Here is a 114,847-nt window from a genome sequence, read left to right as displayed (position 1 = left end):
ATTAATGAAGCTACTGAATTGCTCTCAAAAGTAGGCACTACTGCGGTACAGTATTTATTTCCCTGCACAGACAATGCAGAAGTCACATTCATGTCATAGTTGTCAATTACCAGTAGGTGGTGCTGGAGAAGAATGGCAGCATTTGTTTGTTTAGTTTTTTTACCTTTTAACAAAAGCCCTTTTGATAGCTTGGCCTGGTGTTACATTAACCAGACAACAATTATCAGGAGTCACAGAGTAAGTAATACTGTACAAAAAGTAGACAACAACAACGAGAAGTTTAGCTTCTTGTATTGGTCATTTTAGTAAGCCTGATGTCAGTAAATCCTCCATTCCAACCTCATATAAAATATAAAAATGAAACCTTTGTGCTCTTTTGCCCCACACATTGCCTGTTTCTCAGTGACAGCTAACTAAGGTTGTATAATACAGGTGGGTTAAGTTTCCACACTGCGTGGACTGCATGTGCACAACTGTACTTCCATGTATTTAGCTTGACATTAACACATCTAAACAAGACCACTTCCATACATGTAAAAACGTATTTTTCAATATCAGTATATAACTATAGTTTTGTAAGTATTGTAAAGTGCAATAAATCATAGAGAAAGCATGACAGAGCACCACTAAGCATTGTAAAGTGTAATAAAGCATAGAGAAAGCATGGTAGAGCACTGCTAAGCAGTGTAAAGCCCACAGAGGCATGGTAAATGCATAGTATATTAACCATGGGAAAACTGCAAAAATGACTATGCTAACATGGGTGGAAATCATTTTGAAAATTGGTGCTAGTGTTTTGAAAGTTTAGCACCAGAGAGCCCACCCTAATCAAGTTGCACCTCATATGGGGCTCCTGAGTGGCGCATCCGATAAAGGCACTCCGCTCAGAGTGCAGGATGAGCCCTATAGCTTGGAGATCGCAGTTTCGAATCCAAGCTATGCCGCTGCCGACCAGGGGCGGGGCACAATTGGCCAAGCGTTGCCCAGGCACGGAAGGGGTTAGGTTGGCTAGTGACCCCTGTGGCCTTGTTACTTTTTTTTGGGCGGCACTATTTGATGTGTGGGAGCCCTGTTATAAAAACCCAGAGCGGGAGTGTTGTTGCGCTCAGATACCCAGTTGCGGTAGAGAGAGGTACTGCTGGACTGTGCTGCCGTTGGAGTGTACTACACGGAGGGACAGCCCTGCAGTGCTAAATACAGCCTATGTATTTATATTTGATTCTGTTAATAAACTGCACTATCTGATGATCTGCGAGACTCGCACAGCAACCTGCCCAGGTCAGCAGGGAGTAAGCAGACCGAGATGGACTGGCAGGTGGTAACAATATATTACAATAATATGTTGAGATATGTTTCACATATACAAAAATGTATTAGAAAATATATGTATGTTTGTATTTGTAACTTTACAATAATATAAACATTTAGAAATCTACTGTATGTATATTTTACAAACTTTGACTATATTACTATATATATTTATATTTCTAATATGTTTATATATTTTTTTGTCAAAGTATTTTATCTTAAAATGGCAATAATGTGTATATTTAAAAATATATTGCACTATATTACAATATATTTACCAAAAATATTGCAATATATCACAACGCATCATTTAAAATACATTCCATTTCCATTTGACATATTTTTAAAATCTATTATCCGTACATTTAACTTCCATAAGGGTTACTTCCTCCAGATACTAACCCTTCAGGAGCAGACCTTGCTTGTCTGAACTCCAGCTGTCTCCAAGCGCTATCTTTGGTGCTGGCTGGAGGCTGTTTGGTTTATAACAATGCTGGTGGTTCAAGAACTCCTGCCCTCCAGTACTGTGCTTCCGAAAGGAAACTCAAGTCTATATTTAGCACAGCCCCTCGGTTTCCTCGCTGGAACCTGGAATCCTGTGAAAGGAAAGAGTCTGTCTGACATGCAGAGGTAATGCTTCCATAATGCTGCAAACCATAGTAAGCTATGGTAAATGCACAGTATAACCATTGGAAAAGCATCAGAAAACTGCAAAATGACCGTAGTATGAAGTAAGTGTAGATCTTGAATGCATTAACACAGGGGGTGAATTGTGAAAACACCAAGGTTATATGTAGCCCCTGTCCCTCTGCACTGAGCTCCAGTTCTCTAGCACTGAGCTCTCCTAATCTCCTAATTACGTAATTACAGATCCTCTTACACTGATCTCTGCAGTTCACTTAAGTCCAGCTCTTCATCACACAGGAATTAGAGGCAGAAATCCACAATGTGCCTTCGTAGCTGGCCATTATGATACTGTGCAGTATTGACAGTGTCAGGGCAAGTGTTTCATGTTTTGTGCATAACACTTGGACATTAATGGAAGCTATAAATAGCAATGATTACTGTTCGATGTTCTAGAAATGTATTGTGTAAGTTGGTGACTGTACTATAGGTTATAATGACTCCTCGTCCAAAGTCAACATAAATGAATTGCTGGGCTACTGTGTAGAACAGGATTTCACACTTATAAGGTTTCTGCACGCTCCACTCAGCGTAACACTCACTTATAGGATGTGTTCTAGGGGTAGAATGGATACTAGTTGACAGAGTCGACAAGTTGAACAACCAGTCGACACTTCAAAAATAAACAAATAAATCATGTTTTTGATAATAAATCATGTTTTTGATAATGTCGGGTGCTCTTCTTATGAATGTATATGAATATTCTAAAACTGCTTTGATTTGTTATTTTTTACTGTTCTAAAATGTCATTTATATGCTAATGGATAGCCACAGCACTTCTGAAATTGCACGCTTCATAATGACTTCACGATCCCATTGACTGCCAGTTTCTGGGGTCGACTGTCACTTTTCTATTCGGCTTGTCAACTATTCAGTGCTACCCCTAGCTACCCTTATAAAAGATAACCACAGTAAATGTGCTTATTAAAACAGTTTTCATATACTTTTACTATGGTATATTATGCAATTACTATAGTTTACAATGGTTTTTAAATATGCTTTACCATACCTCTCTGGGCTTTTTGTAATGCTTACACATGCTTTCACATGCTTTCACTATGCTTTATCGCACTTTGCTGTGCTTTGACTGTAGGAAACTTTTATAAGGGTTAGTTTACCATTATTATTATTATTTTTAATATGTTTTACTGTACCTCTCTGTGCTTTACAATGCTTGTCTATGCTTTACATTGCTTTCACTGTGCTTTATTACACTTTGCTATGCTTTTACTGTGGGAAATTTTATAAGGGCTAGATTACCATGTTTTTATTTTTATTTTTATTTAGTGTGTCCAATTATACATTTCCCCCCTATTTTCTCCCAAGTTGGAATGTCCATTCGCTTTTCTCCTCACGGCAGCAATTCCTCACATGGCTCAGGAGACCCGAAGATTCAGTGGACGATCCCACGACCAAGTCAGCGGGCTACCAACTACACTATACAATAAGAATCATCCTGTTACATGGGATTTTATCAAAATGGTTCCTCAGCTTTAGATGATTTGTTACAGAAACTGACATATATGGCTTTCTGGAACTACAATACAATATGAAGCCATAGGAGGGACATGACAAGTTACAAGTCCTTACACTTTATTACCCAGACTGATACAGACTTTCCTGTATGCAGCTTATAACACCATGTTACAGTATCTTCCCAGGCATTTCTATCAACGCAGCACTGATATGTATACAATCTGTTCCTACAGCCTATTGCTAGTAGCTGGGTTTTCTACAGCCTTTATACCAAACAACAGCTCATTGATTGATGGGCCCTGCATTCCAGCCATATTCTTACATGGTGGAATGGAGGGAGCCAGAAACCAGTTGACATGCAGCGGGAGGGCCCTTATTCCTGCAAAACTACACAAAAATCTACTAACAATGTGACAGGGGACTCCTCACGCCAGCACACATGGAAACATAGTTTTAAAAGTTGATACACTCATAACCCTTTCAATAATCCAGGATCTAAATCACTGCTCATGCAAGTGAGAGAGCACTCCTCAGTTCTGACCTGAACTCCCTTAAGTTTACATCCCAGGTCTTTCTCAAGACGATACTGCCTTTGTGATGAGGACATGTCCACTAGGCTGGGTTGAGACCATGAAACTTGCCCCTCCTACCTCCAATCCCTTGTGTCTCCCTACACCCCCTCTCACCCTCTTCGTTGCACCTTTACTGGCTGACTCGCCATACCTTCCCTCCACTCTCCATCCTCCCATGCCCGCTCTTCTCTCCCCTAGCCCCTCTGTAGTGGAACCAGTTACCAGAGAACCTCAGGACTGTTCTATCTCTCACTGCCTTCAGCAGCCTCCTCAAGACCCCCCTGTTTAGACTGCACTTGTAGATCACTCGACCTCCCCCTCTTACTATGCACTGGACTTGCCTGACCTCAGCACCACGTTACTGGAGCCCCTACCTTTGCACTACTAATATGTCATTGTAGATATAACTTGTTGTAATTCTAACTTGTTGCATTCTAGTTCATATTGTATTTTAGTAGTATTATTTGCACTTACTGCAAAATATACTGTATACATCTTACATTGTAACCCTGTAACACCTGTAAGTCGCCTTGGATAAAGGAGTCTGCCAAATAAATACATGATAATAATAATAATAATAATAATAATAATAATAATAATAATAATAATAATAATAATAATAATAATTAAGCACATACACATATGTGCAAAAACTTGCTTTTTATGTTAATGGATTGGCTGCAACTACACTTTGGTCCCTCTGAAACTGCACACTTCACAATCACTTCACAATCACATGCCAAGCAGTTAGTTGGCTACCTGTTTCTGAGACCAATTTGCATTTTATATTCATGATATGTCTAACTTATTCTAAATAGTTCCTAAATTGGTGATGCTATAAATAGGTTTAATATAGATTGATTTGTTTTCTGCTTCAGCTTCCCCAGACATAAAGATCCAGTGTTATCTCAGTATGATGCTTTACAATGTGTTTCCAGATAACACCCACTCTAACAGGAGCTACAAATAAAAATGAACAAACAGGGTTCAAAAGTAATCCATTATATACATGAATTATTGGGAATAGATGGGCTAATATTGGTGATAATATAGTATTTATAAAATTCCAGAAACTCACCTTTGTAATAAATAATGGTTTACCTTTAAACTGTATTTATTAATTTAAGTTTTAGTTCCTGATACTGCAGACGTTATCAGAAAGCGTGTCACGGAGTGTTAAACTGTGCTATCACTTTAGCCCTGGTATCATTATTACAGTAAATGTCACTTCTGTTTTTTAAGCAACTAAAAAAATGAAAGACTAAGTGTAAAAGTGTTCTTCTGCATAGCCTGTACTGCCTTGTAACCCACCTTAGATACATTCAGACCTTTTTCAACTCTAAGGGCAATAGTTTTCCACTATAAGCCTCAATTAAATTAATAGCCTCACATCCAGTCAATATTTGTATAAAGAAAGCTGTTTAATTTAATTAACCTCTCCAATGGTGAAAAACTACTCATAAATCCCCAAGCGTTCCGCTGTTTAAAGTGCTGTGAGTATTTTGTCATACCTCAAAATAAGATTATTTGTTGCAGAGGGAAGTTAAAGTGCTTTAAACAAACATCGGAAGCCTTTGATTAAACCATTTTCAAAACTCATTTTTATTTTTAGTCATATCTGGGTTTGTTTTCGTACAGGTAATTATTTGTTTTATTGTTTGAATATATTTTTTAATTTCATGCTGGAATTTCACCATTTTTATCTATTGCTTGGAGTATTCTTTTTCTTTTTTTTATATTTTCAGATGGTCATTTATATAAAACTATTTTAAAACTCCAAACAGAAAGCAGCTTACCCCTGATCATCTGCACAGAGTTTCAAATGACGCTATTCTCCATGGGCTGCAGGTCAAGTCTTCAGATTCACACATCCTTTCCAAATTCAGATTCCCGTAACTTTGAATGTAGGGTTTCACACCCAGAGAACACATTCTGGTGGAAATGCTTTCAATACCAGACAGATGAAGAGCACTCCCTTTGAAACATTTCCCACAGTGAAAGCACAACAAAGTGCAATCAAGCACAGCTAAAGCAAGGTGAAGCAAAGGGAAGCATTGTAAAGCCCAGAGAGGTATGGCAGAGCATAGGGGAACATTGTAAATCCCAGAGAGGTATGGTAAAGCATTGTAAAGCACAGAGAGGTATGGTAAAGCATAGGGAAGAATTGTAAAGCCCAGAGAGATATGGTAAAGGATTGTAAAGCACAGAGAGGTATGGTAAAGCATAGGGAAACATTGTAAAGCCCAGAGAGGTATGGCAGAGCATTGGGAAACATTGTAAATCCCAGAGAGATATGGTAAAGCATAGTAAAGCACAGAGAGGTATGGTAAAGCAAAGGGAAGCATTGTAAAGCCCAGAGAGGTATGGTAAAGCATAGGGTAGCATTGTAAAGCACAGAGAGGTATGGTAAAGCATAGGGTAGCATTGTAAAGCCCAAAGAGGTATGGTAAAGCATAGGGAAGCATTGTATGGGGGTAGTGTTGTGTGATCCACTGTCGCTAGATTCTTGCCCCTGTCGGTGGGATGAGATGAGGTTAAAGGTTCTATAACCACGAATGCAGACAAGCCTAGCTCTTTTACACTGTGGTTAAGATGCCCACTTGCACTGTGCGGCCTCAGGCCCTGTTATAAAAGCATATTAATGAACATGGTAAACTATGGTAAATACATAGTATAACCACAGGAAGCCATGGGAAAAGTGCTGTGCACATTTCCCACAGTAAAGTGTTATAAGAGTTATTTTGGGGCAGGTTAAAAGGTTAACCAGCCCTATGACTCTACACCTTTAGACTTGCTAAAATAACAACTGGCCTTAATCCATCTAATGACAAATCCATATATTTGGTTTCCAGGTGACCATGTTTACTATTCAGATTCTAATTAGTAAAGAAACATGCACTTCCAGTTGTTTTACCAAAGAAAGTTTACTTTAACGCATTTTAAAAGGGGAAGATTGTAATGTACACTAATTTGAACTACTAGCTCTGCTACGATCACCAGAATTAGTTTGTTTGAATGCAGAGGATTCTGTGTCCCAAAAGTCTGCCAGCGAAGAGACAGCATCTGTATTCAATTCTATTGATCCCATTCCCCTCAGTCATTCACAGACTATTCATCAATCAATCTGATCATGTCTATGACAGACAGGATTATCAGTACACATTGAAGAAGTGCTAACCAAGGTGTGGAAAGAATAGTCTTTTAAAAGCATTGTTCTCTTATTCACATAAGCAGCATTATAACATGAAAGATCTTTAGGTTCTTTACGTGTTCATTTAGATACAATACATAGGATGTACACAATTAAATAGTGCTCTCACCAATTCCTATGCTGCTTCATTTTTTCATTACCTCCTTGAAACTCATTTTTTTACACGTTTGAGCTCATGATGGTTCATAGCAATATGCATTCTACTAAAGACCATTACAAGATGTTTCGAGTTAGTTCCCCACAGGGGCTTTTTGTGTCATCAAGGTAAGAGATTTCTTATACTACCTTTAATTTCGGTTTTTATTATTCAAATTTCCCAGTAAAATATTCAGTTAATGCTCCAAGGTGGAGCGACAGAGTATGATTAAATGAATATATGAGCTGATTCATTTTTTTCCGATGTATATGGTAACGGTGTGTGCAGTCAGAACGCTGTAGCTGCAAACACCAGAGCTGCAGCCTGCCAGGGCTGCAAGAGACTGCAAGAGACTGCCTCAGTGGACAGACATTGGTGCAACTTTACAGTGGCCCCTCGACAGTGCGGCCAGGGGATTCAGGAGCTCATAGGGAGTCAGCAGACGGAGGGGTGTACCTGGACAGAAGGAATGGGGGCTGTGATTGGTCGGGGTTATTACATTGCTGAAATGCTGTTGGTGTGCTAAGGGCTAAGGGCTATTTAAAGGGAGCATGCAAACTCCTCAGGGTAGTATATGAAAAGCTAGCTGAGGGTCTTGTAGAGATGTCCACTGTGTCTACGGAATAAAAGAATTGCCATTTGGACCTGAATCATCTTGTCCTGTATCATCTATTCTCGTCTCATTTATTCTTCTTTCTCTCTCAATAGCTGGCACGCTACAATATTATATAGATATATGCATATTCAGTTTTTTAATCTGCATAAATAGATTTATTAAACCTTGATTTTAAAATCTGTCTGGTTGGTCAATAAAATGTAGTTTTACTACAGCCCCCAAAGTCCTTAACAACAGTCTAATTCATAGCAACCGCTCTGCCCTGGACTGACAGGCTCACCTTCCTGAAGATGAGCTTCAACACATTCTAAACACCAAAAACTCTACCGCCATCATACAGCTGTATCTCTACTCCAAAAACACAGACTTTGAGAACCACCTCCTGCGAGAGTTCTGCACTGCCGTTCACAAACCAGATGCAGAGAAGCTGTTGTTCAAGTTTTAATGACACATGGACTGGATATTTCGGGTTTGGTAGATTAAATAAGTTTGTGATTGGTCTGTGGAGTAAATTATCTTATTAATATTGCGTGTATCTCAGCAGTAAATTGAAGTCATACATTAACATGCAGTATCTGATTTGTCTCTGGTTTACATCGCAATGACTACAGAAATGCTTTCTTTAGGTTTGTTGGGAATTGAAGTTCTCAGATTGTATGAAATGCAAGGTGAGGCCAGACCACAGTAAATGAATGAGAAAGAAATTATTATTATTATTATTATTATTATTATTATTATTTATTTCTTAGCAGACGCCCTTATCCAGGGCGACTTACAATTGTTACAAGATATCACATTATTTTTACATACAATTACATTATTTTTTACACATTATTTTTACAATCAGTGTGGTGGTGCGGATAGCACTATCCTGAAGGCCCGATTCTGACTCTCTGAAATCGATTTTACCCTTGTGGATACATAATTTCAAAAATGACAAGAAACTGCACACTGGTAACTAAGATCCAATAACAAGTACACTAACAGTGTGACCACTGTTTCAACACCAAGGTGTGAATGCTGCCTGAGATGTGCTTTCTGTATCTGAACTGCTCCCTCTTTATCACACTAAACAGGGAGGTCATGCTTCAGTGCGGCCTTGTTTGCACTGGTCTTCCTGGGGTAAAGCTGAGCTGGGCTCTCTGGTAGGCCTGAGTGCCCGTATCTAGCCTCATAAAGCACCATGTTCTAGGGGACATTTTTAAGCAATGTTCACCATTTGAATACTTCAAGACACAGCATCTGGATTTGAGTAACAGTGAAATTGCTCCAAAGTTGCCTGGTGTAGCTAATAAAGCAATAATAAGGTTTTTTTTTTATATTACTTTTTGGGGGGAACTGCTGGCAAAATGAGTAGAATTTATATGTAATAATAATTTTGATATACAAAATAAATATGCATAAGGCTTTCTAATGTGTGGGAGAGAACATGAAATTGCATTATTATTATTATTATTATTATCATTAATATTACAGTGCGTACAATTTAGATGATCATATAGTACATGAGAATTAGTATTTATGGTTGGTTAATATTGTAGCTGCTACTGCAGACTTCTACAAAGCATTGCTCTATATGAAACTAGTATACCAGCCCTAGGCCCATCTGCTTTGTCTAGGAAACATAAGCATTTTATCATAACAGTATATACAGTACAGGTGTTGAACAACAACATAGAAACACCTGGCATAGTCATATCAATTGGGTGCAGAGGTGAGTCTGCAAGACGTTGATTAGAGTCCCTGATTATTTCAGGGAGTTAGGGGGTAGAAAGCTAAGGAAGTATCGTTCTCTAATGTGTGCTGGTCAGAGCTGGTCCTGGTGTACAGTGTGAGCTGGTCTGAGCTGCTGGTTTGCTGGTTTTCAGCTGGTTGTGTTGGTTCAGGAGATGATGTCGGCTGAGGAGCTGGTTAAGCAGGTCCATTAAAAATCTGCTTACTTTAACAAGTGATCTGCTTGTTGTCTGTACTCCCATATAACCTTGTCCGGTGTCCCGTATACATGAGGCTGGAATTTTCCGGAGGGTTGTCACTTTAGACTGTTCTTCACAAAACAGTGGTTTGTGTACCGAGGACTCGATACAGAACCACCAGCCAACTAGTCTACTGTAAAAGCCTGTCACCTCTGGTCTTGTGACTAAAACTGGTTTGTAACAGGGGGTGCAGCTTTTGTATATTAGAGAATACATGTCAGGGACTATATTAAATGACGAATGAATGGGTCATGTGAAAACAGCTAATTTACACAAAACTGAGTACAGCATTGTCAACCCCCCGAATTCTGGACTCGGTGTAGTGTTATTTTCAGGTACGCAGGTAAAAAGTGGTACCCAGCGCACTGCGCTTGCTCACGCATGCCTAAACAACTTCTAAACAACTTCCGCTTAGAAAATACAGAATTGCCCAGTCAAATCTGGTACATTATGCTGGGCTCTTTTTTATCCTTTTTAATTGAACTGATCATATTTTTCCACCATTAAGAAAATAATATGTGAATATTTATCATATGCAATACATTGGGTATTTTTGTTACTTATGCAACTTTGCAGTGGACTTCTCATTTTGTCTTGTTCGTCGTGATTTTTTCTTTTTCTTTTTAGAGAAATTGATTGTCTGTTTCCAGTTTAAGTTTGCAATATATATATATATATATATATATATATATATATATATATATATATATATATAATGGTTTGCAAAAAAATAAAAATAATGGTAAATGTACCTCTGTTTAACAATAGGAAAACACATCACATCGCAATTGATTGGACCTGGACCAAAATCTCACTGTACCACTTTCAATGTCACAGCGTACACGGGTCAAGTTTTGGTACGCGTACCACATTGTGGCGATGTACCAATTTATAACACCACACCGGAACAAAGGAGAAACGAACAACACCAAATAAAACCAAAACGTTAAAAAAGACATTCACTAAATAAACCAGGACCTCTACAAAAACTCACAAGAAGCAGAAACAATTAGCGACATTGCAGAAAGGTTTCAGAAATATTTGCCGACTAAGCTGGCACATCTGACGCGCGTTTCATGAGTAAGAATGTAAACAGTCTGAACTCTGCAGCCTCCCGTTCAGAAGGCTGCGTGCTGCGTGCCTGCTGATGAGCTAACCGTTCTGAAGAGCTCGGAGTCTCACATGCTACTGCAGATTACTAGACCTCATGAATAATCAATGCAACCACCCTGAAAGATTTGCAGTGGCGGGGGAGGGTCGACTGAGAGAGCCTGGGATCGGGTGACAATTTGCAGAATTTATTTAAACATTAGCTAAGAAAGAGCAGACTAAGACTCGGTTCTTGTGCAATTGACAAAGCTGATAACGTTGTCTGGAAATGAATCATCTCCCTTAGTCGTATTCAGGATACGAGCCAGAATTGTGTTACAAACTTCCTCGGCTCTGAGAGTTTGAGAGTCTGTCATCGGCGTGTTTTCAGTGCATCATTGGGTAGTGTTCTCACTTCTACAAACGGAGCTTAACACCGATAAATGCTAACCAAAGCCTGGGAAAGCCGGCTTATTTGGACTTGGTGTCAATAGTTTACCCTCAGCTACTGCGGCGAACAGAGAACTGAAAGAAAACTGGTCATATGCTTTCTTCTGTTCTGCTACTGTCACTTTCTTTCACAAGCAACAAACCAGCATTCTGAAGACGTCCGCATCAGAGGAGGTAAGCGATCCTATTTCTTATGTCGTTTTATTCCGGGCATGTTTTATAGCCGTGTTGTTTTTGCAGCCCGTTTGTTGTTGCAAACAATTCAAAATAGTTGTCTTTTATAGACAGAAGCTTAAACCATTTTGATTAGCAGTTTTGCAGTGGAAATCATTCAGACCACGGGATCAGCCGATCCCAATACTTTTTCAGAAATCAGTTGACTGGTTTCCTGATGAATGTAAAAAGAAAATGCTTATTATACTATATAGGGCTCAAACATCACCTCGCACAGCTACAGGGACAAGGAGATAACTGGATATTTATAGTTGAATTTGAAGACTGCTGTTTTTGTTTACGCGAGTCTGGATGTAACAATTGGTTTATCCACATCGTTCCTCTTTTCAGTTGATATTATTTTGTGCAACAAACAGCAGTACTACAATTTGTATCAAATAACAACTGCCTCTCCCTGCAAGTAATACAGCCAGGGGCATCCATCTCTCTCTGCACCGATTTACAGCTAAATAGGGATGTAGGTAATTTGGTATGGATAGATCTTCAGGGAATGTTATATAGTACTGTACTGTGGTATACAATATATAAAGTAGTTATTTAAACGGATAGTCAGTAGTTCCTGTTTTAGTTTAAACAGATACAGTTAGTATGTCCTGTTTTAATTTAAACAGATAGTCAGTAGTTTCTGTTTAACTTGTTCAAGTTTGCATTGACTTTGATTTTGTCTTGTTTGTCGTGAATTGTTTTTTCTTTTACTATTAAAACAGAAATTGGTTGCCTGTTTTAACTTTAAGTTTGCAAAAAATGTAATGTATAATTTTCCTACAAGTCTTATGACTTTAGCTTCCTATGGAGGAGGGTCCAAAATCAGACAATTGAAACAACTGTCAGGATAAAAAAAAAAAAAAAAACTGTCAAACTGTTAAGAAAATATAAGGATATTTAAACTCTGCAGAGAATTTATTTGCTTATCAACTTTTTCCAAAAGATTCAGTTTTTCTACATCCAAAAGGGGAATACTCGCTGTTAAGCCAAATAGGGTCTCATTTGTAGTCAGTGTGTAAATTCATTTGAGCATGCCTAGTTTATTTTTTCCGCCAGAATCTTGTCTGCCAAAAAGTGTCTCATTTCAATGGTTTTGCTCCGAATGTATTCAGTACCTCTTTCATTCTTGTATAAGAACCTGTTGCTGAGGATCATAACCTTCATATATCTTAACTTTAGGTCTATTATACAAAATCAGCATTCTTGTATAAGAACCGGTTGCTGAGGATCATAACCTTCATATATCTTAACTTTAGGTCTATTATACAAAATCATTTTTTTTGTAAAATAAAATATTTTTAAAGTGTCAGAACTATTTTTGCATTCTCAGCACATTGTTTACACACATTAAAAGGTAAATGTTAAAGCAGTGCAATGTTCTCTGATCTTCAAAAACCAAGAATGTAAAACAATTAAAATATCAAATCAATATGGTTACACAATATATTGCACATTATTACTTTATTATTAATTGTGTGACACTATTTGGCACCAGCGGATGGTATCTCAAGATCCCAGAAACACTGTCCGCCCAGTTCGCTTTAGATTGTACCGCTCTTTGACAATAGCGAAACACCCATCAGATCGCACTTGATTGCACATGTCTGACATTACACGGGTCGTTTTGGTACTCATATCACATTCTGACAATGTACTACTTTCTGACACTACACTGGTGTAATGTCAGAACATGGTACCCTGTCATAATTTGGTACACAACCCAACTTTAATGTAACACTTGTTTATAAACATCAAACAGGCCAAGACAGCGTCCTCCTACAGTTTTCTACTCACCTACTTGAATTGCATTATGCATGCATCTTTACAACACTAGGCCTTCACTATTTGTAATCACAAGCTAACAAGCTTAATCAACAGTTTTTTTAAAACATGATTAAGAGAATAGCAATAGCTGAAATGAGGGAGGACAGAAACTGAATTACTGGTATCTGCTAGACCGACTATTCTATCGCCACAGTTACCAAATGCCTCAATGGAGGGAAACGGTATTTAACTTTAATATAATTGAATATAGTAGAACCTTAGTTACAACGTGAATCTCTTCCAACAACATTGTACTTTCACTATTAGGCTAGTGACATTCGCATAATATCGCTGCATTTCAAAATTGATCAGAAACAGATTTACAATATTAACATTAGCGTTAAATGCTTTAGTCTTAGCAGTTACGTTAAGTAATATTAAACATTTGCTAACTATATTTTGCTAAAGAAAACCATTAGAACATCATCATCATTTAAACAGAGGACTACAATATACATTTCAAACATCTCTACAAATAAATAAATACATAGATGCATGAATTGAAGAACACTGTTACCCAAAGCGCTTCTATAGCATCGAGTTGTAAAACCTCCAGGTGAATGAAGAAAGCCTTTAGAATTGCATCTCATACCTCTGGAAACAAAGTGCTGAGCGAAGAGAGAAGACTTTCTTTTTAGTGTGAGGGTGCAAGTTCCTGTTTTTGTAATTCTAAACACACACAATTAGGCTGGTGAAATGTTTAATATCTACTGGATTTATTAAGAGATAATCCATGCAAGTAGCACTGAAATCCAACTTGAAAGAATACAAATCACATCATGTTATGTCATCTTGCAGTATGTTCTTGTTAAGTACATATCTTGTGCGCCTAAAAGTGTTATGCAGTTAACAAGTGTATGCAATTATCAGTACCATATACAGTGTATTACAGGCACATTTAATTGTGTAGCTGATAATTGCATACAATTGTGAATCACATTTCTTATGAAAATGTACATATATGTTCTTTAGAATTGTATTATCTTGTTAAATGTATGTGATAGATACTATGTTCAGCATCTCTTAAAATATGTTGTGGTTTGTTTGTACATCCTGTTTACTAAATTCAAAGAAGCTGTTTCAATGTGCTGCCTCTTCTAGCAGTGATCTCATCACAGAGCTGTGCTGTCTCTTCTAGCAGTGATCTCATCACAGAGCTGTGCTGCCTCTTCTAGCAGTGATCTCAGCACAGAGCTGTGCTGCCTCTTCTAGCAGTGATCTCCATATCCTAGAGCTGTGCTGCTTCTTCTAGCAGTGATCTCCATATCACAGAGCTGTGCTGCCTCTTCTAGCAGTGATCTCATCACAGAGCTGTGCTGCCTCTTTTAGCAGTGATCTCCATATCACAGAGCTGTGCTGCCTCTTCTAGCAGTGATCTCCATATCACAGAGCTGTGTGGCCTCTTCTAGCAGTGATCTCCTCATCACAGAGCTGTGCTGCCTCTTCTAGCAGTGATCTCCACATCACAGAGCTGTGCATCTGAGAACCATTGATTAAGAAAAATAACACCAAAACCAATAGAAGAAGCATCCGTATGGAGTGAGAGGTCATGGGGAGCAGAAATGAAGTCATTGTAAAACAGAGAAAGGCCGTTCCAGTGCTGTAGGAGAGAGGACCACATCCTAATGTCTTTCCGGGCTTCAGCTGTAATATTAATGTGAAACCAGTCAATCAGTGTATTGTCCAATCCTAACCGAGATGCTGCTTTGGCTGAAAAAGCCTGATGTAACGAAGCTTCAAATGTCAACCTGTTTTTCTAATTTTCCTTACTATTTTATGATGTTTTCAATCTCTCTGAATGATTCTGGGTTGCTCCAATATTTAGTTATACATTTTCTCTAAATCTGCCTTTACCTGTCTGAGCTGCTTTGAGCTTGTCTGGAATCCTAAGTGCCGAGACCTTACTCATTCACATCATGTGACAATGTGATTGAAAGGTCACACTGTCAGATCATTTGAATGGAATGAGGAAGGCTGTTCAGTCATGGCACTTGGGATTCTCCAGACAAGCTCAAATCTACTCAAATCAGGTAAAGGCAGATTTAGAGAAAAAATGTAATATCTCACTATTGGAGCAACAGAACCCAAGCCATTTAGAATGATTGCAAATAATAATAATAATAAATTGTATTTATAAAGCGCTTTTCCAGTCCCAAAACACTTAACATAGTTGTGAGAATTGTGGAGTTCTGCAAGAGTGTCTGACTGAAATATTATTATTATTTGTTTATTTAGCAGACGCCTTTATCCAAGGTGACTTACAGAGACTAGGGTGTGTGAACTATGCATCAGCTGCAAAGTCACTTACGTAGTCACAACTACGTCTCACCTGAAAGACAGAGCACAAGGAGGTTAAGTGACTTGCTCAGGGTCACACAATGAGTTAGTGGCTGAGGTGGGATTTGAACCGGGGACCTCCTGGTTGCAAGCCCTTTTCTTTAACCACTGGACCACACAGCCTCCTCAAATATAAGCTAATCCGTTGTGTTTAGGGTATCTCTTATTGTTTAAAGAGATTGTGCAATATGGGTGTGAAATGGTTCAGTCCAGAATCAACTGCCACAGTCCCTGAATACTGTGTGCTGGCCTTGGGTGCTGTGTCATTAGTGAGACTATTTATTAAAAACAAAAGTGCTTTTCTATTTGCAATTTCGGTAATATTTTCTTCGGAGAAACTAGTGTCCAGTTCATAATGTAAAGGTACCAGAATGCATTCTTTTTTTTTTTTTAACATGGGAACTAGGTGCGATGTTCTATGCATGAGCTGACATCTGTACACAAGATGACTTCTGATAAGATGTGCTGGAATTTGGCAGATACTTCACTGTGATTGGTTTATTTCTGATATGTGATTTATAATGACCAGCATGAGGTTATTATTTAAGCACATTTACCTGGGACCTGGACATTTTAATAATGCTATTTTTTAACTGACGCTGTGCTTCAAAGCAGCTGTGTAATAATGTGTCAACATACCTCCTCCACTACAAGTTGCCTAGTTTTGTTTTACCCCTCTCTGTGCAGTTGGTTTTATACGAGTGACTCAGAAATAAAAGTGGCGGGTTTCTCTGGGTTAGCGCTCTGTGTAGGGCTGTGGGTTTGGAGGCCTTCCAGTACAGGCCTTTGTGAAACTGCGAGCTGTTGATTCTTCTCCCCGTACCTCTGAATGCGCTGAGAAAAGGAGCAGCTGAGTCTGTGGTGGTGTGGATTGAGTCAGAAGTGGTGCTGGAAGTGAGAGACTGGCCTGCTGTTATCACTTGCATGTCAGGGTGTCAAGCGTCTCTCTTTCCTGTTGTGCATTTACAGTGTTTTGTGCAAATTGTTGCAGTTTAGTTCTTCTTAATAGCTTCCTAGCAGAATCCTTCTGATTTCAGTTCCATATTGAAACTGACTTTTTGAGGATGCAACATTGAAAATGGATAACTGTAAAACATACGACATGGTCTATTTAGATTTCCAGAAAGCTTTTGACAAAGTCCCGCATAAAAGATTAATTCTCAAACTGAACGCAGTAGGGATTCAAGGAAATGCATGCACATGGATTAGGGAGTGGTTAACATGTAGAAAACAGAAAGTACTGATTAGAGGAGAAACCTCGAAATGGAGTGAGGTAACCAGTGGTGTACCACAGGGATCAGTATTAGGTCCTCTGCTATTCCTAATCTACATTAATGATTTAGATTCTGGTATAGTAAGCAAACTCGTTACATTTGCAGACGACACAAAAATAGGAGGAGTGGCAAACACTGTTGAAGCAGCAAAGGTCATTCAAAATGATCTAGACAGCATTCAGAATTGGGCAGACACATGGCAAATGAAATTCAATAGAGAAAAGTGTATTGCATGCGGGCAATAAAAATGTGCATTATAAATATCATATGGGAGATAGTGAAATTGAAGAAGGGAACTATGAAAAAGACCTAGGAGTTTATGTTAACTCAGAAATGTCTTCATCTAGACAATGTGGGTAAGCTATAAAAAAGGCTAACAAGATGCTCTGATATATTGTGAGAAGTGTTGAATTTAAATCAAGGGAAGTAATGTTAAAACTCTACAATACATTAGTAAGACCTCACCTAGAATATTGTGTTCAGTTCTGGTCACCTCGTTACAAAAAGGATATTGCTGCTCTAGAAAGAGTGCAAAGAAGAGCAACCAGAATTATCCCAGGTTTAAAAGGCATGTCGTATGCAGACAGGCTAAAAGAATTGAATCTATTCAGTCTTGAACAAAGAAGACTACGCGGCGATCTGATTCAAACATTCAAAATCCTAAAAAGTATAGACAATGTCAACCCGGGGGACTTCTTTGACTTGAAAAAAGAAAAAAGGACCAGGGGTCATAAATGGAGATTAGATAAAAGGGCATTCAGAACAGAAAATAGGAGGCACTTTTTTACACAGAGAATTGTGAGGGTCTGGAACCAACTCCCCAGTAATGTTGTTGAAGCTGACACCTGGGATCCTTCAAGAAGCTGCTTGATGAGATTCTGGGATCAATAAGCTACTAACAACCAAACAAGCAAGATGGGCTGAATGGCCTCCTCTCGTTTGTAAACTTTCTTATGTTCTTATGTTCTTATGAAGTGTTTCAGAACAGCCTGCAAAGAAACACATTGCGTTCCCTTCGCTGTGTCCCGTGCTGTCTGTATCACAGTGTTTTTAAACAGATTTAAATTTGAATGGGTCAAATAAACAGGACAATCATACATTTCTGATCATTTACTGGGGAGCGTTTGCTAGCAGCAAAAAAATGTCTTTGAGGATCGTAGTGTATCCAGATCACGCGCCCTCCTGCAACATTGCTGGTTTTCTGTTCCCACAATACGCCACTAATTTCAATCAGCGCACCAGCGTTGCTGGAGGAGGGAGCATGAACTGGATACACTAGGATGTTTACAAGAGAAAATCACTTTCTCCTGGCGAATGTTCCTGAGTAAAAATGTAAAAAAAAGAATTTCCTTGTTTATTTACCTATGATGTGTGAATTAAAAAAATATATAAAAACGTGCTGCACTATGGACAGCAGCAAATACAGCCAAGGAAAGTGATGTGTTTCTTAAAAACTTAAATTAAATCAAATTCAAAGAGACACAGTTTAAGACCCTTTCACACTGGCATGCTCTACCCGGGTCGGAACCTACCTGCATCAGAACCCGGTGTCATGCTGGTCGGCTATGCGATTTCACACTGCTTTTCATAAAGCAGGGTTGACCTGGGTGACAAGACACAAGTAAACAACCTGCGTATCAATGCCCCGGAAGCAGCTTGTTACAAATCCTTCCATCCAAGCTTCTCTTGATTGAACCGTCGGGCCAAATGTTGATTAAAGCAAATGTTTCTTCCTCCCTGCTGTAATCTGGCTCATGGTGTCTCAAGCGACAAAAATATGGTTAAACAGAATAAACAAAAAGATTCCTTGCGGAAGTGAAACCTTCACACAGACGTGGCTGTTTGTTATTTCATCCGCCGTCATGCATTTTGTCTCGCTCAACTCGGGTCAAAGCGCGTTGAGCACATCCTGAGGTGGGTTGCTACGACTCGGATTAACCCAGGTACGACCCAGGTATGTGGTTTCACACTATGCAGGATTGTGACCCGGGTAGCCAGAACCCAGGTCTGGACCCGGGTAAGAATGCCACTGTGAAAGGGGCTTTAAGGAATTCGTTAATAATATGTAAAAAACAACCACATATAAACAGTATATCTTACAAATATCCATCTGTCACAAAGACGGCCAGAGTGGGTGGCGTCAGACCAGACAGGAATACACAGACAGAGACGGTGGTTGTGATGAGCTGAGTGCAATGGCTGCACTCAGCGTTTAATAACAAATAAAAGGTTTTAAACGGTACACAAAACAGGACACGGCACTATATGCCAAAATAAAAGGACAAACAAAACGGACTAGACAGTGCACAACACACAGACGAACAAACACGGTGAGTGAAAACACTTTAACTATTATTCTTCTTCTTCTTATTATTACCTCCGTCTCCAATCCCGTTCTCCACTCACCGAACACCTAACCACGAGTGACTAAACGTGCATCTATTTATACTGTTGTGCTGGGATTCAATTACTAATTAATTACTCACTTGAATCCCAGCACGTGAATTCATTACGTGAAACCCCATGTTCACATACTATATTTTAAATGCACGTGCGTGATGTGCAATCCCGTGCCTAAATACAAATATACACTTTTTAAATACACGTGAAACACAGACCCGTTTATATCCCGTGTACCAAAGACTATACACCAACATTAACACACGCAACATACAACACAACACACAAATGCACACAGGGGCGGGGCACTTTGCCACATATACCCCCCCTTGTGCGCAGCACACATGGCCTCAACGGCCACCTCCCCCCTTAAAAATCCAGCAGTCCAGGACAAAGTCTCGGGCTGGGAAGGGAGGCTTCAGTGGGCCCATGCCTGGCCATGCTGTCAGCACCCCTGCCGGTAGTGGCACGGCTGACAGCCTGTTGGTTTGCTCCTGCAGCGAAACTGCTGCTGGGGAAAGTGGTCTCCTGACCTCTCCCCCTGTCTTTGTAGCCGGTAGCTCCCTTTGGTGGGGCTCCGACCACAGTACTGCCGGCAGCGAAGAAGCTGCAGTGAGAGCAGGTCTCCAGACCTCCCCCACGATCTCCGGCAGCGAAACTGCTGCAGTGGGAGCAGGTCTCCTGACCTCCCCCACGATCTCCGGCAGCGAAACTGCTGCTGGGGTTGGTGGTCTCCAGACCTCCTCCCCCTTCTTCGTGGCCGGCAGCTCCCCTTTCTGGGGCTCCGGCCACCGTACTCCCTGCGGAGGTACGGGCAGCAGAGGCAGCTCCTGCTCCTCTGCTCCGGGCGGTGGCGGAGGCAGAGGCAGCTCCTGCTCCTCTGTTCCGGGCGGTGGTGGAGGCAGAGGCAGCTCCAGCTCCTCTGCTCCTGGCGGTGGTGGAGGCAGTGGCAGCTCCAGCTCCTCTGCTCCTGGCGGTGGTGGAGGCAGAGGCAGCTCCAGCTCCTCTGCTCCTGGCGGTGGTGGAGGCAGTGGCAGCTCCAGCTCCTCTGCTCCTGGCGGTGGTGGAGGCAGAGGCAGCTCCAGCTCCTCTGCTCCTGGCGGTGGTGGAGGCAGTGGCAGCTCCAGCTCCTCTGCTCCTGGCGGTGGTGGAACCAGCAGGTATTCACCCTCTGCTGGTGGAGGTGGGAGGGGCCAGCAGTCCTCCCACTGCGGTGGAGGTGGAACCAGCAGGTATTCACCCTCTGCTGGTGGAGGTGGGAGGGGCAAGCAGTCCTCCCACTGCGGTGGAGGTGGAACCAGCAGGCATTCACCCTCTGCTGGTGGAGGTGGGACCAGCAGGCATTCTCCCTCTGCTGGCAGCTTGGGTCCTAGGGCTGTGGAAGCCCCGACTTCCCTCTCTTCGGGCTGTGGACGCACCGACTCCTCCCTTTTGGGCTGTGGACGCCCCGACTCCTCCCTGTTGGGCTGTGGACGCACCGACTCCTCCCTGTTGGGCTGTGGACGCACCGACTCCTCCCTGTTGGGCTGTGGACGCACCGACTCCTCCCTGTTGGGCTGTGGACGCACCGACTCCTCCCTTTTGGGCTGTGGACGTTCGGGCTCCCCCACTCAGGCGTAGGACGTTCGGGCTCCTCCCACTCAGGCGTAGGACGTTCGGGCTCCTCCCGCTTGGGCTGTGGAGGCAAAACCAGCAGGCATTCTTCCTCTGCTGGTGGAGACGGGGACAGCAGGTACTCTTCCTCTGCTGGTGGACCTGCTACCTGGGCTGCTGTTCCACTTATAATTGCCTCCAGGTAGCTGAGGACCAACCCCACACCTTCCTCCCAGGTGCTTACAGTCTGTTCCCTTGCATATGCCTCCCATCGCTCTCTGTCCATAAATCGCAGGAACTGGACGACTACTGGGATAGACTGGGCCTCCAGCCCAGCATTTTCCAGCATCCAGTCCCGCACTTTGATGGCGTCTTCTGCCATTTTTTTTTTTTTTTTTTTTTTTCCTTTTTTTTAAATCCAAACTGCGGTTCCTGCTCTGGCCCGAGTCCTGGAGGCGCTGTTGATCCCACGCAGGACACCACGTGTCACAAAGACGGCCAGAGTGGGTGGCGTCAGACCAGACAGGAATACACAGACAGAGACGGTGGTTGTGATGAGCTGAGTGCAATGGCTGCACTCAGCGTTTAATAACAAATAAAAGGTTTTAAACAGTACACAAAACAGGACACGGCACTATATGCCAAAATAAAAGGACAAACAAAACGGACTAGACAGTGCACAACACACAGACGAACAAACACGGTGAGTGAAAACACTTTAACTATTATTCTTCTTCTTCTTATTATTACCTCCGTCTCCAATCCCGTTCTCCACTCACCGAACACCTAACCACGAGTGACTAAACGTGCATCTATTTATACTGTTGTGCTGGGATTCAATTACTAATTAATTACTCACTTGAATCCCAGCACGTGAATTCATTACGTGAAACCCCGTGTTCACATACTATATTTTAAATGCACGTGCGTGATGTGCAATCCCGTGCCTAAATACAAATATACACTTTTTAAATACACGTGAAACACAGACCCGTTTATATCCCGTGTACCAAAGACTATACACCAACATTAACACACGCAACATACAACACAACACACAAATGCACACAGGGGCGGGGCACTTTGCCACACCATCCCACAGCTCTACAGACTGTAACACATTGTTCTGCACCACCCTAACATATTGGCTTATAGAATGACCAGTGTATGAGGGACTATTGGCATGACTGAGGGTGAAATGACCCATACACAGATTCTCACCAACCTAAAACAGTATTTCTGTAATGTACAACATTCAAGAATATTGTTTTTCTATTCACAACAAACCCTTTCATTTAGTCCATTGGCCATTTCATTGAAAAGGTTGATGAAGAGAAAGGCATTAAGTGGCTGAGGTGCATGGCCGATTGTGATGTCACCGTTTTGAACTGATTTCAGTTGAATGGAATTCTAAGAGGTGCCTCAGATGTGATTTTTAATTTATTTTTTAAATCGGGTGAACCATCAACAGCAGGTGATACTGGCTCTCTGATTGGCTGAAAGGATTAACATTAAACTACAATTACTTATTTAAACACCTCCAAGCACCACCTACCCCCCCCCCCCCCCACCCTCCCCCCGAAAAAAAAGCTGATGTATTGAAGTTTTTTTAACCTGCTGTATTCTAATTTTCCGAAGTTATAGTGGATACATTGCAGGTTGTAGTATTTTCCTTCCTTTAAAAAACGTTTTAAAATATAAAACAGCTGTGACCCTCATATATTCAGTAATAGGGTTGTTTAGTTTTGTTGTTCATTTTGCCTAACAGACCCCCTGCTCACTAAAGTAGTATTCATGAATAGATAATTGTCTCCTATTAAAATATATGTAAAATAATGAAATGGTCAATCCATCCAACATGTGTAGTATTACCCCAACCCAAATGCTCCCCATTTCCAAAGAAGAAATGAGAGGGTGGGATATTTGTTTTTATTACTTCCCAAAATGGGTTTCTGCAGTTGTGTCGAGGGCACAATTACATCCAAACAGTCTATAATGCCTGGTAATGCACCAATGTGGAGGTCATGCTGCTTTTATACGTCAATGTGACAGCACACCCACGCCAGGTTTTGCGTTGGTCTTCATTGACGGTCCAGTAACTTTTAAGGGTACTTTCACATCGATGGCCAGTCACAGACATTATTTCCCTGCTTTGTAAACCAGCATGGATAATAACTGGATTGTTGTGGACCGAATTGAACGATTGTGTAGCGACAGCTCAAACTTACAGCAATACAAATTTTTCCCATCATGTTATTGATTTTATTTTTTCCTAATGGCCTGCAAGTATAGCAGATATTTTTTAGCACCCACGTTGGTTGGATCTAGTCCACTTCTTGGATTAAGTTAGAAAGCTGTCAGATTCTTCGGACATGTCATTATATATTTCTCCAGTGACATGATTGGGCAACTTGGATCATCATGGCAATCATACATTCTCCCTTGGTAGTTGGGTTTGAAGGTGTCTGTGGGGTTATTATGATTTTTTTGTAGCTTCATTAAAACAGAGACTTGCAAACTTTAAACTTTGATCAGGAAAGCATCACGTCATTCTCTTGAGGCTTCTCTGCATCTCCGTTCAAAATACGTCAAACCACACTTTATATAGCAGGCCTTGTGAAGTTTTCAGTTTTAACACATTAGAAGGCTCTAATTGTGTCAGGTCTTATCCAGTAATGGCAGGGTGAGGTATTATTTTTAAGTTTTGACTTACTGTCACAAAGACGGCCGGAGTGGGTGGCGTCAGACCAGAAACAGGAACACAAACAGACAGAGACTTGGAGTTTGGTGGAGCTGAGCGAATGGTTTCGCTCAGCATTTAATAGAACAGCACAGAAAATAAAAGGTTTGAAACACAAAAACGCTGGACACGGCACTACACGCCAAAATAAAAAGACAAACAAAACGGACTACACAGTAAACAGACAGTGCACAGACAGACAAACGAAACACGGTGAGTGAGACAGTTATTCACTTTTATATTTACGTTCTTTCTTATTATTTAATTTCTCCTTCTCCACACTCGTTCTCCACTCACCGAACACCTAACCCTGAGTGCAAGAAATGTGTGTCTATATATACTATTGTGCTGGGATTCAATTACTAATTAATTATTCACTTGAATCCCAGCACGTGAATTAATTCTGTGCAACCCCGTGCTCACATATTACATTTAACCAGCACGTGAAGTGATTTGTGCTCTCCTCGTGCCTAAATACAAATCTACACTTTAAATACACGTGAAACACAGACCCGTTTATATCCCGTGTACCAATGACTATACACCAACATTTACACACGCAACATACATACATACACAGAACACACAAATGCACACAGGGGCGGGGCACTTTGCCACACTTACCTATTGTTCAATTGACATTTTATTAAAAAGGTTGAAATTTACTTAAAATTACATTTTGTTACAAAAAAAACTGGTGGAGTGATATTGTTCGATTTGTTTTTGTGATGTGGTTACAAACATTCGAAAGGCAGATATTAGAGTTTATATCCCTCTAGCTCAGCCAATCAGAGTGCAGGGGATCTTTCAACACATGCACAGTAAATTAAGCTACCTTAATGAAAATAAACTGCCCTGCTCACAGAAGCATCTAATTTGTATTTGGTCTACCCAGAGTCATTTAAAAGATGTGACAGACTCAAAAACTTCCATCTTTAGCTTTTCGCTTCTTAGGATGCATTTTTTTTAACAGAAGGTTTGTGAGTGTTTGAGATGAGAACAGCCCTGGACATCTAGTATGAAGATGCTGTTATCCATATTGAGGGCTGTCACAATCAATCAGGCTCTTTTGATTTATGTTACCCTATTAAAATGAGTAAGGGATGTTAATATGAACTGTTTATGTACAGCAAAGTGTACAGTGAGCTCACGAAAAAACCCTGGGTTGCTGCTGAAAGTGCCAATGTTTTCAGTTTTGTTCTGTAAGTAGTGTCAATATAAAATCTGTTAGATTGTTTTTTGTACTGTCGTTAGTGTCAGAATAAAAGCTGTTTGATTATTTTTTGTTGTGTCGTTAGTTCCAGTATAAAAGCTGTTTCATTGTTTTTTGTACTGTAGTTAATGTCAGTATAAAAGCTGTTTGATTGGTTTTTGCAGTATGTCTTCTTAGATCATGCAACTCACTGATCTAGCATCACATTTAATTATTGGTTATTATTGGGGGACATGGCCTGCTCTCATTCTTAAATGTCATGTTCTTTTTTTTATATAAATTTAGTCATTGCCAATTATTTTTATTATTTTTATTTTTTATTTTTTTATTATTATTATTGTTTTTATTATTAATTATTTTTATTACTCCCAATTTAGAATGGCCAATTATTTTTTAAGCTCAGCTCACCGCTACCACCCCTGCGCTGACTCGGGAGGGCGAAGACGAACACACACTGTCCTCCGAAGGGTGTGCTGACCGCTTTTTTTTCACACTACAGACTCACCATGCAGCCACCCAAGAGCTACAGCGTCGGAGGACAACGCAGCTCTCAGGCATCTTACAGGCAAGCCCGCAGGCGCCTGGCCAGACTACAGGGGTCGCTGTGCGCGGTGAGCCAAGGACACCCTGGCCGACCTAACCCTCCCTCCCCAGGGGCGACGCTCGGCCAATTGGACGCCGCCCCCTGGGAGCTCTCATCCATGGTCGGCTGTGGAATAGCCTGCACTCGAACTCGCGACGTCCAGACTATAGAGTGCATCCTGCACTCCACGTGGAGCGCCTTTACTGGATGCACCACTCGGGAGCCCCTTTTTAAATGTCATGCATGTAAAATGCACCTCTCAACAGCAGTTCTGTCTGTAAGGGTGAAGGTTGTGGAGGGAATATGGCTGCACTGGGTTGGGCTGGAACTTTCATTTTATTAACCCTGACTAATCTGATCAGGTCCTGTGACCAGCTAAATAATTCAGCATTTGAAAAGCTAATTTCCTCTCATCCATATTTTGTAGAGCATGAAACAAGATGTTTTTAAAATGAGATTTGCTAACAGATATTTAGTAAATATGTGGAATACTAGTTCATGTAAACACTATATTCCAAATACTTGCCTCACTGCGCATGTGTGTGTCTCTGTAGTCAGGGATTTAGAAACCTGTGATTGTCGTTGTGAACCTGGCTCCACACTGCCAGTAATCCAAGGCACTGTGATTGTCATTGTGAACCTGGCTCCACACTGCCAGTAATCCGAGGCACTGTGATTGTCATTGTGAACCTGGCTCCACACTGCCAGTAATCCGAGGCACTGTGATTGTCATTGTGAACCTGGCTCCACACTGCCAGTAATCTGAAGCACTGTGATTGTCATTGTGAACCTGGCTCCACACTGCCAGTAATCCGAGGCACTGTGATTGTCGTTGTGAACCTGGCTCCACACTGCCAGTAATCCGAGGTACTGTGATTGTCGTTGTGAACCTGGCTCCACACTGCCAATAATCTGAAGCACTGTGATTGTCATTGTGAACCTGGCTCCAGTGTATAGTATTCTGGATATCTATGTCTGCATGTAAACGTGTAATATGTAAACATCTTATTCAGAATACTTTGAATACTACAGAATATTCTGAATATGTTGTGCATCTAAACCTACTGATTGTACACATTTAAAATCTGTAATTTACAGGTTTGTTGACCTTTTCAATGTCTGCTTGCCTTCTGTGTCACTTTTTAAAGCTAGCTGTACAGTCTGAAAGTTCTGAGATTCCATTAATCTTCTGTGTGTTGCACTTCTGTTTTTTCTGTAGGTTTCACATACGGAATAATGAAAAAACAAACACATGTGACAGCAAACATGTATTTCATTTAGAAAAAAGTGATATCTGGTACCATATTAGGTTAAAGAAAGCTTTTTTTGGATTTAATTGGTGGGTTCTTTGCTACTGGCCCATAATAAGCACTGTTGTTTCCACAGCAGGCCTCCAGATTTAAAAAAAAAAAAAAAATAGTAACATTAATTAAAAAAATTCAACTCTCATTAGTCAGATTTTTTTCAAAGCATGTGTAGCAGGGTAGCGTTGCAGTCATGCTGGTCAGCAGCAGAAAAGCAAACCCAGAGACAGAAGCTGCAGCTTTACTAAACATTTCCCTACAATTTGCACAGTTCACAAACTCACCCTACACTTCTTCCACAAACAAAGGCTTTCTCCTTGCTTCCATACCATGTGGCTGAGACTTGATTGATGATCCATTATTCAATCAAGCCCCAGGCACATTCCACACCTGGATTCGGCAGGGATGGAATTAACCCCATCTCTGCCAAACCGAAATAAAAAACACCCCACACACTCCGCCCTGCCACAGCCTGTTTAAGGTCTTAATTTAAAAAAAGGGGATTGTGTCCGTCAGTTCTTGTGTCCATCTGTCTGTCTGTCACACATGGTGGTACAAGCTTGCAGCTTGTACCATATACTCCAAGCCTTTTTCAAAAGTTTCTAATTGCATGTGATTATAATACAATAAACCATTTTAACCTTCCACTTACTAACACGATTATGAGGACCCTCTGTATGTGCCAGCACTGGGTTTAGGAATAATACACAGTAAGAGATCTATTCGAATGTTGTTGGCTTCTTCAACCATATTTTACAGCTTCCTGCCTATCAAATCGTATTTTACTGATAAAAAAAACATTATTTAACCCTTCATCAGTGCCAAGTGTTTAAAATGACTCTGTGAAGATCGTAGGGATCACTACATGTGATTAAACTTGAATCACTTACCTTTATTTTGATATCAAGCTTGTCCTTGTCTGTTGGAAAATGGGCGTAATCTTTTTCAAAGTGCTCATGGTACATTTCTGGGGTACATTTGCATCCCTTTCTACCTTCTGAGGATTACAGAAAAGTTACACATTTTTCACATCGCTCAACCACAGCTCCTGCTTACTGTCAGAATAGTTGAGAGATGTGGGAGAGCTGAGGGGATGTAGAAACAGTGTATCACTTCTACAATTCTTGATTTATCCATAAATATTTATTTGCTTAGCCAATAGTCTATTTTAAGAACGTGTGTGTCTATGTGTGTATAATACATTTGTTTTTCCCGCACTGTATTTAATAACTGTATTCTTTACAGTATCCTGCTTATTACCTCCCACAGTACAGTACTGAAACAATATGATTGTATTCCGTGAGTAGAAAAGAGGTGTATTTCATATACAGTCTGAGAGAGATGACAGGCAATTCAGAGGAAATGCGTCCCTCTAGAGGACTTTGAAACTTTCAGAACGGCACTATTTTGATTGCCATTCCTTTTTTTAGAGAGCGATGGAGCCTCTTTTAAAAGTGTTTGGTATGTATGCAAGTTCTCTTTGAGCACTATGTTCTTTTTTTAGATGAAAAGACTGCTTTTTATATATAATATTAATTCATATTGACGCACAGATATATGTAGACTGTTATTTTTTTTCTAGATTTTGTACATGTTCCATTTTCAAGTACAATATCATTTTTTTGGTAGTTTTATATTTGTGTTTGTGTTAGTAAAGGCATTTACTATTGATAGCACATTTTTTTTAAATAAAAGATTTAAAAATGCTAAGCACTTCAAAATAATGTTTATTTATACATAATAATATAAATCAGTTGTGTGTCTTTCTTTAAATGATAAGTCAGCCGTGTTTATGTATGTGGGGTGCATTTGCACCCCTTTCTGTTTCAGTGTGAGCTCAGATATTGTTGCTGACGAAGGGTTAAGTAACTCATGAGTGAACGCTCTTTCAATAGGTCAGATTGTTTGTCTTTTTCACAGTTCAACCCTGCCTGCTATTCAGTGCTGGACAGTGGGCTGTGACCTACTGGATTAACATAACCCCCCTATTACACTCCCTGGATGCAGTCTATGTGCTTCCTCACTGAGGACACCAGTTCCTGATGGGTTACGTGTTATGCTTTATCATTTTAGTATAACAACATTTATAACAGAACATTTCCCAATAAGAGGAGGCCATTCAGCCCATCAGTGCTTGTCTGGTTCCTTGCAGCTTTACAAGGATCTCAGTGATTCAGCATCAACAACATGGTAACCATGGTAACCCATTCCATACCCTCACCACTCTCCGCGAAAAAACTAAACAAACTATGAGTTCCGGTATTTATGTCATGGATGAGGGTATGGATAACAAGCGAGCCTTCGGGCGAGTCTGTGATCCTTCCACTGCTCACCGCCCGTGACATCACTACCTATGACTATGACTATATTTTTCATGACTGTATTTCATGATTATATTAGAATAAATGTATTGTATTATGGATTATGATGTGACTTGACATTTCAAACTTTTACATTGCTTACTTTATCTAGTTATTTACCCTATTTTATTTTAATTCTGCTTGTCATGTTTTTTTGAAGGTACACGTTTGCATGTTCTATAAATAAGATATCGGTAGCTATCCAAACTCATTTGAAGGTACTGCATGGTAATGTAGTGGTCTTTGCAAGGCAATACAGAGCAGGCAGTACGGAGCGCGTCCATTCTGACAGGTGAGCTGGGTGTAGCGAAGTGTATTCTTCACATCCGCTGCTTTGTGAAGACTTTGAAATTCCTCTATAAAAATATCCTCTTGTAGTGGAAATACCACTTACATGAGTGGTATAAGGAAGTGACTCCTACTCTCTGTTCTAATCTTCATTTCCAACTGTCCTCTGGTTATGATTTCTGGTTAGGGTTAACTTTGTCGACTCCTTTAAAGACTTCATGTCCACCTAATTCTTCTTTCTTCTAGGCTAAATAACTAAACATATCTTTGCAACTCTCTCCTTCAAATCCTGGGATTAGTCTGGTTGTTCTTCACTGGACTCCATGGCCTGTACACTTTAAATTATATATATATATCCAATTAGGGGTGTGTCGATTCATTGTGTATTGATGAATCATGATATTTCTTTACATTTCGTATCACAAAAGAGGTATGTATCGTTGACCAGAAGCACAGAAGAGCTCACTATAGTTCACCAAGGGGTTTTTGAATGAAGAGTAAGTATCTTATAGTTGGTATGAATGCATGCTCTGCCTAACTCATTTAATTTGTGGTTTTTAAAAAAGTTCTCCATCATTAAACGACCATTTGATCTTATTATGCATCATACAATTAGCCTATAAGGACCATGTATCGTGATACATAATGTATTGTGACCTTCATATTGTGATATGTATCATATTGTGACATTAGTATATGATTACCCCCCTAATAAACAAATATATCTTTTACTGAACTTGCTTGTCAGATGTTCACAAAGGAGAAGCACTGAGTGTGTGAACTTGAACACAGCTGTAAACAGGTTTTAAATAGTTTAGAAATGGGGAAGCAGGATGAGCATGGTTGTGTTGCCGTTTCTCAGCAGCGTGGTTTAAGACCTGAGGTGTATTTGTCTCCACGTGAAGTTGTTTTTGGCTAGCTGGGGGAATTCCCTGTGTTTCAAAACAAAAGCTGTCTTGATGCTTGGTTAATTGTATAACCTCTTTCAAATAAACACAATGTAATTAGTGTATCCTCTTCAAAGGTTTAAGTATGCTATAACTCACCAGTTATCCACTGACTGCTACTGCACAAGCCTGCCCTCTTATCGCATTGTTAAAGGGCTTGGCCCCAAGCAGCTTGAAAGGACAGGCAAAGAACAGGAAGGCAGGCCGGTTTATTGAACTGTTCAGGCCAGAGATGACTCAACCCCCCTGTGCTTGTCAGAATGGTTCAGTCAGGCAGATAGCTGTGTAAATCTCCTCATAGTTTTACATGGGAAACGTGGGGAGGACTTTCTTTTGCACACGTTGGTGCGAACCAGGTGATATTGGAAGCGCCTCTCTGTCTGTCTATGGGTATGTCACACTGGATATGTAATTGTGATTGAACTGTTAAATTTTTGTTCCTGTATTGGGAGATATTCCTTAAGGAGGCTCCTGATTGTGCATAGCTATTTTTCCATGAGCACATAGTGGATTCAGTTCATGTGTACTGGTATCTGTTTTTGTATTCACAGCTGTGGTGGGGGGTATGTATGCCACTTGCTTATACTTTTGTATTGTACAGTAGTCTGTTGGGCAACCTGTTTGTCAATCATTAATGTAAATTGCATCTTGGTTTCGTGTTTTGCTTTATTTCCATCTAGAATTGAATAAACCAGCTATAAAGGTTCTTATAGATAAGCAGTCCTCAATCTTTTTCTCACTGGGACCCTCTCCTTATTAATATAATTATAGAAATTCATTCATATGAAGATTTTTTAAATAAAAGAAAAAATACTTTCTGCTATGTTATAAAAGATATATAATACAGTGTTACAAAACATCAGTCATGTTGTCTTTACTGTATAATAGTGTTATACATAAGGAACACAGTCATTATTGTATAACACTGTTATAAACATGATCAGAAATGTTGTCATTACTGTATAACACTGTTATAAACATGATCAGAAATGTTGTCATTACTGTATAACATGGCAGATCCTTTCCACTAGTGTGTCATTAACATTGTACTGAACTGCTATTCCTTTTTTTAATCAACCTCTTTGTCATGTTTAGAGAGTGTTTATATGTGGAAAGTTGCCTACGTCTGTACAGCTGATAGTGGCTTAGATCCCAACAGCAGTGCTTTCACATTCGAATTCCCCTTTTCAAAACACCATGCTTGGTTTCCTTCTGATTTAGCATATGAACTGCTTACATTTCGTTGCAAGAATCATTACTTTTTTCTGCTTGTTTCATGTTTATTGAGATGGTGTGTAGGAGTGAGTTTACCTTATTTAAAAACTACGATTCTGGTGACAGTTTTTCAGTCATTGCCAGATTCTCAGTTTAAAATAACTTCGCTCTTTCTTACAGTAATAGCAAAGTGAAACATATAGCTTCTTACTGGCACTTCAAGGGTAAACCAGGATGCCAAGTATAGCCAGATATGGCAGGGATGCTAAAGCTTTAAAACAACCAGCTGTCGGTATTAGATCTATAAAGATGATTCTGTCTCGTGCTTCTTAGGTGTCTTACAATATGTGTTCTGCTTAATTTGTGTCGGTACTGTATTTGATAGAAAATTCTGAACTTTTAACATGTGAACTTCATATCCAGTAAGCTGCATGAGAGATGTGGTACCCATATTTAAAAAGGGAGATAAGGTGGAACCAGCAAGCTACAGACCCATCAGCCTCACTTCCATAAAATGTCAAACCATGGAAACCAGAGGAGTCTGTATACTGTAGCAGCAGTACCACAAGAGACATCCAACATGGGTTAGAACAGGACCATGACAACCCTCTTGGACTATGGTTACTACAATAATTGATACAAAAAGAGCTTATGGCATCATGTACTGTACTTGGACTTCCAAAAAGCACACAAGACTGAGCCATTTCTTCTGCTGCCGCTTCTGTGTAACAGACCTTGTTTATAAATGTGATTATGGGAAGCCATGTCTGTCCGTTTCTACATGTATCTGGAGAGCTGCGTATCCAGTTATATTGAAAGACCTTCTTGAGCCACAGAATATTAACAGTATGTGAATCTAGGGGTGTTAGTGGCTTGTCTGTGCTCCCTGGTTAGGACATGTTGTTGAGATTCTGAATCTGGGGAGATTGGTGGTGCCTCTCATTGTATGAATCTCAAGAACTCTAATTATGATGTCATTCTTGTTGCTAAGTTTCTATATATCTGTGTGACAGGCTGACTGGGGTAAGGAGACTCAGAGTCAGGATGTGCAGGGAAAATAAAAAACTTTTAATTAAACAAAATACACAAAACAAAAGGCACAATGGCCAACCAAAAAGACAAACACAAAAACAGGCTCTAAACAAACTATACCAAAAATAACCACTCACTCTCTCATACAGGTCTTCTCACTCTCACAAACACTCACCAACTAACATACCCAACCACTCCCTTTTATACAGGTGCCTGGGATAATTGGGCAATTTGCACCTCATTAGCCCAGGCACATTCCACACATTCCTCACACAAACTCACTGAACCACACCCCAAACTCACTCTAAACAATACAAAAAACACAAAACCACCACAAAATAGGCTGCACCCCATCACACACCTCCCCTCCTTGTGCGCAACACAACATGGCCTAAATGGCCACCTCCCCCCTTAAAGTCCCAAAATTGTCTGGTGCTGGGGAGAGGGCAGAGGCTTCCCCTGGCCCACAAGCAGTCCGGTGGTCCCAAGCAAAGATAGTCTGGCAGCCCTGGGCCATAACAGCAGACCCTCGGGAGGCGACAGCGGCAGCGGACCCTTGGGAGGCGACGGCGGCAGCGGACCCTCGGGAGGCAAACTCCCTCGTACTTCGTAACTGGCGATTCCCCTGGCGATGCAGAGCAGCAGGCAACCCCAGGCGATCCAGACGTGGCATCCCTGAGCGGAGTGGCTGTGGCATCCCTGGGCGGTGCGAGGCAGGCATCCTTGGGCGGTGCGAGGCAGGCATCCTTGGGCGTGGCCAACAGTGCAGGAACCTCCGGCCAGGGTGGCAGCGGCCATAGTTCCTCTTCCCTGTTGGCTACAGGAGGTAGAGCCTGCCCCAGCTCCTCTGATGGCGAAGGCGGGAACAGCAGCTCGTCTCCCTCTGGTGGCGGAGGCGGGAACAGCAGCTCGTCTCCCTCTGGTGGCGGAGGCGGGAACAGCAGCTCGTCGCCCTCTGGTGGCGGAGGCGGGAACAGCTCCTGCTGCTCTGTTCCTAGCGGTGGTGGAGACAGAGACAGCTCCTGCTGCTCTGCTCCTAGCGGTGGTGTAGACAGAGGCAGCTCCTGCTGCTCTGCTCCTGGCGGTGGTGGAGACAGAGGCAGCTCCTGCTGCTCTGCTCCTGGCGGTGGTGGAGACAGAGGCAGCTCCTGCTGCTCTGCTCCTGGCGGTGGTGGAGACGGAGGCAGCTCCTGCTGCTCTGCTCCTGGCGGTGGTGGAGACAGAGGCAGCTCCTGCTGCTCTGCCCCTAGCGGTGGTGGAGACAGAGGCAGCTCCTGCCGCTCTGCCCCTAGCGGTGGTGGAGACAGAGGCAGCTCCTGCTGCTCTGCTCCTAGCGGTGGTGGTGTCGGAGACAGAGGCAGCTCCTGCTGCTCTGCTCCTGGCAGTGGAGGTGGCGGAAAGGCTGCTGACTCCTTCGGCAGTGGTGATGGGGCTGATGCTGGCCACTCAGAGGGAGGCTGTGGCGGTGCTGGCTCCCTCTGTCGTGGCGGCTGGGCTGGTGTGCGCCTTGCTCCCTTCAGCAGCATAAATAGAGGCTGCTGGGGGACACCAGCATCCTGCCCTTCTCCCCCCCAGAAAAATTCAGGGGGTTGAGCCTGTAACTCCTCCCCTTCTGGCCCTGGAGACGGCAGTAATGGCTTCTCCCCTTCTGGCTCTTGGGACGGCAGCGATGGCTCCTCCCCCTCTGCTCTCGGGACGGCAGCAGCAGGTGAACCAGCAGGCATGCTCCCTCTGCTGGTGGCAGCGATGGAGGAAGAGACAGCAGGTGATCTTCCCCTGCTGGTGGAGGTGGCACCGACTCCTCCCTCTCGGGCCGTGGACACACCGACTCCTTCCTCATAGGCCATGGACGCACCGACTCCTCCCTCTCGGGCCGTGGACACACCGACTCCTCCCTCTCGGGCTGTGGACGTTCGGGCTCCTCCCACTCGGGCTGTGGACTTTCGGGCTCCTCCCACTCGGGCTGTGGATGTTCGGGCTCCTCCCACTCGGGCTGTGGACTTTCGGGCTCCTCCCACTCAGGCTGTGGACGTTCGGGCTCCTCCCACTCGGGCTGTGGACTTTCGGGCTCCTCCCACTCGGGCTGTGGACGTTCGGGCTCCTTATAGTACCGGAAGGGACAGGCGGCAAACTGATGTTGCTGGTTACAGAGGGGGCACAACAGTGGTGACCTACAGCTCCTCGGGTACCTGGCCCGATGTACTCCTCCTCCTCCCTGTCCCTCGCTTCCCGGTCCTTCTTCCACCTCATCCTCTCTTCCTTTTTCCCTTTTTTTTTAAACAAAACAAACAAAAAAATCCTGCACTCCTGCTCCAAGTCTCCAGAGGCGCTATCCCACTTCTGACACCAAATGTGACAGGCTGACCGGGGTAAGGAGACTCAGAGTCAGGATGTGCAGGGAAAATAAAAGACTTTTAATTAAACAAAATACACAAAACAAAAGGCACAATTGCAAACCAAAAAGACAAACACAAAAACAGGCTCTAAACAAACTATACCAAAAATAACCACTCACTCTCTCATACAAGTCTTCTCACTCTCACAAACACTCACCAACTAACATACCCAACCACTCCCTTTTATACAGATGCCTGGGCTAATTGGGCAATTCGCACCTCATTAGCCCAGGCACATTCCACACATTCCTCACACAAACTCACTGAACCACACCCCAAACTCACTCTAAACAATACAAAAAACACAAAACCACCACAAAATAGGCTGCACCCCATCACAATCTGTTGTTTATTCAGTTGTGTTGAAACATATTTTGGATCAAGCTATTAAGGGTATTCAGGTCATGGTATTGTATTGTCATGTATCCTAAAAGGATCCCACAGTTACCAGGAGCTCATGTTAGTACCTAACGTAGTTACCCTGGAGCTGTGGCATGTTTGCATGCCCCAGACAAAAGCATTCTAATGTAGGGACAGGTGGTATGAGTAAATAATTACTGTGTCACTGTAACATGAGAATGACTGAATCTGGTCTGAACCTGTGTGTCTCTCATTTCTATCTCCTAGCTTGGACCTGGTTAAAGAAGTAATACACTAGTCCCATAAGATAAGAAGGAAACAAGCTTTACAATTCCTAAAAGAACCATTTGGTGGACTAAATATGGTTTTATATTTGATATAAATCATGAAAAGGAAGTGTCATGATTCATCCAGACACAATGAATCATTACAACCCTCAATTTAAAAAGTAACCAAAAAACAATCCATTTGTCCCAGTGTGGATCTCGCAGTGATTCCCTGTCTGTTTTTTCCTGGCAGCTAGAGGTTCCTGAATCTCCTGGACGTGGTTCCTGTAGTGTATCTGCAGTGTGAACCTGCTGGATCTCATTGTGGAGCTGGCTCTCCAGATCCCCTTCCCATCCTCATCTTCAAGGGTCTCCAGACCCCTCCTCCGACCCCACAATTCCACCCCACAAGATGGGCTCCTTCCGCCGGCCACGCCCTCGCTTCATGAGCTCCCCGGTTCTCACCGACCTCCCTCGATTCCATGCTACCCGCCAGGCCTTGCAGCTTAGCAACAGCACAGCATGGAACAGGTAATGCCTCTCCCTCTCTCTCCTAGCGGAGTCTACTCTCCAATATAACACATTGCTGGAACATTGTGGACCTTTCAAATATATCGCATGAGCTTCCAGAAAAGCATAGTAAAGTGTAGTAATTCATAGTTAAAGCATATCAAAGCCCAGATAGGTATGGTAAAGCATATTAAAAAAAAAAACATGGAAACCCATGGTAAACTATGGTAAATGGGCATTCCACATCAAATGGACCAATGGCCCACCTCACCGTCTCTGATTGTCTTGATGTTGCATATGGAAGAACCTGGAAGTGTTTAAGAAGAATCCCAAAATATCAGCTGTTAACTCTTATTATTTGTGAGGTTATGGGCCTTTGATGGTGGTAGTGGTGGTGGTGGGGTGGGTCCCTGTGACAGAAGAAAACGAGCACTGAAAGGGGGCCATGTTTTAGAAGTCATGTCTTTCAAAGTATTCAAGAGTTCTTTTTGATACTCGCTGCAGACACAGAACTGCTCTTCTGGTGTAATAATGTCAGCATATTACCTACTGGTGAACATGGATGTTAATGCGATGGAGGCAAATGTATAACAAAGTGAACCAGTTGCAACAAAAACTCTATTTTTGTACTTGTGAGAACTCCTGAACTCCTAAGAGGTGTAAAATGTATCCTTCTGCTTAAATATCTCTCACTTTATCCTTGCAAATGGCACACTTTTGTACACTCATGAATAGTATCTGTTAATAATTGATAGAACAGATAGCAAAATAGGATTTCTATGTACATTATTATCAGTTAAATTATGTACAGTATCTACAGGTTTTTCTAGTTCAACCATTTTTGTTTTTTTTAAATACTATAATAATATAATCATGTGTCAGCAATGTGAGCATCAAGCACATACTAAATGTGCTGTGGACTGGTCAAGGTAAACTGCTTTGGATTAGCACCTAGCAAATTACAGGAATTATACTCCTAGCTGCACTCATAGATCACAGGATGCGGGGCTGCTGGTTATTCACCCTGTATACTCCTAGCTGCACTTGTAGATCACAGGATGTGGGGCTGCTGGTTATTCACCCTGTATACTCCTAGCTGCACTCATAGATCACAGGATGCGGGGCTGCTGGTTATTCACCCTGTATACTCCTATCTGCACTCATAGATCACAGGATGCAGGGCTGCTGGTTATTCACCCTGTATACTCCTAGCTGCACTTGTAGATCACAGGATGTGGGGCTGCTGGTTATTCACCCTGTATACTCCTAGCTGCACTCATAGATCACAGGATGTGGGGCTGCTGGTTATTCACCCTGTATACTCCTAGCTGCACTTGTAGCTCACAGGATGTGGGTCTGCTGGTTATTCCAGGGTGTAGAAAAGTAAACGCAGGAGGAAGGGCCTTCCCGGCTGCCTTCCCTTAGTGGCACAGACAGCATTATTGTGAGCTTCCACACAGTGCCGTGCCCCGCACGTCCGAGGTTTAATAAATGGGTTATTAGATGCAGTAGGTCCAGGCTTGATAAAGGGGTTATTAGATGCAGCTGCTTGTCCAGGCTTGATAAATGGGTTATTAGATGCAGTAGGTCCAGGCTTGATAAAAGGGGTTATTAAATGCAGGAGGTCCAGGCTTGTATAATGTGATATCTTGTAACAATTGTAAGTCGCCCTGGATAAGGGCGTCTGCTAAGAAATAAATAATAATAATAATAGTAAAGTAGGTCCAGGCTTGGTAAATGGGTTATTAGATGAAGGAGGTCCAGGCTTGATGAATGGGTTATTAGATGCAGTAGGTCCAGGCTTGATAAATGGGTTATTAGATGCAGTAGGTCCAGGCTTGATAAATGGGTTATTAGATGCAGTAGGTCCAGGCTTGATAAATGGGTTATTAGATGCAGGAGGTCCAGGCTTGATAAATGGGTTATTAGATGCAGGAGGTCCAGGCTTGATAAATGGGTTATTAAATGCAGCAGGTCATCCAGGCTTGATAAATGGGTTATTAGATGCAGTAGGTCCAGGCTTGATAAATGGGTTATTAAATGCAGCAGCTTGTCCAGGCTTGATAAATGGGTTTTTAGTAGGTCCAGGCTTGATAAATTGGTTATTAGATGTAGCAGCTTGTCCAGGCTTGATAAATGGGTTATTAGATGGCACCTAGGGTCTGGTATTCATGAAATTTGAGCGAGGTTGATCCTATCTGAGGAATTCTCTTCTTGTGTTTTGTCTTGCTGTTGAAACACTGATAGGGCAAATTACTAATGCAGTTGGTCAATAGAGATCTCTTTCAGAGAAGTGTGTGTCTGAAATTGAATCACCAATAAATGTTTATACACTGCCAGGCATTTTTACCATCAGATGACTTGTTTATGTTGTTCTGAGAATTGTTGTTCCCCTTGGATGAGAACATAAAAAAAATACAAAAGAGGAGGCTATTTGGGCCCATCAGTGCTCGTCCAGTTCATAGTAGCTGATTTGTCTCAAAACTGTGTCAAGCTGGGTCTTAAAGGGTCCCAGTGATTCGGCCTCAACATGACAAGGTATCCCATTCCAAACCCTCACCTCTCTCTGTGTGAAGAAGTGTCTCATTTCCTCCGTCCTAAATCCCTATCTGGACTTAATTTCCAACTGTGTCCTCTAGTCCTGGTTTCTGTACTGCGCTAAAAGTATTGGTTAGGGTTAACTTTGTCAAGTCCTTTTAAAAAAAGAGTCCCTCTTAATCCTTTTTTGTTCCAGTCTAAATAGATTCTGTTCTTTCATCTATCTTCCTAGCTCATTCCTTTAAGCCCTGGGATTAGTCTGGTTGCTTTTCTTTGGACTGTCTAGTGCCACAATGTCCCTTTGGGTGCCTAGAATAGGACAGTGTGCGGTCTCACAAGTGTATTATATAATAGGACAGAATGCGGTCTCACCAGTGTATTATATCATGTGGTCTCACCTGCGTATTATATAATCTCCTTCCATATGCAAAGTCCTTTGGGATCCCATTCTCATCCCAGTGTAGTATTACTCTGAAGGACCCTAGCAGAACCATTAGGAGACCCCAGCATTGCCAGCGATATTAGCAACACACTAAAAAAAGTTTTTTTTTATGCATTTTAGGTTTTGTATTCTTCTGCTGGCAGACAGTAGTTCCTTAATAATTTGTGTATTTGGTTGAAGGGATACACTTGCAGCGTACTAGGAATTTAAGTTAGGACATGTTTTTAAGAGGTGTTTTTGGTTTTCCGGCCACTATTTTCTCATACTCCTAAAAGGAGCATTGGAAAAGCACCATCGAGTGCTTTAAAGGCAATGGGACTTAAATGGGGAAATCAGCCAATGCAAATCAACACTGCTTGTTGTCAAAAGAGGAAGCAGTTTTCTCCTCTCAGTTCGTAGGAACTTCTAATGGAATTAAAGTTAAAAATAATCTTCACTGTAGGTCCTAAAGACCAGGTGGAAGAGATCCAGGCAGCATGCTGGCTAAACCAGATTCAGCAGAGTGTCAGAGATTCAGTGCTGTACCATCCTCAGAAAGAAATGAATCCGCTCCCTGGGTCTCTTTGCATGATTTTAAACACAGGTGACCACTGCTTTTCTTATGACTGATGTGTTTTCAATGTCGAATTCATGGACCAGAAGTACAGCATTGAAGAATATGTGAGGAGCATTCGATAAATATTCTTCTATGCAACATCAAATAAATGACCTTAAAAAACCCACTCATCTCTTCCTGTTTTTAATGTGTGTTTGTTATGCAAGCATGTCAGTGACGTACACACCCTGCCACAGCTGTATATATAAGAAAACAAGAGCCCCACCTATTGCTTGCACTTAAAGTAGTTGCAGCTGACAGCAATACTTTGAGCAGTCCTACCTGTCATGCCATTCCATTGACAATATAGGTCTGAAATGTGAAGAAACATGTTATCCCAAACATGTACTTTCATTTAAAAACATGAGACCAGGATGTCTATTACACTTGCACTTTCTAGGTCATTCAACCTCGTGTCTGCGGGTCAAAGCATCGGTCATTAGGAGAAGCAGCTGGACAAAGCACCGGTCATTAGGGGAAGCAGCTGGACAAAGCACTGGTCATTAGGGGAAGCAGCTGGACAAAGCACCGGTCATGAGGGGAAGCAGCTGGACAAAGCACCGGTCATTAGGGGAAGCAGCTGGACCAAGCACCGGTCATTAGGGGAAGCAGCTGGACAAAGCACCGGTCATGAGGGGAAGCAGCTGAACCAAACACTGGTCATTAGGGGAAGCAGCTGGACAAAGCACCGGTCATTAGGGGAAGCAGCTGGACCAAGCACCGGTCATTAGGGGAAGCAGCTGGACAAAGCACCGGTCATGAGGGGAAGCAGCTGAACCAAACACTGGTCATTAGGGGAAGCAGCTGGACAAAGCACCGGTCATTAGGGGAAGCAGCTGGACAAAGCACCGGTCATTAGGGGAAGCAGCTGGACCAAGCACCGGTCATTAGGGGAAGCAGCAGGTCAAAGCACCGGTCATGAGGGGAAGCAGCTGAACCAAACACTGGTCATTAGGGGAAGCATCTGGACAAAGCACCGGTCATTAGGGGATGCAGCTGGACCAAGCACTGGTCATTAGGGGAAGCAGCTGGACCAAGCACCGGTCATTAGGGGAAGCAGCAGGTCAAAGCACCGGTCATGAGGGGAAGCAGCTGAACCAAACACTGGTCATTAGGGGAAGCATCTGGACAAAGCACCGGTCATTAGGGGATGCAGCTGGACCAAGCACTGGTCATTAGGGGAAGCATCTGGACAAAGCACCGGTCATTAGGGGAAGCAGCTGGTCCAGGAAAGGTGCTCCTGAAGGGGTTGGGACAATTTCACTATTAAAAAGCAAAGTCTGCATACATATCATGTTTTAAAATGAAATTACATGTTTGCTAAACCAAAGATTTCTTTCAAAACTGCCAATAGAAAGACAGATATAGTGAAAGGATGTTCACGGTGTGGAGATTGTATGGAATTGGTTAGCTACAATCACTGTGATCCAATGAGATACTGCCTTCACAACTGTATCCTGCGATTCTCTAGGTCAGGTATAAATATGAACACTTCCTAATTACAGTCCCCAGTATTTCTGTGTGTTCTGCTTTCACGTCTAAATGATCAGTTTGCAAAATAAACTTTGTTTTCACTGCAACAGCTGACCTTGCTTTAGTACAAAACTTACCCTACATACTGTTTTACAACAGTGCTCTTAGATTACTGTGCCTGCTTAGATATATTATCAGCTCATCATCTAACTATACAATCTCGTGCAATTAAACTATACTTAAAGTCCTGACAGTAAACAATGTAACTAAAAGACGCAACAGACAAATAAATCCATTCGTGTTGACTCAAAACTTTATTTAGGCACTTGACGATTTGACTGGCGAAAGATAACATTGGTTTATTAGAGTTCATAAAGATAACTTTCCTTTTCACTTCCTTGTTTGTTTAATTCTTGCGCTTTTTGCTGCATTACAGCCCTTCATTAATTTCTTTATTTTAAGTTTCCATTGCATTTTGTTAATGGCACGTGTGCAATACACAAACCTGAAGTGTATTTGTTGCTGTTCTTGTTCTACGTTTCTTAAATAAAACTGTCCGTTTTAAGCTACTTTTTTTACACAGCAGTACTCACACATTTTTGGTCACCATCACATCTTTTTGCTAGAAACTGGGTTTTCCCGTATTCTGCTGCTGTTAATACAACACCTCTGCACTTACAAGCATCTGTATTCAAATTGTTACTGTGCTTCTCGCGCTTCAGTTTATTAAAACGTGTCATATGCATTTTTTGTTTTTATACAGACCGACGTCATGTATTGACATTTGCTTTTAAAGGGAGATGCAGCATTTTTGTGCCTAACCCCTAAAAACAGCATTCAAAATGTTTTTTCTTTTTTGTTTGTTTTGTTTTGCTGTTGCATTTGTAACCATTTTAGTCGCAGTCTGGAGCCCCGCATCATCATTTCTCATTTCTTCGTGATTCAGTGGTACAAACATATTGAAACATTACGATGGTGCGATTGAGGGAGCGTTGTTTTTTGAGGAATCATATCGTCAAAGAACTGTAGGTGCGTACCAGTGTATAGGCCATCTGTGTGAAAACGTGTGCTGTCGGTACACGTTTCAAATAAATTACTACTGCGATACACTACGCGTTCTATTTTGTTAACTACACGTACTATTTTTTACTACACGTATACATTTGGGCCAATCAGTTCTTTAGAAATGAAATAAGAGCCAATGAATTTAAAGAAAATAGTACGTGTACTAAATGATTCAATGAAAAGTCGCCTCACATTTTCCCTGCTCTTCCAAAAGTGATCAGGGAGTCTGAGCTTTTGAATATTTTTAAAACCCGTCTCAAAACATACTTTTTAAACTTGCCTTTCCAATTGTTTAACTTATGTTTGTACAATGTTTTTTTTATATGCCTTTACTTTTCCTGTAGTATGTTTTTTTTTTTCTTCTGTCACCGTAAAACTTCCGATAATCGCCGGGTCTTTTGTAAACGACAAGTTATAAATAACACTATGTAACACAATTTTTGTTCCTGGGTAGTAAGTGTTATTTCCTAATTGCTTATTGCCTCAAAAGTATAGAAAATGGCTATTATTCTACACAAACTTTGCTTTTGTGACCAGGACAGTGATATTTTGAAATTTACCTATTTCCAATGAGAAAACAGGCAGATTTGTGTCTTTTCGTTCACATAAAGTCAGAAAAAAACAACAAATGAATCCAAATTAACATGTATTTATACTAAAGTAATACAAAAATGACTACAAAAGATTTAGAAGTGAGTAGTTTTTCGAGATTTACGATTATACTGTAAATCACTTTCACGAATCAGCCCCCAAATGTAGTCTCCCATCATGTTCTCGTTATACTGTCCTTGGTAGCGGCGTTCAAAGTCCAGTATATCCTGGTGGAAGCGCTCGCCTTGCTCCTCTGAGTACGCTCCCATGTTCTCCTTGAATTTATCAAGATGAGCATCAAGGATATGGACTTTGAGGGACATCCTACAGCCCATTGTGCCGTAGTTCTTCACCAGAGTCTCAACCAGCTCCACATAGTTTTCAGCCTTGTGATTGCCCAGGAAGCCCCGAACCACTGTGACAAAGCTGTTCCAAGCCGCTTTCTCCTTACTAGTGAGCTTCTTGGGGAATTCATTGCACTCCAGGATCTTCTTTATCTGTGGTCCGACGAAGACACCGGCTTTGACCTTTGCCTCAGACAGCTTAGGGAAGAAGTCTTGAAGGTACTTGAAGGCTGCCGACTCCTTATCTAGAGCTCTGACAAATTGTTTCATAAGGCCCAATTTGATGTGCAGTGGTGGCATCAGCACCTTCCGGGGGTCCACCAGTGGCTCCCACTTGACGTTGTTCCTCCCCACAGAGAACTCGGTCCGCTTGGAAGGGTCCACCATGCAGAAGTAGCAGTTGCTTAAGTGGTCAGTGGGTTCCCGCCAAATTCTTGGGATAGCGAACTTCATGGCTCTCTTTTCCCCTCTGTACCATCCTACAAAAATACATTTATTTCACCCATGACTAATGTGTAAGAGATTCTCGCAACATTTTTTTCATATATGATAAATTTTTTCAATAACATTAAAAATTGTAAAACATTTACAATTTTAAAAATTGTAACAATTTTTATAAAATAAGATTCTGAGCAACAATTGTCCATCTTACCTTCCAGAGTTTTTTTGCAGTGCTCGCAGGTGAAATGAGGTGCCCAGGGTTTGTCTTGATCCCCGACAGGCATGCCGAAATATGCCTTGTAGGCCTCACACATCTTAGCAGATGCTTCCACGGAGTACTTTTTCGCTCTTGTCTTGATAAATTGGCCGCAGACATAGCAAAATGCATCTGCCGGATGCTTGCAGCCTCTTGATGCCATCTCAGAAAAATGCAGATATGTATCCACTTAGGCAGCTGGAACTAAACTGAACTGGTGGGCTTAAGGTCCCTGTATTTATACTACTATTTATATTACTGGAAAGTTCTAGAAAGTTCTAGAAGTTACTCCAAGTTTACTCAGCACTGAATAATAGCCATTTTCTATACTTTTGAGGCATAAGCAATTAGGAAATAACACTTACTACCCAGGAACAACAAAAAAACAAAAAAAAATTGTTACACAGTGAATACAATGCGCGTTACACAGGATGTGTTTTTTTTAGTGGATGTTATTGTTTTTATTATTATTAACCATGGTAGATGCAATTCAGTTTTTCAATGCAGATTCGTTCTTCTGCTTGTTCATTTTCTAACGCTTTGCATATCCTTGTTTACTTTTGCTTTATACTTTGGGGGTGTGCAACTTACAGAGACTAGGGTGTGTGAACTATGCATCAGCTGCAGAGTCACTTACAATTACGTCTCACCAGAAAGACAGAGCACAAGGAGGTTAAGTGACTTATAAATTGGTAATTGTATGTAAAAATAATGTGTATAAAAATAATGTAATTGTATGTAAAAATAATGTGATATCTTGTAACAGTTGTAAGTCGCCCTGGATAAGGGCGTCTGCTAAGAAATAAATAATAAATAATAATGATTGCATCTGAAGTATTTGAAGTGATGTTACATAATAAACGCAGGGTCTCAGTAGTCGGCCGGCTTGTTACAAATATTGTAAAGAAACGCCCACGGCGCTATATAAAATAATAAAAATTATTATTATTATTATTATTATTATTATTATTATTATTATTATTATTATTATTATTATATTATATTAGTAAGGGTCATCACAATCTATTATTATTATTATTATTATTATTAATAATAATAATAATAATAATAATAATAATAATAATAATAATAATAATAATAATAATAATAATAATAATAATAATAATTGATTGTGATGACCCTTACTATTTTTGACAGTAAAGCAGGAGACTGAGAGATAACAATTATTAACAAATGTATTATACTTGATAATAAACAAGGTCCCTGTCCGGGCCAGGACCACGCCACGTAAAATAACAAATGCCAAACCTCAATGAGACGGCTGCACTCGCAAATGTATGCTTGCAGCGCAGAAGAAAATCTCTCTCCGCCATATTTGCAATATTCCTTATTTTAAATTGATTTCTTCTTGTCTAAATGGTACTAATAGGCTACTGCGCCTATTAGGTTGTGCATAAGAAGCGATTACAAGCGAATATGTTGTTATGACAAGCCACTAATGTAAAATGACTATCCACCAACACAAGAAATACGTAGCTCATGTCATTCTTTTAGAACACGTACCAATTAAAATTGGTACACGTAGTCATTTCTGTGCTCTGATTGGTCCAAATGAGTATGCTTAGTGAATATTTGGAACGTGTACTACACAATGCATTTTTGACCCAGATGACCTTACCAGTAGCAAGCCTGTACCAGTAAAAGTACGCGTACCACAGCTTGAAAACCACTGACATAGACGTCTGACCTAACATGTGTCATGTTACTGTTTCAGTTGTTGTGTGTCACACTTGCGTTGTCAGTGTTCAGAGAAGTGTTTATTGAATTGTGTTGAAGCAGTGTTGTTTGTGTTGTCAGTGTGCAGACTGCGGTGATCAAGGTGTTCCAAAGAGGAGGCTTGCAGACGAGTGAGCTGTACACCCTGAACGAGAGCATCAGGTAAGGGGGCTGACTGACTGACTGACTGCCCGGCCCAGCCCAGCCCGGCCTGGGGGAGTTCACACAATGGCTGAGACAAACTGAGGTTAATATCGGCTTGATAGGATTCCATCTGCATGACTTCGAGTCTCATCATACAAGTATTATATATATTAGAGGCCGTTTTATAAACATCATGACAAACTGGACACCTTCACTTCCCTCACTTACCTTCAATATGAGTGTCACCCGGCTGCATTCAGTATTAAAGTGTCTATCAGCAGTCCCAAGCACATCAACCCCCTGTGAAATTCCCTCTAGTAAGACCAACATGCTGTCAGCTACAGCACTAATCCCTCTGAAAACCTGGATGCAACATCATGTCGGTTATTTTGTTAAAAGAACAGTTCAGAACTAAAAAAAGTTATTTAAAGTTTGCATAGAAGAAAACTAAAATAAATAACATCTTGGCAAAATTCTTTGACAAATTGTTCTACTCTTTACCTTCAGTGGTAAGGCGATCCCAGAATACAATGTGTTGATCCCTTGACTGCCCTCACCAGCAAGGTTCCACTGTCATTTAATTTCTAATAAATGAATATCTGCTGCTTGCAAAAAAACAATACAAAAAGAAAATTGAAAAATTTCTCCCAGCAGTGTAACGTAGCACACAATAAAAATAAATAAATACATACAACAAAGCTATGCAGGCATTATTTGCAGCAATCAGCATACTGTTCCTCTTCCTCGTTTCCATCCCTCTCAATCTCTTCCAACAGGAGGCTGCTGAAGACCGAATTGGGCTCCTTTATCTCTGATTATTTCCAGGTAATATTTGGCTGAACTTTGTATAATTAAACCTAAAATCCTTTTTTTACCTCACATAAATCACATTGACCGGAGCTCATGAGAATACAGCCTTTTTCTCTTTACAGTTTTACATTTAGAAAATGCACTGGGCATAATTTTAAAAATGATAGCTGATTCATACTGTTTTACTTTAATGGTGTTTATCAATAGGATTCACAATCTACTCCTAACATTGGTGATTTGCACACTAGACATGCACGCAAGTGCACAGTTAACCTGAAAAAAGCACCTTGAGCTGCAGGTGCCCTGTAACATGCATTCTTACCACTGAGCTGTAATCTCAGGGTTATTGGAATGTGTGGAGTTGACTTGAGTGGCATGAGGAAGGCTGTTCACCCTTTTAAAAGTTTTTCATTGTAAAAGCACAGCAAAGTGTAATAAAGCACAGTGAAAACATGGCAAAGCATGGGGAAGCATTGTAAAGCACATAGATGTATGGAAAAGCATAGTGAAGCATTGTAAAGCACAGAGAGGTATGGGGAAGCATTGTAAAGCACAGAGAGGTATTGGGAAGCATTGTAAAGCACTGAGAGGTACGGGGAAGCATAGTAAAGCACAGAGAGGTATGAGGAAGCATACAGAAGCATTGTAAAGCACAGAGAGGTATGTGGAAGCATTGTAAAGCACAGAGAGGTATGAGGAAGCATACAGAAGCATTGTAAAGCACAGATAGGTATGGGGAGGCATTGTAAAGCACAGAGAGGTATGGGGAAGCGTTGTAAAGCACGGAGAGGTATTGGGAAGCATTGTAAAGCACTGAGAGGTACGGGGAAGCATAGTAAAGCACAGAGAGGTATGGGGAAGCATTGTAAAGCACAGAGAGGTATGGTGAAGCATACGGAAGCATTGTAAAGCACAGAGGTTTGGGGAAGCATACGGAAGCATTGTAAAGCACAGAGAGGTCTGGGGAAGCATACAGAAGCATTGTAAAGCACAGAGAGGTCTGGGGAAGCATACGGAAGCATTGTAAAGCACAGAGAGGTCTGGGGAAGCATATGGAAGCATTGTAAAGCACTGAAAGGTATGGGGAAGCATACAAAAGCATGGCAAACCGCTAGGAATGATTGCAAACATTATAAGATATGAAGGGGAATGTAGAAAATATATTATAATGACATTTGAAGCAGAGAAAGCAGAGAATGATGTTCCATTGATCTGCACAGCGCATCTAAATCATTCAAATATGAACCACCTCGAGGTTTTTCATATTTTTAAAGCAAACTATCGTATAACGGCACACACAGCTGCATGCGCTCATGTGACGGGAGCGCACTTATACGAGAAACAGGCTTGTGGGCGAGACTAGTTTAGAAAAGAGTTGAAAAGAAAGCAACAAGTGAAATTCTATGAAAAAATGTGATCTTTAATGTGATCTTTATCAATGTTACCGTTATAACTTGTCACACAGGTGCACAGTAAAGCATGTTTTTAAGCATTCACACTTATCAGCTGCTGCTGAGCTGCTTATCCTCAGCGTATGGGTGTGCCTATAGACCTATGTGCTTCTCGCTGGCAAGTTTTTTAGTTTTTTTTTTTCAAGAAAAGTTTTGCAACTTTTTAGTAAGCACTGATGCAACTTCAGGAAACTTTTAGACACGTTTCAAAGTGTGGTCTGCTTTCCAAGAATACAACAGAGGAAGTAGCAAGAATAAACCTGTAGTGGAGGATCCAGATTAAATAAAGCAGTTTACAGGGCCACTTGCAAGTAGAAACATTCATTTTGTATGGGTAATTCAAGGCTCAACTACCAGTAGACTTGGCTAATGCCTTTGTCGGTATTACCCTTAGCTGTAACATTTGTCTATGTGATTAAGGCAAGGAATATGTTTTAATTGTGCTACATCTTTCCTTATACAAGTACCAAATAACAGAAAAGCTGAGGAAGAGCAAGTTGCAATAAAGTTATGCTAAAACTGTGAAATAGCCATTCACCAGTCAGTTGTGTTTATGAAAAGCTGTGTTTCCTTTGCAGAACCAGCTCCTCAGCAAAGGGTTGGTGCACATTGCAGAGAAGATCCAGCTGTACCAGGGTAAGCCTGAGCCGAAACACCAGAGTGATGGGACGCCAGCACAAGTCTGATTGAATCTTACTGAAACTGCCGCCAGCGCTCTCTTCTGTGTAGCTCCAGTAAAACTAACTGGGACCAGGAGTGTTTGAATAATCAAATTACAAATGTGAAATTGTTTAAATGACTTCCCCAATCAGGAAACCTCTATAAAGATGGAATTCAATGACAATTTTCGATGACAACAGGGCAGGCTACCAGGGAGCTGTATTGTATTTATTTATTACTCTGAACTGTGAGCTTGCAGCACTGAGACAAAAGGGGAAGGGGGCACTAGGTTTGGCACAAATACAATATTTTATGATAAAGGAAAGTTTTTAAACAGAGCATTCTCATAATGTTAATACTTTATTAGCAGAGTAAATCATGTGTGGGATTTTAAGGAGAGCTATTAGTCTTCATTGTTTTCTGTCTGGTCTTGGAATGTCATTCCTTCATTAAAGCTGCCAGTAGAATAAATTGGAAGATAAGAATGTGTGGTATTAGTTTATTTTCAGATGTGCCTGCTAAACCAAGCCATTCAGAAGAGCGCGGCTGTGTTTACTTCCACCTTGACTTTGCTGTTTTTCTCCTCTCTTGTTGAACAGTATTTTGAAAAAGATTTAAACACAGTAGACCAATATAAGATCATAAGAAAATGTATGGAAAAGGGGAGGCCATGCAGCCCATCCAAGCTCGCCTGGTTCCTAGTAGCTGATTGATCAGAACTTTGTCAAGTTGGGCCTTAAAGGATCCACTAGATTTTGCCTCAACCTTCCCTCTGTCCTAAGTCTATCTCCTTCATGTATAAGTAGAATGACAATATACAGTGGCAGTGTTTGCCCCGTGTTGGCCCTATACAAAGCTCAATTCCGGGGTCCCTATTCCCTATTCTTAACAGTAATACTGCCCTACGATACCATGACTTTCAAACAGAGTAACATCGACACTATTAAATGTATTGCATTTTACTACAGCAAACGCAAAAAAACACACACTCGCAGACACACTACATGCAATTGTAGTTGAAAAATCTCGTTTTTGGCCAATGTGGTGCATGATTCATATCTGCCCTAGTCCAGTCAAATGTTCTGTGACATTGAGGAAAGTGAATCGTTTTTGATTCATTTCATGTTCAGGTATGAAAAGCTTCTCTCCCCTGACACTGCTGTGACAGGCACAGTCAAAAGCAGACACAAGGTAATACTGAGGTTAGGATTCAGGCCCAGCAAATTTCCCTTGTAGATGTAGCTGAGCATCACAAGAGGCGAGGACTATACATCAGCTGGAAACACATTTATTTGAATTTGTTTCCAGGTTCATTCAAACACGCAGCCCTACGAGTGTGGGACACCTATACATGTATTCCCCTTTGTTTATAGTGTGCCGAAATGTGTTCATTTTTAAATGTCTTATGCAGCACATACTGACATAAACCTCCACACGGCTTTAAACTGCGACACATGTTTTTTTTCTGTTTGTGGTGTATAGATAAAAAGAATTAAAATGGCTGGTGCAGACTTGAAGTGAATATGTTTTATTTTAGACAACATGCATGTGTCTAAAGCCGCTACTGAGAATATACCTACAGACGTGCTCAAATTTGTTGGTACCCTTACAGCTCATTGAAATAATGCTTCATTCCTCCTGAAAAGTGATAAAATTAAAAGCTATTTTATCATGTATACTTGCATGCCTTTGGTATGTCATAGAATAAAGCAAAGAGATTAATTATTGCTTATTCTACAAAGATATTCTAAAATGGCCTGGACACATTTGTTGGTACCCCTTAGAAAAGATAATAAATAATTGGATTATAGTGATATTTCAAACTAATTAGTTTCTCAATTAGTATCACACATGTCTCCAATCTTGTAATCAGTCATTCAGCCTATTTAAATGGAGAAAAGTAGTCACTGTGCTGTTTGGTATCATTGTGTGCACCACACTGAACATGGACCAGAGAAAGCAAAGGAGAGAGTTGTCCGAGGAGATCAGAAAGAAAATAATAGACAAGCATGGTAAAGGTAAAGGCTACAAGACCATCTCCAAGCAGCTTGATGTTCCTGTGACAACAGTTGCAAATATTATTAAGAAGTTTAAGGTCCATGGAACTGTAGCCAACCTCCCTGGGCGCGGCCGCAAGAGGAAAATCGACCCCAGATTGAACAGAAGGATAGTGCGAATGGTAGAAAAAGAACCAAGGATAACTGCCAAAGAGATACAAGCTGAACTCCAAGGTGAAGGTACGTCAGTTTCTGATCGCACCATCCATCGCTTTTTGAGCGAAAGTGGGCTCCATGGAAGAAGACCCAGGAGGACTCCACTTTTGACAGAAAAACATAAAAAAGCCAGACTGGAATTTGCTAAAATGCATATTGACAAGCCACAATCCTTCTGAGAGAATGTCCTTTGGACAGATGAGTCAAAACTGGAGCTTTTTGGTAAGTCACATCAGCTCTATGTTCACAGACGAAAAAATGAATCTTTCAAAGAAAAGAACACCATACCTACAGTGAAACATGGAGGAGGCTCGGTTATGTTTTGGGGGTGCTTTGCTGCGCCTGGCACAGGGTGCCTTGAATCTGTGCAGGGCACAATGAAATCTCAAGACTATCAAGGCATTCTGGAGCGAAACGTACTGCCCAGTGTCAGAAAGCTCTGTCTCAGTCGCAGGTCATGGGTCCTCCAACAGGATAATGACCCAAAACACACAGCTAAAAGCACCCAAGAATGGAGAAGAACAAAACATTGGACTATTCTGAAGTGGCCTTCTATGAGTCCTGATCTGAATCCTATCGAACATCTATGGAAAGAGCTGAAACTTGCAGTCTGGAGAAGGCACCCATCAAACCTGAGACAGCTGGAGCAGTTTGCACAGGAACAGTGGGCCAAACTACCTGTTAACAGGTGCAGAAGTCTCATTGAGAGCTACAGAAAACGTTTGATTGCAGTGATTGCCTCTAAAGGTTGTGCAGCAAAATATTAGGTTAGCGGTCCCATCATTTTTGTCCATGCCATTTTCATTTGTTTTATTATGTACAATATTATGTTGAATAAAAAATCAAAAGCAAAGTCTGATTTCTATTAAATATGGAATAAACAATGGTGGATGCCAATTACTTTTGTCAGTTTCAAGTTATTTCAGAGAAAATTGTGCATTCTTCGTTTTTTGTGGAGGGGTACCAACAAATTTGAGCACGTCTGTATATATTAGAACATGCATATGTACATACATGTGCCATGCTGTGCATTCTGGAGAATACTGAGCACATCAGAATCCGGTGACACACAGCCTGGATGTGCCTGATGGCATCCCCTTGACTGCTGTCTGTGGTTAGATTGAATGTGCTCTTCACTTGTCAGGTGACAGTCTGCTGCTGATTCTATCTGAGACGTGGGACCAATTCTTCACCGAGATCCTGCCAACATTACAGGCTATCTTCTACCCTGTACAGGTAAGTAAGTGCATCCATCACTGAAAAAAGCACTCATACGATACAGAGAAAAACAAAGAGCCACACCAACCCCTTAACATCACGTGTGTTTGAGTGTGTGCGTGTGCATGTTCATGTGTGTGTGTGTGTGTGAAAGCTGGGAAATGTGAACAATGGTACGGCTATCACGATACCCTTCAAAATGGCAGATTTGAGAACATAACAGTTTTGTGAGCTGACAAAAATTCTAAAGACATGGATGACGGTATTTTACAAATTAAAACGTGATCTAAAATAAAGCAGTGAGTGCCATTGTCTCTTCTAGTGTAAGAGTGTCTTCTCATGAGCACGTTGGGTTCTCCAGGTCAGCTGTGCATATGAAGCTGTAGTATGACGCCTCTCTCCCTGTCTCCTGGCAGGGTCAGGAGCTCACTATCAGACAGATGGCCCTGTTGGGTTTCCGGGACCTGGTCCTGCTGAAGCTGCCGCTGGACGAGCTGCTGCCCTGCATTCAAGAGCAGGCCCTCCTTCCTATCACACAGATGCTGCTCATCCTTCAGGTGGGGAACACCCTACTCTCCTGTCTCTTCCCATCACACAAATGCTGCTCATCCTTCAGGTGGGGAACACCCCACTTTTCACGCTCCCTCCTCCCTCCCCCCTCCTCTTGTCTCTCCCTCCTCTCTTCTCCTCTCCCTCCCCCTCTCTCCTCCATCCCCTCTTCTCTCCTCCACTCTCCTCCCTCTCTCTTCTGTCTCCATCCCTCCCTCCCTCACATCACACAGATGCTGCTCATCCTTCAGGTGAGGAACACACCGCTTCCTCCCCCTCCCTCTCCTTCCATGCTTTGTCTCTACCTATCTCCTCTCTCCCGCCCCCTCTCTCCTCTCTCCTTCCCCCTCCCTCCCCCTCTCCTCTCTCCCCATCTCTCCTCTCTCCCTCCTTTCCCTCCCTGTATTCAGAGTAAGACATGCTATCTGGCACAACATTAGTGGAATGCTACTTCATGTAAACAACTTATTCCAATTTCTCATATGTGAGTATTTTGATCTACTACAGATACTGTTCAGCATTAGGTGGTTATGAAGAAACAGTTTCCAGATTATTGGAAGGAATAAAGTTGTGACCATCGTCTGTGTATATTGTATTTACTTATTATAATATATACATGAAGGACATTAAAGAAAGCACTCCTGTGTGTAGTCTTGCTTTGTAAAAACTCTTGTCTGACGCACTGGGTGAGAGGTTAGACTGGTTTTTTCAGGGTGTATAAACTCATGTATCCTGTCAGAAAAGATTCTATTACAAAAGCATTTCCTTAACTCGTGATAAGAACAGTGTGTGTGTTTGTATCACCATATCTATTGGGGTATCATGTCTAGAATCTAGCTCGTTGCTGTTGCTACGCTGAAAGTGCTTTTATTATGGGCCTCCAGTCCTTCAAGGACTATGGTTTCCATAGGAACACTCGTTCTACACAGTCGTCCTGTGTTACAGGACAGGAGCTGAACTGGCACAATAGTGATGGTGGCAAAATCCATTGAACTGCAACAGTGTTAGCAAGCAAATCCACTGTACACGCATACACGCATAAACTGTGTTTAAAATGAACCGTTTATGGGATTATCCCCAAATGTAATCCGGAAGGCCTCTCAGAGGCTAGGAGTGTTTGATAAAGGAGAACAGGCAGTTGCTGCAGTCACCACGTACAGTGTGACAGACAGGCAGACAGAGGGACAGACACCATTGGTTCATTGGGGTCCACACTTGGAATGAAGACCTTGAAAAGCATTTACATCAGTTTAGTAAGAGTTCTAAAACCACTGCTTACTGATGAAATGCTTCACAGAGATACCTGAGCCCTGCTCACAAAGTGAACATCCTTCAAATAAAATGGAGTCAGGAGTTACATTATTACCTTGTAACACACCACCGCAATGCCAGTGTTCCTTAAATATACACGCATATATAGACTTATAGTATCTTAGAAAGGAACATCTTTTTTTTAGCAGTGTAGGAAGACTTATATAACTCAGCACATCAATAAACAAGTGATCTGTCTTTTTATAGCTATTCATCGAAACCCAGATTAAATATGTCAAACTACATACTGTGTGTGTGTCTGTGTTTGTGTGCGTGTGCGTGCGTTGCTATAGTAACCGGCTTCTCTATTTTCAGGGGATCCATGATCCCAGCGGTCCCTGTGAGGAGTACTCCCAGCTGGAGAGGCTGGTGGAACGTGTCGTGTCTCCTTATCTGGGGAGCTGCCTGGACAGGACAGGAGCACCCTGTCTGCTGGGTGAGTCTCACTCCCTCACACACAAGTGTCTTCCTGCTAGTCACTCTAGCCTCTTTGGAAAACGTCCTGCTGTGTTGAATTCACCTGGCCCAGGGCCTGTCTGCAATAAACGCGCATCCTCAAATAAGCTACCCACTGTACATGTCTTCTCCAGAAAAGAAACCCTCTATTTAAATACTAATGGGCTTGGGGGTAGAGGTAGGGTTGGGAACTCATTGCAGGAATTTTTCAACACAATTCCCACAGCTGGTTTCCACTTTCCCACTACAGTCCAATTACAATTAAGCAGCCCTGTATACGTTCTTATTAATCCACCTAAACGGCTCATATCTCAGAAGCCATTTTGAGATGCCAACTTTGTAATATTTTCATTGCAAAATATAACCACCCATTCATCTGGTCCTCTGATCTAATATTGCTACATACTGGAGTCATATTATTATTATTATTATTATTATTATTATTATTATTAATTTATTAGCAGACGCCCTTATCCAGGGTGACTTAAAATTGTTACAAAAAATCATCGTACAAAATATCACATTATAGAAGAACACATTACAGAATATCACATTACAGATAAGAGCAGTTATAAAGTACAGTAAAATCAGTAGAAAATAAGGTCAAATTCAAATAAGAGCAAAATATAGAATACAGTAAATAATTACATTTAAGAGCGAGTTCGACTAAGAGCAGTTAACTTATAGTAAAAATACTTGCTAATACGAGTAAAGTCTATTAGGAGCATGTAGTAAGTACGATAAATGGATGAGAAGGATTTCATATAACAGCAATTGCAAAAAACATGAATATGGATACCTATAAGAGTAAAATCAAATACAAGATATAGTAAGTAGTTCTAGGTAGGAGCAGTAGTTGAGGTATGGAGCAGTTCAGTGCAAGTACAAGCTGTTGCAAGTACTGGTACAATTGGGTGCCATATAGTCCAGTATAGTCGAGAATTGTGAGGTTTACAGATGCTGTCTGAACAGATGTGCCTTGAGGAGGCGTCGGAAGGTGGTCAGGGACTGAGCACTCCTGATATCCGTCGGTAGGTTGTTCCACCACTGAGGGGCAAGGGTGGAGAAGGAGCAGGCTGTGGAAGATGAATGCCTAAAGGTTTCAGATATCCACTACTCAATGTTATTCTGTTTCTCGAGGCGAAGTTCTGTTGAGGGTTAAAGTGTCACATTGTTTTAACACACACATGATCTCATATCCATTGTTTATATGTCTCATTTCAATCCGGGGTGCCATTCCTTTCACATTAGCATGTCATAATCCTAACAAGAAATAACTGGGTAGGACCGTGCTGATAAAGTAGGCAGACACACAGGAGCTAGTGGAAGAGGAATTTACATTGAGAATTCCTTTGTGAACCTAACAATAGATATAATTTTTCGCCATTCTGCAAATCCTTTGGAAAGGGCTCAGAAATGTTAAACAGTAAGTAAACATTTATAAAATATGCAGTTTCGAAAGAGTTAAGCAATGAAAACATTCTCACAAGAGTGCCGATCAGAGTGCAGGAATTATCGTCATTGTGTTCTGCTGAACCTGGGCTCCACCTGGGTTATTGATTGAGACAGCGCTGACATTATAGAAAAATAAAAAACATTGTATGTGTAAACCACAACCTGTAGATGACATCAGTGGTGTCTGCATTTGATAAAATTGTAATTCCAATTTTTTTATTTAAAGTACATTACTGGCAACCTATTTTCTGTGTGTATACATTTTCAGTTAATACTTGTTCAATATAAACTTGATGTTTATTTCAGACTGTTAATTCAGACTCTTTTGCCATGTCATAGTTGGGTTCCAGTTTGAGAGTGTTCTATCGCTGTAATTGTATTGTTTCTGTTTTACTATCTCCTTGGCCAACGTCAGAATGGAATTCCTTCCCAATGAAGTAAAATGGCGCTATTTGTTTAGAGCTAACCTGTCTTGTTTTGGTTGCCCTAAATCACCTGTAATGTTCCCATTCCTTGTATTGAATGTTTATCCTTGTACTGAGTGGCTGATTAGAGACCTAGTTCCCACAGCAGACAACATTGTTTTTGTAAAATTGTTGCTTCTGAAAAGTTAAGAACAAAGACCCAGGCAAAAATCGTGCACGGTGCTTATTTTAATATTTTTACACTATCACACATTTTCTAGTAACTCCTACAAAGTGCATGTACACTTGTTGCCCTAAATGTTTGACAAATCTTTAGGGCAGCATATGTCTTTAGTAATTCCCAGTGTGTGTTCGATGCTGTGTGTCCTGTGATATTGTGTAGATTGAGTTTCATTTCGTTTTTTACTTGTACCTTGGACTTTCTTGGTCTTTCCACAGACTCATTTGTTTGCTGGTCTGTGTTTCAGAGAGCCAGATGTCCAAGTCTCATCAGAAGGTGGTGGGCCTGATGCATTATGGGCCTGAGATCGTGATTACCCAGCATGCCCCAGACTCTCTGGCGCCCCTGGTGGAGTTAGAAGGAGAGGCGTATCTGGAGAAGCTGGGTGGGGTCCGGAGGCACACCATTGCCAATGCACACTCCAACCTCCAGCTCCTTGCTGTCGCCTCCATGATGCATTCTGGGATGGTAGAGGAGGACAAACCGACACTGTCAGCAAGCCCCACATCACTGAGAGCCAGAGGGGACTGGTCATGATCTCAATGCAGGGCTCCCCTGAACTGAGCTGCCCAGCGCCTAGCTAGAACCTCCCCAGGACCACTGCTGTCCACACACCTAGTGATGGGACCAGGTCGGCCCAAACCTTCGTAAGGAAGTTGTGCCTACATGGAATGGTTCAGACCTGGGTTCATCTACAGGAGAGTTAGTGAGGTGGAGGGTCAAGACCTCCTCTAGTGGTCCCCTCTCCTCTTTGTATCTGCAGGATCAGTACAGGCACTCATTCTATAAAGAGACCCTCAGCTGAGGTGAGGTTTGGAACAGACCACACACAGAGGGATGTTAAGAGAACAAAGATAAATATAAGTGCAGGTCCTCTAACTAACATCTTGAATACTGCAACCCTGCAGTTCTGGCATGTCTGACTTGATCACACAAGGTAGAGGCCAATTGTTATAAATAAGAAATACAAGAAACTAGCAAGAAACAAGTTGTGTTGGATCTGGCTAGTTTTATACCATTATAACGATGGTATTCCTCTGATAATTTGCCTTTACTTAATTGTACAATGGAACTAATTGGTGAAAGAAACCTGAGAGCACTGTAATACAGAGGCCGGCAAAGATTCTCTCAAAGATCTTTGGACGTGTTCAGTAATTGGAGAGAAGAATTATTTCTGAATAGCTGTGTTTTTAAGAGGGACTTGGATCCCTTTTGGAAAATAAAGATCTCGACTTATTCATCCTGTGATGATAGTGACTGGTCAGCAGCAGCAGATGGAAGGAAGCACTCAAATTATCCTCTACTGTCTTCAATACAGCACCCTGGCCCTGCTTTCTGTGATGTTAATGTGTGAGTTTACCTGCTCTTCTCTTCTGTGGTCTCCTGCGTCCTTCAGAGGAAGCAGACTACTCCAGCCCCTGGTTGACAAGGCTGCTGTCCCCTGTCTGCTACTAACAGCTACCCGTCCTGTCCCCACCTCCCTCCTCCAGACTCCTGGGTAGGACTTCAGTCAGACACAGCCTCCAGCCTCCCTCCTCCCTCCTCCCTCCTCCAGACTCCTGGGTAGGACTTCAATCAGACACGTCAAGGACTAACATTGGTGTGTCTAAAAGTTTCCCAACATTATGACAGCAGTTTTTTTCCCCAGCACAACAGTAGTCCTATTTCTGGATTCCTAATAAACTCTCTGTGTGAAGCAGAGTGTCTGTCTCATGTCTAGCACACTGTCATGTGTATTGGGAATCTGTAAAGGTTGGAAGTTAGTTTTTAGTATATTTATTTTTAGTATATTTATTTAAAAATAAGTACTTCATTATGGTCTTCAGTTGTAACTTTGGTTAACTCAACAGATTTTTAAGATTTGTCTGTGGCTTTGAGATGTCAAATACTTCCCTGACGTGACGCTGTTGGGAGAACTTTCAGATCCATCAATGGAACAGCCAGATCCTGAGCGAAGTGACAAGCGTGGAAACTGCTAATGCCAACTCAGAACAAGATAAATACATTAAGAACAAATACATTAAATGAAATTCCCTTAGAAGAAAACAAATCTATAGATTACTATAGAAGAAGTTCTATTTTTCTATCTTTCTACAGATCTGCAAAACCAGTGATTAAAGTCAATAGATTCTGTAGGATTCTGAAGGTTTTTGATGCTAAATAAACACTTGAACTAATAAAATGAGATGCATGTACATATTCCTCTCCCAGAACTGCCGCTACACACATTGGGAAATATTTGAAGCCTGATTGTGTTTTTTTTTTATTATTATTTTAAGAAAAAAACTGTTTTACATTTTTTTTTGTAATTATTATTCTGAAATCCAAAACATGTATTTACATTATCCTTTCCAAATCAAACACAAGAGGGGTTCTGTTGAGCAGGAATGACTCCAGTGGGTATTGATTATCATGACACAACCTGCCCAGTGGTTTAACTCCCAGGCCTGCCCTTGCATTTACCTCAGCAGGCCTTCAGCCTGGCTTGATAGCCCATGATTAATGGTTTACAATATACTTGTATTTAGATATGAAAGATTTTGTTAACTTTGAAGTCTAAAGTGTATGTTTTTCTGACTGCTGGTTGGGTCATTGTGCTTGGTTTTAAACAGGGTAAAGACAACGCTGCCTGCAAATTCGAATTTCATTTATACTGTCTGACGTTTCATATGTTCTCACTATGCTTTCTGCATCTTGTCATGTATTAATTTAGTTTTTTTAGTGTGCCCAATTATTTGATCCCACATTCTCTCCACAATTTCGCCACCACAACAGCTCAGCAGAACTAGAGGTCAGTGGACGTCCTCCGATCCCACAACCAATCCAATTGCCTCTTTACACCCAGGAACTCGAGAACGGATGTTGGGGAACTACCGACCTCTGGAAGATAAAGAGCAGTCCAGCAGGTGTCCATCTGAGCTCACCAGGCGCCAGACCAGCAGGGTCTGCTGTAGCTTGTCAATGAAGTCCACAGCTCATCCACAGTCATTCATTCAGACACCACACTACAAACGGTACAAAGTTAGGTTGAGAAAAGTTTTGCTTCATAGTATTATATCTTTTTGCCAGTTCGGTTTTGCTTTTCAGGCCCCTCCCAGTTTGCTGCACTTTTTTGGCCCAAGTGCCCTCCCTCCTAAATGATCTACTTTCAGCAGCGCTGCCTGGCCCTCCCTGCTATCCTCTCAATCTACTGTATTTACTTTCAGCAGCGCTGCCTGGCCCTCCCTGCTATCCTCTCAATCTACTGTATTTACTTTCAGCAGCGCTGCCTGGCCCTTCCTCCCTGCTATCTTCTCAATCTACTGTATTTACTTTCAGAAGCGCTGCCTGGCCCTCCCTGCTCTTCTCAATCTACTGTATTTACTTTCAGCAGCGCTGCCCGGCCCTTCCTCCCTGCTATCTTCTCAATCTACTGTATTTACTTTCAGAAGCGCTGCCTGGCCCTCCCTGCTATCTTCTCAACCTACTGTATTTACTTTCAGGAGCTCTGCCTGGCCCTCCCTGCTATCTTCTCAATCTACTGTATTTTCTTTCCACCCACAAGGTTCTGTTGTTGTTCTGCTGCTGCCAAGTGCTTTTCTGTTTGTTTGGTTGGTTGCCAGCATGTCCCTTTGCCAGGGTATGGAGCGGGTTGAAGCCTGTGGGTAGACCCCTTCCTAGGTAGTTAAAGCTGCAGCCCTCCTACTGTATACACTTCTTAGATAGCATGCCTTGGATTCCTGAAAATATGATAAAACTACTTGTCCTGTTCTGTTTTATTATTTTTGTCTAATGAAACTAGCTAACAATTACTCCATAAGTCTTACCTGTTTTGCACTTCCATTAGCTTCATGGGTCTCAAATGTAGTTAAAAAAATAAACTCCTTATAGAAAACATGGTATCTAGTACTATTAAGGTAATTAAAGTTATCACATTATTTGCTTTATTCTCACGATAGCTGTTGCACGTGCACTTCAAGGGGCATTTTACCTCAGCAGTGTCAAAGCGTACTACTGTCTGAAAGCATGTGAGTCAATAGGGGAAGCAGCTGGTTGGTTAATGTCAGGAAAGAAGCCATTGAAGGGGTGGGGACAATTTCACCCTCCAGGTCACCAAGCAATTGCAACACCAACTGAAAGCATGGCTTGCAAGCATAGATTTATTTGACCTAATACCATGTATTAAATAAAAAAACATATATGTTTCTTTCAAAACTGGACTGTTGATACCTATATAATGAATGAACTGCACATAAGATGTATGGTAGTATTTTGTTTGCTAGTCTTTTGAATTTCAAAAACTATACTGCCCGTACTTCCTGACGACAAGGTTTTCCGTCCCAATATTGAATGAGCTGTAATCGATGGTATACCTGTATGCCTGGAAGTGGGCATGCAGCCAGTATCGGCATATACCTGCATGAAGAGGCCTTCAAGAGATTAAAGAGAGCTCAAACTCTCCCAAACACTATTATTACTACTACTAATTACTGTGTGGCTGCATTTTGAAATATTTCTATTTTTATTTATGATTTATTTAAAATTGAAACCCCTAGTTTAAAACAATGCCAGTCAGCCTCTGGTCACAAGGTATCAAAACCAATAGATGGTGCTTGTGTTTTTAACCCTAAGACTCCCTCCAGTGTTCAGTAGTTTGAACTGCAGCTCACATTTTTTTTTTTTATATATAATTCCCTTTGGATAATAATTATACAGAAGACTTTTGTCAGCACCTATTTAACAAACAATCACTGAAGTAGTTCTGTAAAGCAGGTAATAACAACAAAAGCATGGTGGCTAGTGCAGTATTAAACGTTTAGAATCAAAGAACATGCTGCTAAAAGAAAATGAAATTCCATGACAAATGTTTAGAAAATAAGTCTTTGAGTCTTCGAAGGATTTCTAGTCAAAACGTTTGTCATTGTAATTAAGTTTGTTTTAGTATTTCTAAATTCATTCATTTATGACAGTGCTCACCACTCACTCATTTTGTTTAGTTGCTTGTAGTTGAATTAGGTTGCAGGTTTACATTAGTAGCAGTGACTTTTTGTCCTGTTTTTTAGTTTGCGTTTTGTTCCTACTACTCTCTCAATGTAATTTCAATCCAATACAACAAAACACTGACACCAGTTAACACTCATAATAAAGAACACACAATTTAGAAAAAAAAGATTTTACTGTGTGCCGCTATTTTCTGGCATAAAGGGATCCGTAGGTAAAATAGTATTTAAAATATTGGAGACCATACTGTTGAAGATCACGGGGTGGTCTCAGGACAGGTTTGTCACGTCATCAAGTCTCTTTCGAGGATTCATCATGATAATTACAATGACCATTGAAGGAAAATGTAACAAATGACAGACTGCACGATGTTCACTTCATCGGAGTGAGCTGGGTTTGTATCTCACCAAGGTGAAATTAGTTTATTGCCCACAATCAAGAATTGCCCCAGTTTGGAATGAGAGGTGTCCTGGACTGAATGGCAGGGGGTGTTCAGATCAGGACTGAGGTGCACATGCAGAGCAATTTCATTGAAATAAACAAACCCATGTACCACAGGTGTACACTGCATCTGTCAGTCAGCAAAGGGTCTGTATGGCTGGACTTCAATTAAGGCACACAACTAGTGATCGCATTGAATCTGCTGTTCTAGGGTTCCAGAATGAAGCCTGAGATCACATCTATGTCTCTGGATTTTATCCAGTGTTTATATAACTCACTGACCAACAATAAATGACACTGTTTAGTGATGTAATATTAACATTCTGTATTCATTACAACAAGGGCACTAAAATAATGTCAGTAAACATTCAATGAAGGTGTGCTTATTAAAAATGGATTGCATGTAAATAGTTACAGAGGGATTAAGAAGTCAACATTTGCAGTGCTCCTGGCAAGTGCTGAGCAACACTATGTAATGGCACTGCAGTATGTTGTTATTGCTTATAGTGCTTGGGTCAATTGCAGCGTACCTTTTAAGTAAATTACTATGTGAATTTAGAGACTGTCAGTGCTTGTTCCATTTAAATGAGTTGCACACACAAACACTTTTGTTCTGTATGTGCATATCACATCAGCCACAATAGAATATCGTACTTCAATGTACTGTTTTTAATACAACATTGCAACCCTTAGAAGTTTTTCACTGGCTATTTTGCATGTTAATGATCAGTTTCTTTTCCAATGCATTTGCTGTGCTCAATTGTTATTGTTTTTACTCTGCTTTACCATCCCTAATATGCAGAGGACAATGGGGTTTTATTTTTAAAGTGTTCAAATCGTGTTGATTGTCATGCAAGAGTACAAATTATTTAGGTGAATTCCACTTAATCTTTAAATGACAGATAATATTTGTTTGTGTGGAGCTCACTTTAAAAAAGAATTGCAGTTTAGTTTAACCAACACTTGTATATGTTGGCTAAACTTATTTCCCGAATCTTCGTATTAATTAGCATGTTGCAGTTGGAACTCATTTAGTTCAGTTCTTTGGCATGCTTCTGAACTGCGAATTAAACCATTAAAATTACAAGCACTGTAATTGACCCAAAGAACACCCTGCAGTGTTTACAAAAAAACAGCACTATCTTTGCTGTATCCAGGGATCTATGTAGAAAATCAATATATTTTTAAAAAGGAAATAGGTAAGCTAATTTATATGATTGATGTTTCCAATTACGATACACAACCTCCATGATACAACTGCGTAACGTTTGACCTTGAGTATTCATCACATCGAATCAGCACCGTACTGGCATTGTGTAATATTGTTTCTTGTCTTTAATATTGCTGAAACAACAGTGACTCAGTATCACCCCCTGCCAAACCTCCATGTTAAACAGGGGGCTCTGTGCCCCTGGGCTGAAACCCCTCCCTGCGAATGCTGCTCACATCGAGGCGCGGGGTGACCTCGCAGCGCACCAGCAGTGCATCGTCCCGCACGTACTCCCTCTGCCGCAGGGCCTGCAGATGCATGAAAGTGACGTAGCCGAAGCCCTTGGGGTTGCGCTGGGCGGTGGGGCGCTGGAAGGCCAGGAGGTCCGGCTTAGTATCCATCACTTCCTCGTGGTTCTGCTGGACAACACCTTCAGTCTGGTCCAGGATGGAGAGGCGGATGGTTCCCTGGAAGGGCCAGGGCAGCTGGCTGTCATACTTGCCCTGCATGGTGTGCACAAACAGGGAGATGTAGTTGGCGCAGCGTGGAGCACTGGGAGTCTGCAGGTGGAGCCGAAGGCAGAGCTTGTAGCCGGGCCGGCCCGTGTAGAAGCCAGGGCTGTGGATGACCACAGGCTGCTCGGCCTCCTGGTTACTCAAGTAGCTGGAGAAGTTCTCCAGTTTCCACACGTAGATGCCAATACACTGCTCCGCCTCCAGCTCGCTCACCTTCTCCTCCAGCGTGCGCACCTGCCTCTTCAGAGTGCCCACCTGCGTGCTCTGCGTCTCCTTGATAGCCAGCAGCTCCCGGATCTGGTGGTCCTGTCTGACTAGACGGGCCTCCAGCTGCTGCAGGGTCTCACGCTGGTCCTGCAGAGCCGCAGAGCACTGGCACTGGAGAGAGGGGGCTGCAGCAGCGGCTCCAGACAGGGAGAGAGGCAGGGGGATGGGCCCGGCCGAGGGGGACGGGGCGAAGTGGAGATCAGAACTCTCTGGAAGATGTGCGGGCATGCGGTTACCGAGCAGGAACTGTGCCATCAAACGTAAGTGCATCTGCGTGTAATCCTGCATGTGCTGCGCCAGTTTGTTTCGCTGCATCTGCAATACAAGATGAAAAATGAATGGACAGCCTAGCACTGCCACTGTGTGTACTGATGACATCACATGTAGAAATTCTCAGGCTACAGACATCTAAGACAACGGTGAAACAACCCCGCTCAGTCCAGGATACTGACGTTAACCTTAAACCTGATTGAATTAATATACGGGTTGCTATAATATGTGCATCTTTTATATCTGCAAATGCAAGTTAACACACATTGTTTGATAAGCTATAACCCGTTTAAAGGCATCATTCTTTTCATATAGAAACCCAATAGTAAAACACAGGTAAGACTGTTGTAAAACGATACAAAAGCCTATTTATCAGGATTACTTTGAAAGTACAACATTATGTATGCATGCACTTTGCTTGTCTTTCATACAATTGAAACAATAAGAAAGTGAGATCACTGAAGTGCTGGAGCCTTGCAGCAAGGATGCAGGCGAGGCTGGACCCTGCTTTCCAGAAGCTCACCTTCTCAGGACAGCCGAAGGAGCTGAAGGTACAGGCGACGGGGGCCTGAGGACAGTCCATTTCACAGTGATACTGCAGCTGGAACACAAACACACACAGGAGCAGTGAGCATGCGGGCCTCCTACTGGACATTCGCATACAGGAGAACAACAGCTCTCTTTACAACAGCTCTGCAGGGGTGAAACAATTCCTTGTGCATCTTGAGCACAACCACCAAATGTTTCTCAATGATATTGGGAATTAATACATGGGCCTTATTCACAAAACATTAAGGACTGTGATTTAAAAGAGGAGTCCCATTCTAATCAAATGGAGTGTTTAAGAACATTCTTACATTAAACAGTGTTAAAATAAGAATTAACTAATAAACCATCTCTAAAACAGTTAATTAAACTGCAAATGTCATTTCATAAATCAAACAAAAACATTCCTTAAAGTTTGAGGAATAGCTGAGAGCCCACCTTACACCTTTCCCAATGTTTCTTTTGAAAACAGTATATACATGATTAAGAAGATTCACCACTGTTTTTTACAGTGTCAAAGGTTTGCAGTTTTTTTTTTGGGGGGGGGGGGGGGGATTTATTTTTATTTTTTAAAAAGAATTTCTGGTTTAAAGGTGCCTTTTATCTGTTATACTGTATGTGTTTATTTAGTTTCTTTTAATTTGGTGCATGACGTAGAGGGTTAACTATAAACCCTGCACTATTACCCAGTTCCTGTACACCTCTCCAGATTTACTAATAGAAGCAGGAGGGGCACACCAGACTGGGTACGCAGCTCCAGATTTACTACTAGAAGCAGGAGGGGCACACCAGACTGGGTACACATCTCCAGATTTACTAATAGAAGCAGGAGGGGCACACCAGACTGGGTACACAGCTCCACATTTACTAATAGAAGCAGGAGGGGCACACCAGACTGGGTACACAGCTCCAGATTTACTACTAGAAGCAGGAGGGGCACACCAGACTGGGTACACAGCTCCAGATTTACTACTAGAAGCAGGAGGGGCACACCAGACTGGGTACACATCTCCAGATTTACTAATAGAAGCAGGAGGGGCACACCAGACTGCGTACACATCTCCAGATTTACTACTAGAAGCAGGAGGGGCACACCAGACTGGGTACACATCTCCAGAAACCTAATGACAATTGTCTGCCTATAGCTATGACAAGTATCACTTGACTATATATTATATTTGACTAACAGAAAGGTATATCGACAACATTTTAAAATAAAAACTAGGAACACCTTATTAAAATGAAAGATATTTATTTTGGTGTAAAATGCCCAAGATGTCTTAATTATAACAAGTTATTAGTATCAGAAACACTAAAAATCTTTAACCATTCAGAATTCAGAATTTCTTTTTCTATTAAAAACAAACAACCTGTATAAAACCACCCACTAAGATTCTGTGTTGATGGTTAGCTTTACATGTTGAATACGTCTAAATATTTACACTAGGATATGAATAACAGCAGCTACTAACAACCGCTGTGGTTTATAGAAACTATCTAGCCACATGTTATTGGAGAGAATTCAGTTGAAAAACTTTCAGCTGTTTATTGTAGAATATTTAATTATAGCCCAACACGTGCAGGCACTAATATTCTGTTCTATATTATTATTTAACTAAAATCTCCTGTAAATTAGGTGGTTGTCAACACAAGTACTGGCATCTCTAAAGTGTACACCTTCAGGAACCAGTTTTGTTATCCGATCAAAAGCAAAGGAGGCTAATGAAGCAGTAAACTGTTCTGTCAGGATACCCAGTGCTGGTACAGGGATTGTCATTTTTACAAAACACTGGAAAAACCCAAGCAGAGAAACAAACACATGCAATTCTTTGGGAGGTACCCTCTCCTCTACTTTCCCAAATGTACATCAACAAAAATGGAAGCGAATCTCTTGGATTCCTCACACAGCCCTGCAGAGGAGGAGGCAAGTGTCCAGATCTCTCCCCTCCCACTCGTCTTACCTGCTCCCGGATGAGCTCCGTACTGCAGTAGTCACACACCACGTTCGCTAGGGGGCACTCCTGGTCATGGTACTGTCAGGAGAACACAGAAAAGCGAGTTTTAGAAGAGATCCTACAAGTGCTTGCTTTAATTCAAACTTTCCAAGGCCACTCCGATGGCTGGCTTGCGGTCTAAAAGGTCTACTTTGGGTGCATTCCTTTGCCTCTTGCAGGAAGCAGAAGAGTCAATGTGAGCTCCAGTTACACACTCTGTCTGCAAGCATCAGCCCTGTACCTCCTCTCATCCAAGCATTCCTTTAACAAGCCTCTGACTGCTAGAGGTGCTGCAGCTCTGCTGGTGAAACCATGGTCTGATAAACCAGTTATTTTTTTATTATTATTATTTATTTATTTATTTATTATTTTTTTTTTTTAATTTAGTTGTCGCCAATTTTTTTACCCCAATTTTCTCCCCAATTTAGCATGCCCAATTATTATCTGTATCCCCGGCTCACCGCTCGCAACCCCCCCGCCGACTCGGGAAACGGAGGCTGGAAAACGCGTCCTCCAAAACGTGCTCCTGCCAAGCCGTCATTTTTCGCACTGCAGATCCACAGCAAGCCACCAGACCTATAGTGCCGGAGGACAACACAGATCTGGCGGCTCCACTGCAGAACCACAGGCGCCCTATCGGCCACAGGGGTCGCTGATGTGCGGTGAGCCGTGGATTTCCCTGCCGACCTAAGCCCTCCCTACCCAGGCAGCGCTCAGCCAATTGTGCGCTGCCCCCTAGGAACTCCCGGTCACGGTCGGCTGTGACATAGCCTGGATTTGAACCTGCGATCTCCAGGCTATAGGGCACATCCTGCACTCTGCGGTGAGCGCCTTTACTGGATGCGCCACTCCGGAGCCGATATCCTTATCTGATAACGGTTATAAAACATATTCCTGCAATTCACCCTGTGTATAGTGTGCCCTGATTGAATCTCCCTTAGCCCTGATTTGTATTGCATCCTGAACACTGGGCATTTCATGCCCAAATCCCCCTTTTTGAACAGTACATTTTTCTTAAAGATTCTTCAGGAGGGAAACCTGCAAACCTGCAAACCTGCAAACGCATTGGAGCCCCATACCGAATCCAACTTAATGTGTTAAATGATACCAAGCGCATCCTTATACTGTGCTAAAGGAATGAATCAGACTTGTTACAAAAAAGTCGACCTTTTCAGCATCCTGCTGTAATATTATTTTCTACTGTTACAATTCATGAAAAACTAAAAAAAAACAATGCAATAAGGATTGAGACTATATGAACATAATTTCAACATTGTATTTAACATCATGTAATCAACGAAACTACAAAAGGATAGCTACAATAGTAGTACAGTATTTCATGTTAGATTTCAAAATGTCACATTTTTTCATGGAAAACTACAAAGCGGTATGTAATTCAATATGTTAAAGTAGCATTTTTCAGCAGGTTTCATTTGACTTTACGAAGCAAAATAAGTTAATTCTATAGGGTGATGCAAAACATTTGGAATAACTGTACACACACCATATTTAATATATTTGGTTTAGTATTGTAATGTACAAAGGGTTACTTTTATCTTCCCATTTGTTTTAAGTATGCACCTGTAAACTGTATATTAACTCATTTTTAACCTATTTTAATGTAGCCTTAGTTTTATATATCCTATTTTAACAAGGCACATTAACAGTGGGAGGCAGGGTGGCAAATGGGTTATAGTATAGAGTAGTTAATTTTATAGCTAATATTGCGTTCCTTTTTTTGATAATTCATATGCATTGGTTTGGTTTCCTTTTTTGTACTGAATATGTCATCACTGTGTGTGCTTTATTATGTTATTCACTTGCTTATTTAGTTCGTATTTTGAAGAATCCTATTAACTTCTCCACCTAGGAACCCGGTATCACTTAGACTGATAAGCCTGTTAATTGTCTATTTTTTATAGAAAGTCTGCTTTGCAGCAGCCACATCATATTCTTCAATTAACTGTAAAGAGGACTTGTGCATCTTGAGCACAACAAGAAGTTTCTGCTGCCCAATTAAACCAAATTCCTTTAGAACTTGCCATGTTTTCATCAAACAAAACAGAAGCAGTCAAAGATGTTTTCTTTTTATGCAAATATACTTGTTTCCACTGAATTTCTGCGTATTAATTTGCATGAACTAACGAGTCTAGAGTATTTTTGAAATTCGCATAATAGCTAAATGTATGTGAATGAAGCCATTTCCACTGGGCTAAATCACACATTTTTAGTTTAAACGTTTCTTTAGCAAATTAACAGCTCCAATGGAAACATAGCCAATGACTCGGACTTAGAGCCTTTTTTTTAAATATATATTTCTCCAGAAAAAAACATGAAACATTCTAAATATCTGTCATTTATTTCCTTTAAAAGAACCCAAACCCCCGGAAGCCAACCACTGCTTTTCCTATCTGACGTGTGTTTGATGTCAACTTATTCCTTCATGCCACGTCTTGCAGTTGAGCAGAAGTGTAGCACTGAAGTATCTGCAAGGCGCGCTCCATACTTTTTCTTCACTAACAACTTCAAATAAATGATCATAAAAAATAAAAATAAAAAAATAAAATCACATTTCACCTTTACCATGGTGTACATTTGTCATACAGGAAAATCTTAGACCTACAAAATGATGGCATTCTATATTAGGTAAGATTTACTGGAAATATTTTGCTGCACTATGTACTTTAAGACAGTGAAAGCAAAAGAGCCAGCGTGTGGTGCTCACCTGGAGCTCCTCGAACACGATGCAGGAGGCACAGTTCTGGCAGCTGGTCACACGGCGTGGGCACTCCTGTTTCATGTGCTCCTCCTGCTGGCTCTTCCACACAGCAGTGTGGCACAGCGGACACTCCACAGTGGCAAAGACACACTGAGACACATGCGTCTGGAGACAGGCCCGGGAATGCACAGAGCACACGTCAGTAAAACAAGACTGAGGGAACTCAGGGTCATCACAATTGGATAAGCAGTCACAGGTAAAAGAATAGTAGTTTTAATGAACAAAAACAAAGCATCCCTGGGAGCATTATCTAAGGGGAAAGTCATATCAGATGGAACAGTCTGTAAGCATGATGTAAAAGGGACAGGTGGATAAGCCTAAATAAAGCTGTTCAATAGAAAAGAAAATGAGTTGGAAAATGTTTATTGGTTGCCAACTGTTCCGTTAAATATCTTTGTCCAGCCACAATGAAGCAACACTTGAGTGATAACTCTCATCTAATTGTGCCATATCAATGGTTGTTCTTATTGAGAAAGTGCACTTAAGTGATCACTCACACTTACGTTGCTTCTGAATGTGTGGGAGTGCTGTGTTTTAGCTGTTCATAAACTAAAGATAGAAATAAAAGTTATTGCATTAAGTTGCTCAGCTACTGCAATATGTTGTTTAATTAACAGATTTCAATGCTCAAAATAAATATGTTGCTCTAATTTATTCAATTTTTTTTATACTGTGCACTGCAAAACCAAAAATAAGACCTATATAAACTGCACCCTTCAAAAATAGGAGTCCAGCAACAACATCCAAACCCGCAGTCTGACCCACCTCTAGGTGGCGCAACTCCATCTTGTGCATGCAGCCCTCATTGGGGCAGCACACCGTGAGGGACAGGATCTCTCGCTTGGCAAAGTTATCAGGAAACAGCTGGTTCTCCAGCAGGACCTCATTGTCCACCGGGCACTTCTGTCCTGCATCCCTGAGAAAGCACAGACAGCAAGCACAGATCTGAGAGCAATTCTGAATCACACAGCTACTACAGGGAAGCACCAGAAAACCAACGTTTTCGTACACTGTGTTGTATGAGCTCTGTGCGCTGCCAGTGCTGTAATGTCACGTGAGCTGTTCAGTGTGTTGATATGTAAATAAATCCTGTTCACCTGCGGGGCGTATCAACTTCAACCTCCATCTCGATCTCCTGCCTGTCACTCAGCAGCGAATGCACACTCAAACGTCAGACGGCTACTCTGTCACAAGCATTAATCCTGTATCTTTCTAAACAAGAGATTTAGAGGAGCTCCCTAATAAAAGCTGAATCTCAAAACAATAATTGTGCGAATATAGTAATGGTTACAGCTGTGTATAATGGTATTTAAAACAGGATTCATTCATCCTACTTTTTACATATCCACCCTTACTCTGGTCCCAGCGCAGTTGGATACATGACAGATTACTGCACATAGAGAAAAAGGAAGAAATTAGGTCATTTTAAATCTCCCTACTTCTAGCTGACCATATTAATTAGGTTTAAAATAAAATAATAAAAACTCCCCTCGATTTAAGTTTGATATTAATTATGTTGATGCAGCTTTCTAGAGTGTAGTGTCTTCTGGAACTGAGAGCCGTTTTTTTCTTCGTTCTTTTAAACAGAAAAATACTTTCCTTTTGTGGCTTTTAGTGTTTGTTTCTTATTGTTAAAAAAAATTCTAATTTCCCCCAAAATTTCCTCTGGCACCCTCAGTTTTTTTTTTAGCTGAGTCCTAGACCTTAACAGGAAAAAGTTTTGGAGAGCCCCGATTGGTCAAACCTCTACATTTGAGACCTATGTAACCAATGGAAGTGCAAAAGGGTTAAACTTTATGGAATTATTGTGTTAACTACAATTACTTGTATTTATTTTTTACAAAACAATATTACTTGGTCCATCTTAGCTGCATTTACATTTTAATTGAAAGCTAGGAGTTTCAATTCAAATAAAAAAAATCTCTTTCTTTTTCTATGACAACTTTGTTTTTGTAAATGAAGGTTTTTGTAACAGCGAGTGTCTCTCTATCCTAGCTTGTAGAATCTCTCCGCTCTGCCCGGGGTCTTACCTGAGGGATTTCTCAATGCAGCCCTTACAAAATCTGTGTCCGCAGGGAGTCTGCACAGCCGCCCTCAACGCCATCAGACAGATGGGACACTCATACTTGCTCTCCAGGGGCGGGTCGAACTCCACATCGTAGCCCTGTGCGTGCTCCTCTATGTCGGGAGTCTGGTGGTAAGAGGTCCCCACACTGGAACTCCCCATACTCTCCCCCTTCTCTGAGGAAATACCCAGGACAGACAGCCCTCTGCAGCAGGTACTGTCCAGGCTGTCTGACTCTGTGTCACAGCTAGCCATCCTGAGGGAGACAGCAACGTTTCAATTTACAGAACACACTAGGGGTAGAACCGCATCGTCCACTAGTCTCCTAGCCAAATTTTAAAGTGACTGCTGATTAGAAACCGAGTTCTCAATTACTTAATCAAACCCTTAATTGAACTAAAAATGTGCTTAATTAGACCTTTTTAATTGTTCTCCGCTCCTAAAAAGTTGCCAATTTCAAGTTATAGTTAACTTGAAATCTCCATCTGTTTAAAAGCTGGAAACAATTAAAAAGGTCTAATTAAGCTAATGAATAGTTAAGGGTTCAATTAAGTAACCAAGAACTGAGCTGGAATGAAAACCAGCAGACACATGGGGTCCCCCTGGACCAGGATTGGGAAACCCTGATCTACAGCGCCAAGAAAAGCAATTGTCACATGACTTCCATTTGCAGCATGACTCCTTCATGGAGCTAACGTTGATAAAAAAAAAAAAAAACAGTTCTGCCACTTTCAACTTCCTCAAATGTACTGAACAGCACAATGGCAGGATATACTTCATGCATTTCCACACAGGAACACAATCCTACCATGTCTTAAAAGAGATAGCGAACTTACTGAAGCACTTGTTGTGGTTTTATTTTATAACAAGTAGGCTATATCAGAAAGAGACAAAGTATATACAAATCCCTACCACGGCTGCACTTAATTATTATTGAAAAGAACCTACATGCACATTAAAGTCACAGCACAAAAGTGATATATGCAGGTGCAGTCTGCCTCGCATATCCCCAGATTGAGATATCAAATTCTGTATAACAGCTGTCATCTCGTGCAGTTTGGACAAGCAGGCCATAAAGCAAATATGAACTGCTCAAGCTGTGCAAAATAATGTTTTATTACAAGAGATTTAATCTATTATAAAAATTGCAAACATTGTACATGTTGCTGCTTTTTAACTTCAGAACTGTTCTGTAGGACATCTGTACACAGGATAATATACTGAACTTCTGACAAATCCACAAAGCTGACTGGTTGATTTCTCATATGTGTTTTCCAATCACAGTAACATATTACTCTTGGATCAATGGTTTATGTGAGTTTGTACAGTACAAATGTGCCACTCCAGCACAGGATAAATAGCCATTGCAAAACTCACCCTCTAGGAAGAAGTCTGTCCAAATATAGCCTCAGACTTCGTCAGTCACTTGATTCACCGGAAACCTCATCCCACCAGAAAAGCAGAGTTTGGGAAACCTTCTATCAGCACAACTGCCCTCAACACTTTGAAATATCCTTTTATGCTATCTACTGGTCATTGGTTCACACAATGTTTTTCACCGGTCACATACAATGTACAAGAATCTATATTTAGCATTTCTCCTTTTCACCGCCTAGTAGACATGTCATGTGTGTTTTACTGTTTGACATGTTTAGTTATTGCTCTGCTGTTTAAAGATGATCTTGTTCCTTTCCCGATCTGAAGGAGGAATAAAAACACCCTAAAAGCGTTCCTCCTTCAGCTGTTTTGTTCTTCCCATACAGAGCTTTGCCAAGGTTTGTGTTTCAGCACATCTGCCACTGCGGACCTAAAAAAAAAAAAAAAAAAGAAAGAGAAATTAAATACAACTCAACAATGCAATAGCTACACATGTGATCCAATGCAATAGTTTACACATGATCTAATGCAATAGCTACACACGTGATCTAGGGATGGGAATTTTTTAACGTTTAAAACATATAAACTTCAAAGAAATGGTTAAACATTTAATAATATGCTAGATGCATAATCCGTCACGTTACAAATTTCACCAAACGCATTTTTTTTAATGTATTAATTTTAATAATTTAGTACAGTCTGTCGCACACATATCTTACTGCTGTGGTGCCACAGGCGGATATTATAAAAAAGAAGGGGGTTGGCAATTGCCTCCATGTAGCTTTTCTAATTGGTGCAACAGAAAGACCGACACTGGAGCGGTTTTATTCTCCGTTGACTTGGTGCTTTATTGGTGCACTTTATTTTTCATGCTGTTGTAGATGTAAAGGCGGCTTTTGCATTTCTTTCGTTTTACCATTGTAAAAACAAGTTTACTTACAGCCCACTTACATTTAACCCTAGTGCTTTTAGAAAAGTCTTCATCGGTTTTAGGTTTTTCAAAACGATCTGTTACCCTCCCCTCCTAACTAAATAAGATAGATTTAGGGACCTGGTATCTCTCACACAATCCCCAAGGGCCAGATCAGCACAGATACACAAACTGTTTAATCACTCTGGGGTAACCCTTAAACAGTAAAATTATTAGCAATGCAGGTGTAAACAAAATAAACCACTCAGACGTTTAAAACAAAGTCAACAATGTATTTTAGTGAGTTTCTAAAATTATGCATCCCACAACAAACGTACATCTCTTGCTCTCTACCCAGAATGCCCTTTCTTAAAAGCAGTCTGGTGACACTAAAATGTCATTCTCCGTTCCAAGTTCGCATTCCTTTGTTTTTAGCTTTTTTGTTTTTCTAATGCCACTCATGTTCTATATCTAAAACAGTCATCGCTACTATCTTCACTTGCAACACATACTTTTGTCTGTGTAAGTGGCATTTCAAACAAACTCATGGCAACAATCCTACATTGTGAGAGACAAAACATTTTAATTGTTTGAACTAAGCGCAACAAAGGAGCGAAAACAAGATACTGATTCAACACTTATCGTGGTTTATCCCTTACCTACATCCCTGTGAATACGTATAGCACGACTTTAAAAGAAAGTTTTTTTCCCCAATATTAATTCAAAGAATGTATACGTGTAAATAAATTATGTATAATGTAGCAGTACACTCTTATGCAAATCGTTTGCTTAAAATTTTTTTATATATATATATATATATATATATATATACACATACATACATACATACATACACACACATATATATATATACACACACATATATATACACACACATATATATATATATACACACACATATATACACACACATATATATATATATATATATATATATATATATATATATATATATATATACACCGATTTCCTGTTTGTGGCACCGATCCCTGAACAGAAGCGTTAATAACAATGTATTGGAATCTGTGCATTTGACAGATTCTGTAACATGCAGCCCTAATTTCATTTATGTTTTATACTCTGACCAAGCAAAACATTCAACTCTGACACAGTTAGAACTGCTTCACCAGAACCCCATTCCCATGATCTTGAACCGCTGCTTCACCAGAACCCCATTGCCATGATCTTGGACCGCTGCTTCATCAGAACCCCATTGCCATGATCTTGAACCGCTGCTTCACCAGAACCCCATTGCCATGATCTTGAACCGCTGCTTCACCAGAACCCCATTGCCCATGATCTTGAACCGCTGCTTCACCAGAACCCCATTGCCCATGATCTTGAACCGCTGCTTCACCAGAACCCCATTGCCATGATCTTGGACCGCTGCTTCACCAGAACTCCATTGCCCACGATCTCGAACCACTGCTTCACCAGAACCCCATTGCCATGATCTTGAACCACTGCTTCACCAGAACCCCATTGCCATGATCTTGAACCGCTGCTTCACCAGAACCCCATTGCCATGATCTTGAACCGCTGCTTCACCAGAACCCCATTCCCATGATCTTGAACCACTGCTTCACCAGAACCCCATTTCCATGATCTTGGACCGCTGCTTCACCAGAACCCCATTCCCATGATCTTGAACCACTGCTTCACCAGTACCCCATTGCCATGATCTTGAACCGCTGCTTCACCAGAACCCCATTCCCATGATCTTGAACCGCTGCTTCACCAGAACCCCATTCCCATGACCTTGAACCGCTGCTTCACCAGAACCCCATTCCCATGATCTTGAACCGCTGCTTCACCAGAACCCCATTCCCATGATCTTGAACCGCTTTACATCAGGTTACATGCGGTAATATAAGTGCTAATTTGCCAATGCTGTTTTGTAGCCGTTAATGCCATGAAACACCATGAAACTTTCACACAACTTTTTTCTGGCGGCTGCTGAAGAAACTAGTTGAGCTTGAATTCTTTCTTTCATCAAGTTTCCTAAATTAAGACAATTTACCTAAAAACTTGAATCCCCTGAATGTAATTCTTATATTCCCCATACCTAAATACAATCACTGGAGTACAGGTACCTACTTGTGGCTTACCAGCTTCTAAAGCTGGGTGTGGATGTACCTGTTGAGCTATCACACTACACAGCAAGTACCTGCTTGTGGCTTACCGGCCTCTACAGCTGGTTGGGGATTTCCCAACAAGCCGGCCCACGGGATAGAAGCGTGTTTTTTTTTTTTTTTTTATCGCCAGGTCACTATTAGCCTCACTGTACTGTATTCAATTGTGTGGTTTAGTGTCAAGTTGTTAAAAACCTTTATTTATTTATTTATTTATTTATTTATTTATACAAATGACAGCTGACATTCTTAATCTTAACCATCCAAATAAGACCAAAAAGAATGTCGAAACAAGTCTTTATATTTAGGCTTCAGTGACCCTCCTTCTAGGACTCATAATGATACCGTAGTATTTAAAGAAGTATTTTAATTATCAAGGAAATAGACAGCGATAGATTCGTGAAGTCATTAATTATGATTAAGGCAGGGAAAGTATTGGGTAAACTCTCTGAAACATGATACGGGTAACGACTTTCCGGAACAGTAATGTCACCTTTTCTTTACCAAAACTACGCGCCCTAACAGAAACCAAACCAGACTTACTCCTTAACTGAAGAAAAAACTGCGAGTTTACTTTCACGTTTTAACTGTACACATACACGTATTCATGTTGCTCAGTCTTACCTGTTTAAAAGACGCCCTTCAATCAGGAATTTCCTGAGGAAATCATCTTTTTATTCATACCGTCCAAGTAACGTCTCTTCCTGTAAATACTTAAATAGCCTTTTCTAAACGCCAATGGTGAAGTAAGTCACAGCGCCGCCTGTAGTTGCGGAGGTTTGTTTAATAATCATGTTTAATTTACACTTCGTTTTCTTTTCTTCAGGACTGTATCTTTATTATGTAGCGCTCAAAGCACTGGGGAAACACACCCTGTTGTGTAATACGCCTCATTGTTACCATGTAAACCATTTTGTATAAGAAAATGTTTGTCTTTTTCATTTACAATGTTTAGCAATCTTAACATTTCTGCCAGTTTGAGTTCTTCCATTCGTTGTATGACATGGAAAGTGGATAACGTCAAACATCCAGATATTTTAAAAGTAAAACCCTCTATCTATGGTAACATATATGTTTAAACGAATATTTTTTAAAAACAACACTCTAGTTAGCATTTTGCAAGTTTATGCATGTATTTATGTATTTATGTATGTATTATGTATTTATGTATTATGTCTGTATTTATGTATGTATTTATGTATTATGTATGTATTTATGTCTGTATTTATGTATTATGTCTGTATGTATGTATTTATGTCTGTATTTATGTAGTATTTAGTATATTTATGTGACTACTTGAATACTAATGTATTTATAAACTTCATTGCACAGGTCTTATACAGTTTACTGATACACTAGTGTAATCGTTTAGTTAGCGCATGATAGGGTATAAAAAACCCTTACTATTTACATTCTATAATTTAGATATTTTATTTAACATCATGTAATCAAAGAAACTAGAAAATGATATCGCAAAAGTCTACCGGAAGCCATAATAGTAGTACAGTATTTCATTTTAGATTTCGAAATGTCACATTTCTCAACTTTTGTCAGCTTTTTGTCCAGTACATGAAAAACTATAAAGCGGTATGTAATTCAATATGTTAACGCAACATTATTCAGCAGGTTTCATTCGACTTTTTGAAGCAAAGTTAGTTCATTCTATAGGGTGATGCAAAACTTTTGGCCATAGCTGTAGTATGGCAGTCTGACCAAAAACAAACAAACAAACAAAATACATAAAAATAAAAAAATATATATTTTCGCGATTACAGACACTCTTCCCAATTATACTGAAATTTGTTTCAAATTACATATTTTGATTATTTAAAAAGAAATATATAAAAAACGTTTATTACTATAGCATTAAAAAAAAAAAAAAAAAAAAAAAAAGTGTTGAAGTCCACGAGAAACATGCCTATCTGGGCCTATTGAGGTCAGTACAGAAGTATGGTCTTGTGCAGGGGGCCCGTACTGATCCGGGCTGTAAGGATTTTTAGGAGCTACAGTTAATTGGCCCTGGGGCTGAGTGGATCTGCCATAATTCTGTGACTTTCTCTGGTTTCAGCGACTTTCCTAAAGGTCTTACAATATGGTCACTTTTTTTACTTGTGTTATCTTTCTACAAGAAAGAATCTTCATTTCTTTCTCACAGAATTTAAAATCAGGATCCTTTATTCATAACGTATCAGTATATAAATCCAATGTTCTGTAGATGTAGCAGACACATACAAAAGAGCTGTATATGATGTTGTATAGCCCACACACCCAACACTATTTAAAATCATAACCATCATGTGTGTACCATAAAAATAAAAACCTCATCCAATAATTCAAAAAACACAATTCCATATAAGAGGGAGCTGAAGTCTCCCCCAACCCACCCCCAACCCCACCTCAATTTAAAATGAACTGTTTGCCTGTTTCGTACTCAAATCCCATAGAATGGAATATAATCCAATAGAAATGTAGAGGGAGGGAGCCTTCTGTTTCAGGGAGCCTGATCCACAGCAGCACTCTGGTGATAGATACCCTTACACAATGGAAGTTCCAGGATATAATATTTTATATATATATATATATATATATATATATATATATATATATATATATATATATAATGTCATTTCTTACAATTTTAATAGACATTATATGTGCTTTCTTTTAGTCTTTGTTGTCGTTGTTACTTGCCAGATGTACTAGCATAACTATTCCAGCAAAAAAGTAATTTTCAACCACTTCTAAAAGCTTCTGAAATAAGGTAGTTTAGAAAAAACACTAGGATTGTGCAGCTGTCAAATTAGTCCTATTGGAAACTGCAATTATAAAGAGATTTTTCATTTGTCATAGTTGTAGAGGGGGAAGAAATTATAGTTGCACATAATGTTCACTTCCGAAAGATTTTAGACATTGATTATCATCTAGGCAGAATCAACATCGGAGAATGATAGAGATTTCACAAAATAGGATATTACATTCCTGATCTTGACTATCTGCCTGGTGTATTTCAGTCAAGCTGTGATGGAATCCTAATAATTAAAGTCTAAAACAAATGCTTAAAGCAAAGCAGACTAAAATGTCTTACCTCTTATTTGTTTTTCTAAACATTATTACTGGTTCCCTTTTATGTGCTGAGATTCTTTTATTAATCTGACATTACTTTATGATCCGTTTCAAATACATGCTACCCATGGTGCATCCTGGTAGATCACATGGTCTCATTGCAACTAGACCATGGGGTCAGTTTGACTACAATGCCTGGAGTGATCAGGACAAGCAGCAGCATCTTTACAGAAGCATGAGAACACAATGGCGAGTCACATTGTTCAGGCTGATGGAAGTTAACAAGTCACGTGTAGGGAAAAGTTTGGGCTCAAATTGTGAAAAATCATATCTGTTACAATAAGGAACACCCTACACAATACCTAATCATTTATTATCAATCCCAAGAAACAGAAGAGTGTTCTTATGAACAACTTATAACCATAAAAAAGTGCTGTTGTTTTTTAACTTTTTTAAAAATGTGCTGGAATTCTTAAGAAGAAAAAAAAAATCCAAGTCAATCGAAATACAAGTCTTATCTTGAACCCTTTCCTCCATCCCTCTCTCCTTCCCTCCCTCTGTCAGATCTCCCCCATCACATTGAGGTCAGCTAGTTGTTCCTGGAAGCAGCGGTCCCGGCTCACTCTCTCCACTGCCTTCTGGGCCCAGTGCAGTTGTGCAGGCCTGAGCCCGTGCGAGGTCACCAGCAGGCTGTATGGACATGGGTGGAAGGGCACCATGTAATTGTAGAACACCTGCAGACAAAGCACAAATCACTACGGTTACTGCTTCTGCTTTGCTTTAAATTTAGAGTGCCCATTTATTTTACGCCTGCTTTTCTCCCCAATTTATTACGTCCCCCCCAGAACAGCTCAGGAGAACTGAAGGCCCGATTTCACAAGCAAGCCAATTGCCTCTTTACACCAAGGAGCTCTGCCGTGGATGTCAGCATGCCAGCCCTACAGGCATCCGTTTAGCTCGCTGGCCACCTACTACATACAGCTACAGCATGGTGAATTACCGGTAAACCAATTGTCGATAGATTAATCAATAACACTGATAATCGTTTCATGCAGCTACTTTACTAGCTTCAATACCAGACTATACAGTAGACAATTATGGTGATAACCGTCCTACATTATAATTGGTCTTGCTGTTTGTTTGTTTTTTATTCATATAACTTACAATACACATAAGATGTACTTGACGCTCCTGTGCTGTTTCCTTATCTTCCCAGATCACGTGAAATAATTTAAAGTATTTTTACGGCATTATGAATTGCTTCAGGCAACATGATCTATACCAAAGCTCAGTAGTATGTTTACATTTTTGGCTGCAGTCCTGAAATTATTTATCTTCATTCTTTCCAGTCGGAAACAATAAAAGTCAGTAGATGCATCTTACCCCGTGCTAGCTTTTACAGTCAAGTTGCTCAGGTTGCTAGGATACGGTCTGCCTGGCATCACGTGCAGCAGTGTCACCTGGGATGAAAGACCTCAATGGCCTATCGGTTTCAGACAGGTTTTATTTTTGTTTTTTTACACACTTCATTTTAGAATGTTCTACTGCAATGGTAATGCATAGAATAAATGAAATACCAAGCCTGCTCTGGCTGTGAGCGGAAGTCAGAACCATGGTGTATGGTTCTTCTCAGGCCCTGTTCCTAACCAGAAGCCTGGTCATTCTGAACTGTCCTTTCAGCGTTTTGCATAGACAATTTATTCATTCATTCATTAATTCAGTTACAGTAGCTTTACAGGAATAATAAAAAAAAACTTATAAACACAAGTTTGAATTATTAAAATTGCAACCAACTTTGAAAAACATCCCTAAAAGTATATTTTTGTATATTGGGCAGCAAGAAACACAGCACGGAAACCTTTACAGGTAAGGTAGAAGCATTTCCAATTAAAAAATAATGCATGCACAACACCACGTAAGCTTTATTTAGTTTTCTTTTTTTATTTTTACCTTGTTCTTAATAGAATATGAATAATTGAGAGACACTTTGGGATAAGTTTTTCATTAAGCGAGAGTCGTCGTCTTCACTCTTTAATTCTTCAGTGGTGGAAACATCATACCAAGTATTTTTTCTTGTAATTGTTTTTTCCTGGGACAAAGCAGCACATTTCTAAACCATAAACACAGAAATGAACGCTTGCTGAAATCATACATTTTTATACATTTACATACATGAAATGAATATAATTTTCCATCAAACAATATTATTCATGTATTATTGTAATGTACTGAATCACGTTGGTTCTATTTGTTTTCCAGAACTTTTAATTTAAATATATTGTAGCGATCTTGGTTCCTGCAGGCAGGCGCATCACACAGGGTGAGGCAATCCACACACAGGCGGAGGGCGGACGTGAACCTGGGACCTCTCGTACCAAAGCATAGCGCCGATACCGCTGTACAAAAGAGCTGGCTCCTTTGCAAGGAGCATATATCAGGCTTATGTCTTTGTGTGTGATTACGTCACCTACCAGCCCTACTGCTGCCTTCCCCCGTGCATGCTACACTCTCCCCTGCCAGCCTCAAGTCCGCCCCGGACTTGCTAACCAGGCTACAGTCCGACGAGTGCATATCAGGGTTCCTGCATCCCACTTCTGACGCCAATATAGCGATCTTGGTTCCCGCAGGCAGGCGCATCACACTGGGCAAGGCAATCCACACACAGGCGGAGGGCGGGCGCGAACCCGGGACCTCTCGCACTAAAGCATAGCGTCGATACCGCTGTACAAAAGAGCCGGCTCCCTTGAAAGGAGCATATAATCGGGTTTATGTCTTCTTGTGCGATTACGTCACCTACCAGCCCAACTGTGCATTCCCCCGTGCACGCTACAAAATCTCACTCAAGTCAGCCGTTGGCGGGGGTCTAGTTCTCTATATGTCTATGACGAGAGCGGAACTTCATTTTATTTTAATATTAACAACAAGGGGGCTGTCATGGGGGATTCCCTGTATGACACCACTCGCCATGCACCATAGGTTCTTAAAAAAACTATCAGCTCACAAACCTGCTTATTGTCACGTTTTGTGCAGCCTGACAAATGCTGCGTGGCCATTCTTTACTAAGTAACCACAATATATAAATCATTTCCAACTCAACTAACAACCAACAATCATCTCGGCTGATAAACTGACATTTTGTGCAGCCTGTCAAATGCTGTGTGGGCGGTCTTAACGGGATACAGTTCAGTTACAATTACAAAGCACCAACGTCAACGAATGTTTCTTCTTTAACATAGTCAGTCTTATACAAATGCAGAAAAAAAAAAAAAAACAAGTGCAATGCCTAACTGGTAGCTCTCATCAGTCGACAATTCATGCTTTTTTTTTTTAGATAATGACACAAACTGTTTCATTCCAGTTAATGATACAAAACGTATTTGTCCTGTAGTAAACTATATGTATTTGTTTAAATGTAAAGAACTACTAGCTGTACAAAATAAAACACTGCTCTTTAATTCACTGTTAGTTTTCTTTCTTTTTTTCTCGCTCTCGTCATGAGTTTTCATAGGCAAGCGTGAAACCCGGTTGATATCATGACCCGCTTTATATCATTAATTATGCCTGCACAGCAATCATGATATAAAGTGGGTTCATCTGTACTTGCTGATTGCGATGATACTTTTATGCCTCGCTATGGTACTGGAATCTTCATGTGATAGATAGGGACACAGAGGAACAAAACTAAATTCAAAAGTAGCAGACAATTTTCATTTTAAATGCTTCATTGCATTCTGACAAATTCACTGAGAAATGACACTTTCCTACATAGACAGGAACGCAGAATAACAAACAAAATTCAAAAGTAGCATACACTTTTTATTTTAAATGCTTCATTGCGTTATGACAAATTTAATGAGAAAAATGGCACTTCTGCCATCAGCTTTAGAGCAGGTGTGACAGACGTGACGGCGATACATAAGCAGTCCTCCAAAGATTCTTGTGTCAGCCTGTTTCGAGCATCTGTTTTATTGCATGTATTGTGGAATAAGCCGCTTCGCAGGTGTAAGTAGATCCAAACATGGAGAGCACAAACAGAGCCAGCTTCTTCATGGTCGCGTAGTTCTCTGGACACATGTAGGCGGACCTGAATTATTTGTTAATTAATTCAGTTTTCAGTAACGACGATGCCTGCAAATCTACTAGTTCTAGTGTCTGAGACCCAGCCTGCATAGTGAATGAACAGCACAGCAGGGAGGGTTCCTGGAATGTGATTGTGTTTGCATTCATTCTGCAGATCCTGGGTTCTGATGGTCCAATACTGAGTTATCAAGTTTTCTAAATATCCATTTATCTTTAAACTTGCCTGGAGAATCCTAAGAGCTGGGACTAACATCCTTCCTCATTCTATTAAAATGATGTGGCAATGTAATCTTTCAATTATGTCACCTGCTCTCTCTAATGGGTGAGGGAGTTGAAAAGTCACATGTTCACATGATTTGAATGGAATGAGGAAGGCTGTTCAGTCCCGGCACTTAGGATTCTCCAGACAAGCTCAAAGCAACTCAAAGCCAGGTAATGACAGGAATAGCACACCCAGGAGACAGGAGTCTCACCCGAAAGACGGAGTGCAAGGAGGTTAAGTGACTTGCTCAGGGTTACACAGTGAGTCAGTGGGATTTGAACCAGGGACCTCCTAGTTACAAGCCCTTTTCTTTAACCACTGGACCACACAAGCTGCTGCTCAGACATGAGCCCTGAACAAAGGAGCTGGCTCCTCTTTTATACATGTGGTCACACTCAAATTGGCAAAGCTATCCATTTGAGTCTGACCACATTCTGCACATGGTTTTTGCAGGGATGTAATTTTTTATTTACAATAACACAGTAGATATTTACACCACTCACAATATATACATTTTCACATGTGCAGGGCCCCAGCCTTGTCCCTGACGGATTTAGCAAATAACAAGAACTCAGTATTGGAGGAGCAACTGAACCCAGAACTGCTCCGAATGATTGCAAAAACCATACAATTTCAAGAGAACTATAAAGAACAATTCCAATGACAGCAGATGCTACTTACTCTTTTATAGACCTTGTGTTTGATGGTGTACCTTCTCGTTAAGAGAGATATTTGAATAGTGTTTACCTGCACGGAGCTCAGGTAGCTGGGCTGCACCCCCAGTGTGTTGAGACACATGCCTATGAAGACGTCCTCCAGTTTGATTTCACGGACAGTTGGACTGACTGTCAGGATGTCCCAGACCAGGTCCATTGAGAGGACGTACCCTGTCCCCGAACAGAAGGGAGGGTAGTAGTCAAAGGGGAACTCGGTCTTACTCACGTAGTATTTACTGTTGGGGTTACGGACCGGTTCTCCCTCCAAAGAGACCTGAAATACATCAATTATACAACATGTACTAATTGAATCCATCTGTCTCTGTCCCGTTGTAAAAGCATGATAAAGCTTATACACAACAACAGGTCAATCTTAAGAGACATATTGTGAGAATATGTCTCTTAAGATTGTGAAAAATATTGTGAGAAACCTTTGACCCTTGACCTAGGCCACAGAATACCAGGCCAGTTAATTTTTTTTTAAGTAGAACTTTGTGGATAAAGTTTTGTACAGTTGGATCCTTGAGTGGAATATGCAGTTGTGCAGTTTAGAAAGAAGCTTATAGCAAACATGTACCTTCATTTAAAACAGACATCTGGAACTGCACCAAGGTAAAGGCCGTTTCTCACGTCGCTTGCCTTACCTACCAGGAAGTCTGTTACTGCTTTACTTCATTGTTCATTTAACCCCAGCAGTATCCCCTGGGTCAAAGCATTTTAGTGGATGAGATAGCATGTCAAGTAGTGGGGGAAGCAGCTGATTGGGTATTGAGAGGAAAGAAGCCAGTGAAGGGGTGGGGACAGTTTCACCCACCAGGTGAAATGACCCAGGAAGTGCAAGACAGTCTAAAAGCAGGGTTTGCAAACATAGATTTCTTTAACCTAGAAAAGTAGCAGATACCATGTTTTAAAATGAAAATACATGTTTAGTAAAACGTGTCTCTTTAAAAACTGCACATTTGAGACATATATAACAAATAGATTTGCATGAGGAAGAAAATGTATGGAACTATTTTGTTTGCCACAATCGAAACTTTAATCACAAAAAGCAACCAGTACAAAGTTGATTTTGTTTCAGCAGCTAAATCAACCAGATTCTAAAAGAATCTCTCACCCTGTCTGTGTAGAGATGTGTGTGTGTAGCCCTTCACAGGAGCAGGGGAAGGACTAAAGAATATCTCACCCTGCCTGTGTAGAGATGTGTGTGTGTAGCCCTTCGCAGGAACAGGGGAAGGAGTAAAGAATATCTCACCCTGCCTGTGTAGAGATGTGTGTGTGTAGCCCTTCTCAGGAGCAGGGGAAGGAGCCGTTGAATGTTCACAAACACATCTGAATCTGTTTTAAACACATACGAGGCCCCAGGGCAGGCCTGGGCCACCCACTGCAGGCCCATCAGTGTCTTCAGCGTCAGGTTGTAGTAAGAGTCCACAAAGTCCCTCTGTAAAACATCTCCATAAACCCTGTCCTCCGCTGCTAGCGCCACCTGCTGAATGGAGCTACCAGGGAAGGACCCAAGTAGAAAAATAATCAACACAGGTTTTCCAGCAACTACTCTGTTCTTAGCCCAAGTTGAGCGGATTGCTTTTCGGACTATGAAGCTGTAAGGTTCGCTTGTGACGAGGATGACCAAGAATGGAGGCTCAGAGGAGCAGTTGTGGTTCCAGGGTGAAAGAGTCACTGGTGAGCTCATGTTTAGAATAGAGCCATACTGGTTAGGAGGGTCCAGAGGAACTTCACAGAGGAAGAGGAGTGAGCTCAGGAAGATCAAGTAGCCCAACAGGACACAGTGTCTCTGCTGGTACAGGAGAGTGATGGCTTTTAGCTGGAGGAAGAATAGACAGAAAGGTATTAGACAAAGAAAAGAGGTTCGTCCAATAAAGAGTATCACATCTCCTCCTCTTTGTCTATCGTATGTTTAATAGATAAATATTTCAAGCTTTTCTTCACACTCACCAATCTGAGCCACTGTTTTGGAATCCATTGGTAGAAAGTGCCAGTTCTTGTTGGAGTCATATCAATTCAACAAAGAAAAAACAGTTACAAAGCTAGAAGTGTTGGACATTGACAGTGAAATCGATGGATGTATTTCATCAGAATGATCTTTCCTTGAGTGCTGGTCTGAGACTGTGATGTCATTGCTGCCATTGTGATGTCACAGCTTCAGAAGCACTAAATATATAGTGCTTAATTTGAGCCGGATCCTGCCGGAACAGGATCCGGCACCTCTCAGATTTTACTTTTTTTGTTCCGGCACCTAATTTGTCCGGATCCGGTACCTCTCGCGGCATGATTTATTATTTTTTCCACTGTTTGCACTGTAAACATTCTAATAAAAGCGATCAGAGTTAAAGTTGCCTCTGCCTCCTCGTTATTTCTCCCGCCCCCCAGTAAAAGCGCATCCTATCCTGCCACACCGATTCCAGACCTGCTCTCTTATTTGTACATAGAGATTATGGGGCGGGCCGGCGGGGTAAGTAACTGATCTTGAAACAGTGGTGGTGAGCTAGTGAGAGATCCTTACGTGATCACGTCACGTAGCCTAGGCTAGTCGTCGCTACTGAATTTGAAACATGTCGTGGGAAAGGAAAGCCAAATCAAAAATGAGGGGGAAACTTACGGTGGCCCTGAAGTGCAAAACACAAGCAAATAAAAAAAGTGCAGCAAATAAAAAAATACAGACAAACAAAAAAATGTGTACCTGCAATTAAAAAAAAGCTTACCTGCAATTAAAAAAAAGCTTACCTGCAATTAAAAAAAAGCTTACCTGCAATTAAAAAAAAGCTTACCTGCAATTAAAAAAAAGCTTACCTGCAATTAAAAAAACGCCTGCATCTTAAAATTTGTGTACAAACACAAAAAAGCTTACATCTTATTATTATTTATTTCTTAGCAGACGCCTTATCCAGGGCGACTTACAATTGTTACAAGATATCACATTATTTTTTCATACAATGACCCATTTATACAGTTGGGTTTTTACTGGATCAATCTAGGTAAAGTACCTTGCTCAAGGGTACAGCAGCAGTGTCCCCCCACCTGGGATTGAACCCACGACCCTCCGGTCAAGAGTCCAGAGCCCTCACCACTACTCCACACTGCTGTCCTTAAAATTTGTGTACAAACACAAAAAAACGCGTACAGCTTAAAATGTGCGACAAACACAAAAAAAACGCGTACAGCTTAAAAAAAACAGCACCATACAAATCAAATCCTATAACGGAAATGACATAAACAAGTGGGCGGGTGTTGGTGGTGAAAAGACTAAATCAGATCTCCGATTGGATGAACATTTACTCAGTTACTGTGATCCTGGACCGTGGAATTCTTAAAAGGAAGACAGAATCCCTCATAAAGTTACACCATTATGTAATCACTCATATCTATAAAATAGCTGCTGTACATAGACTGTAGTAGTGATGTGGCAGCTCCGCGCTTTTACACTTTTATAATGCAGGCTACTATTTTGTATGCGCCATTGTTCAGTCCCCCCTTTACCACGGTAATAATATTTCTTTTTTAAAAATCGTGATTCTATATTTTTATAGAAAGAAAAAAATGTAGAGAGAGAGAGAGAGAGAGAGAGAGAGAGAGAGAGAGAGAGAGAGAGAGACCCAAGTGTACAAAGACGGCAGCTTCCACGGTCCAGGATCACAGTAACTGAGTAAATGTTCATCCAATCAGAGATCTGATTTAGTCTTTTCACACCCACTTGTTTATGTCATTTCCGTTATAGGATTTGATTTGTATGGTGCTGTTTTTTTTTTTAAGATGTACGCGTTTTTTTGTGTTTGTCGCACATTAAGATGTACGCGTTTTTTTGTGTTTGTACACAAATTTTAAGATGTACGCGTTTTTTTGTGTTTGTACACAAATTTTAAGATGCAAGTGTTTTTTTGTGTTTGTCGCACATTTTAAGATGTACGCGTTTTTTTGTGTTTGTCGCACATTTTAAGATGTACGCGTTTTTTTGTGTTTGTCGCACATTAAGATGTACGCGGTTTTTTGTGTTTGTACACAAATTTTAAGATGTACGCGGTTTTTTGTGTTTGTACACATATTTTAAGATGTACGCGTTTTTTTGTGTTTGTACACAAATTTTAAGATGTAAGTGTTTTTTTGTTTGTCGCACATTTTAAGCTGTACGCGTTTTTTTGTGTTTGTACACAAATTTTAAGATGTGTTTTTTTTGTGTTTGTCGCACATTTTAAGCTGTACGCGTTTTTTTGTGTTTGTCGCACATTTTAAGATGTACGCGTTTTTTTGTGTTTGTCGCACATTAAGATGTACGCGGTTTTTTGTGTTTGTACACAAATTTTAAGATGTACGCGGTTTTTTGTGTTTGTACACATATTTTAAGATGTACGCGTTTTTTTGTGTTTGTCGCACATTTTAAGATGTACGCGTTTTTTTGTGTTTGTACACATATTTTAAGATGTACGCGTTTTTTTGTGTTTGTACACAAATTTTAAGATGTAAGTGTTTTTTTGTTTGTCGCACATTTTAAGATGTACGCGTTTTTTTGTGTTTGTACACAAATTTTAAGATGTGTTTTTTTGTGTTTGTCGCACATTTTAAGATGTACGCGTTTTTTTGTGTTTGTCGCACATTTTAAGCTGTACGCGTTTTTTTGCGTTGTACACAAATTTTAAGATGTACGCGTTTTTTTGTGTTTGTCGCACATTTTAAGATGCTGGGTTTGTTTTTGTATTTGCAGTCGTTTTTTTTAATTGCAGGAACACATTTTTTGGTTTGTATTTTTTTATTTGCTTGTGTTTTGCACTTCAGGGCCACCGTAGAAACTGCTCCTGATGGCGATGCCTTAGATAGCAGCGCTGTCTGCGCTTAATCCCGCCAGTTCAGCATCACCACCGGCACGTCCTCCACTAGCTAGCAGGCCACTAGTGAGTCCGACTCGGCGGGAGAGGGGGACGGGGACGGGGTCGGGGAGGACTAGTGATGGGCAGTTCGATTATTTTTAGTGACTCGATTAATTTGTTTCAGTTTAGTTTGGTGAATCGATTCATTTCGTTCATTTGATTCACTGATTCAATGACACAAAAACAATCATTCTAGACCGCATTAAGATTGTTTACGTAGGTTTATTTGAACCGGAAAGATCACAAAAAAACTGCACATCACAAAAGCTAGGGAGAATCTATATTTGGTTGACTTGGTTCATAAACATTAAATTAAATATAGTTTTTAAAAAATTAATAATATATATTTAGAATACTGGAGATAACATAACAGATTGAACCATTAGCATTGTTTAGCCATCAGTATCAATCTAATCTAATTTAATGTAATCTTTAAAAAAAAAATAGTCAATTGCATTTCTTATGTGTTTTTTTTTCTATACATTTGGAGTCACCCATTGTTGTTGTGAAAAACAAAAAAGAGAGGCTCGAACGAGTGGTATTTGTGGAACTAATCCGTGGTATTTATTCAGCACATAGCAAAACACTGTTTGCCCAATTCCTCTTCTATCCAGTAAATCTTTGGGATTACTAGTCATGTAATCAATCACACGTTGAAGCACACCCATAACCGCAACATGTATATTTTATAAAAACAAAATTTAAACGTGTATATATTTAGTATTTTTTAGTGTTTAACACAGTAAAATAACATTTAGAAAATGTTTATTTAATGTGCGTGTAAAATATAATAGACGTTTAAGAACGTCATCCATTAGAATGTGCAATATCCTCCTAAAAGGTTGTTGTATCGTAGCTGATACTACGTTTCACCTTGTGGACTAAGGGGAATCGCCGTCATTATTAAATTATAAAATATTTAACCGTAGTTGTAAATTGTCATGTATAAAATACGTTCATTCCTCAAGGTCAAATATGTAATCACAAGTTATATAATTAAGCCTTGGGTACAATAACGTTACAATACCAGTAGATGTATTTATTTATTTTGGAAATGAGGTGTATATCTCAATTATTATTATTATTATTATTATTATTATTATTATTATTATTATTAATATTATTTAGTAATTTGGCTGACTTTACTCAAGATGACTTAAAAGTATTAATCATAGGGAGGGATGAAACTAGCAAAAGAGTGGGTGGAATGTACAGTAACATCCTCTGCCTCCGACGTAAAAAAACAACAACAAAGAGCCCTTAGAAAAAAGGTTTTTGAACATGCCCGAACCAAGGCCCATTTAGCGGCAGCAAGCATTGTAGCCAAGGCTAAAGATAACACCTTAACACAGGTTATAGTTACATTGTGTTTGTCACTTTTTTCTCATGCGTTCCATACCTCAGAGCCCCCCGGAACACCCCTCCTCTCACGCTCACTATGTGTTCCGGGACCTCCCGATTTACAAATTAAGCACTGTATATATATATATATATATATATATATATATATATATATATATATATATATATATATATATATATACAGTGCCTTGCGAAAGTATTCGGCCCCCTTGAACTTTGCGACCTTTTGCCACATTTCAGGCTTCAAACATAAAGATATGAAACTGTAATTTTTTGTGAAGAATCAACAACAAGTGGGACACAATCATGAAGTGGAACGAAATTTATTGGATATTTCAAACTTTTTTAACAAATAAAAAACTGAAAAATTGTGCGTGCAAAATTATTCAGCCCCTTTACTTTCAGTGCAGCAAACTCTCTCCAGAAGTTCTGTGAGGATCTCTGAATGATCCAATGTTGACCTAAATGACTAATGATGATAAATAGAATCCACCTGTGTGTAATCAAGTCTCCGTATAAATGCACCTGCACTGTGATAGTCTCAGAGGTCCGTTTAAAGCGCAGAGAGCATCATGAAGAACAAGGAACACACCAGGCAGGTCCGAGATACTGTTGTGGAGAAGTTTAAAGCCGGATTTGGATACAAAAAGATTTCCCAAGCTTTAAACATCCCAAGGAGCACTGTGCAAGCGATAATATTGAAATGGAAGGAGTATCAGACCACTGCAAATATACCAAGACCTGGCCGTCCCTCTAAACTTTCAGCTCATACAAGGAGAAGACTGATCAGAGATGCAACCAAGAGGCCCATGATCACTCTGGATGAACTGCAGAGATCTACAGCTGAGGTGGGAGACTCTGTCCATAGGACAACAATCAGTCGTATACTGCACAAATCTGGCCTTTATGGAAGAGTGGCAAGAAGAAAGCCATTTCTTAAAGATATCCATAAAAAGTGTAGTTTACAGTTTGCCACAAGCCACCTGGGAGACACACCAAACATGTGGAAGAAGGTGCTCTGGTCAGATGAAACCAAAATCGAACTTTTTGGCAACAATGCAAAACGTCATGTTTGGCGTAAAAGCAACACAGCTCATCACCCTGAACACACCATCCCCACTGTCAAACATGGTGGTGGCAGCATCATGGTTTGGGCCTGCTTTTCTTCAGCAGGGACAGGGAAGATGGTTAAAATTGATGGGAAGATGGATGGAGCCAAATACAGGACCATTCTGGAAGAAAACCTGATGGAGTCTGCAAAAGACCTGAGACTGGGACGGAGATTTGTCTTCCAACAAGACAATGATCCAAAACATAAAGCAAAATCTACAATGGAATGGTTCACAAATAAACATATCCAGGTGTTAGAATGGCCAAGTCAAAGTCCAGACCTGAATCCAATCGAGAATCTGTGGAAAGAACTGAAAACTGCTGTTCACAAATGCTCTCCATCCAACCTCACTGAGCTCGAGCTGTTTTGCAAGGAGGAATGGGCAAAAATTTCAGTCTCTCGATGTGCAAAACTGATAGAGACATACCCCAAGCGACTTACAGCTGTAATCGCAGCAAAAGGTGGCGCTACAAAGTATTAACTTAAGGGGGCTGAATAATTTTGCACGTCCCAATTTTTCAGTTTTTTATTTGTTAAAAAAGTTTGAAATATCCAATAAATTTCGTTCCACTCCATGATTGTGTCCCACTTGTTGTTGATTCTTCACAAAAAATTACAGTTTCATATCTTTATGTTTGAAGCCTGAAATGTGGCAAAAGGTCGCAAAGTTCAAGGGGGCCGAATACTTTCGCAAGGCACTGTATATATATATATATATATATATATATATATATATATATATATATATATATATATATATATTTGTGACAAAGCTCTTGCTGGGTAAGCGAACTTGTACACAAATCAGTATGGGAGACACACACAAGAAGGTACAGTCACAAATAAAGTTTGTTCCAACAAGACGGTGCTTGTATGTTTATTACCTTGTGCCGTGTTGGACACACGGCCCACAGGGTCAGGGATATCAAGGGTCAGTTCACAAATCTGGTTCTCTGTACAAATCAAGTTCACAGCCAGTAGGGTTCTTAGTCAGTCCAGGTCATACACAGTAAATCAATAAAAAAAATCCACAAAACAGTAATAGCACACTCCCCCAATGCCTCACCACCTTCTACTCTCTCTCCTCCCTTCCTGGTCTGTGTTGACCCTTTTTATATTGGCCGACCACACCCCATGACTGTTATGGGTGTGGCTGCCACGCCTCGGCACATTACTCTGGCTGTTGGGGCTTGTAGTCTTTTTGGGGCGGCCATTTTGCGAATTGTAGTCCCCCCTCTGGTCGCAATCCAGTGAGAGGACAGAGCCCTGTTAGCAGTTCTGCCCTCACATACTTGCCATTTATAACACGGCCCCTTGGTTTGTCACATATCCTCCCCCCTAGCTTCGACCCCCTGGGTCGGGCTACCGCTGCAAAAAATGTGTACATTCGGGACAAACCATTAGCATTCCCCATTTCTTTTCCAGCCCTATGAACCACTTCATAATTAAATGGCTGGAGGCTTTAAAACCACCGCATCACCCGGGCATTCTTGTCTTTGGCCCTATAAATCCAAGAGAGCGGAGCATGGTCACTTATAATAGTGAAGTGGCGCCCTAGTAGGTAATATGTTAAGCTTTCTAGGGCCCATTTTATCGCTAAGCACTCTTTTTCCACTACAGAATAGTTTTTTTCCCTTGGTTCCAACTTTCTGCTTAGAAACAGGATGGGATGTTCTACGCCCCCTACCTCTTGTGAGAGGACAGCTCCCAACCCGACCTCGGAAGCGTCGGTCTGGACAATGAACTCTTTTTCAAAATCTGGGACCACCAGCACTGGGTTACTGCAGAGGGCTTCTTTTAGGGCTTCAAAAGCTTTAGTTGCTTTTTTGTCCCATTCAACCATTGTTGGCTCCCTTGCCTTGGTCATATCAGTGAGTGGGGTGGCTACTGTGGCGTAATCTGGGATAAACCGCCGATAATACCCTGTCAACCCTAAAAAGGATCTCACTTGTTTTTTATTCACTGGCCTTGGCCAATTTTTAATTGCCTCAACCTTGGAGGTCTGAGGCTTAATGACTCCTCTGCCTACTACATAGCCCAAATATTTTGTCTCCTCCAGACCCAAGTGACACTGCGGGGTTTGCCGTGAGCCCCGCCTTTCTCAGGTCATCTAGCACAGCCTGAACCCGTGGTAGGTGGGATTCCTATTCGGTGCTGTGGATAACTTCATCATCAATGTAAGCCGCTGCATATGCTCTGTGAGGTCTCAAAACCTGATCCATTAGCCGCTGAAAGGTGGCTGGGGCTCCGTGCAACCCAAAGGGCATGACGGTGTACTGGAACAGACCGTCAGGGGTGGAAAACGCTGTCTTTGGCCCTTGGGTTAATGGGATCTGCCAGTACCCTTTTGCTAGATCTAAAGTAGAAATATACCGGACATTACCAATCTTGTCTAAAAGCTCATCCACCCGGGGCATGGGGTAGGCATCAAACTTGGAGATTTCATTAACTTTTCTAAAATCATTGCAGAATCTCCACAACCCGTCTGGTTTGGAGACCATCACTATGGGACTAGACCATTCACTGTGGGATTCTTCAATAACCCCTGCCTCTAACATTTTATCTGTCTCGGCTCTGATTGCGGCTCGTCAAGCCTCGGGCACCCTATAGGGTTTCATGCTCACTTTCCTCCCTGGTATGGAAATTATATCGTGCAGTGACTTGTGTTCGCTCTGGTACTGCGGAGAAGACGTCTTTATTATAGTGCACCAACCTTTTGACCTCCTGTGCCTGTGCTGGGGAAAGTGTTGGTGAAACATGCACAGCTGGGTTCCCTAGTGGGGTAATGGGGTAAGTGACCACCAGTCCTTCCCTTTCCCTCCATGCTTTTAAAAGGTTCACATGATAGATTTGCTCTGGGGGTCGATGCCCTGGCTGTCGGACCCGATAGTTAACCTCTCCTATTTTTTCTATAATCTCGTACGGCCCTTTCCATTTGGCCAAAAATTTACACTCTACTGTGGGAACTAGTAACATCACCTTATCCCCAGGTTGAAACACCCTAACTTTTGCTTGTCTGTTGTATGTATGCCACTGGTGCTCCTGTGCCTGCCTCATGTGTTCTCTAACTATGGGTGTGACTATGGAAATCCTATCCTGCACGGCTGTGACGTGTTCTATGACGCTGTGAAAAGGGGAGGCTTGTTGTTCCCAGGTCTCCCGTGCAATGTCTAGGATCCCCCATGGGTGTCTACCATAAACTAACTCGAATGGTGAAAACCCTAGTGACGCTTGGGGAACCTCCCTAATAGCGAACAAGTACGGCAGCAAGAAATACCAGTTTTTCCCATCTTTGTCAATTACTTTTCTGAGCATAGACTTAAGGGTGCGGTTAAACCGTTCAACCAGACCGTCTGTCTGAGGATGATAGACTGAAGTTCTTAACTGCTTTATGTGTAACAACTTGCAAATATCTGCCATAATACAAGACATGAAAGGGGTCCCCTGATCAGTTAGGATTTCTTTTGGTATCCCAACTCTAAACATAAGCATAATCTCTTTGGCTATATTTTTAGATGCCATGGTCCGAAGCGGAATGGCTTCTGGGTAACGGGTGGCATAATCCAGTACAACCAAGATGTACTGGTGTCCCCTGGCAGACTTGGGCAGTGGCCCAACTATATCCATCGCTATTCTTTCAAAGGGCGTCTCGATTATGGGGAGGGGCACTAATGGGCTTCTAAATGCTGGCTTGGGTGCTGTAAGCTGACACTCTGGGCACCCCCCGCAATGTCTAGTGACCTCAGTCAGTACCCCAGGCCAGTAAAACCTCCTTAAAACCTGGTCACAGGTTTTATCAGCCCCTAGATGTCCTCCCAATATATGCCCATGTGCTAAGCCTAGCACCGTTCTCCGGTACTGCATTGGAACTAGCAATTGTTCCACTATATCTACTCCAATTTTATCCATCCTGTACACTAACCCTCCTTTCATAACAAAATGTGGAAACGTAGAGGGCATAACCCCGTCATTTACAGGTACTCCATCTATGACTTGTATGTCTGCTCTAGGCTATTGCAGTGTCAGATCCTGGGTCTGGGCTGTCCCGAAGTTAGTCAGGGACCCCCTCAGGTCTGAGATCTCTAGGGTCACTTTGTCCGAGCCCTCTGGCTCCGGTTCCACCCCACTGTTGCTAGCCTGTTCACCTCCTACAGGGGTTTCCACTTTCCCATCATTTTCCCCAACTAACACTTGTGACGCTGGCCCCTCAGAGGCCATGCCCCCCTTTTGTATCTAGTTGAGGGCTTGAGGTTACTGGTTGCCCGGGAATGGGTTTCGGCTTTGCAAATATGCCTTGTTTTTGGCCCAACTTGGCAAAGTTGGGAAAGTACCTACCCAGTATTACATCATACGGCATATTGGGGACTACTCCAACCTCGTACTCCAAACACCCGCTTTCAGTTTGCAAGTTTACCACAGCTGTGGGATATGGGCGGGTGTCTCCATGTATGCACGTAATACTGGTGTTTTGGTCTTTATCCAGTTTGCGAGTTGGCACTAATTTTGCTGCAACTAAGGTTATCATGCTTCTGGAATCGAGTAACGCTGCCACCTCCTTCCCTTCAACCTTTACCACACATATGTGTTCATTTTTGTTATGGGTATGTACAGTAGTCACTACAGGGCAAGCATACAGCACATCATCATCAGTATTACATTCACCTAAGTTACACTGCATTGGCTCCTCTTTCATAGGGCAATATGCCACAATATGTCCCGCTTTGTTGCCGTTATAGAAGACTATAGTGTTTCGGGGTGGAGAACCCCTGAACCCTTGCTCTCGGTTCTCGGCTCTTGCTGGAATGTCTCGCCCCCAGTCCTGCACTTTTCTTGCAGCGCCACACTGCTCCTTCTCCCCCCCAGAAACTGTAACAGTCTTACCCTGTCCGCTGGTTCACCAGGGCCTGGGGAACAGGGATTTTTCCTCCAAGATTTGATCCATTGCTCCTGCCGTGCAGAAGCACTCCACCAATGCTACCAGATGATCGGCCGAAAGTGCCTCGTTCTGGCTGACCCACCGTCGAACCTCCCGGGGTAGACCTTGTTGGAATTGGTCGAGCACGATGGTTTCGACGATTTGTCTGTTTTTTTTTGTTTTTTGTTGCCTACTGGATTGTTACGGAGTTGTCCTGCACGTGTATTTGAGGAGGACGGCTGACAACTGTAGCGGGACTTAACCAGTATTATGGAAGTTCCCGTTGTTTCTTTTTTGGGAAAATGACTGTTTAGATCTATGTCACTTCCTTTCTTACTTTGCTTGACTTTATTATAGCCTCTTGGTCATTATTACTGTTATATACCTTGATGCAAACTGCTTGTTTATTATCTGTATGTTGGTTGTTGGTGTAATGACTTGGAAAATATTGCCTGTTTGAAACCAGGTATATTTATGACCAGATTTAAAGAAAGTGTTTGATTATTTCCATACTAACGTTTTTTTCTCTCTCTCCATTTTAAAACTGTATTAACTGGGTTTCTTTGCATATGAATCAGTTAAACTGAATTGCTACTTGTACAACCTGTGATATGGATGGTTTCTTTGCATATGAATCAGTTAAACTGAATTGCTATTTGTACAACCTGTGATATGGATAGTTTCTTTGCATATGAATCAGTTAAACTGAATTGCTACTTGTACAACCTGTGATATGGATGGTTTCTTTGCATATGAATCAGTTAAACTGAATTGCTACTTGTACAACCTGTGATATGGATGGTTTCTTTGCATATGAATCAGTTAAACTGAATTGCTACTTGTACAACCTGTGATATGGATAGTTTCTTTGCATATGAAGCAGTTAAACTGAATGACCATTTTCTCAATATGTGAAATAGATGGTTTGTGAATGTTTGCTGTGTGTAAAGAACTGCATCCGAGGAATAACCATAGATAATCCGTTAGGAGGGCTCAATATAAGTAATTTAATTACCATTTAACTATAAAAAATCTTATTGGCTATTCAGTTTAATTGCCTGTCTATGCTTAGGATAATGCGGAGACCATGTAAATTGGGAAATATACCATGGTATGTTTCTTAATAGATATGTTATCAGTAATTGGGAACTAATTGAGTACTAAAGGTGTCAAGGAAGAATGCTCTTAAATGTGTGTTTTGTGTAGTGTAAAAAAGAAAATGAGTGACAGTACTGGTTATGGAATAAATGTTAACTGGTGTTTATTTAAAACCCTATTCTTAAGTTATCAAGAGTCAGTTGCAATTTTTATATTGTAGGGTCGCGTAGGTAGAAACTTGGTTTTGCTACAAGGTCCGAGTAATGAGTTGTTTTTTTTTATTGGGAAGTTATATATATACTTTCCTGGCGCCCAAACTTTATTATTAGGCCAATTTCTGGTTTCAGCCATTTCCGTGCCAGGTGTATCAAATCAAACATCTGTGTTCAGGGTGGTTGTCCGGTTTTGTAGACCCATTGATGAAAATTGTGTGCTCTCACGGCATCGGTGACTCCCAGTCGTGTCAGGATCTCTTCCTTCAACTTGTCGTAGTCCTGTGCGTCTTTCAGCTCCAGGTCAAAGTAAGCTTTCTGAGCGTCTCCTGCTAGAAAAGGTGCTAGTAGCCCCGCCCATTCTTCCTTTGGCCACCTTTTTCTCTCTGCTGTCCTCTCAAAGGTAACAAGAAATGCTTCCACATCATCTTGTTTTGTCATTTTTTGTAAAAATTGATTTGCACGTCTCTGGGGGTTTGTTGTTGGTGGTTGTGCCCCCATTTGTATAGCAAGCCCTTGTATGCTTTCTCTCAACTCATGGGTGCTTCTTTCATGCTCTTCTTTGATCAGCTGATTTGTAGTGTGCTGGACCTCCAGCGCCTCTTGGTGCATTCACATTGCCTCTTGTTGCGCCGTTTGGTGAACCCTTGTCGCTTCTTGCTGAGCTGTTACAGCCTGCAACAGTGCCTGCACAACTGCCTCCATTTTGTGATCTGTGTGTTGTCTTTAGAGTGCCTGCATTCTCCACCACGTGTGACAAAGCTCTTGCTGGGTAAGCAAACTTGTACACAAATCGGTATGGGAGACACACACAAGAAGGTACAGTCACAAATAAAGTTTGTTCCAACAAGACGGTGCTTGTATGTTTATTACCTTGTGCCGTGTTGGGCACACGGCCCGCAGGGTCAGGGATATCAAGGGTCAGTTCACAAATCTGGTTCTCCGTACAAATCAAGTTCACAGCCAGTAGGGTTCTCAGTCGGTCCAGGTCATACACAGTAAATCAATTCAAAAATCCACAAAACAGTAATAGCACACTCCCCAATGCCTCACCACCTTCTACTCCTCTCTCTCCTCCCTTCCTGGTCTGTGTTGACCCTTTTTATATTGGCCGACCACACCCCATGACTGTTGTGCGTGTGGCTGCCACGCCTCGGCACATTGCTCTGGCTGTTGGGGCTTGTAGTCTTTTTGGGGCGGCCATTTTGCGAATTGTAGTCCCCCCTCTGGTCGCAATCCAGTGAGAGGACAGAGCCCTGTTAGCAGTTCCGCCCTCACATACTTGCCATTTATAACACGGCCCCTTGGTTTGTCACAATATATATATTATATATTGCGCGATACTTTATTCTCATGGACTGTCCGAATGTGATGGACATAAAAAATGTGCAGAATAAAGTTTTCAGATTTTAGAGGATAAATGCAGCTGTCTCTGCAAAAAAATGCAAGCAGTAAATGCTTAGGACAAACAAGCATACCAAGTTAGTCTTGTCCTTCAAAGTACTAAATTAATCCACTTGAACAGGATCATCAGGAATCTGATTTGGTACGCTGCAATCAGGATCTTGTTTAGTCTGATTTAGCAGATGATCCACCTGTGATGATTAACTTCTGGTATGCTGCAATTGAGATTAGAAGGTGTACTAACTTTAGTCCAATCAAGTGAACTAAACCTGCTTAATCCATTGACACATCAAACGGAGGTTTCACAGACTGGGCATAAATAAATACTGGATTAGGTCTAATCCTAGACTTGCTAATCGAGAATTAAAAATGTGATTTCATAAATACCAGATATTCCTAGATTAGTTAGTTCTAGATTACAAAATCCGGGACTAAGGTAGTATAGGATTAAAACATAGTCTGTGATCAGAGCACAGTGCAGCCTTGTTTAAACTTGATCAACCAACGGTTTACAGGTGGCACTCACTTTGATTCGCTACAAAAACCTGAAATTGAAACAAAAGAACACCCAAAATGGAGCAAGAATACAAAGCAACACAGAAGAAATGTGCTAAAAACGTCAGTGAATTTGAGAAAACCTTACTGAAGCAGATGGGATCAAATTTTCCAATCATTGAGAGCAAACAGTAAGACAGAAGCAATGAAAAAAAAAAAGCTTTGTGTGAAATTTGCAAACAATATAATTCAAAAGAAAAAGTAACAGCAGGAACTGTAGATCAGTTATTTCCTATTTCTATACATATTTATATATACTACCACTTTCATGTCTGAAATGTATTCATATCTTTGCTGTGATACTTGCTGATGGGCCTGCTCAGATAATACAACTGGATGGCCTGCTCAGTGGGTTATTAGAGAGCCAACACCCTCTGCAAGATATCCCTGACGATGACCACATCAACAGCCCTAAGGACAGGTGAAGAATAGGATCACAGTCATTCATTTGGTAATTTATTCAGAAACTATTTAATAGTTATAAAATCTATTTCCTGCATTCATGTACCAGTCTACCCATCATAAACACAGTATATTAAGTATGTGGATATTATCAAAGGTATAGCACAAGAGAATCATTTGTGATTTCAAAATACTAAAAATCATTATAATGTTGGATATGCCTAGATGATAATATGGTAGAAGTCTATATGAACTAGTGTTAAAAAAAAAAATTAAATATACAAAATAAATACAGGAGCAAAGCAATAAAGTAAAATATTGTTTTGAAAACATCACTTCAGAGGACTTTGTCTCAGAAAACACAATTCTTTAAGGAGTGTATTTATTGGCAATATAATAATTATCCAAATTATATTAAACAAATAATTCTTATTATTTTTCAGAGCCAGGTGACCTCAACACTCTTGGGGGATTGTGGGCCAATCCATCAGTACCACTCACAATAAAATGTCATAAAAAACAAAAGAATGACCATACATGAAACACTGGCAATCGAATTTCATCAGTGCAAACTGAAATATCTTAAAGAAGAGCATGAAATGAAAATGAAAAAGGGAATGTACTCATCAAGGCTTCTCACAGGAAAGATCCTGTGTAAGCTTTGGGAACACATCTCTGCACAATATGTGCACTTGTAAATAAATCTGAATAAATTAATGGTTGGGTGAAAAACATGTGTCTTTTTAAAACTCATTTGCACTTACACTAACACATTTTTTAACCTAACTGGAAGTGTGTTCAAGCACAAAAGTATCGCAATATGCCATAACTTTGGGGTTCACACACCTTGAAAATTGATTGAAAACCATTTTTTTTCTGTTCCTGTATTCTTCATAATCTGGCACTGCTGGGCGTCTAATTGGAATATGGCACTCATCTATGCAGCCAGTAACACCAGAGAAGTTCCCATATTCATAAAACTGTGTTTTGTAGAGTTCCTGTTCAATGGGATCAGGAAAATTAATGTATTGAGCTTTCAGCAGACATATAGCACAGCAGACTTTATGCACAATTCTACATACTGTTGGTTTCCAACAAATCCCCAGTCCCCTGATGAAAATAGCCATGAATCTTAGTGACCAAAACTTGTAAAACAGGATGAAGGGGCTTTCCCTGCTGAGATGCATTTTTTATTATTATTATTTATTTATTAGCAGTCACCCTTATCCAGGGCAACTTACAATTGTTACACAATATCACATTCTTTTTACATACAATTACATTATTTTACACATTATTTTTGCATACAATTACCCATTTATAAAGTTTTTTTTTTTTTTTTTTTTTTTTTTTTTTTTTTACTGGAGCAATCTAGGTAAAGTACCTTGCTCAAGGGTACAGCAGCAGTGTCCCCCACCTGGGATTGAACCTACGACCCTCCGGTCAAGAGTCCAGAGCCCTAACCACTACTCCACACTGCTGCCCACCACATTGATGCATGTGACAAGTTTGGCTCAAGTAACATTACTAGCTGTAACAGTTCATGGGATCTCTCATATCAAACAGTATTCTTCTCTGGTCTTGAAGGCACACGCCTGTGATCATTTACACAGTCCAAGTAATCCATCTTCTTCAGAGTCTGAGGGATGACTGGATTTAATCTGAATTTAAACCTGCCCCCATAAAGGGTTAAGTTAATGCTCCACATAGTTCAGGATTATGTCTAAATAGCCTTCATGAAATTAACAGTTTTTAGTCAAGAACTACAATAGTCTTGGAGAATTTTAAATTGTGTTCATGAAATCCACTTTTCGTTAATCTTGATTTAAAGTGCAATTTAGTGCTGGATCAGCGCTAATCAGGGTCTGTGAAAGATCCCACAAGTGGACTAAATTTGATACGCTGCAACTGACTCTTCGCCTGACGAAATTACACGACTAGGTTTTGTTTTTAGCCCAGGTTTAATAGAGGGGCAGCTGCGTGCCCTACTAAACAACCTCTTCACGTGACCGCGCATGACCCTGCTCGCATTCTGTTTCCTTTTCCTCTGATCTCTGCTGCGCAAGCGCACGACAGCACTCTCTCTCTCGACTCGCGGCGTTTCTTTTTCATTCACAGTATGTTGGAGGCCCGACACGCATAATATTTACAGGTTTGAGTTTGTTGCGGATTTTCCAGAAAATTCGACCCGGAGAAACAGCTCAATTTAGCCGTGAAGCCTGGAGAATATAGAATACGAAGTTTAGAGAGACTAGCTAAAAATAAACGCGCTTATATACAATTTTAACAAGGAAACGGTGCAGCGAGCGGATAGGAAAAGAGAATTGAGTTTAACAACACAGCCACACAGAAAACTCATGGCGGCTACAGTGGAGGAGCTTTATCGTAACTACGGGGTCCTGGCGGACGCCAAGGATGATGTCAGCCAGGTACGAGTGATCTACATGCGTCGGGGCACTGTTGGCAGGCTGCTAGATGGGATACTGCGTCACCGAAGATTCAGTGGTGGATTATTTTTAGGCCCTCTGGTGATAAGCGATGTTTGAGTTAATGTTTACGTTACAGACAGCGTCTCTAGCGTTGACAGCACAATTCTTCACGGCATCTGTTCCTAAATAAGTTAGCTAACATTTCATTGTGCGCATTCACGCTCTATGCATGTAACCAAATCGGCCCTGTGAGCTGGGGAAACGGTGCGTTCTTTGGGATTACAACGCATACATTGTGTTTATACAACTAAGACGGATTTCCTATGCACAAATGCAGTCGGGATATGAACCAAAATCTGATAACGTTTAGATCATAGTTTAGATCAATACTTGAATAAGCCATATATTGAAAAACTACGTTGCACTGTATTTTGTAATTTCAGTAGCAACATTTTGGTTTTGTGCGTATCCACGTTCTGCAGAAAGATTTTCATTCAGTTTTATGCCAAGGAAGTCATTTTGATATTAATTACAGCGGTTAACTAACTTTGCTTGTGTTTCTACAGCACAAGGATGCGTATCAGGGGATCCTAGATGGGGTGAAAGGTGGCCCAAAGGAGAAGCGCCTGGCTGCACAATTCATTCCCAAATTCTTCAAGAGCTTTCCTGAGTTGGCAGACGCAGCCATCAATGCACAGCTGGACCTCTGTGAGGATGAAGATGTGTCGGTGGGAATGTATACATAGGCTATTAATTGCTTAAGGAAATACTTCCTCCACCCTGTGGATTTGTATAATATGTGTTTGAATAATCATGTATTACTTCTGCACTCATGCATGTTTGGCATGTGTTACCAGGTGGAATTTCTGTAATGGGAAATATAAAAATGACCACTTGGGATGATGATCAGCAAAGACAACCCCAACTCTCTAACAATGAGTGTGTTAAATATTTGCAATGGAATGTCATTGCCGCACACCCTTCTCTCCTATAGATCCGTCGTCAGGCCATCAAGGAGCTGCCTCAGTTTGCAACAGGAGAGAACCTCCCCAGAATTGCAGACATCCTAACCCAGCTGCTCCAGTCAGGTACAGTAACTCAACTATTGGGGATTCAACTCCACCACCTGTCTGGACTTCAATACACAGGCAGCTGGCAGACAAAAGTTAAATGCCACAATTGCAAATATGCTCTAAGCTCATTAGACAAATGCTATAAAACTACAAGACTAATTATGAAATTTGCCTTTACTGCTGGCAGATAAATTTGTATTTTAAGGGTGTATGAAATCATTGACCTACTTTGTCACACAAGGATTTTACTGGTCCCACAATTGAAACTCCTTTCTCTTTGTTGATAACAATATTTTCCTATTTTGTTTTTCAGATGACTCGGCCGAGTTTAACCTAGTTAATATTGCATTACTCAGCATATTCAAGATGGATGCCAAAGGTATGGTTTCTACTGCTTTTTTATTTATTATTTATTTCTTATCAATTTTGGTTTTAAGATTTGAATGCATGTGTTTGAAAAGTAAGGTGAAAAGTTAAATACTCTCCAATTATGAATACCTCATTTGCAGTGTCCTTATTGCCAATATCTTGTTAACCTGAAATTGCATGTGTTTAACCCTTGGCTTTGTAATTCTGCAGGGACATTAGGTGGGCTCTTTACTCAAATTCTACAAGGAGAGGATATTGTGAGGGAGCGAGCTGTCAAATTCCTCTCCAGTAAAATGAAGACCCTGCCTGATGAGGTGATGACCAAGGAGGTGGAGGACTACATCTTTACAGAGTCCAAGAAGGTAATGCATTCCATCACACTCCAGAGAGGTTTGTAATTCACACTTCAGGGTGACATTTAAATTGAGTTCCTGATCAAACTAAGTCCTTCACTGCTTTTATTATTTATTTTTTAAATTTATTTTTTCCCTCTGGTGCTGTGTTGCAGGTCCTGGAGGATGTGACTGGAGAGGAGTTTGTTGTGTTCATGAAGATCCTGTCAGGGCTGAAGAATCTGCAGACAGTGAGCGGGCGGCAGCAACTAGTGCAGTTGGTGGCAGAACAGGCATATCTGGAGCAGCACCTCAACCCAGCTGATGCAGACAGCGTGGACAGGCTGCTGCAGTGCACTCGCCAAGCTGTGCCCCTCTTCTCTGTAAGGATGCCTCTTTATACTGTTCTTTCTCATAAATTGTAGCTCTACATCATTCTTGCCTTTACCTGGAACAATAATATGTTTTTTAAAAAGTCTCATCTATCAGTGTTTAAGGGTATACAGGTTTCTGTGCAGCTGCAAATTCAGCTGCCTTTCAGTACTGATTTGCGTAAGGACATAAAGAAATATCTATGCACATCTGGTTCCTAGTAGCTGATCAATCCCAGCAATTTATCAGTGTTAAATTAGTGATTCCCTTTACAAATATTTGTCATTATTTCTTGTTCTTTTTCTCATCCTTAGAAAAATGTTCATTCCACACGGTTTGTGACCTACTTCTGTGAGCATGCCCTGCCAAATCTCAGCACCCTGACCAGCCCAGTGGCTGAACTAGACATCCAGTTGGAGGTAAAGAACAGTGCCCTCCTGATTTGCAGTAACATAGGGGAGATGTGTGTGTGGTGGGCTGATTTATTTGTGTAAGCTACCCTGGGTTTTCAGTGGCTAATGGAATACCACTTACTGGTTTGGGTAGGGAGAGAATCTGACCTTGAAGAACTCTTGCTTTGGATAAGCTCTAAAGTAGCAACCCTTTATAATATGTCCTTATGGGGTCCCTGCTTATTTCGGATAAAGTGAAGCACAACTCAAATTGGAAGTTTAGATCATCTTAAGGGTTAGCCACTTAAGCTTTATGGCTATTTGTTTTACATATTGGTCATATTTAATTGTCCTCTTGAGTGCCTGCTGGGAGTAATACTGCAGCACTTGATCAGTTAAACATGCATGCAAAGGAGTCTGTGCTTTATAAATATTAGTACACATAAGCAAATAAATGACTGCTGGTCATTAATTGTTTAATTGAACTTTGCACTGGTGTATAATATTTTCTCAACATGTGCAGGATATTTATTGAAATTTTGGAAAGATCAAATCTGCAAATGTGAAATACTGTGTGTTTAATAGGTTTTGAAGTTGTTGGCAGAGATGAGCCCATTCTGCGGTGACATGGAAAAACTAGAAGTCAATTTAACCAAGCTGTTTGATAAATTACTGGTAAGATCTATTTATTTTACATTTTTATTTCTGTGATTTGGTCAAATCTCAAGGGGATATATATGCTTTCAAATGTTCAGTAGAAGCCAAACAGCTTTGGGGACGTAGAAATAATTTGTATGAATGATATGGATGAACGCAAGTTTACATATATTGTACTCTAAAGGTTTATTTAAACATTAGCATTCTTCTTATAGCACTGTATATAACATCTCTGCAAAGCACATTTGAAAGCGGGACTGAAGCGTTCTATACAAAATAAGTACCGTGAATGTAAAACTGATTCAAACAAGTGAAGCACTTTTTTTAAATTTATTTTTATGCACAGTCTGTTGCATATACAGAACAGTTCAGTACATTTAGTTGCATGGCTTTATTTATTGGGCCATTGCTTTTCACTTCAAAAATTAGTGCTGTTCCCCCCCGCCCCCCCAAAACAGAACAGAGTTTATGCCATTTGAAATTAAATGTGCAAGTTTAAATTCCAAATCAAATTAAATTAACTAGGCTTCCACCTATAATTTGTACCCTACGTTTATCAAGTCTCTTTATAAAATGTAAAATGTTTATACTGAATAAAAAAATATATACTTTTTGAAAGAGAAACATTTGCTTTTTTTAACTGTATTGCTCGATTCTCTGTATAAAATGTAAAACATCCAGTTACTGAAGGAAAATAAAAACCATAGACTATTGTTCAAGAAAAGAAAGCATTTATGGCTGTTTGTTTTATCTGAACTGGATCTCTTATCAGGTTAACTTTCCAAACTGACCAAACACTTGCTAAAACACTTCATCGCATCACTGTTGATTGGTACAGATGCAGAAAGCATTTAATTTTCCTCATTCTCTTCCTGTTCGACATTTGGATCCTGGGGTTCACAAGCTGAACAATTTCCTTTTTCATTTGTCACACGCTTGGTGGATAATAAGGCGATTCAGATCAAAGTTCTTTGTTTGAATTAAAATGTGTTCTTTTCAAACCAACAGCTATTGTAATTCACACCATTTTGTATCCTAGTGATTTTACCCCCAAAAAACCCTGAATTTGATTTTGTGAACGCTGCTGAACAGCGTTATTGTCACTAAACACACCTGTGCACATGCTACATTTGTAACATTCTAGTCCACAGATCTAGTCCATTGGTCTCCCAAGAATACTGTTAATACTGCAAGGAATCGGGAATCCATGCATATGTTTATACACACTCCTAACTGAAATGTTCTTCACTATGCAAGACCTTTACTGCATGTTAATATTGTCCCTTTTTATATGCAGTCTGAACTGAGGTGGTGTTTCTGTTCAACAGGAATACATGCCATTGCCCCCAGAGGAGGCAGAGAATGGGGAGAATTCAGGCAGTGAGGAGCCCAAGCTGCAGTTCAGTTACGTGGAGTGTCTCCTATTCGGCTTCCATCAGCTGGGTAAAAAACTGCCAGACTTCTTGACTGACAAACTCAATGGAGAAAGACTGAAAGACTTCAAAATCAGGTAGGGAAATGTAACTGGGACCCCAGTAAGAATTTGGTGTTAGTGGTTATTAAATGGCATTAGTAGTGGTTCAAATGACTGGATCCACATGAAGATATTTTGCTTTCTAATAACAAAGCTGACTACCATTTTGGTGTGAAAAGGCCAAAACCACGATATTCATTGCAAGATCAAACAGCTGGTCGAGAGAAATTATAACATTATAGCCCTGAATGTGTTACCATAAAGAATAATGTATGTAAAAGTAAACGCTTTACACCACTTTCAAAACAAACACTGTTTTGTACATTACTACCAAAACCTGATGGCTGAAATAGTGACATTTTTGTTTAATTGCTTGGCATACACAAATGTGGTATCTTTTTGTCACTTGATACATTTTAAAGTAGTTTGTTTGAACATTTCCCAGAATTTCTCTGTTTCTCTTCACGTTGAACTGTGCTGACTAAATGTTGTTTGTCTCCAGGCTGCAGTATTTTGCTCGGGGGCTCCAGGTCTATATACGGCAGTTACGGGCTGCCTTGCAGGGAAAGACTGGGGTTGCTTTAAAAACAGATGAGGTAAGGAGGTTGTGTGCTTGGCTATTAATTGTAGAGTGTCTTTTGATGGCAGTGGTGTTCAAGTGGGTGAGATCTTCCCAGACAAGCTTTTATTTTCTCTGTGTTAAGTTCCATCCCATTTGGATTTCCTTTGTTCCCTGAAATCGCTTGGAGGTTAACCGTGCCAAAAGATGGTTAGGCTGAATGAGCGTACATTGGAGTCATGCCAATAATGGGCATGTACAAAACCTTTATGGCTTATTGGAGCCCACATGGATGAATTGAACCTTTTTCTTTTTCTTTTCTAGAACAAAATAAAAGTTGTTGCTTTGAAGATAACAAATAACATTAACGTACTAATAAAGGTAAGATTTTATAGATGCTTTTATAGAATTTGACTGTTATGTGCTGTTACATGTTAGAAAGGGATGACTTTGAGGGGATGTATTTTATTACAAATATTTAAACCAAATGTTTTATCAAAATGTACAATTTCACATGTAGTAATTTACATTTTAAATTTTGGCTAATATCTTTTGGTATCTAAATATGGAACCAATATGCTTTGTTTGCATCTACAGTATGGTGTTTTGAATGATGTTGTAATTCTCTTTTTTTTTTTTTTTTCTTCCCCCAATCTGTAGGACCTTTTCCACAATCCTCCTTCTTACAAGAGCACAGTGACTCTTTCATGGAAGCCTGTCCAGAAGGCAGAGGCTGCTGGGTAAGCAAGCTTTACTATCACTCTAAGACTTCAGGGTATCCAATAGAACTGAAACTCACGATTAACCTGTCTAGCTTCGCTGGGATCTTGCTTCGTTATCCAATGACTTGTTCTCTATAGTGGATATGTCAGAATTTGATTTCAGTATGGGAGTTTAACATTCATAAAGGTTTTTGGGGATTTAAAACTTACTTTGCACTTCCTTCAGACAAAAACGATCTACCAGTGAAGACACAACCTCCAGCTCCCCTCCGAAGAAACCAACATTACTTCCAAAACGGGATGCCCGGCAAATCTACAACCCTCCCAGTGGCAAGTACAGCGGCAACATTGGAGACTTTTCTTACGGTCAGTTACAGGGAGACCAGCAGTGACAATGCAGGCTCCTGGGAATAGCTGTGGAGTTGTTTTAGAACAAGCCCTATTTAAAACTAGTTTTTTTCACAAGATTCTTGGAGCACCAAGTTTAGTCTAGAGCTCTGAAATCTTTTTCCAATGTCACCCAACTCCATGTCATTTGCAAACACTCTATGGGAAGTGTTAAGTTGTCCTGGTAAATCCTAAACCTCATTTGAAAGGGGTAGTATGTAAGACAGCAGTACTTCATGAAAATCTGTTTGTTCTGCTTCAACGACAGTTGAAATAGCTGCATCCTAGTTCTGACTGGGATTTGTCTGTTTGCTTACAGAACAGAGAGGTGGCTTCAGTGGGCGAGGGAGAGGCTGGGGAGGGAGAGGAAACCGCAGCCGAGGGAGAATCTATTAACAAGACTACCTTCATACCAAACCACCCACCCAACACTGCTGGGGGTGCTGCTCTGGACTGACCTTTACAGCAGCTTTGCGACAGGAACCCTCACTGCACAGACCTACAGTCACCTCCCAACTGCCCTGCCAAGGGTGCTAACCTGTCCCTTTGCGGAAGTGGGGAGAGAACCTTTTGTACAACTGGCTTTGTTTATAAAGATTGTTACTGTGTGTTGGTAAACATGATTTCATTTTTTTTCTTTCCCGTAAAAGCCTGTAAGCTTTGTGTTTTCACCCATATGATTTAGAAACTAGGTTTATGAAGACATCCCCCCACCAAGAAATAAATGTTAATTTTTGGAAATGTGTTATATGCAGAGGTTGTATTGTTAAACATGCCTTTTTATGTTTAATGGACACACTCTTCAACAAAAACAGGGTTAAATTGATCAGACTGGATGCTGCAAGATGACAATGTTTGAGACTCAGCAAATAAACTTGGATGACACTGCTCTACAAAGTAGCTCACAAAGGTCACTGCTGACAGCATTTCTTTCATTTGGATGTATGCATTTTGTTTTTCCCATCATTTATTTTGCCTTGGTTTATCTGGAGTTTACCTTTTGAAGATAAGTGTTGAATGATGAGGACTTAGCCCATTGTGGTACAGAGCTCCAGACCATATAATGTGAACAGAGAAGGGGAATAAAATACCTTTTAAAAGCAACTGAACTATTGGAAAAACTTTTGGATTCTGTATTTGTTGCAGTGTGTACAGATCTTGGGGCGAAAAAACAGCGAGGTTTGTGAAGAACATTATTGGTCTATTTAGTTTTTAATTCTGCATTGTTGAAGTGTGGGCATGCATTTTATGGGTCCATGTTTTTGTGTAAAGAGGAGGGAAGCATTTGAGGGAAGCATGTACATGGAGTAGGTGTGTGTGTGTGTGTTTTTTTTTTGTTTTTGTTTTTGTTTTTTAAATATAAAACATAGGCAATCTGGAAGACTATTTGCAAGGTTTCAGCTATTCTCCATGAAGAAAATTAGAACCAAATGAGTTTGGGGAAACCAGGTGGAGAATAAGTTTTAAACAAATTCCAGGTTATAAAATGATTAGCAGGAAGAAGTTTGGATGTACTGCTACTTTTACAAAAGCCAGAGTGGGGGACTTCTGACATGCTGCAACTCATTGTCTCTGGCAGGGTTTGGTGTAAGGGGGGCAGGAGGGATACATTTTCTACTTTCAAATCAAGCATGCGTTTTGTATTGTTTTTCTGTTAAGATATTTAATATCTTGATTAAAAGTGCTGATTTGGACCAAGCAGGAGTAATGTATTCAAATTAATTTAATGTTGTCTCACCTGTCTCCAGTTATTTGAAATTCTCTGCTGTGGCAACATTTAACAATTATCAATCCAGTTTCTTAAACTGGTATAGTAGTATTTGATAGATTGTATATATACATTTGTATGTAATTTCAGTGCTAGGACAAACATTGAAACAAACGTTGCTTGAAATGTATTCATTTGCAAAAAAGTTATCAATGTGAATTCAAAATTAAAGCATATTAAAACTTGAAAACCCACATGTTTATCCCAGCACTGCATTATAGCATGTATTAACTTAATTGTCAAATTCTTATCTTGATGACAGCAATATCATTTATGCTAAAATTGAAACTGATTTTGCATCACTATATAGACGTTCATTCCATTACAAAACCTGTTGCGGATATTGCAATTCTGATATAATTTGATTTAATGTTATTTTGTATAACAAGTCTCGATCAGCAATTGTAATGGGGATATTGATACAGATAATAAAAACAATTTGAATCCAGCTACATTTCTATAAAAAGTAGAACTGATGTCAAGACCAAATGCTGAAAATTACATTTTCTTGGGATTCCCCTGAGAAACACAGATTATTTTAATGTCCCCAGTCAATATTGGAGTTAGAAAGCCTTCACGTTACTAAGTTTATGGGTTGGAGACTTTTTATTTTATTTTTCATAAAACATGTATGCTGCCAAGTCTTACAACATTGAATATAGGGTTGAGGTGTCTGCAGAATGAATGTTACATTGTTTAATGCTTGATGCATAGATAATACTTGTTTACCCCCGCCCCCGCCCGCCAGTGCTCAATTAGAAAATATAAAATAGCCCAATACTTTCAGTGTATTGAATGGTACAAACCAGTGGTAACACTGAACATGTATTATCTTGAAAAAGCTACTTTTTGTGTAAAGTGAGCATGCTTAAACAATCCCAAAGTTCTGCGCAGGAGACCTGGGAGTATTCACCCATTTTGCTGTGACACCCCTAAATAAGCTCTGGTGCAACCAATTGCCTTCAGAAGTCACATAATTAGTTGAATGGAGTCCACCTGTGTGCAATTAAAGTATCACATGATCTCAGATTAAATACACCTGTTTCTGGAAGGCCCCAGAGTTTGTTAGAAAGCATATCTAAACAAACAGCATCATGAAGACCAAGGAGCTATCAAAACAAGTCCGGGATAAAGTTCTGGAGAAGCACCAATCAGGGTTGGGTTATAAAAAAATATCCCAAACTTTGAACATCCCCCAGAGCACCGTTAAATCCATTATTAAAAAATGGAAAGAATATGGCACAACCGCGACTCTGCCTAGAGAAGGCCGTCCACCAAAACTCAGTGACCAGGTAAGGAGGGCGTTAGTCAGAAGCAACCAAGAGGCCAATGGTAACTGAAGGAGCTGGAGAGATCCACAGCTGAGATGGGAGAAACCGTCCATGGGACAACTATAACCCGGACGCTCCACAAAGCTGGGCTTTATGGAAGAGTGGCGAGAAGAAAGCCATTGCTGAAAAAAACCCATATCAAATCCCGTTTGGCTTTTGCCAAAAGGCATGTGGGAGACACAGCAAACATGTGGAAAAAGGTTCTCTGGCCTGATGAGACCAAAACTGAACTTTTTGGCCTTAGCGCAAAACACTGTGTGGCGCAAAGCCAACACTGCTCATCACCCTGAGCACACCATCCACAGCATCATGTTATGGGGATGCTTTTCATTGGCAGGGACTGGGAAACTGGTCAGGATTGAGGGCAAGATGGATGGAGCCAAATACAGGGAAATTCTAGAGGAAAACCTGTTTCAGTCTGCAAGACACCTGGGACTGGGGCAGAGGTTCACCTTCCATCAGGACAATGACCCTAAACACACAGCCAAAGCTACACTGGAGTGGTTTAAAAACAAAAACCTGAATGTCTTAGAATGGCCCAGTCAAAGCCCAGACCTCAATCCGATTGAGAATCTGTGGCAAGACTTGAAAATTGCTGTTTACCAACGGTCCCCATCCAACTTGACAGAGCTTGAGCAATTTTGCCAAGAAGAATGGGCAAAAATTGCAGGATCCAGATGTGCAAAGCTAGTAGAGACTTACCCAAAAAGACTCCCAGCTGTAATTGCTGCCAAAGGTGCTTCTACCAAGTATTGACTCAGGGGGGTGAATACTTATGCAACCAACAAATGTTTTTTTTTTTGTTTAATTAACTTTTGTGTCACAATAAAAAAATATTTTGCACTTTCAAAGTGTTAAGTATGTTGTGTAAATCAAATGGTAAAAATCCCAATTAAATCCATTTTAATTCCAGGTTGTAACACTACAAAATGTGGAAAAGTCCAAGGGGGGTGAATACTTATGCAAGGCACTGTATATTGTTAAGTTGTTACAAAGAGCCAAGCCACTGAATCCTACAAAAAAAGATGGTGTTTTGTACTTTTTTTGCCATACTCGTGCCAAGGCCAGACAACATACCAACACCCCTTATAACATTTAAGAGGTAGCAACCAAAGTGTTGTAAATATTGTCTTTCCTCTTGCAGCACAACATTCTCCAATGGACAGGTACTGTATTGTTTTGCTGTAATTTTTAATTTCCAAACCTAGACTGTATAAAGTTTTTTTTTCTTCTTTTACAGGTAATGGGACCTTGGTAGTTTCCAATGGGCAACAGATGGAATCCTATTATTTGTAACACAGGAAGTGAACCTACAGTGTCCTGGCAAGAAAAAAACAAAGTCAAATTACAAACCTCACTGATCAGCCAACCAGTTTGAGTGATCTTTATCCTACGGCTGAAGCCCTCAAGAGTTAACGCGACTTTATCTTGGAATTTAAAGGGTGATCTTGAAGATACAGTATCTCTAAATTATTTCCTGATATCTCTAAATATTTGAAGATATCTCAGTCATTTTAAGATATATTAAATCAATTTAGCGATATCTGAAAATGATTTCCAGATATCTTCTAACATCCTGCTCATTTATAGATACCAAAATCATTTGACAATACCTTTAAATATTTCACAGCATTTTCACAGGAAGTCATTTAGAGATATCTTGAATTGACTTCCTGTTTATTGCAACATACCTCTAAATGATCTAATGAACAGGAAGTGATTTAGAGATATCTCTAAATGAACATATCTCATTGCATTTTAAGATATTTTGAAATATTTAGATACCTGAAAAATAAACCATTTTGAAGATATAAATTTGAAATATCTAAAAATGAAATGTGAGATATGTGAAGCTGATTTACAGATATCTTTAAATAATGTTTTGTTAGCGTGGTACTCCAAATTGTAGCGATAAGGTACACTCGTGGAAATCAAAATATAAACGAGTCAATGATATGACGCTGGTTCTGGAAAGACTGAGTAAACCAATCAGTGTACCTGAAGACACTCTCGCGATGACAAGTCACATTTGAAAAGACTGAATAAACCATTTGAATTGAAGTTTGATGATGAATCGCTAGCGGTGCCAAAAATGTGTTATTTTAAGCGAAGTTCATGTTCTTTTAGGTTGAGCATTTCCAATAGTGCCCACACTATATAAAACATTTGATATTACCATGGGACAATACGTTCTTCATACAGGAATGACACACTAATACGCTTTTGGTGACGTCATAATACTTAATTGAAATAAGTCATTTGCATTGCTCCAAACTCGTGTGTATTATTTCAGACATTTGTCTATGCAGTATAAAAATGATCAATTCTGGTGGGGCAAGATGCTCCTCATTGATAAAACAGGCTTCATTAAAAACAGTATGCAGTAATCTCTAAAGGGAAATACCGTAGATTCATTATTTTCTTAATCCCCACAAATTATAGAATTCAGGGATGAGTAACACAACCCCCACCCCTAAAGTCTGTTACCCATAACCACCCACAATATTAGGCAAAACTACTTAAAAAGTGGTAAGAATGACACAAGTTTACATGTAGTTCCACAATTGTGCCCCAAATGATGCATACATGAACTGCAAATGTACATTTCCACGTTCTGTATGTTCTAAGGTTTGCAGGGATACCAAACA

General features: G+C 40.7%; 4 protein-coding genes across 6 annotated transcripts; 2 read left to right on the top strand and 2 right to left on the bottom strand.

Moving 5' to 3' along the window:
* The first annotated feature begins 11,062 nt into the window (after positions 1-11,062).
* Positions 11,063-61,189, top strand: LOC117432249 (proline-rich protein 5-like). 2 transcript variants are annotated; one of them, XM_034053876.3, is made up of 9 exons: positions 11,063-11,689; positions 36,120-36,397; positions 45,940-46,020; positions 46,779-46,827; positions 48,842-48,899; positions 52,281-52,372; positions 52,771-52,911; positions 54,530-54,650; positions 57,018-61,189. In XM_034053876.3, the coding sequence occupies exons 2-9, from the start codon at positions 36,279-36,281 to the stop codon at positions 57,305-57,307; spliced, it is 951 nt and encodes a 316-aa protein (XP_033909767.2). In that variant the 5' UTR covers positions 11,063-11,689; positions 36,120-36,278; the 3' UTR covers positions 57,308-61,189. The 2 variants fall into 2 exon arrangements, with proteins under 2 accessions (XP_033909767.2, XP_033909768.2); XM_034053877.3 differs by lacking the exon at positions 11,063-11,689 and adding an exon at positions 30,882-30,987.
* A 717-nt stretch (positions 61,190-61,906) lies between these two features.
* On the bottom strand, positions 61,907-77,024 carry LOC117432247 (TNF receptor-associated factor 6-like). The gene is made up of 8 exons (XM_034053875.3): positions 76,902-77,024; positions 73,215-73,644; positions 71,803-72,093; positions 70,538-70,688; positions 69,719-69,877; positions 66,961-67,032; positions 64,977-65,054; positions 61,907-64,498 (listed from the first exon to the last, which is right to left on the bottom strand). The coding sequence occupies exons 3-8, from the start codon at positions 72,090-72,092 to the stop codon at positions 63,581-63,583; spliced, it is 1,668 nt and encodes a 555-aa protein (XP_033909766.1). The 5' UTR covers position 72,093; positions 73,215-73,644; positions 76,902-77,024; the 3' UTR covers positions 61,907-63,580.
* A 2,876-nt stretch (positions 77,025-79,900) lies between these two features.
* On the bottom strand, positions 79,901-93,591 carry LOC117431995 (beta-1,3-galactosyltransferase 5-like). The gene is made up of 4 exons (XM_034053362.1): positions 93,436-93,591; positions 85,651-86,220; positions 84,430-84,672; positions 79,901-80,074 (listed from the first exon to the last, which is right to left on the bottom strand). Exons 1-4 carry the CDS (start codon positions 93,589-93,591, stop codon positions 79,901-79,903), a joined length of 1,143 nt encoding a protein of 380 aa, XP_033909253.1.
* An 8,726-nt stretch (positions 93,592-102,317) lies between these two features.
* LOC117431938 (apoptosis inhibitor 5) lies at positions 102,318-110,799 on the top strand. Of its 2 annotated transcripts, none has more exons than XM_034053228.3 (14): positions 102,318-102,763; positions 103,330-103,491; positions 103,758-103,851; positions 104,150-104,215; positions 104,416-104,567; positions 104,714-104,920; positions 105,224-105,328; positions 105,887-105,976; positions 107,287-107,468; positions 107,935-108,028; positions 108,316-108,372; positions 108,652-108,731; positions 108,940-109,043; positions 109,420-110,799. In XM_034053228.3, exons 1-14 carry the CDS (start codon positions 102,692-102,694, stop codon positions 109,494-109,496), a joined length of 1,542 nt encoding a protein of 513 aa, XP_033909119.1. In that variant the 5' UTR covers positions 102,318-102,691; the 3' UTR covers positions 109,497-110,799. The 2 variants fall into 2 exon arrangements, with proteins under 2 accessions (XP_033909119.1, XP_033909118.1); XM_034053227.3 differs by having other exon boundaries at positions 102,319-102,763; positions 108,940-109,079.
* The last annotated feature ends 4,048 nt before the right edge of the window (positions 110,800-114,847 follow it).

The sequence above is a fragment of the Acipenser ruthenus genome, chromosome 27 (genome assembly GCF_902713425.1).
Source record: "Acipenser ruthenus chromosome 27, fAciRut3.2 maternal haplotype, whole genome shotgun sequence".
In the NCBI taxonomy this organism is placed as follows: Eukaryota; Metazoa; Chordata; class Actinopteri; order Acipenseriformes; family Acipenseridae; genus Acipenser; species Acipenser ruthenus.
The sequence above is the reverse complement of the archived record's forward strand: the minus strand, read 5'-3'. Positions and strand labels throughout refer to the sequence as shown.

What these genes read in the sequence shown, in the direction of transcription:
- LOC117431995 (XM_034053362.1), bottom strand. Translation starts at nt 93,591, where the DNA reads ATGGTTGAATGGGACAAAAAAGCAACTAAAGCTTTTGAAGCCCTAAAA. An exon ending in GAGCTGTCCTCTCACAAGAG is followed by an intron (nt 86,221 to 93,435) that starts GTAGGGGGCGTA and finishes TTCTTCCTCCAG; the next exon opens with CTAAAAGCCATCACTCTCCT. An exon ending in CACATCTCTACACAGGCAGG is followed by an intron (nt 84,673 to 85,650) that starts GTGAGATATTCT and finishes GATGTATTTCAG; the next exon opens with GTCTCTTTGGAGGGAGAACC.
- LOC117431938 (XM_034053227.3), top strand. Translation starts at nt 102,692, where the DNA reads ATGGCGGCTACAGTGGAGGAGCTTTATCGTAACTACGGGGTCCTGGCG. An exon ending in ATTCAAGATGGATGCCAAAG is followed by an intron (nt 104,216 to 104,415) that starts GTATGGTTTCTA and finishes GTAATTCTGCAG; the next exon opens with GGACATTAGGTGGGCTCTTT. An exon ending in TCTTTACAGAGTCCAAGAAG is followed by an intron (nt 104,568 to 104,713) that starts GTAATGCATTCC and finishes GCTGTGTTGCAG; the next exon opens with GTCCTGGAGGATGTGACTGG.
- LOC117432247 (XM_034053875.3), bottom strand. Translation starts at nt 72,092, where the DNA reads ATGGCTAGCTGTGACACAGAGTCAGACAGCCTGGACAGTACCTGCTGC. An exon ending in CGGAGCTCATCCGGGAGCAG is followed by an intron (nt 65,055 to 66,960) that starts GTAAGACGAGTG and finishes TTTGTGTTCCAG; the next exon opens with CTGCAGTATCACTGTGAAAT. An exon ending in CCTTCGGCTGTCCTGAGAAG is followed by an intron (nt 64,499 to 64,976) that starts GTGAGCTTCTGG and finishes CTTGTATTGCAG; the next exon opens with ATGCAGCGAAACAAACTGGC.
- LOC117432249 (XM_034053876.3), top strand. Translation starts at nt 36,279, where the DNA reads ATGGGCTCCTTCCGCCGGCCACGCCCTCGCTTCATGAGCTCCCCGGTT. An exon ending in ACCCTGAACGAGAGCATCAG is followed by an intron (nt 46,021 to 46,778) that starts GTAAGGGGGCTG and finishes CTCTTCCAACAG; the next exon opens with GAGGCTGCTGAAGACCGAAT. An exon ending in GAAGATCCAGCTGTACCAGG is followed by an intron (nt 48,900 to 52,280) that starts GTAAGCCTGAGC and finishes TTCACTTGTCAG; the next exon opens with GTGACAGTCTGCTGCTGATT.